This window comes from Crocodylus porosus, unplaced genomic scaffold (assembly GCF_001723895.1).
Source record: "Crocodylus porosus isolate Cpor-Errol unplaced genomic scaffold, CroPor_comp1, whole genome shotgun sequence".
In the NCBI taxonomy this organism is placed as follows: Eukaryota; Metazoa; Chordata; order Crocodylia; family Crocodylidae; genus Crocodylus; species Crocodylus porosus.
The window spans coordinates 3702662-3846369 of record NW_017728929.1 but is presented as its reverse complement, the minus strand read 5'-3'; the positions used below and the strand labels follow the sequence as shown (position 1 = coordinate 3846369).

The 143708-nt window shown below is 43.4% G+C and overlaps 4 protein-coding genes across 4 annotated transcripts in view; 3 read left to right on the top strand and 1 right to left on the bottom strand.

Annotated features, from left to right (window-relative positions):
- Positions 1 to 5800, top strand: part of KLHL6 (kelch like family member 6) — a 32287-nt gene extending 26487 nt beyond the window's left edge. The window contains exons 6-7 of the mRNA XM_019542932.1: positions 2410 to 2623; positions 4745 to 5800. Of these exons, the coding sequence (XP_019398477.1) occupies positions 2410 to 2623; positions 4745 to 5046 (516 nt within the window). The 3' untranslated portion in view covers positions 5047 to 5800. The remainder of the gene's footprint in view (positions 1 to 2409; positions 2624 to 4744) is intronic.
- A 10962-nt stretch (positions 5801 to 16762) lies between these two features.
- On the bottom strand, positions 16763 to 17818 carry GPR148 (G protein-coupled receptor 148). The gene has a single exon (XM_019543046.1). The coding sequence runs from the start codon at positions 17816 to 17818 to the stop codon at positions 16763 to 16765; it is 1056 nt and encodes a 351-aa protein (XP_019398591.1).
- A 33189-nt stretch (positions 17819 to 51007) lies between these two features.
- On the top strand, positions 51008 to 109420 carry AMER3 (APC membrane recruitment protein 3). The gene is made up of 3 exons (XM_019542931.1): positions 51008 to 51287; positions 59511 to 62591; positions 105005 to 109420. The coding sequence occupies exon 2, from the start codon at positions 59532 to 59534 to the stop codon at positions 62571 to 62573; it is 3042 nt and encodes a 1013-aa protein (XP_019398476.1). The 5' UTR covers positions 51008 to 51287; positions 59511 to 59531; the 3' UTR covers positions 62574 to 62591; positions 105005 to 109420.
- Positions 109421 to 123132: 13712 nt separating this feature from the next.
- ARHGEF4 (Rho guanine nucleotide exchange factor 4) overlaps positions 123133 to 143708 on the top strand; it is a 397910-nt gene continuing 377334 nt past the window's right edge. The window contains exon 1 of the mRNA XM_019542928.1: positions 123133 to 123533. Within this exon, the coding sequence (XP_019398473.1) occupies positions 123318 to 123533 (216 nt within the window). The 5' untranslated portion in view covers positions 123133 to 123317. The remainder of the gene's footprint in view (positions 123534 to 143708) is intronic.

Sequence of the window (143708 nt, the reverse complement as noted above, 5' to 3'; positions counted from 1 at the left end):
CTTAAGTGCAGCACCCTGCACTTGTCAGTATTGAAACGCATCCTATTTATGTCAGCCCACTCCTGTAACTTATCCAGGTCTTGTTGCAGTCTTTCCCTCCCTGCTAGCGTGCTCACCTCACCCCAAATTTTGGTAGCGTTGTTAGCTAATGTGTGACTAACTTGCTGGATTCTCCTCCATAGCTCCAACACTCACACTAAGGGACACAGGAAATAATTGTATAGAAAGCTGCAATGACCAAACTTGGCTTGTATGGTAATATAGTCTGTAGCCTCAGGTTCGTAGATCAGCATTTCATATAAAGCAAATTAAATCCTGCAACCAAAAAATGAATATGAAAAGAACATTAAGGTTGCAAAATGAAAAATGAGGAAAAGTTAGAATTGAGGTTGTCCATGCAATCTTCATTTGGTTCCTTTGCGTATGTGATATGGTACAGTCTTTAATTACTTGATCAGATCACCTATATTTTTCCATAGGACCCATACTTTGTTCAGAGAAACACCCATAAAATCAGGTGAAGGCAAATAGTGACTGTGTGTGAAAAGTAGTATTTAAGCAACTTGCTCATTATTACATAGGTATTCTGTGGCTAAGACAGGGTTCAAATGCAATTCTCCAGGTGGTATGCAACTGCACTTGCCACTGGACCAACATTTCTCTTTCTCCAACTCCCCACTTCATTCGTGTCACAATTTCCATAAGGCAAAGGTTCCAGTGAAAAAAGGCACCTTCGCTACACAATCCTGATTCATCCCCAGACCAGGCCTACATTTTAATCCCTGTACACAAGGGAACTGAATGAACATTGCACAGACCACCTGAATTCTGACATTTCCTAACTTTTGAAACCTTGACCTTGAGATCTTTTAATACCTGGTTACTGTCATTTTTGGATGCAGTTCCTCATCTTTTTAAACAGCAAGCCAGGAAAGCCCCAGAACAAAGAGCCCTTTACACGGAACCCTGCTGACTCCAGCTTGGCCTATCAGCATCATTTGGGTCTACGGATCTACAGCACTAACCTCCACCACCTGGTAGCAATCATAGGCTGATGTTATCTATAGATTAGTTAGTAGGGGGGAATGTTACACATTTTGCCAGGGAGCTTCATACAGTTATTTGTTGATAGCAGAAGCCTGTAGAGACTGAGGAATCTGGGGTCAATGCCAGGGTACACAGAAGCACATGTTCTAGTGAATATAGATCTTTGTGCCTTTAGCTTGTCTATGTCTAAGGAGCACATATTAAACTCCCACCCTTGCTCCTCCCATCTTTCTGCTGCTCTTTTGCCCCTTTTCTTCTTCCTCATTATCTCTTCCCTGCACCCCAGCTCTTGTCATCCCTTGTGGTACCTCATCTATCTGAACTCCAGTGCACCTGCTATCTCTTCCTCCTCTTCACTGTCTGGGCATTAGCAGGGGACACTGAGAGTTCAGGATTAGCATAACTGGAGGGTGTAAGTGGAAGCCCAACCCCAGGAGCCAACTTAAAGGGGGAACCATTATAGCCCCTTCCTGAGTAGTCTTTGCCTTGGCATACACAGTCCTGCACAGCCCAAGCAGAGGAGTTGGGCAGGTGCAGCCCCATGCACAGTCATGTATCTGAGGGGCAGGGAGGCTTTGCCATGGCTGTGCCTTGTGGGGGGTGGGGTGCAAACAAGGCATCAGGAGGGCCCCCAGGGGAGCCTGTGCCACTGCCTGTGCTCCAGCAACAGCAGCTCAAGCCTGTGCTGTTACAGCAGCAGCTGCCACCAGAGTGAGGCAGGGAGACTCTTCTTCCCCTTCCTGCCTGCTCCCCCATCTCTAGCGTTCCAGTGATCAGCATAACTTCCTTTCCCTCTCCTCCACCTCTGCCCAAGTCCTGAAAGAGTTTGCTATGCCTCTAGAGTGCCGCAGAGGATGTCTGCCCCAGTTCTGATGTCTGCCACCCCATGTGCTGGGAGGAGTTGTGGCAGTGAAACCCCTACTGAGCCTTGGTAGGCCTGTCCTAGAACATGCTCAGAGCAGACAAACTTCAGGGAATTATTTGCCAAACTCCAGCAGGACTCTACTAAATGCATGCCAACTGAGAAGTCTTTTGGAGGAGGTTATAACTTGGCCAAATTGGGGTGAATGAATGGTAAAAGGCATACCTTTCACACCTGAAGGATGCTTTAATAAATTTCAAGTCCTTTCAAAGCATGGAGGTAATTAAGTTCAGGCACAAACTTTTTTTTTTTTTAAACACACTTTTTTTTTTTTTAAAACACAAACCACATTTCCCCTCAATTTCTACAAAGCAACTGAACCATTTTATTTAAAATGTTTCTGATTCATAAGGACTGATTCATAATCTGTGACACCAAAATGAATCATCCTCAAAGTTTATCTCTATTATTATTGTTGCTGTTTTTTGTTGGTGACACAGGCAGCTCCACTCACAGTCAATGTGAGCTCATTTGCAGCCAGCGGCTACAAGAAGAAACTCTATGTGATTGGGGGAGGACCCAATGGAAAACTGGCTACAGACAAAACACAGTGCTATGACCCTACTACAAACACTTGGAGCCTGAAAGCATCCATGCCAGTTGAAGCAAAATGCATTAATGCTGCAAGTTTCCGTGACCACATCTATGTCGTGGGTAGGTAAATGTAATGCTCTGTTTTCTCTAGATTCATCAGAAGGGCATAATCAGACTGTCATCATTCAGTGCTTCTAGCCAGTGTTCATTAGGTGGAAGAGCAGGAGCTCAGCACATTCGATTGCCATCACTTTTTCTATGCTCTTCTTTTATCACTGTTAAATATAGATACAAGGCAGTTGGTTACAGGGCTGTGAGTTTTGCCAGGGACATCAAAGGGACCAGAAGCAGGATACACAAAGCCTTAGCTCCCATCACAATACTACACTCAGGGATAATTAAATTACTAGATTTGCAAAGCAAGTTGAAAGAGGATCGGATAATTTGCATATGATCTTTAAATGTCAGTCAGAGCACTCAAAAATCATATTGCAACTTTTCTAGAAACCAAAGGCAACAGCGCACAGATATCTTGGAACAAATATTTAAGGGCAGGGAGAGTGCTTTCTTTTGATTTGGACCTGTTGCTACATCTGTCTCATGGCACTGCTTCCTCTCATCCACACACAGTTGGTGAAGGGATAAGGGAAGCCATCTGTGGATCTCAGCTGGTGATGGGAGAAGCAGGAAGTGGATATGTTGCTTGGCTGGGTTCTCTCTTCTACCTACCAGTCTAGGTATATGGAGTGGAGACCTTATTCCTGGAGTACAAGTCACCCTGGGCTGCACAAGCTAGCAGAAGGCTCATAGATCACAGAAGGCCTGTTTTGTAGCTTTAGGTGAAACGCAAGTGGGTGCATGTAAAACCCTGTGTTGCTCCTCTGCACTGGGATGAATTTTATTCTTTTATTAGGAAGGGAAAGAGAGAGTGGGATGATGTGGGTACTGCCTAGTGGTTTGTGAGGACTTGACATCATATGCCCATCCATTTGAGTTCAGCTGGCTCCTCCGGAAAAGAAAGTCACAATCATTCAGCAGCAACAAGACCAGAACACCTACAAGTAGTTCAGGATCTTACCCATGAACTAATGGCTGCAATCTGCTCAGTAGCACTAACAACCACCAAACAGCCCTCAGGGTGCCACACAGTATACAGGGAAAAGCTGACAGGTCAGAAACCCATAGAGTTTTGTGAAAAAAGGAGGACAAATAAGAAAAACAGCATTTGAAAAGATTTCCACTGCCAAAAGAGCCTTTCTGCTGGCTAACCTCCCACAGCACCAATTAAATTAATGAAAAGAAAGAAATCAAGAACTCGTGTATGAGAGAAATCAAGGTCTCACTGAGGGCTTTGAGATACGCTCAGGATGGGGTTGATTTTGACACAACCAACTTTTTATTATAAATAATATTTCCCCACAAAAACCATTCAGGAGAGTGCAGAGCAGCAATGAAACCAAGACTTTAAGGCAGATCTAGCTTAGAGAAGAGATTTTCATAGTGAATAGCTCCTTAACCAAGCAGAGAAATGAGATCTACTAATTGAAACTGAAAATAGATACCAATTGCTTTTAGAAATAAGGCAAATAGTTTTAATAACAAGGGAAACAAGCTGTCAGGACAGGTTACCTAATGATGGGATGGATTCTTCATCACTTGAAGTCTTTAAAACAAGCCTCTACCCAGGGCTGGCCCCCAATTTTTGGGGGGGCCCTTCAAGAAATAATTTTGGGGCCTCCTGCCCCAAAGAACCAGTGGCAGTGGTGCGGGGAGGGCAGCAGCTGGGCATGAAGCTGGCAGTGGCAGGCTGGGGGATGGCAGCGGCCGGGCATGAAGCCAGTGGTAGCAGATTAATTAGGTCTGCTGAAGCATGCTAATTAACACACTCCAGCATGCTAATTAGCACACTCCAGCAATCTCTGCATCACATCTATTCAGTGTTCCCGTACTTCAGAATGGCAGTAGGGACGCTTTAACTAAAGCTTATTGAATGAGTTTTACTTCAAGTGCCCCTCCTGCCATTTTGAAGCGTAGGACACTGAAGACATGTGACACTGTGGGTGCTTTCATTAGAGTGGCTCCGAGAGCTGCTGTAATTAAAGCGCCCCCCTTACCCCATTCCTACCCTGGAGAATGTGTATAGATGCCCCGATTTTCCCACCCTGCCTTTATGTGGAGGGTAAAGTGCTCTCAGAAGTGACTGTGGAGAATGGATGGAGCAAACATACGTTTCCTTTCCAGGTGGGGCGATGAAAGCGCTATACTCATATAGCCCACTTGAAGACACATGGTGCCTAGTGACTCAGTTCACCCATGAGAGAGCAAGTTGTGGGATTTCCCCTTGCAACAACAAGTTGTTCATCACGGGGGGCCGAGATGAGAAAAATGAAGTCATTGCCACAGTGCTGTGCTGGGACCCCAAGACGCAGAAGTTAACAGAGGAGTGTGTCCTGCCCCGTGGCGTATCCCATCATGGCAGTGTCACTCTCAGGAAGTCCTACACACACATCCGCAGGATAGTGCCTGGGGCAGTGTCTGTGTGACTTCAGGACAGGCTGAGGAAAGAGACTGGAGAACCACAGGTAAAATCCAAATACCTCATATTTCATATGGAGACAATGACAAGTAGACAGCAATTGAGAGACTGTTTGACATGAAGATGGTGATGGATGGAACCACTGCTACCACGGTTCTTTCAGGAAATATCTGTATATGTGTTCAACTTCCTATTTTCCCCTGTACAGTATATCCTTAAATTATCCTTATCCCCACCGCGCCCTAAGAGATGGGACAATCTGGAGTTCTCTCCTGCATACAGTATCTCTCATCACCCATGGAAATAACATTTGTAGGTGGGACACATTTCCTAATTGTCTCTTACACTGCAGGTAGGACAGTCAGGACAAATTCTGGCCCAGCCCTTCCCTAAGTTTGTAAACTATTTATTACTGTTAGTATCAAACTTGCTGGCCTTGCAGCACACCCTACTGAAAAGGAGAAGTTGGTTTTGGAATGGAAGCTTTGCATCACTGGTGAAACTCACGCAATTTCCTTGTAAGTTAAACGTCTCAGTGGGTGACACAGTAGCTGCAGTTAAAAGACAGCTTTTTTAGTTAATGTGCTTTCATTTTACTTCACCTAAAAACTCATCACAGCTGGCGTTTCTTCTGACATCCCCAGCAGGGGCTTTGAAGACCAGGGAATAGAGCCTAATTCTCTTACCCTTACAGAAGGACAAACTCTAATTCATTCCTCTTTATTTGAACTGGTTTTCAATAAAAATGACTAAAAAACCTTCTTTTGCCTCTGGTTGTATTCTGGATCTGTTTGCTTTTCCATCTAAAAGAAAGCATCATATATTAACATGTAACCAACTGTGCAGGTTCCTAACACTCTATGGGACAACCCCCAACCCCCTCAAACGCCTGACAAACCTAGAAATGGAGGCAGTATAATAGCAGATGGATGGAGGGGACTGAGGGGAGCTTGGAATAGTTATGCTGCCTCCCTAACATGGCTGCTTTTCTATATGTTATGTGACACTGGCACAACTGTGCCCGGCAGAAGGGCTCAAGCTGGCACCTGCCAAGCTTTAATGAGAGGACACTGCTGGTAGTGCTTTTTCCATTGAGGGTAATCACTACTATAATGAGCTCCATGCCTCTCTCCAACTGAGTCTGCATTTGTCAAGATTCAGGACAACTGTTGCTGGTATTCAGTGAAGCTGAAGCTGTTTGTTTTTCTTGGGCTATTGTACTTGCTCTGGAGATTACTGGCCAGGCAGGCTGGCTGGCTGTATTCAATTCTGTTTGGGGAATTATCCCTATTCTCCTATTTAAATTAAAATATACTAGATCACCTCTAGAATAGTAGGGAGGAAGTAAAATTCCACACTCAGGGAAAAAAACTTTGTTACTGTCTTTGAATGCAAAATTATTCCCCCTCCCCCTTCTATGCTGGTCTCTTATCCTTTCTCTCCTGGCAAGGACTCCTCCTCCCCATGCCCCCTCCATCCTCTTCATCGAGTCTTCTGTTTTTTGCAGTTCACAGACTTCCTTGTCTTCCCTCATAAACCCTAATCTTTGCAGTACTATTTATTCCCAGCATCACATAAGAAGACAGAGTAGGGACCGCAGTAACTGGGCTCAGAGCATGCTCTTCTCTTCTCCTCTCCCTTGTGCAGGCTGTGGAGGCAGAGTGCTTAGAGGGGATACGCAATGATGCTCATTTGTGTGAGGTATTCTTCAGGGGCAGGCAGGATGCAGGGAGATGGCAGGGACAAAGGCAGTGTTCTCCTTCTGCCCTGGCTGGGAAGTAAGGGAAGGGAGCCATTAACCCCAACTGCTGTCTCCCCCTTTCACTGCACCTATAGTATAACCTTCTAAATGGATGGTCTCATATTTACTATAGTTTAAAACTGGAAAACTGGCTAATCCCCAACTTCACTGCAATCTCTTTCTTTTTCCTTTGTTTACAACTGGATTAAGAATGTCTTTGGGATGCTCCATTTTTCCCACAGGGTGGCAGCACTGCACTAGGTTTTTGCTTCCTGATGGGCTTTGATTTCCTGGAATGCCAAGGAACAGAACAATCTGCTGAAAAGGAAAACAATTCTAGGTATCTGGATGTGATTCCCAAGAGAGGCACACACTGTACACAGAAGGCAATACACAACACTGGTGGGTGGGACTGAACCCCTCAAGGCATGGAGCACAGATCATATGATCAGAAATAGCAACCAGCACTAAAAGGGTCAGGGCCAGGAGGCTCCTGGCCAAGGGCTGGGAATACTTGTGCAGCTATTTTCCCTCCACTGGAAAGAGCCAAGCCACAGTGCAATCAAAGATACAAAACACTGAACAAAACAAAACATCCTATCATATGGGATAACACCAACTTCCCCCTGTCTAGGGACAGACATTCAAAAAGCCTGAGCTTGAATTGATTCAATCTTTGCAGGTTAGTCTAACCTGGCTAGGCTAAATCAGTTTCGTAACCAGATAGACATCCCAGAAATGCAGGCACATGCCTGCAATGGCTCAGGCTAGAAGCTAGGGGGTGCTACAACAGCCCTCTCTTCCCTTGTACAGGGCTGAGCAGAGGGTGGTGGGGGTGTGACAAGGCCCCCCAGGACACTGTGATTAGGGAGGGGTCTCCCTCCTTGATAACAGAGCATTTATCAGCTCTGTTATCAGCATTTAACATCCCATCAGAAAACAAAGCCTCTTTCATTACAAGCCCTTTGTAAAGAACGTTTTCCAAAGGAAAATACCAGCCTCCGGCTTCTTTACTATTCATTCCATCCAGGAACAGCACACACCAACTGCAGATGCTTCCTCAGCCTGATGAAGGGTTTTTAAACTCAAAAGCTTGCTAAGAAACATTTTTCCAACTATTTAGTTGGTGTAATCTGGGGGTAAGGCAATGTGTATTGGCCGGAGTGCTGAAAAACACCATAATATCTACCTTGGAAGGTGCCAGAGTGCCAACATGGTAGAAAAACAAAATGAGGGCAAGGGGTACATGGCAGGATCCCCTACTTGTGCCCTTGCCCCCCCACCCAAAGCCCCTGCTCCCCAGCCTGGGCTCTGTGGCTGCCAGCAGCTACCCTGGCTCTGGGTACCTGCTGGAGCCTGGGATGCTGCAAGCCCTGCTGGGAGCAGCCCAGGCTCTGTCACTGGCGGCAGCTACCCAGAGCCAGGGCTGGCCACTGTGTGCCAAGCAAAATGGCCTTACGTGCCATGCTCGGCATATGGGCCAGGAGTTGCCAACCCCTGGTCTAATCAAAGATATCAGATTTACCCAAAGAACCTTGTCTGCCTTTTCCAAAGGAAGGAATGCAGGGACATTACCATCTAAGCTGTTGAAAAAGCCATAAGTGGACACTGTCCAATCTGCCTTACACAGCATTAGCTAGCAAACCACATGCTGGCTACACAGTCTGTGCTGTGGGAGAAAGGAGGGAAGGATCTCTGCTTAAGTGGCAAGTGGCGAGGGGTGGGAGGGCACAGGGAACCAGCAGACCCTGCTGTGCCTGTAAATCTTTGCCGGAGCTGCAGCCAGGGAGTGGACAGGAGGGGTCAGCTCTGCTGTGGTGTGGAGAGCCCTGCCCAGGCCAGAGACCATGCCGGGATGCTGGGGGTGTCTGGTTTAGTTTAAACCAGCAAAGGGTCTGGGACAGACATTGCATAAACCGGTTTGACCCAAATCAGTTAAGTCTGATACGACATTCAGCCAGGTTTATCTCAAACCAATTTCAGCCGTTTTCAAACTGGTTTATATGCACTGAACATCTGTTCTGTTACAGGTTTAAACCAGTTTCTGACCACTTAAACCAGTTTATGTGTAATGTATGTTCCTAGCCCAGGTGCCTATGCTCCCTCTATTTTTCTTCTCTTCTCTTCCTTCCTTCTTTTTCCCTTTTCCCCAGGCTGTGGGGTGCCTTGGCTCCCTGGTTGTCACCTGAGAATTGTCTCTGTGTTGTAAAATCTGACCGCCCAGGGACTTCCAATTTGGGATCCTCCTTTTCCCAAAGTGAAGGCCTCGTCTCCTCAGCAAGCAGAGGCAGAGTCTTTTAGGTGAGGGTAGCACAGCCTTGGCCTGTGACACTGCTGAGTATTGAAGTCTGCACAAGGGGAAGGAATGTCATGTGCGCCAGTAGAACTAATGCATCCGACACTTCATTACCACAATCTTTCCCCACAACAAGTCCATTAGGAGTCTTTATTTTCCCTCCTCATCTCCTCTAGACTACCCTTTCTCCGATTCCCAGTCTCTCCCACTATTTTCACACTACTACTTTCCTACTCTTTCTGCTCCAATGCCTCTCTGCTCTTCAGTCCCTTCCTTTCTCCACTGCTTCAGCATGCTCCTTTCCCTTTTCATCCCTTCCTCCCACACCTCTCCTGTTTCCTGTGCCAGGCTTGGAGCTCTGTGAGGTGAGGAGGCAGCAGCACTACGAGAACAGTACTGTGCTGCAGATGACAAATGCCAGAAGCCGTCAGCCCTTCAGTTATATAGCTCAGCATCAAGTGAAGAGGCCACCTCCATAGGCCCCTTCCAACCGAAGACATGGTCAGCCAGTTAGGAGTCCATTTTGGCAAGCTTAAGTGGCCTACTTTTTGTACAAGGAGTAGGCATATCTCTACTCCAACAGCCCCAGTTACTCTTGCCTCGCATGTGCTAAATGCTGGAAAAACACAAGGTAGTCACTTTGCTCAGTGCACACCACTAGGAAAAATGGCCTGACCAAAGAGCACCTACCTGGCAATTTTTTGGTACTCAGTGTGTGTGGAACAGGAGCAAGTGGGCAGGGCAGGGCAGGGCAGATGGGTCTGTATATTAAGATATGGGGTCTATTTTACAAGGTCGCTTTGAACATAGCTGGGAACCTGTACAGCTCTCACTAGCCCAAGCTGAATGGCACCCACTTCTTTCCAAGGGTGGGTACACAAGGACCATGTTTGACAACAGACACACAAGATTATTACTGCTAGCTCTTAAAAAAAAAGATGAGACAAGGACTCCTGGCTTTTCAGTCATTGCTTCTTCCTTCAGGACAAAGACCTATCAGCTGCAGTGCAGAAACTTCCTTGTGTTTCCTTACAACCCCCAGAATCTTCCACTGTTCTTGCTCACAGCATCATCCATGATGAAAGACAAAGGAATACTGAGCTCAGACCACCACTCTTCTTTTTTCCTACCTCCTTGCTGTAAAGTCTTCCTCAAGGGGATTTTTTTTCTATTTTTGCTTGTAGGGAAAAAACTTCCAAGCATCCCTGCCTGGATGTGCAGCCTCTAGCTTTTTCTGCTAGTAAGGAGCATGCACCCCAATCAGGTCATACCACCATCAGCCTGAAAGGCCAGGCTGTGAACTTTTGTTTAGTCCACATTGTACCACGTTGGCAGCAAAATCAATATGTTGTCATTGAACAAATAAGCCAGTTGTTCAGATAAAAAATCTGCCAAACACTAATTCGTTTCTTACTATACTTAGTAGAAAAAAAAAATAAATTAAACTATTTTCAGCAACCTCTGGCCTGTTTCTTTAATGACTCTTCAGTTCTTTGCTGGTGGGACAATGGACAGGTTACTATGGGGGAAAATCCCCATAGTAATGTGTCTCCTGCCTGGATATGGTTTATGATCTTGCTAGTAAGCCTACCTCTGTGTGTCAATATAACATTATTTACCCATATAGCCATGGCTTACTGAAATGGATCGACCAAAAGCTATTTAGCCTCTAAGTGAGTCAGTTTGATTCCTCATGCTGTTGGGGAAACTAAACTATTTTACGAAGGATTAAAGGAGGTGCTATTTACTTTTTTCTTTCCCACTAATGGACCACATTTTTATTATTGCCTTGAAACATTTATTAAATGTTCCAGGAAAGAGTTGTCTGCAATGATGTAGTAAGTGACCCTTTCAATGTATTGCAACTTCTTTTTCAGTAATGGCAGTTTTGGGGCTCAATTCTACCGCCAGTGAAGCACTGAAAGAGATATTTGTTTAGACTTCAGGAGGTGCAGACTCATAAAAGTAGCATTTCTGTATGCATACATTATGTTGAGGAGCACAGATACTTATCTCTAGCTGAAAATCTCATGCATCTTGCTAGTTTAGAAAGCTGTAGGAGTTTATTATGTGTGCCGAAAATAGGCAGTAAGATACACATTTTTTTTTGGATTTTTATACTGACAGAGTCCCCCCGTACATACACCACATTAGCACTGACAGTCAGTGGGTGCATCTACGCGTGTAATTAGTATGGAGCAATAAACTCTGGTTCATATCATGCTGGAGTTTATTGCTCCCAGGTGCCATGTTTGAATGTGCGCCCGGGACTGCAGCATGTTGAGACAGGTTGGAGCAGCCCCAGCTGTCAAAGGGCCTGGGAGATCAGCCCGGCTTAACATCCTGCAGAGGGTGCTCCAGTGCCGGGCAGGCAGCCCCATACTGAAGCATCCTCATGCCTCAGCCAGTCCTGTCAGCATCTACTCATGCGCTGCTGTGTACTAAAGAACTCTGCAGGATAGTATATGTATTTAAAAAGTAACTAATCTGTGGTGGAGTTCATTAGTATTCTGCAGCCTAATAGGGCTGCACATGTAGACATTGAGACTTTACTGCAGAGCTAATTAGGCAGCTCTAGAGTAGATGTCTTATGTAGATGTGCCCTGTGTTATTAACTTACCTCTCAGGTTGGCACTAATAGGGACTCTGTAGAAGTGTGGTTCCTCTGAAAAGTGCTGCTGTGGAGTTGAGTGTAGACTGGTGTTAGGAGCCTGCAGAGAGCTTGAGAGGCATGAGGCCTCTCTCTCTGCAGAGAGTTAAGATCTGTGACTTTACCCTTGAGACCTGAGCAAATTCCTCCACAGATGCTGTTCTCAGCACTGTCAAACACAAGTATTTAAAATAATCAATCAAGGCTGTCCAAAAATGATAGAATTGGCCAAAAATATTTGAAAAATAATCAATTTGGAGTTCTTGTTATTTACCTTCTGGCATTTGCACCTGCTGTGTTCACCTGTCCAATCTTCTTTCTGCAACTATAAGCACTAGAAACTTACCTTTTAAAAAATGAAAACTGTGATCATATAATAGTTTGGGCCTTGGACTTCAAGAACATGAAAATGGAGGCTGAGAAGGGCACATGGGAAGTGTCAGCACTGTGATTTCCAAAGGAAACTAACTCCATGAGGGGAAAATTTCAGTTTCTTCTTCTAAGCACTGATTCCTTCACCCAATCTCCTCCTGACCCATGCACACATAGGGAATGATCAGGACCAGAGATCTTTCCTAAAGGATTCAGATGTGTTTTATAGCAAAAAAGTGGTCACCTTGAGTTTTGGAAAGAAAGTGCTGGCACTCCCAGAATCAAGAGATCTGATTAGAGAATATCTACTACTGTTAGGGAATTGGAGCACTTCTGATGTTATAACATAGGGCAGGGGTGTCAAACATATGGGCCATGATTCAGCCTATGGAAATAAATGCTGGGAGTTTGGTGGACTATCAGAAGTTGGGGTGTGTGTGGCCTGCTGCAGAATCTGGGTTCCCTGGACCTCAACGGACATGGCCATCAGTGGCAGCCTCCAGACACATGGTGCTGCCTGAATGTGGTTCCATGTTGCTGCCAGGCCCTGCATGCACTGAAGTTGCTACTGGTCACATAGATCTGGGCCCAGAGGAGCCTCTGAATCTGGATCCATCCCGGGGCCCAGAATGAATTTGACACCCCCCAACATAGGACATATCCTAATGATTCTATGGAGTAAAGCAAGGCAAAAGTGAATTTAGACAAACGTTGCAAATGCCAGCTCCCTTGCCAGCTATTAAATATTCCCTTGCAAAACAGACAATGGATGCAATGGGAACACAGACATTTACTAAATAAATTAGGAAAACTGCAGGTGGCTAATTAGTTTTACAGAATAATTAGTAAAATATTATGAAACGTATTTAAAAATACCACTGGACATTTTTAGTCCTGTACGGAGATTATTACTATATTTCATGACAGTGATACTGATCTAATCAAGAGACAGAATTCTAAATACAGACTGAATTTTTTTTTTTCAAATGCTCCATGGCACAAGTTTAACTTCTACAAATTCATGTCTAGAGTCTCCAGATTATATTATATAAAACAACAGACAGCTGTAGTGTTAATCTAGAAAGAATATTTCTGAATAAAAAGTATTCAGTTATACTGTAAATATGTTTTAGGCACACTGTCTCATTTCTCATGTTAGACATGCATGCATCTAAACAGGGGCTTTTAGAAAAATTAATCCAAATGAACTAAAGGTATGGATTTAACATGGATTAGAAAAAATGGCTTAAAGCTCTGTGTGGACAATTTCCTTCAAAATTAAAGTGACTGTAATTCAGTTTAGCCTAATTAATTTCCAAATTAAATTAAGGTGAACCAAACTGAGGTCACTTTTATCCTAAAGGAAAACTTCTATGCAGGAGTTTAATGTGGTTTATTTTAAACATTAATTTAGATTAATTTTCCTGAGTGTGCTCATGTGGACACACTTTACATTATATACAGAAAAACAAAATGATTTGAGTCAATACACTAATGAGGAACAGGTAAGACTGGCTTTTTTCAAACTCAAACAATAGTAGAGACACTGAGTAGGAGAGGTACATCAAAGGTAGAATAAATTGGTTAAAATACTCTTCATATTACCCAAACTGGTGAAAACCTAGTTCCACTGACCTAGAATTTTTCTTCATTCTGAAGTCACCTTCCCCAGCAATTGCAAAATAAAACAAAGAGCCATAAACAGGATATCTGCTGCTAATAACTGGCCTCCCCACCATCAGCTTCTTTGCCAGTTGCTTCATCCAGGAAACTTTCTTCTTGGTTCACCTTGCACTCATTACTATAAACTCTTTGGCAAATATTGCAAATCTGGTGTGGCTTATTCACCAGAGTAGAGCCCTACTTTTCAGAGAAGGGGCTTGCTATACTCGTTCAACAGATTTTGTTTTCTATAAGAGGATCTCAGAGCAACGCACGCAGTCATTGCCCAAATGTCAACAAGCTTGATAATGAACAGGCAGGGGTTACAGAAACACTAGTGTGTGTGCATGTGTGTGTATTTTTAGTTTAAATTCCATCATCCCCTGTTGCCTATGGTAAGTTACCTTACCTCTCTATTTTAAGTTTCCCCACCTGTATAATAAGGTTAATACTCCTCGGTTTTCTCATCAAAATGCTTTGGGGCACAGAATCTGGCTCCCAAAGTAACAATAGAAACTATGTGGATGGAAGCAATGAGCCTTGTAAGCACAGTGGCAGTAGTGAGTGGTCTTCACATTCAGCAATGTGGTGTGTGCCGAGTGCCACCTAAGGTATTAAAAAAAAATGGGGTGAACATACAGGAATAACAGCATTCCTGTGGGGAATCCTCCTTCTGTCTGGGCTACATCTGTAATCCACTGGTGCCATTAAAACTCCCTCTGCCCTGGTTATTCAGTCTTATCACAGGGTGGACCAGCTGGGAAAGTGAGAGGGGAAAAACACTAAGCTACTGGTGCTGCCTATATCAGTCTGAAACATGAACCAATTGTGCAAAATCTGTTTCAAAGTTGTGTTTTTCTTTCTTGTGTCAGCTGGTTGCTTTTCTTTTCTTAAAGGTCTGTCATTTTACCTACAATACATAGCAAAACTCAAGGTATTCCAATAAAAACTAAAAACCCCTCTATAAGGTCTATTGTCCGACTATAAAAATCTTCTAAAAAAGCCAAGTGACTTTGAAGCTAAATAATTTGTTGCCACAGAGAAGAACACTTCATATATACATTGTAGCACCTGTACAGAAAGACCATCCTTTTTAAGCAATCTCAAGGGGTCCTCAATCTTATGGAGGATAATTCTGTTCCACCTTTTGCATATACACACAGCATCAACAGTTAGCTTTGCTCCTCTTTCATTTTCTCTTTTGATGGTACCAAACTACAGGTTTACTCCCACCATGCCCAGGGGTGTTGTTGGGGCAGTATTTACATAATCAGCTAAATGATCTAATCAGGAGCTTTTAAATCAAGCATTATTAAACTGCAGATATCCCAAGTCAGTAATAACTGTGTGTAAACCTATCACACTTTACAACAGGAGCACAATTATCTTTACCACAATCCTTATTTATTTGCATCGTGAGTAAAGCTCAGGCTCTTGCAGAAGAGTCCTCCAGGGACAAAATATTCTCTAGCTATCACTTATTATCTGGAGATGCATGAACATTTATGCTGCACATACATTGAGGATTTAGAGAGTCCTTCCTTTCCTATTAATACAGTAAATGCTGGGTAATTCTAATCTGTGGGATAACTTATCAGTATGGTTTAATCCACCATTGTTCCAATCTCCTACTGGTGCCTTCCCTCCAACTATCAGCTCCTGATAACTGGTCAGTAGCAGACAATTTGTCATTATTTGAATTGCCCTTGGTGTGGTGAATTAACCAGAATTTACTGTAGTGAGTGTTAGGAATTTCTGATGGTCACCAAATGCCAATATCTGTCTCACCTGTCCTATACACATTATTGAAGACCTTGGATATATATTAAACTTATAATGTCCATACTAATGTAAAAGTGTGCTAAATGTTTATGTGATGTACAACTAGGAATAAATTAACCACTGCCAGCATTTATTACATGATTTTTTTTAATTGAAGTATATTTGAAAACAGGCATTTGTGCTGTAACATAGAATACCTGGGATTTTGGCATACTATCCAGAGGAAATATGAGGCTAGCATTAAAACAAATGATATTGTGTAATACAGTTTATTTACTTGAAAAGCGTTTGGGCATGGATTTTCCTCTCACTGCCTTGTACCTGAGTGTCACCTACATTAAAACACCACCATTATGCTTTCACTTTCCACTGATGGAAAAAAAATATGTTCATGGACAAGGTGACAAAATAACTTTGTAGATAATGTCAGCTTTTTTACTGGGTTTGATAAATGAAGCTGAAGTTTAAACTTCCGTGTTCTACTGCCAACATTCATTTGCAATACATTTTTTGTATACAGTAGTTATTCAGCTCAGACCTTCTCTGATTAGGTAAAATAAATAAATAAATAAAAGGCATTCTCTCATCAGAAAAAAATGCAAGTTTTTGTAAAATTTCTTTAAATGCTTATTGACTACTAGATGCCAATCCAGGATCACTTTTTGCAGAGGTTTGGTAAAAACGCAGAGTTTTGCACATTGTCAGGATTAATCCACACAACTGATGATAATGTATTAACATACAATACATGAAACAGACCCTTAGGAGTTAATTGAAAACAGCACTTTTTCATAACCAAGGTATCTTGATGTGCTTTACAAGGCAGCAAAGCTGCTAGCAATCTTGCAAGAACTTCTTTGGGAGTGAATGTAGTCCTTCATTACATAAACAGTTCATACACAGAGACTGCACCATGAGGACCTACAGGAGAGCTCAGGCAATCTACTGCTCCGTGTGACATTGTTTCTTTATTTTCAGTTGAGACACCCACCAGCCATGGGCAGCAATACTCAGTATCTTTTTATGGTAACATTAAATCCAAATCTCCAACAGGAAAGCAAGGGCTAACATAATACGCAGTGCAGAACTTGTGTTAAGATGTACACGGTTCTAGGCACAATGAGGCTTCTTGACATCTGCAAATACAGTCTGTGACATCTCTATGTGTTGTGACATAGCAAATACAGGTCGTTTGAACTTGCTGTGGGGTAGGTATTGCCTTATGATTGTGTTGCAACAGGCGACACAGGACTGAGGCGCTTCATTCTGAAAATTAATTTAAGGGACGATGATATCTCCCTATATCGCAGCCCATAAAGGTAAGGTGACAGAGCTTTTGGCAGAACCATCAGGACATTGCATATTGTCAGAGACACCCATATTCCTGTCTGGAGTCCAATGACATCATTGATATAAAGCAATGATTCCACAACAAGGGCCAGAAGTGGAGAGAAGTAAAAGAATAGGATTGTGTGATGCATCAAGAAGGTAATGCTGGCTCGAGAGAAAATGCTCTTCCATATCCCTGACTGTCTTGTTTTAAAATACAGGATAATATAACAACAGAGTATTAAAGACAAGCAGAGAAAGAGGGCAGTGACTGAAAGCACATAGCAGAATTTCACAGCGTCATTTCCATGTAGAGTCAGTACCAATATTATTGGAACAGAACATGTTACCATGGTGCAGGATATGGGTTTTTGAGTGTACCACAGAACCAGGAAGATGATCCCTGGGAAGACTACAGAAGAGATCCACAATAACAGAATCACTTTTTTTGCTCGTGAAGATGGCAAAATAGAAATGTAGCGTAAAGGAAACAAAACAGCCAGATAAGTGTCCAGGACCATTGCAACAGCTGTGAGCAACCCTCCACAGTAAGTCACTGCCAGCAAAAACAACAGGAGCACACAAGCATATTTGGGAGGCTTGATATTTGCCGTGTTGAGAACCACAGACAGGGTATAGAATAGGAGGTAAATCAAATCGCAAAGCAAAGTATTTCCCAGCAGCAGATACCTTGTTTCTTGGCGAATGCTGAAGCTAGAGAAAATCACAAACAAGATGGAAGGAATTACCAGGACAGCTGCCACAAGACAGATGACTGGAGGGATCAGGAACATCTTCACGTTTGTGGATGGAGGGTGGTTAGTCCATTCTTGCAACACAAGCAGGGAAGCTTCGTCCAAAAATGAAGAGTTGCTGGAATCTCTCTCCCTACGGAGGTACAGGGTTGCATTCAGTATCTTTGCAAAAGCACAGGTTGAGGAGTTCATTTCTTCTGGGGTCTGGATGACTGTCTTGAACAAAAGTAGTTCTGTCTTGAATCCAGCTTTGCAAAGGCAGGTGAGGCAGAGGATGAGTCAGGGAAGGCAAGATGCCTTTTGCAGCCAATTTTATGCCATTGTCTCTCAAGAACATATGAAACCTATAAACAAATTCTGCAGGAATCAAAGATGCAGCCACAAAAAATTGAATATTTTCTTTTCTTTCTACAACATGCAATGTTGCCTAAGAAAAAAGAATGAACCTTCACGTACTTTAAAATTCAAATCCCTCAGCAAGCTCTTTGATCAGGAAATGAATGGCTAACTCACTATTAGCAACTTGAGTTTGTTTTCATGGCATTACCACACTAAAGAGGCAGATGGAATATCACCTTGATTAAACAAATGTGATGTGATACAGAGTGACATTCCAAGTGTGCTGATGTAGTAAGGTCATAAATATGGTCAAATGGTGTTTTGTATTAATTCACAGACAACAACACAACTTATTGATTTGATGAGATCAATACAAATGGCTCCTCAAATCCTGCTGTAAAGTTGTATCAAGATGGCCATTTAATGAAATCACCTTATTTACAGCTGGCAAACATTTCTGATTGGCAGATCTGCAGCCATGTTTTTATAAGCCTGATGCAAAATCTGCATCCCTTTCAGTTATCACAAATTTTCAACCAATCTGCATGCTATTTTAGATAAGGAGTTTTATGAATAAGCAGTACCACATGCCATATAATACACAGGCAACTTTAAAGCTCATTTGAGCCCATGCAAGCAACTGAAAGCCAATTGCTGGCTTGTTAGCTAATCTAGCACTGCACTATTACTGGTGTGATTGAATTGCTATTAATGATGTTGATCTTAAATGTATTAACTGGGAGTGGAACTAAAGTGTGTTAACATCCCCAAGAGGTTTTTCCAAAATGGCTGCCTTTGGAAAAGTAAATGCATGCATGGTTTTGAGTGGACTATAGCCCAGTTCATTTCACTGTCATGCCAAGGACTGGGACTGTCAAACCGCTCCATCAGATCATGTGGTATCAAGTGAAAAACATCTGGAAGGTGGTTCTATGAGTATAAGACATGAAGAACTTCTAAGGGAAGTTACATACTGGTTCAGTAGAGGACATTCACTGCCATGAAAACCCCGTGCATCATTATGGAAATGCAAATTGTCACTGAGGACAATGAAACAGTCCTGAGGGAAAACAAGACTGTAGTTATTAAAAATTCTTGTGGGTTTGCTCCAAATACCATTTTGCTAAGATCCCAAAACTGGAGCTTAGAGGAAGGTGAATCAGACCAATGCTAGGAGGTCCCCAATACTAATGGGAGACCACTGATAGGTCACAACATGAAATTTAACTGTACTAGCTGAATGCACTGTTATTTTATTACAGTTGATGTCCATTAGTAGCAACATGGCAGTCTCCTAGTGCTGTGTTGCTCCCAAGCTTTTGTTGCTGTTAGAGTCTTGTCTACAACATCACTGGGGAAAATTCTCCTAGGGAACTGTTGCTGGTAAACAGCTGGTAAACAGCTGTTGCTCTTACCATGTGCAAGCAGCATGCCATAACGGCTGCACTTGAGAGGGGCAATGGGATCCATGATACTGTTTGCTTTGTAGCCAAGGCAATATTGTTTTCTTATGGCTTGATTCTCCACTGTCATGAAATGTGTGTGGTCACTAACACCTAATTAATTTGGCAATGGAAGCTGCACATAGCTCAATGCTTTTGAAAACAGTGATTTATTTCGGTGCTGAAAATTTTAGATGATTGTAGGCAATCATTTTTGGAAATCTCGCCAAATCTTCCTGGACATCCTTTGCTTTCCAGCACAGTGAGGTATTTACACATTTTTGAACTATAGTTTCAAAAGATGATGTTTTCACCATCTTGTTAAAGACAGAAGATTCTGCTAAATGTCTCAAGAAAAAATTAACCCATGTTGAGCAGTGCATTATTATAATCAACCTTTTTATTGTTTAAGCTCAGCACATTATTGCATAGCATTTTGCAATTGTATGTAAGTTTATCACCCTTGGGAAACAAATGCAGTCTCACCTTGCAGAAACACATGCTATGCGATCTACACCTTCTGTTAGGACATACCATGTGATGAGACAAAATAATTTATATGGTGGACAGCAAATGAATCCCAGTGCGACTTATCAAAACTTATACAGCAGCAGTTTTCAATCTGTTTAGACTCAAGAAACAACTCGCTAGAGTCAAGATACGTCTTGGAAAATGTCAGCATTTAGTTTTCACTTGATTTTTTACTACAGAAAAATAATAGAGGAATTCTTCTGTTGCAAAGGACTCTGAAAGATCAACACAAGTCAGAATACTTTTAATGCTAAAGATTTCTACTTGAAATTTCTGGGCACCTATACACAAGCAGCAGGGCTGCTTAGACACACTGTAATGTCAGCATGTCAATTAATTGAGTCTGCTAGAGTGTGGTAATTACCGCACTCCAGCAGACTCCAGTATCTCATGTATCAGCATCCCCATACTTAAAAATGGTAGCAGGGTGCTTTATTTAAAGCAGGGGTAGGCAATGTTTTTTGGCCAGAGTGCCAAAAACCCCACAATGTCTACCTTGGAAGGTGCTGGAGGGCCGACATGGTGGAGCAGCTTTTTGCATCCTCCCAGCTGCAACCAGCCCATGGAGCCTGCTCTGCTTGCAGAAGCACTTGCAGCCTCCCAGCCACCTGCTGGGGGCAGCCTGGGCTCCATGGCTGGCAGTAGCTGCTTAGAACTCGGGCTGGCAGTGGTGTGCAGAGCAAAATGGCCTTGCATGCCATGCTCGGCACATGTGCCAGGGGTTGCTGACCCCTGATCTAAAGCTTGTTCAACAAGCTTCAAAGCACCTCTGCTGCCATTTTGAAGCTCAGGGACACTGATAAACGAGATGCTTTGGGTGCTTTAATCAGACCAGCTGTCACAGCTGCTCTAATTAAAGTGTGCCCCTCATCCAGCTACTCTCAGAGCACATGTGTAAGTGACCTCTGGGTTTATCTTGTCAAGCACATTTGCACACCTAACTCTGTTAACATTGCATGGGACTCTCTGACATCTCTGAAGGGATCTCAAGGCACTCCTGGGTGCCACTGCACCCTAGTTGAGAATTACTCCTATATAGGTTTTGCTTCCCTAGCACATCAGGCTATCCTGATGTGCTGCCCCCCATGAGTCAAAGGATGTTGAGAGAACAAACTGTTACCTACAAGAATGGATCTTTTGTTACTATGTACATGGGTAGTTAAAAAAGGAAAGAATCTTTTTTTTAGTTGTTCAACCCTGCATCCACTGAAAAGTGTGTGATCAGTGCTACCCATGCTTAAGCGGATTCAGGATCTGAACATATGCCTGCTAATGGGAGGGGTACGTTACATTAGTAAAAACGAGAAGCAAATTGAACATTAAACACCTGAAGTGTCAAATTTATATCATTCTTCAAGATATAAGAGGAAAGGAAGGGCATTTCAGGCAAACTGGAATCCCATTCAAATAAAAGTTCAACCCCCTGCTAAATGATGGTAGCAGATTCTTTCTGATAGCTCTTAACATTCTTAGGATTTCAGATTAATGCAAAAATTCTCTTGTTGTTATGTAAAATCACGGGAGCAATTTCCACCAGCTGGTCCAGATTAAATGTGAACAAACAAAACAGCTCATTGTCATCTCAGCTGCACATTTTCTAGTTGATGGAAAAATAAACACAAATATGAGAGAAGTTGAGCTGTTATGCACATACATACACACACAGCCTCATGGCAGACATTAAAAAGGCTCCTTTTATTTGCAGGCTAGTGTTTCACAAGATAGTTTTAGAGAGTATTGTAATACTAAAAAACAAATTATATCTTGGCAAAAAACACCTGGCAGCAGGGACCCTACAAGCCATTCAACAAAAGGTCTTGTACTTCCCTTGCCAATAAATTGTTTTTATTTTCAGTACTTGAAGACAACTTCCTTATGAAGGAGCTGTTTCTTCCTCCAGTATGAATGGATACATACATCATGGTCCAGATGCTCTGGTATCATTTGGGAGCTGTAACAGGCTTTTTGACATCTCTGCATTCTGTGTTGCACAAAACAGAAACTCAGTGCAGGGGGTTATCTGGGCTAGTTTCATGGTTTAATTACAACAGATCTATCTACCTGTTCTCCATATCCATGGTGCCCTGATTTTGTTTACAGTTCACCTTATAAAAAGATAAAAAGTAATTCATGGTCTGCATGAAGCTTTTGCATGGGCATAATAATCCTCAGCTAGAAAATTGTGAATTTTTACTAGAATAAAAATATTTCAGCATTTCAGTACAATTCCTTGTAGGGGATGCTCTATACTGGTATAGAGGTGTCTTATAGCAGCATAAGAATGACAGGAATAAGCTACGCTGACATAATTGTGTCTACACGGGGGGATGGGAGGAGACTGTACTGCTGTAACTACACTGGAATAGGTAAAGTGGTACAACTTTTGGTATACATGAGGCCTAAAGTTTGCAAAATTGGGAAATAGCAAATAGTTTTAGCACTGCAGACAGATTCAGCACCACCAGACTTGGACAGGTCAAACACAAGACATCACTCAAGTTTTGACATTAATTCTCCAGTTGCTGGATTCATGACTGATGGATTTTTAAAACCTTTTGTGTCTTGGCAACCAGGATACAGATATGACAGGTGGCATCTGAGCACTGATTATCCTCCATAAGTATTCTAAGTCTCGGATATTGTTTCAGGCTTTGGACTGGCTGGTTAAAGAGACAGAAACACCGAAGACTGTTCCTGTAGATAATAAACTTGGGCAGCTGCCTTGCCTTTGTGTCTGAATGCTGTTTTTGTGGTGCTGACCTGAAATGTTCTCTTCATTTCCTCCATGCCTGGCTCTAATATTCCAGCTATTGATTCCATTATGTTACTTTCTGGTAAATTTATGTTATGCGGATACATTTTTTACATTTCTAGCTGAATCAGACCTACAGTACTGGCAATTCTTTCCCTTCTGACTCCTATTTTAAGATGTGTATTGATTTCCTCTTTGCACTGCACACCCTTACTTGTTTTAATCAGTTGTGCTCCTACCAAAATATCCCATGGAAAAACATATTGCAACTGTCTATTGTATTTGGGGGCAGGGGAAGTATGTGAAAAATTAAATGTGAGCTCAGCTACAATGGACACTGTAAATCAAACGCTGGAGACAGTGCACTCCAAGTATAAATTGTAGCAGTATAGGAATAAAGAAAGATGCTGCTAAATGAAAAGAGCTTTACACTATTATTCTTTACAGTAGTACCTACTGGCCCCAATGGAGATTGAGGATCTACAGTAGTAAGCACTGTCTATGCACACATCCATCCCCTGCCTCAGGAAGAGCTTAATCTGACCAACCTAAATGAACAAGACAAGAAACACCCTCTTCCCACCCAGCTTTCAGCCCTTCCCTGTTATGCAGTGAATGCATCAAAACTACAGCATGTATATCCATCCATGTGAATATTAGCACTCTGTACTGCACTAATTTGAAGTTAAGGCTTCTGTGCAAAGTGCCCATTATGCCATGTTACTGAAACAAAGTCTTCAGGCAAAGATGCTGAGATAAAAAAAAAAATCACACTACAGTGCCCAATGGGCAGGCCATGTGCACACAGATCTTCACCTATCACAAAGTGGAGGGGCATTGCTGAGTAGGGATTTGAGTGGTGGGTGTGCAGGAGAAAGAGTCCAGACAGAGAGAGAGAGTTTAAATACAATATGAGAACCAGCCTTGGAAGAACCCTGGAGAAGAGGTTTTGGGTTAGAGAAAGTTTCCCTGGTTTTTTGATTATTCCCATGCTGAAGAAAGCAGGATCGAGTACATTCTTATAATTATTCAGAACTGCATAGAAAAAATCTGACTCCACCCCCAAAGTCACTTGCTAACTGATGTCCCCTAAAAGATACCCCATGGTGGCTAAATTAGTTCACAAGGTACAGCAGTCCTTTCCTGGAAGCATTCAAGGCTTTACCAGCAGAGTAATGAGCAAACCCCCTACAGACATGAAAAGAGATTATAAACAGGGATCCTTGTTTTCTCTGATTTAAAAAATCCCCAGTTTTCAGATTAAAGCAAGTAACCCAAAATCCACATTTTTCTATGGTTAAAATGAAACACCTCTCTCTCTGTATACATATATATGTATGTCTGTATGTGTGCATATATGTATTAGTGACATTTCATATTAAGCACAGAAAAATGTGGATTTTGGGTTACTTTTTTAATCCAAAAATTGGGGATTTTATTTTATCAGAGAAAACCACTTAAAAGTACTTAACCAGGTATGGAGTGAATGTCAGAGAGATGGAGTGTTTTTTTTGGCTTCTTTGCTCAGTCCTCCACCCAGCCTCCTCTTATATGTCCAGGGGAGGTAGAAAAATGCCTAAGACTGAAAGTATCTTCCATGAAAAGCTTTCAGTGATTTTACCCAGCCCCAGACAGTGCCTGCAAACCCTCAGTCAGCTTGGGTGAAAGCTATTTGTGCCTGCTGATTTTGAAACATTTGACTTTAGTAAATGCTGCTTTGCATTCTCCTTAGATAATGTTAAAATGTATTTCACATCTGATATGAATTCATCAGCCATATTTGTTTTAGAGACAGAACAGAAATATTTATTGAGCTTAATACCCTTTAATACCTTTTATGTATTATAATGAATAATTCTACCACCTCCCCCCCAAAAATGGACCTACACCCTTGTTAAGATTTCTTTTGTCCAATTACATATGTTTTTTAAAATATATTTCTTTCTTAACTTGGTTTGCCAGATTTTCACTTCGCACTCTTTTAATAGTGGCCTGCATTTCTTAACTTTTAAATTACATTAATTCCCATTAATCTCCTATTTGTTATCTAATAGTTTCTTAGTTTCATTGCTGCTTTCACATCCTCTATTAGCCTCTTCCATACCTAAGACAGAGTGGGTTTCAGAGATCTAGCTGATTTTACTCAGAATCTATTTTCTTTAGCACTTTTCTGTTTAAGACTATCCTCCCAGAGCTTTTTTTTCACATTTATTGTTAGGTCTGGAAGGCTGGCTCTTTCAAGACACCTTTACATGCACATACCATGTTATAACATAATTATATTTATGGATGAAATAAGAAACTCAAACTAACATCACCATCACTTAAAGGCTACAGATTCTGTTATACGTCTGCAGAGAAAACTGTTGTCTGTCCTAAATCTTTCTCTGATTGGTGGCATTTTTCCATTTTCCCTTCTGAGAAAGGGCAGATGATCAGAACCACACCGAGTATACCTGAGGAGCCTATATTGGGGTAAGTGGGATGGGTGAGGAGCCTATATTGGGCTAAGTGGAATGGGTGAGGGGTGACTGCCAGGGAGCAGGATAGACTAAATCCCCAGACATGCCGAACTCCTGTGGGCAGGCCATATGCTCACTGTATAGGTACATATTTCCACCTTTCACAAATATAAGAGATATACAGGGCATTATTCAAGAATTTTTTAAAGTAGTAACTGCAGACTATTTTCATTAGAATGCAGAGATGCAAAGACTTCAGCACAACTGAGCTGTGCTTCTTCCAGTTTGCATTCCACAGTATGAGATTTCCCCAGAAGAACTGAAAACAAGTCCAGCAGCTGTCTCTCAGCAGAGACTTTGAAATCTGACCTACCTGGCTGCTCCAGAGCCACAGACCCTGGAATCCGAGTACCTGATCATTTGGCTCCTGGAAGCACCGGGTCTTGGCCTTGGAGCCCTCTGCCTGGTGGGTCTGCCCCAGAGCTGTGGACCCTGGCTCTGGTCAAGCCTGGCAGGATTCCAGACAGGACTCTGTAGGAACTCTGCCTTTGACACTGGGAAAGTTCATCCTACCCCAGATGAAATCTTTCTGGCTCAATAAATAGATGCAATCCAGTGCAACGTTTAGCTCCAATGCCACCAAGAAGTATTGAAAACTGTTCAATATTTCACATGTTATTTAAAGCTGATAAGAGCTGGAATCCACAGTGGTGTACACTTTGTTCCTGAAGCTGTACTGAGTCCAGAAGGCAGCTACAGTGGTTGCTAAAAATAAAGAATGGCAAAGAAATAGGTGGGGAAAAGCAGATCTTGGTTATTGTGATTTTAAAAGTCAAAGGTACCTAGCACAAAGGAAGAGAACAGGAACTAAAAAGATGAGGTTTTAGACAGGTCATTTGGCAGGCTCCAAATGAAATAGCCTGGAGCTAAGCCTGTGAATCACTGTTGGACTCCAAATGCCAAATGGGCCATGAAAAGGAGTCAGAAAGTCAAGGTATGTAAAAACTAACCCAAAAGCTACAGCATTGGATTAAACTGGACCTCAGGGGAACAAAAAAAAGAGGAAGAGTGGAGCTATTCATCGAGGTTCTTGTGAGGTAGTCATAACCTGAAAAAAAGATGATTTTTTTCAATTCCAAACAGAACAAATCCTTCTCCTAGAGGTCACTGCTCAGAGATCACTGGTAGGAGCTGCAGTTATGTGAACTGTCTGACAATCTCATTTCCAGGGGGCCAGGTTTCTCCTCCCACTGGGCCTCCGTCATGGTGTAATGACCTACACAATACATCCAGGAATATGGTTTTATGAGTAAGGCTTTAGAAACTAGTGGGGAGTTATGAAAACAAATGTGAGGTTTATGTGGTCAAATTTATACATGTTATTACTAAGCCTAGAGAGATGCCACTGGAAAGTTTAGGGGTTCAATAATCTCTCCTTTCCACATATCCTCCCTAGCAATGTGTTTATGCAGCAGATGGGAATGGCATAGGTTAATACTGCCAGCCTTTGAAATATCACTCTCTGTTCTAAAGCAGCTTCATTTGTATGAGGAAAGCATTTACATTTTACAGGTTTCTCATGACATTAAAAAAATTCCCATAGTAATGCTGACAGAAGGTATCAGTATAAACTGTATGTTTTGTAGAGGGTATGACATCACTGTTCTCTTAGTAGTTCCCTGAATATTTATCACCCATATTTATGGGACTAAATGCATAGTCAAGGTCACAGTGACAGAGCTGGAAATAGGCATCTAAAAGGCTCTTAATGCCTCCTGTATCCATCAGATGCTGATGCTGCTTCCTCACACCTAGACAGGCATACACAAACAGCTGTACCACTGGAGTGCTTTCTGTTCCCAGGCTGTCTTTGATTATGAAGATGGCTGGCAGCTGGAACCTGAACCCTTCCACCTTAGTCCTGCTTCACACTTGCAGAGATAATCTGCAGCATTAGTTTGAAGAGAAGCAGTATTGTTGCACAGCAGGAGGCATTCTGGCCTGCACTGGTCCTGCACTGACCACTTTATCTCACTCAGTACAATGGATGTCCAGAAGTAGCATTTCCCTGCAGGATGAGAATTTGGTGAGAAGAAAGATAAAGATCAAGAGGTGGAGAGGAACAGGTGAGGGGAAGATGAATAAAACAGCCTGAGGCAGAAGAAGACAAGAAAACAAGGGAAAAGAGGCTTAATGGGGAGGATAGGTTGTAATGTTGATAGGTGCTGGGAATGAGGATCAGAAAACCTAGGTTCTTCTTTTGATTTAGCCACAGTTCTTCTTTATTACCTTAGGCACATTATCTAACCTGTGCCTCATACTCCATCTGTACAATGGGGACAGCACTTCCCATCCTCACAGGCCATGGAATAAAAAAATCCATTTACAACTGTGAGGTGCTCATCTATCACAGTAATGAGCTATGTGAGTTCACTGAAATAGGGAGATAAAATGAGGGTGAAAAAGAGAATGGAAAAAAATACAGAAGAAGGGGTGGGAAAACAGAGCAAAGATAGTAGTTGCAGCACAAAAATATGCACAGCTGATCAGAACCAGACAGATGTGAAACAGTGTCCCCGCAAAAGGCAATGCAACAGCTGGGAATTGTTTGGGGAGTCTGATTTAAGGAAGTGAAATTTAATCTGATTAGACACAGAATTGGTACTAAGTTTTCCTTTTCAGATGAAGAGGATGATTTGGCTGGTTGGCCTGGTTATATTGTATAGCGGAATGAGACTCCAGTTCCAGACTTGGCTTTTCACTCTTGGACAGTGAAGTCTTGTGACACATAACAGGGCCCTGTAGTAAGGGAGATGGTCACATCTATCAACAGTGGGATCACCAAGCCATTCAGGACTGACACTGGACTTAGCCTTACCAATACACTTCAGTGACTTGTGCTATGGAGCCTAGAGGGTGTGGAGTAGTTTCAAGAACAGAGTCTCAAAGGCTGACCGTAAGTAGAAGACTTCATGTATAGGGAAACGATGGCTCCTGCAGGAGCTACAGACCAGGCTACAGAGTGGTATGGAAATGATGACTTGTTGGTAGGGTTGGTACCACCAGTTCTTAACCAGCTTGTACCTGGTATCTATATTTTAATAGACTGTTGGAACAACTCTCTCACCATCAGCTACCACTATAGTAATGCAGCGTTAGAACCTCTAAGGATCAGAGGCAGCAAAGAAGTAATAAAACCAGGCCATTCCATTATTGAAAGCATGGCAGAGTACACCTGCACAGACACTTCTTGTTCATGCTCTTCAGCAGCAGGTTATTATTGGACTAGTTCTTTATGTCCAGCTTCCCTTCACAGCATGGGTAAGATAAAGGCAGAGTGCCATTGAGTTAAGGATGCAGTCCCACTCCTAAAGCTAACACATGAATTTCTAGCTCACAGGACTATGCCTAGAAACTGCAGTGGTCCTTGGACAGCAAACTAATCTAAAGGCACCATTGGTGTTCTGAATTACCTACACCAATGGGGTGGCACTGACCTCATGCTGCTGAAGCAGGTGCCTGGGACTGATGCCATATGGCATGCAAGATTAATGGGCAGAATGTGCTGTGACTTACAACCCTGCCTTCGCTGGAACAAGGACTCACTGAGAGAGCCTTCATTTATCCTGTACTGTCCACAAACACAAACACTATCCGCAACTCTGACACTTTCCTTGCTAGGTAACTCAGTACTAGGTACTAATATGCCTTGAAAACATTTGTTTTCCTTCTTACAATATCCCACCTTTGTACTCTCCTCCCAGGGTGGGACTGTGTGATTGCCATTCATTTCCATGGGAACACACTGCACTGTCACACACAAGTTTCTGATTTCCCTACAGAAGCAACGGAAGTGAATGTCAGGGAGGTGACATATTTGAACACAAATGCTCCCATAGCAGCAAAGGAAAAACTCAAGTTTTCTGGCAGATTTTAGACCCAGTCTAAGTTAAGGAAGCCCACAAAGACTGAATTACATTGGTGATCCCCACCAACACAAAGAGGGGTTACCCCACTTGAGGTGACTGAGTACTGAATTTACTGAATTCCTTGTCAACTGGCAAAGCTGCAGCTGGTAACAAATGGAGCCAAAGAGCAGAGTTACTAAAAAACAGACTTATGGTAACCAAATTTAATTTTAGTTCTAATTATGTGGCATGTTGTTTGGATTTACTTAGACACAGTTCATTAAAAAGGTATTGCAGCTTGTTTTGGATCTGGGTAAATAATATCTCCCATACATCTTTAATATGCTCCTCTGGCCACTTACTATTTGTATTACTTTTATACTTGGTTTCAACAACGATTCCATTTTTGCTGTGCCAGGTACTGCATGTACATATAGCAAGAGGTAGTTCCTACTCCAAAGAGTTAGGAAGCAAAAGAAATAAATGAAGGGGAAAGCCAGGATGTACCATCCTCTTTTTACAGAAATTAACAGATTTACCTAAATTTACACAGGAAGTCACGGCACAGCCATAAATTCAAAACACATTTCTAGAGTCCCCATTCAACACAAAATAAGGTAATCATCTTTATATTCATTTTATTCTCTGTATAACCTGTTGTTTGTAATGATTTCCTGGCCTCGGCCATCTGTTCTATGGGGCTATCAGCATCCAGCGGCACTAGGAGCGAACATCACCATTTCTGGTGTTGCTGTTTCCAAGCGTTCTTGCTGATTTTGAAGTCCACGCAGTACATCTGTTTCTTCTGCCACAAAGACAGCATGTCCCTGCTCCAAAGAGAACATTTCAGAACTGCCATCTCCTGTCACAACTGACATGGCTTGACAGTCCCATTTGTGCTGGTCTGGCGAGATGAGGGCAACTGAATAATAGAAGTGGCAACAAAAGTAAATTTAAAGGCATGTGAAACACCTACAGATCATGGAAGCTGAGAGAAGAGGAACGTGGCGATGGGGGAAGGGGATGACAAAAACCAAACCCTGCCCTTTATTGGGCTCTTGCTCCCTTCTGTGCCTTCTGCCTGCAAATGTTGCCACTGCTATTCATTATGTGCATATGGAGCTGTTCATACCAATACCACCTGCCCCTTCATTTCCACTCTTTTGAAATGCTCAGCTCCAGTGGGAACCGTGCAATATTCTAGAGCCTTTAATATTCACTGAAACACATTCAAACCAATACTGTTTATTAGTGCCAGTATGGCACTAGAATAACGTCCACAGAATTACGTGCATTGTCCCCAAGGATTCACCTCAGGCCCTTCCTATTTGTGTCTGTTCATTTGTTGCCAAGCATTGTGTGGGAAGCTTTTCCAGGATATTAGCTATCTTACAGAGCCTGCTGCCCTGGTTATCACCCTCTCCTGCTATTTTTGAGTACATTCATCTCACTTACAGTGTAATTCCAATGCAATTGTAATTACCAGCTGCTTTTCCTTATATTCTTATGTGCTGAATTTGTTGAGTTTATTGTTAATTTGCTCCAGGTGCTCTCCAGTAAGTGCTTGCTCCTCACTTTAACAAAAGTAGAATGTTTTTCTAGGTCACCTCTCTGATGTCACTGGACTAAACACCTTGAGATCCAGTGCAAGTGGTAGGCTATCTGCTGCCATTGTATGACTCCAATGTACAGTATCAGCCAACTCCATCTTCTGTCTGAGCATTTTGCAAGTTGCACACTGTCTGAGGTTGCAAGGCTGAGCTAGAATCTCACAATGAGTCTTTTACCCCTGTAGTTACAATAATCTCACCTCTTGTGGTGAGAGAAAGACTCTACAAGTATAAGTAGAAGTGAATAGAGAAGACCCTCCAGCTTTCTGGAAGATCTAATGACACCTCCTGCTTGCATCCTCAGCTGTTTATTGGAACAATTCCCACAGCTACATGTTCACCAAGTCCCTTCCTGGAAAAAGGATTAGGTTCCTAGGGAGTAATTAGCCTCTGATGGTACTCAGTTAGGCAACTTCCCTGAGTAGGCCAACCCTTTCCACATGAGTGTGGACAGCAAGGAAAGAAAATAAGTTAACTCTCTTCTGCCATGTATCTTTTAATACATAAAGAGCAATTATAAAGAGGATGGAGATAGACTTTTCTCTGTGGTTGTAGGGGTCGGATGTCAAGCCACAGTCTCAAACCTGGGGCTTTGGCCTAGCAAATAGCTGCTCATCTCAGCCTGTCATGCTACAACTGATCAAGTAGATTGAGGAACTAGAACGGGCTACCTGGAGAGACTGTGGTATCTCCATCCCTGGAACTTTTCAAGAGAAGTTAGACAGACACTTAGCTGGGGTGGTTTAATCAGGGGTGATCCTGCCCTGAGCAGGAGGCTGGACTAGATGACCTCATGAGTTCCCTTCCAGCTATATTCAAAGTAGAGGGCAGTTCTTTGCTAGCACAGATTTTTTTTTGGTAAACTGCTTGATGAGAGTCTTCTACATGTACAGATAAACCCTTGCAAGCTTCCCTTGGTGTTTGTTTCCCCAGTACTCACAGTGCTAAAAGAATACAATGGTCTTCCCAAAACAGTTCCCTTGATAACATCTCTCTCCTAGTAGGACATACAGTAAATACACATCTGGACCAATATCCACTTCATTATATTTGTTCTCAGGGAATATATTAAAGTAGAAACAAGCAACTGGATTTACTCTAGGTTGGAAAACTGACATATTTCTCCAAACAGCTAGAAGCCATCTTATTGGCCGAGCAAAGGAAGCACCAGCTTGCTTCTGAACAGAGTGTACTTTATTTACATGATTTCCCTGAGAAATCTCTCTCACTTGGAAAACTCGGTTTGCATTTATTTGCCGTGTACCACCCCTTTTTATTCTGCAACCTCTCTTCCCTTCTCCTCCTAATCCCCACATCCTTCCCCTCCTGAACTGTGGCCCTCTGGTTAGCACTAGTTCTCTTAAGGCCGTAAGTGCTTTGAGATACTGAATGTGTTTTACCTGTACCCCCAGTCCTGAAAGCTTGTTTGCACCTACATTGAACCCTAGTAATTACAAGAAGTCTACACATCTAGCCTCTGTAAACCCTGAGTTGAGCTAAATGCAGAGAACACAAGGTCAGAGACAAGCTACAATGTAAGCTATTTGGGGCAAGAAAAAACCTTTCTGTTCTATTTGCTGAGGGTTAGTACACCGGGGTGCTGGCCCATGGTTCCTAGGTACTACTGCAATATAAATAAGCACAATTGGCCTCCAATAGCAGAGGAAATATACCTTCTCCATGAACATCACAAAGCCACACTGAAAGCTTGATCTTCCTTCATATTAACTCTCACTCTTCTAAAGTAGACCTATCAGAGTTGCTTATTAATGATAACCTTCCCTGCATCATGTTTCGGGTTGTATGATCCTCATCTTGAAGTTCTCAGGATTCTCCCTTTGTCCTGTTAAGACCTATACAAAGTGCATTAACCACACTAATCCTCAGTCAGCAGTCAAGTCTCCCCATCTGTGCCTTTACTATTCCCCTTGGCACTATAATATGAATTCTGTATTTTAATTAATTGGCACAGGATGCCTTGTCAAGCCTTATCTGCACTAATCTCCTATTATGGTATCATAATATCATTTAGCAACAACAACACCCATCACAACAAGGAAAAGCCAGTCTTGTCTCCTGGAAATAAGTCACCTTCTCTTTTGCACTATGAAACAAAGAATTCTCCAAGGCCCACAGTAATATTCACTTTTCTGTTATTAACCTGCTGTACTTGCCTTCTGATGGACACATTGATTCAATCATGCTTGTTTAAATACATTTTAAAAGGTTTTCTCTTAAAATGCTATTCCATTTTCAATGTTAATCACTATCACTTTTACACTTAATATTTCTCCATTATGTATTTTTCCCCCTCTCCCTGTTCATGTTATGGTTCTAAAAGACTTGTCTTTCCATTAGCCCCTCTGTGCACTTTTTGTATTGGTCACCCACGTATAACATCACTGACAGATCTAATTTATTTACTAACAGCTTGAACAAACACTACTACTTAGCCTCTTGGTAGCCAGAATTGCTGTCTCCTATGTCACATTTCCAAGTAACTCATTGTTTAAAAAAAATAAAAATAAAATAAAAACACCCCCAAAAATCCACACACCAAAAGCCCAAGCATAACTTGCATTCAATTTCGAGATTCAATTTCAGTTTAGCAGTCTGAGATTCACTGATCACTTTCCTTAACAGGTGTTTTTTTCCTTTGTTCTCATGGAACTATACTGAGTTTTTAGATTCCAGTCCAGTGAGCAGCCCTGTGTGAGGACAGGAGGTTATACTTATTGCAGGATCAGGGTTTTTCTTTATAAAGAAATAAACAGCTTCTTTGGGCAGTGCTAACAAGTGGGTTAAGAACAGTAGAGTACTGGAGTTGGACATGTAACAAGCAATTCCTCAGGGAACTGGAACTGGAATAAGATGGCCTGTGTCCCACTACAAGTAGGGCAGGTACAAAAAATGGTAGAAAGTACTACGTTGGTCTATTGCAGATAGCATCATTGGTACATGTGTTCATTACAAATTTATTACTAGATCTGAAGCTGAGGTAAATTCATGCAGCTTTACTGAAGTTAGTGGACCCGTGGCAATTTACACTCACTGAGGACCTAGCCTTGTGTCTTTTCTTTTGAGAAAACCTAGAAGATGTGAAAGTCTATTCCTGCCTCAGAGGAATCATCATTGTGCCAGAGTCAAATCAACCCTGCCTTAAAAAAAACATTGTAGTCCCTGTGGTCAATGATTTGCTTTTCATGCACTGACACACAGACACAGTCCCCTTCAGTCCCTCTCCCCAGGCTTCGTGTCTAGCTTTTATCATATGTACCAGTTTTATAGTGAACATCTGTAAGGCTTTTTATAAATGTAATCTGTCAATAGCTTCCATGTACATTAAAAGAAACCTTCAGCATGCATTTTCAGAGTACAAACAAAAGTTAAGCCTCTAAGTGATATTCAAATCCAATTGTTTTTAAAGGTCATGTAATATATCTATCAATATTACACTAATGTTGAGAGCCATCTAGTGGGAAGTATATTTCTTGCAACTATCAGTCCAAACTTACCTGCAGGATTTTGCATAGTCTCACTAAAGGTGCTTTTGTCTGTTAGTATCTCAAGTGCACACTTTGTGAATTTAATTTTCCTATTACAGGCTGTCTTGCTTACACAGTTTTGTCATTTGTGGGAACAATATTGTTAAAACAAACAGAGCTTATGTCCAAATCTGGTAATCCATAGCACTGAAATAGCTGTTTCTTATTAAATTTACTTTGACTAGTGACTTCTGAGTTTTGCTCAGAAAACCATACAGGTTAACTGCGTATTCTCATTTAATATAGGTTCACTGGAGAAATGTTTCATGGTTCAGAGTTTCTGAACAGTCTCAGCTAGTGACCTGTGTAAGACAAAAACCAGGAAAGATACATACATAATAATGTGGCCCATTAGGCAATATACCAAGAAAGCACAGGATAGTACCAGAAGAAATGTGACAAACTACAATTTTGCTATGATGAATGACTTAGTAGTAGTTATTGGTAGTTGGCAAATACTGACTATGAACACAAATGTAGGGATGTCAAGAATTTGTATGACAGTGGGTTCTTCCAGATATCCAAGTGTGGTGAGTCCAGAAACCACTGGAATTGTCAAAGCACTTCAAAGAGAATTATAGAAAAGTAGACCTGGAAAGGACTTCAGGAGATCATCTCATGTAGGTTCATCCGTGCCTAAACCACTCTAGACAAGCGTTTGTCTAATCCTGTTCTTAAAAGCTTCAGGAACAAGAGTTGTGCAACTATGATGCACAATGCCTCAAACATCAAAAATACCTTTTAATTTGCTATAGGAAAAACAGGGGGAACAAGGGCACTGCCAACACCATGGCTACAGACAGACATTCAAAAAACATGAGTCTGAATTGATTAAATCTTTGCAAGTTAGTCTAACTTGGCTAGGCTAAATCAGTTTTGTAACCAGACAGACATCCCAGAAATGCAGGCACATGCCTGCAGTGGCTCAGGCTAGAAGCCAGGGGGCACTAGAGCAGCCCTCCCTTCCTTCCACAGCATGAAGCTGAGGGGCCCATGGCTAGGCTTGGGCAGGACACTCTGATTAGCCCAGCAGGGAATTGATAACAGTGTTTATCACCCAATTAAGAAAATAACAGAGGGACATTACCAGCTACTTGCTGATTCTGTCTGTTGATTCAGCATAGACCATAGCCAGCATGTGGCCTGCTAGCTAATGCACAGACATCTCCTCAGCAAGGCAGAGGGGAGGGGAGAATTCCTGCTTAGCAGGGAATGGTGAGGGAGAGGGGGGAAGCAGCCCAGTCTGCTGAGCTGCATGCAGGGAGTGGAGGGGAGGGGCCAGCCTTGCTGTGGACCAGAGAGTCCTGTCCACCCAGAGAGTATGCTGGGGGAGTCTGGTTTATCTTAAACCAGCAAGGGGTCTGGGGCAGAGATTGTATAAACCACTTCGAGACAAATTGGTCAAGTTTGATACTACATTCAACCAGGTCTATCTCTAACTGGTTTCAGCCATTTTCAAACTGTTTTATGTGCACTAAATATCTGTTCTGTTACAAGTTTATACCAGTTGCTGATCTCTTAAACCAGTGTGTGTGTGTAATGTGTCCCTAGCCCTTGCCACTGCAAGGACAGGAGTAGTTTGTTAAAATATGCTCAAAAGATCCAAGGAAGAGGACCATGCCCCCGCCCCTTGCAGAGGAGGAAAAAATCCCCGCAGTTCATGCCAAACTGACCATGGGGTAAAAGAGATCTTTACGTGCCCTTTAGTACCTGAAAACAGAAACAAGGGTTATACTATGTCTGTCACCTACAACTTTATGTTTTTTAAATTTCCTGTTAATTATTTTGTTTACTTATTTCTGTATCAGTCACTACAAATGAAACATTTATTTCCAGATTCTGGTCTTAGAGATTTTTTCCCCTGATATACAGCAAAGAAGGAACCTAGAAGGTGAGTGTAAATTCTCTTGGTCAAACCTACAATGCAGCAGAGCAGTATAGATTCATTGACCATCTGTGGGGTTGGAGCTACACTGGATTTCTTAAGAAGCGTAATAATAAATTAAAGAAATGGAAGGATTGTATAAAAATTATAATGTGAGAATATGTTAGGAATTACTGCTAACTTGCTAATATATCTGCTCTAAGAGTATTGTAACCTGGGCAGTAATCCAAGAGGTACCCCCTCTCCAATTGAAGGGATCAAAGCAGGTGCACAAGTACTGTGGGAGGTGTAGGGACTCTCCTCCCCCTATAGACCAGAGCCAGATCACTAATGGGGACTTAACCATATACCTTTTAATGAGAGAACAACACTAGGAACATAACTAGTATAAACCAGGGGTATAGGGGACACTACAATGATTCATGATTGTAGTGTTAAACACTTACAGTCATAGACATGTTCATCCAGTTGAAAAAAGACAGGGTTAACCAAAATGTAAAACACAAACAGCAGAACAAACAATACTGGTTGGTGAAATATAAAAGGCACAAAATACAAAATGTCAAATGACAAGGAATATAGGGCCTAGGTACCTAGAGGGGAAAACACAATGGCCCCTTTCCACTTCAAGAAGAATTTCTCCCTGTCACTTCATTCACCCTAACTGGAATTTGAACTCAGATCTCCCACATGGTAGGGAGAAATGCTACTACATAGCCACCAGTGCTGGCACTATATTAAGCTGCAAGGGGTTGTGACCTTCCAGCAGCCCTGGCCTCATGTCATGCTGCCTGGCCTCTGATTGGAGGAGCTGGAAGCAGAGCCGGGAACCTCTCAGGTCACTGCTCAGATCCCTGCTGGAGCTGGGGAGCCTTTCCTGCTGGCTGCAGCCTCTCATAGGCAACCCGGGAGCCCAGCGGGGAGCCTCTCCTACCAGCTGCACACCACGCTGCTGAGGGTCCAACTGCTGCCTGCAGGTCCTGCTCTTTCAGGCTCTTCTGGGGCAACTGCTCCCACCCCACCAGCCCAGCTCCTTACCAGCTCTTTGAATCTCCTTCCTTGTGGGCCCTCACTGGTCTCTCCCCTGAGTCAGCTGTGCTGCCCCTTTTATCCCCCTCCTGGTGACCCAAGGGCACATGGAGGGTGAGTCTCTGGGGCCTGATTGGTGAGGAAAGGGAATCCCAAGTCCTCCAATCATCTTTTACCCCTTCAAAACCCCTGGGCCAAATCATTACCAGATTGGTGAGGAAAGGGAATCCCAAGTCCTCCAATCATCTTTTACCCCTTCAAAACCCCTGGGCTAAGTCACTGCCAGCTGGCCTGTCACAGTATCAATCAGCTTTCATCATTTCCTAAACAGTTCTCTTTTCTAGAAATGTAACAATTATTCATCAAATCAAGGCTATTACAATAATTCCTCATGGATTTTCTTTGTTGTCCTGCTCTCAGGCTGTCTCTTCCTCCTATGTGATCAGCTTCTTTTTCAGTTCTACCTAGCAGTCAGGTAGTGGGCCTTTGCCTCCTCAAAGAAGTAGGCTACATATTTAGGCACCACTCAAAAGACCAAATTCTGTAGGGTTTCCTTATTCCACATGCCACTGCCATGGCAGTGAGCAGCTGCAGGGTTGCTCTATAGTATTTACTATTACCTTTGTGCTGGACTAGTGACCATGTCTGTGCTGCTCAGACATGTGGGTTCTGACCAAGAAATCCATGCAGTTTGCAAAAAGAATGGACGTGTTCCCATCCCTCCCATGTCTTGATGTCATACCCTTCCCTGTCTGTGGTGGCATGGAGAATTGACTTCAGTGTAGCTATCTTTGCCTACTTATGCCAGCTGAAGATCCAGTCCATTGTTTCCTATGTGCACACTCTTTCAAGCACCATTAGTTAAAGAAATGATGGCTTTTGACATCCCACAGATACTAAGCTATCTTATACACTGAAATAAAATAAGACTGTTACACTCCCCTCTCCCTCCACCATGCAGTATCACTACAGTTTTGTAGAACTCAAGCTATTTAATTAAGGAAATTAAATATACATTTTTAAATTACTTTCACAGCAGCAGTTTTTATGGCATCACTCAACTAGCTTGAAAGCAGTGTCTAAGAATTCACATATGCACCTGGATTCTGTAGAAAAATCACCTTATGTACTGATGCTGGAAGGGAGAGGGAAATTATTACCATCATGGGCACAAAACAGATGTGGGGATCGGTGGCTCAGTGCTACAACTGTCCCAAGCCAGGAATCCAGAGCTGAGGCAGAGGGAGCAGGCAGGTACAAGACAGAGGAAGTTGCAGTCTGGGAAAAAGTTTAGGCAGGAATAAGACTGAGAAAACAGGGTGCCAAGGATCATGCAGCACAGAGAAGAAAACCTGTCTTGATGCAAGCTCCCAAGGCACTACAAGGGCTATGAAGCAGCCACACCAAACACTCTAATGGAGGCCAGCTGAGGGCATGGAGGAAGATAGCAGCCAGTAGCTAGTTCCATTCAGGCTATAAACCCAGATGAAGCTTATATATGGGCAGCAAACAGACTCTTAATAATCACTACGGTATAGACTAGGTGCTAGATAGGTGCTCTGAAAACCAAACAGTTGAGAAACTGGTGCTGAGAAGGTGCATGACTAGGAGAAAGCTGGGCTGGTCCTACTACTTTAGAGCCATACATGCAAAAAGCGGAGCAAGGAAAGCACATTCATCCCAACCTCACTGTAGCAGCGCCCACCTTTTCCTTTCCTTCTCTATGGAAGTAATCGGGAACAGGGGTGGAAATCTGTAAAGATGCAGTCAATCCTGTGCTTGGGCAATGCTTTCAAATCTGGGGTGGGTTACTCTTGGACAGATCCATGCCAACCTGAGGAAACTATGGCATAGCGAACATCTGTGGCGTAGAGGGAATGATGCCGGCCTCTGCATCCATTCCACTCTTGTAGCTGTGCATAGCAGTACAGGCCCCATGCAAGCTCCCCCTTCCTTCTGTAATGCGGTGGGGTATGGTGTCAGCATAGGTAGCACCCTGGTAACTCATGTTTGTCATCAAGCTGCACACCACTAACTACTCCTGTGGCAGCCCACCCAGTCTACCCTCTGGTCCAGACATAGCAACAGTGGTTTTACCAGGTTACCCAATTCTTCAGCTTCCAGAGATGCCAAACTTCTATTTCAGTCGGTCTCTAACTGCTTTGCAGCTTGAAGATCTCACGGGTCCTTTGTGAACAGATGAGAAGCTAACTTTCTCAATGAGTCAGGCGAGAGTTGGCAGGGGGGAAGAGAAGGGAAGGACAAGGTAGTCATTCTTTCCTTCTGCGACGACTCAAAGATTTGGCTTCTCATTTGGCTTGCCATGAAGACTTCCCAGAATGGGGGACACTTTTCTGGTACCCCCTCTAAATTGGACTGTCCCCACACACTCACCCCTAATTACATTACTGGAGTCAGGGCTGAGTGATCTGGGCTCTGAGGTAACTGTTGAGTGCGTAATGGTTGCAACTGCTGCCCATACAGTCAGCACACTATCAATCTCTTGCTCAGGGCTTTGTGAACTCTTTAGTCTTCTGCTGTGCTTTTCATGCTCCAGTCCAATCACACAGATAATACAGATGATACAAATAATCAATAGTGACATATCCACAATTAAAGCCTTCCAAATACTTGCCTTAAATAAAGCTGTCTTGTTTTACTGGGACCCTACCTCTTTACATGCAGGCATGGAGAACACACTGCCTCCACCAGAGTAATATATTGCTACTTGACACATCCTCAAATGAGCTCTGCTTTCAGTGCCTCCTCTCCTCCCCACACTTCTTCCTTCATTCAGATCATTTTCCCTCTGTCCTCTACACAAGTACTTTTCAACCAGTGTGCCACAGCACACCAGCGTGTCTTGAAATCTCCCTGGTGTGCCGCAAGAGTTTTGGAATAATGAAAAGAAAGTTTTCCAGCTGCCTAGTGCTAACGAATAAGCCACGTCAATGAGATATTCACAGAAGACTCATGTATCTGTTGGCTGTGGGGAGAGAGAGAGCCAGCCGAGCAAAGAGAAATTCATCTACTGTGCGTGTGTTGGCTGTGAGGAATACACAGTTTGTGAGCCTCTGAACAGCTGTACCATGGGACGAGCTACAATGAGCTCATAGGCAGGGATCTTGGTTTTCTCCAATTTAAAAAAATCCCCAATTTTCAGATTTAAAAAAGTAAAAAAAAAAAAATTAATGGTGATTAATTTTAATCACAGAAAAATGTAGATTTTGGGTTACTTTTTTAATCTGAAAATTGGGGAATGTTTAAAAAATCAGAAATACCAGGATCCCTGCTCATATGTATGGGGCTGGAGAATGCCTCAACAGGTGTGCTGTGGAAAAATGTTATTAATATAAGTGTGCCTTGGGCTGGAACAGGTTGGCAAACACGACTCTAGACCAGCAGTTGTCAATCAGGGATACGTATACTCTTAGGGGTACTTAAAAAGGTCATAGGGGGTACACAGAGTGAATGAGAAAAAATTACCAGAGGTACACCAATATACTGGCCCCATTGGATTGGCACCAATACAGGGAAACATGACATTATCAGCAATTGTCTTTTTTGGCTGATATGGCTGATAACGTGGCTGATAAATGACCTGTGCATGTGCTCAGTCATAGTGCAGCATACATGTGGCCAGGAGAGCAACCTGGCAGCATGGAAAGCAGCCAGATCTGGCTGGTAAGTCTGTTGTGAGGGAAGGGGCATGGGGTGGGGGAAGATCAAGACCCCAGTGGTGAGGGAGGGAGTGAGTGGGGCTGGGGCAGGTGCTGCATAGCCAGGGCAGGGTGGGGTGTAGGATGCAGCTATGGCTTATCCAGGGGGTGGTTCCTGCTGCTACACAAACCCCAGGAGAGCATGGGGGGCATGTGCCCCTGGATCTGTGCATGCGGTGAGGTTGGGCTGCCACTGTGAGCTGGGGCTGGGGGCAGCACTGGGCTCTTCCCATTGTGGGGGTGGGTTGTGCTGTGCTTGAGGCAGGCAGTTGTGGCACTGGGAGGGTGGAGCGGAGGGGCTGTGGTGAATTTTGGGGTGGCTGCAGCCCCTCACCATAGTCCCCCTCTCAGTGCCACCACCACCTGTCCTGAGAGCAGCCTGGCCCAGCCCTCCCACTGGGAAGACCCCAGTGCCACACCCGCCTACAGCTGCAGCTCACTGTCGCCCTGCAAAGACCCAGGGGCACATGCCCCCCATGCCCTCCTGAGGGCAGCCGTGGGAGCTAATCTCCCACCCCGTACACCCAAATGAGCCACTCGTGATTCAGTCCTTCTATCTGCCCTGGCTGTGCAGTGACTGCCTCTGCCCCAGCCCCAGCCCCAGCCCCATTCCCTCCCTCACCACAGAGGCCTTGATCTGCCCCTCCTCATGCCCCTTCCCTCCCCTCTCGCCCCTTTCCCCACACCAGACTTACCAGTTGGACGCTACATATATTAATAATGCATTTAATGTTAACTAGTGGTGCCTGCCACTTTAAGGCCTGGGAGAAGGCAGCAGGGCAGCCTGCAGGTGTTAGCTAACCCTAATAAGACAGTCACATGATTGAACAAGAGCCCTGGGATAGGAAGAGGGGGCTAAGCAGCTTTCATTTTAGATCCAGGCTCTCAGGACTGAGACAGCAGTCTGCTGCTGGCAGCCAAAGGAACAACACATGGCTGAGCTGCTGCTTGAACCATCCTTGCAGGTAAGGGCAGGAGCTATAGGGGTAGCAGGAGGCTCCTGATCCTGGGTATGACTGAAAACTACACCCTGCTGGGGAAGGATGTTTCGGTGGGGCTACCTGTGGTGGGGTAGTTCCCCAGAAATGCCAGACCAGATGCCTTCCCAGTGAGAGGTGGGTAGGGGCTCCTAATAACCCCAGCCCCCACAACCTGGTGGGTAATCCAGAGTAGGGACAGGTAGAGGGTCCAGATATTATTATTGGAGGCTTGGGATGAAAGAGACATAAGGCCTGTGTTTGGAGGGGCCTAAGAATGTGGACCTATTTGAGATGGAGTGGGCTAGATGCTCAGAGACCTAACCAGGGAACCCTCCACTGGTCAATGCTGGGACCAGGACCAGAAGAGTCAAAAGGCCAGGGTGCCCACAGCAAGGGATGCCCGGAGCCAGGAGGCCTGTGATTCTGACTGGCCTAGAGGGGGGGCCAGGGCCTGTGTGGCTAATGGTCCCAAAGAGGGGGCCGCTGCTGAGAGGAGAAGGGTTCAGGGAGCTTGACAGCCCAGAAAGAGGGCGGAGTAGACTGCCTGATTAGACGGGATCTAGTTGGGGTCTAGAGTTGAATGTTATGGGGCCCAGTGTGAGGCTGGAGCCATTAAGAACTGATGATGCCATCTGCAAGGCATGGGACGCTGTGTAGGGGTGGTACAGAGCCATGTACAATGTCCCTGGGCATCACGACATTAAAATGGGCAGCCTCCTCCATTTTATATCAGTTTATTAAACAGCAAGTTGCAGCAGGCGAGACTGAATGGAGTGCTCTGTACAGACAGGTGGGCGGGCCAATGTTGAGACCTGGCCCTGAGTTGGCCCCCCATCACACTGCCTTATATCACATAATTGGTAACATTACAAACAAGAAAAAAATATAAAAGGGTACATGAGCTGAAACTTTGAGATGGAAGGGGTACACATGTTAAAAAAGGTTGAAAACCCCTGCTCTAGACCATACCAAATCTTACTGGTGCTCCTGCTCTTAGAGACATCTGCAACAATGTAATGTGTCCAATGTCACAACAGGTGATTTAAAAAGCACTAGTAATCATCTGCCAAAAATCAGAAAACTGGGGAGAAATCCTTTTGCTATCGTTATGCACCGTTGCAATGTCTGCGTGACTCTTAGGGCTGTGAAAGGATAGAACCCCCCAAAAAAACCAGTGCTCAACAAATCACTCCAGACTAAATGGCCTGTCAACTGGAAGGCCCATAAAACGCTGTACATTAATACCTTCTGGTAATTACTGTAGCTGTAGCCCAAGTGCTGACCTTGGCATTGCCAATAACCAGGATACATTAACAAGATGCCTCCTAAGGAGCTTAGTTCCTCTGGCTTTTCTCTCTTATTTACTATAACTATGAAAACATCTTTGACAATTGTGTTTTATTACCACAGGAGCCTAATTTTTAATGTCACATATTTGATATGAATACTATATAATAACGATGAAAAGAAATTTTAAGTTTCCTCTTTCTGGCTGCTATGATGCAGCATGTAACTGTGAATAGTGTGCTATTTCTGCTATTCACTGAACCTAGTAAAGAAAGTAAGGAACTGACAAGGAAAAGTCAGTGGAACAGACACAGCTGAATACTGTCACAGTACAGGGGTTGCCAACTGAGGGTACTTGGGAGGGCCCTAGGGGGTACGTGTGGGTGGGTGGGGATGGAGCTGCCACTTCCCAGGAGCAGGGCCGGAGGGGAGGGGGGGAGACAGGGCAGCAGCGCCCCTCTGTGGGCCACACAGGTGCTGTCCAGGTGGCTGGATGAGGGAGTGGGGGAAGCTCATACATGGGTGCTGCTGCTGCCACTGCACATCCAGCCACGCACCCCCCAGTCCATGTCCAGCCACGCCCCTCCCCCACTCTCCATATCTGGCAGCTGGGGGTACACTTACTAAACAAGGTTGAAAACCCCCTGTCCTAGTACCACTTGAATTTAAAAGCCAGCTGTAGTTTTTGCCATGTATCCTGTTTTATTCTAGTTTAAATGATACAACTCCCTGAGACATAAATTACAGCTCCAGAGAGCACACAATTTTTTTCTAAAATATATTTTTAGTTCAGTTGATTAAATCCAATTCCAGGCACTGTATAGACCTGGGCTTCTTTTTGATTTCAAAGCCTTCACTTTTATGCCTGTTCAAGACGTAGAAATAAAGCAAGAACTGAATTGAAAATAAATGAAATGTTATTGGCCACCAAAGGCTTCATTTGTCACAGTTACAGGGCTAGCCACACAGCTGTCATTTTTTTTTAAGGTTCTTACCAAGTCATTCCTACTCCAGATCTTATTCTCTGCCCATAGGGAATTCTGCACTTCACCTACTCCTAGACTAAGACTTAGATTACAGTTCTCTGGATACCAAACTCAGCTTCTTCTGCATATCCATCTGGTGTTTGTATGCTGCAGGATTTTCTCTGTAGGAGCCCAGGTCAGTGTGTATTGTCAGTGTCATAAAGCCAGCATTTTCAGATAAATGAATTTTTTTATTCATTACTCAAAGTAGGAAGCACTTGCAGTGAAGTATAAAACAGTAAGAGGCTGGGCCCACACTGGTGTTAATTTACACTGGTATCGGGTCTCCTCAGTTCAGCTGGTTATCCCGTGCCTGACAGGGAAAAGCAGCCCATTTTGGTTATGGCATCTGTGTTTCCCTGATCCTCTGGGACAGCCAGTTTTTTTTGCTGACTCTCCTTCAGTAGCTTTGCCTACCTCAGCCACAACTCTCTTCTCTTTTCTGAAGTTTTGGATCTCCTTTGCATGCTTTTTCTTGGGAAAAGCACTTCAATGTAATGTCCCAGTCATTATGATCCTGGCTCCTTTGAAGCTGGGTACACAAACCTGTTTTATCTGAATCATCATTTCACTTCTCCTGCTCAGTACTTTAACAACCCCTTTACAGCCTCCTTTGATTCCATTGAATGTATCCAGGCAGGCAGCACCATATAAATATATAGGGTACCTCAGTCACATGTAATATTCAGAAAAAGAAATATTACTGATATTTTCCCAGTTTGATATGCTGGGTATGTGCAACATCACATTTAGATTGACCTAACCTGGATTAGACTGATCTCTGTGCAGATGTTCAGGAAGGTTAAACTGGAGGAAAAATGGTGGGCTTGATCTAAATTAGTTCACCTGAGGAGATGAACTAACTTAGATTGGGAAAGTATTAGTTTGATCTGCTGAACATCTGTAAATGTTCGAAGCACAACCCCAGGGCTGGGAAAGCCCAGCCACTCACCCCAAATTGGGGGCTGTGCTCTTCCTACTCCCCCCTGCCTGGGCTACTTGTAGCCCCCTCACCCCCAGAGACCCACCACCCTGCCCCAGCTCCCAGGACCAACAACCATGTGCACATGCCACTCCCAATCAGTGACTGTGCAACTTGGACTAAGTTACCCAGTTATAAATATCTGTACTTCCCTACTCTTATATTCAAGGGAATTATGCATAATGGAGAGAATTAAGTTTCTGAGTCAGTGGACCAATTTTGTTTCACATTTTTCATTGAAATTATTATTTTTTCCTTGAAAAAGTGGGGTAGACTGTCATATGATCAACAGCAGTTGTGTGTTAACCTTCCAAATCAAACTTTTGAGTCTGCTGGGGCTACGTCATGCTCAAAGATGAGGGAGATACACCAGGACTCTAAACTAGCCTAACCTATAAGGGAAGCAACATTTAACATAAATAATCAATTAGACTTTTTTTCCTCCTGTCCCCATGGCCTTGCAGGACAAATAAAACATGTGTGTAAAAGGTTACTTAAACTCATGTGCAAAATTTGTACATGAGCGATATATAATGAAGTGGCCTTTTGAGTGACAACCAGGAAAGGCACAGTAAGGTACAAGGAGGAATGTGAGAATAGAGAACAACTTAAAACAGGAGTAACCAAACCAACCCCCTTCCATACACCAATGTAGCACCTGCTGTTAGGTATACAGACACGTAGTTAGCAGACATACACATATATAACGAAGCCTACTCTGTGGCACATCTTGAATGAAACAGGACTCTAAACATAGGTCCTCCTTATTTGTTTTCAGTATTTACACAGCATGTCCATACAACCATATGGCTCTCTCTGCTCTGTGGGCACAGTGTAGATTGCTAGCGTTGTGCAGGAAGTTCCTATGATAATACATTATTTTTCTACAGCAAGCCATCTCTAAAGTATTTTTTGGGAGAGGAGAGAGGTAGGTAGGGTTTCAAATACAGCTCCATATTCCTGAATTAGAAATACAGCAAGATGGCTTTTTAAGCAAGGGTTTGTGACTAGAGCTGGTCAAAACATTTCTGTTTGAGAGAGAAAAATTGGCTGAAAGTAAAAAATTTTATATGAGAATTTGAGATTTTTGTTTTCTCCCATTGTCTTTCTTCCTGTCCTTGCAACAATCACTAGATTGGCAACACTGAAAATACCACCAACCCTGGCCTGAAGGCAGCAACATTTTCTCATGTGTTCTCAATCCTTAGGGGTATCATTATCTGCAATCCAAGGTCTGACTGGCAAGCAGGAAACCCCTGTGCTCTAATGCCAGCATTGACAATGACTCCAGGAAACCATTCAGCTTCTCTGTCTCAATCCCTTTGGCAGCAATATGGAGAGAATACCACTTTACACAGGTGTTTTGATTTAGTTTAATGTTTGTAAAATTCTATGTAGATGAAAATCTTTATATTTAATTGCCAAGTTGTTACTACTAGTGACAATTTGTGACTCTAATTTTTGTGACAGATGCTTATTTACCAAAGACGGAAAGGACACCAGCAATTAACTTCATGTAAGCACTCAGAAATCATCAGATAGTAACAATTGTTCATTTTGAACCTAAGACTGGCTCCTGCTAGTCAGCTGGTGGTGAAGGGCTTGTATCCTGTTACCAGTGCTCTAAGGCCTGCAAAGCCATAGTATACTAATAGGAATGTATGAATAATTAAATTTAAGCTGACGTTAGCAGAACTCTCAACTGGGGATCATTATAGTCTCAGCTGATTTGTTGGCAGGATCTCTCACAGGCTAAATTCATCCTTGGGGTAATTCTTTTGATGTATTCTGAATTGTCCCAATGATAAATTTTGCCCACTGTGTCTACTGTGTTGAAATGCCAGCAACTTGTGTCTGCCAAGAGACAATTTTAAAATAGCCTAGCTTGCATTTGGCAAGTTATTCACCCTAATAACCAGGGATCCTGGTTTTCTCTGATTTTAAAAACAAATCTCCAATTTTCGGATGAAAAAAGTAACCCCAAATCCACATTTTTTTTTAACATAATTAAAACGAAACACCACTATCGACAGTAAATCTGGCACCTTACAAGACAGCATGCTTTACTAACTGGCACGCCAGTCGACGCAGCAAAAGCGAAACTGGAAGTGCCCACTGTGGCACTTCTGGTTTTGCCAACCCCCCCATGGCCCAGGGCAAAGCAGCCTTTCCCCAGTGCGCCCAGGGCCCACCTCCCTGTCCCCTAGGACACTGACATGGTGGGAGGGGTGGCAGCACTCCGGATGCGGTGGCAGCACAAATAGGCAAAGATGCCTGTTTGGGCCTCTCAGATAACTGGCATATTTGGTTATCTGGCACCCCCCGTTCCCTATGACAGATAATAAAGCTTTTGCTGTATATATCTATGTAGCAGTGTTTCGCTTTAATCACAAAAAAATATGGATTTGGGGGTTACTTTTTTCATCCGAAAATTAAAAAAAAATAAATCTTCAAAATCAGAGAAAACCAGGATCCCTGCTAATAACTACTCATAATCACTGGTGTAGGCATTTGCTACCTAAACTACAGGGATGAATCCCTTGCTGCAGGCTCAGCTCACTACACCTGCCTGGGACTCGCTGCATTTTTCCTTTCTCGATAAGCTCCCTGTGTGGTACCCTCTGCAACTCTCCCTACCCCTACTCCCTCATTCCTGGGGCTCTGTGCATCCCTTATTTCTTCTCTTCTCATCTTATCTCATACCAGGGCCTTCCATTCTTGCTCTATCAGTGGCTCCATGTACCCCCCATTCCTCCCTAAATATTCCTTGTTCCCTCCCCCCTATAGCCAAGATTTCTCTTCTTCTCCCATGTCAGGGGCTGAGTGCATACTCTCCTTTCTCCCTTCTTCCTCACCATTATTTTCTGCCTTCCTTCTGCTTGGGAAGGTATCTACACATTAAACTATGATGAATGGCAGAGCAGAAATAAGGCGTGTATTCACAGGTAATTGCAGAGGCAGTCCAAATGGTGGCTCTGCTTAACAAAAAGCAAGTGCTCCATGTGTTCTCCCATGTTTTCCTTTCCAATCTTCCATCATATCAATAGCCTCCTGACCACTGACCTGAAATACTAGAATTGATGGGACATGTTTTTCACAAATCAGACACACAGAGAAATGTCTCTGAGCTAAGCAGAAGGGCTTGCAAACTGGGTCAATGCCTCACAGAGCATGCCTTTGAGGTGGCAATGGGAGAGGACTTTTATAGAATTGCAAGTATAATTTTAGAATATTTTGGAAGGGGTAAGGTATAAAGGCCCATAGCTATTAGCCATTTACATCAATGAAAAGTTTTACCAGTAGGGCACAGTGGCAGCAGATTTGGACACAAATGAACATGATGACTCCCTTCTAGTGGAAAAAGCACTATATGGAAGATGGAGGGGTACTCATTAGGGGTGTGCAAAATGGGCCACATTCTATTTGGATTCAGATTCGGCCTGAATTGGGGACAGTGATTTGATTTGTTGATTCGGATCACTGTCCTAATTTGAGTCAGCCGAACCTGAATCTGAAGAGTTGATGCTGATTTGGAGAATCAGCAATTTGGCCATAGACACAGCTTTAAATGTTTTTTCTACATACCGCAAGGTACCAAGTGTGGCTCATGAATGCAGAGATGCTGGGGCAGATGGAGTGTCCCACAGGAGTGTGGCAGGGCCCCCTGTGTGCTCAGTGGAGGACCCTGCCCAGTGCCCCTCTGGTTTGGTGATCGGCCGAGGGTGACTTCAGGTGCCCCCCAGACCCAGGAGGCACCAGTCACTGAACTGGGGGGCAGGGTCCCCGTGCACTCCACAGCGGATCCAGAAGTGGACCAGAAGTCAGAAATATCCAACCTTGAAAATCTGTTCCCATTTAACACTGTTTTCTTCACAGCTGCTTTTAACTCAGTGTCTAGAGCTATTAGTGTCTACCCACAGCTGACTCACTGGTGGTCCCTCTACTACTACTACTACTACTACTAGGTGATCCTTCAGCAAAGCCATAGTCAGGGCTTTAAGTTCAATACAAGTCTGACCGTGCACTCTAAGTTTTCCTCGCTCTCTCCCCAACAGTGGATCACATGGATGGTCATATGGAGGGCCCACATGACTATGGTATTGAAAGGGGGCATTTTGCACTGCCCTCATTCAAGTTTTCTTGTGGTTGATGTCTAAATTCTCTGGAAGATAAGAGAGGAAAGTGGCTTGAGACCCTGCCCGCTGGTGTTGACTGTGCCCCACCATAGGCATGTAGCCCTCCAGGGAGCCCTGTCTAGCAGCAATATAAGCAGCCATTAGGCAAGGTACTTGAAGGGGTTGGCACATTCTGGCTTCCAAGTATAAAATGCTATAGTATTCTGGAGTAACAGTCCCCAACTAAAACCCACATTAGTATTACTGCAGTGTTTTAAGCTACTACTATGCAACTGGTTTTAACAGACCTCAAACAAAAGAGCCATGATAACCTGAAGGAGGAAGAGAGGATAAGGGAAGGACAAAAATGAAGGAAAAGTCTGGAAAGGGCTTGTGGTGACAGGGAGAAATTTAACTTTTCAAAATAGGAATTTTGTCCTATGGAATATTGGAAAGGAAAACATGGGAGAACACATGGAGAAGTTTAAACCTAACCTCTCCATGGACAGAGTATATGGGTTCACGCTGGCATGTATTCAATCCTCATATTTCTAGCACCCTGAATGAAGGGGACCTGGGGGTAATAATAGACCATAGTATGAATATGAGCTGGCAGTGCCAGTACAGCAACTAATACTCTGGCATAAATCGATCAGTGCATCTCCAGCAAAGCCAAGGAGGTGATTCTTCTGCTCTACTCGGCACTGGTGAGACCACAGCTGGTGTACTGCATCTAGTTCTGGGCACCGCACTTTAACAGGGATGTGGACAAACTTGAGATAGTCCAAAGAAGAGCCACCCATATAATCACAGTCTTAAAAGGCAAGCCATATGAGGAAAGGCTGAGGGATCTGGGACTCTTCAGTCTGAGGAAAACAAGGCTAAGAGAGGACCTCGTAGCAGCTTACTGTTACACTAGGGGAGTACATCAAGGGCTCAGTGAGCAACTGTTCACCAGGGCACCCAAGTGGAAAACCAAGAGTAATGGCCACAAACTCCTGGAAGATCGATTCAGGCTCAATATTAGGAAAAACTTCTTCACAGTCAGGGTGTCCAGACTGTGGAATAAGCTCCCTTCACAGGTGGTGCTATCACCTACCCTGGAAATCTTCAAGAGAACAGTAGACAGTCATCTTGCTGGGTCACCTGACCCCAGTTCTCTTTCCTGCTTGGTGCTGGACCTGATGATCTTCCAGGGTCCCTTCTGGCTTACAATCTATGAATTTGTGATCTTAAACTAATTTCCAGAACAGGACATAATGTCATACCTGAAAGATTTTCACTTCACTGCAGATGTAGGCAAAAGATGGAGTACTAAGGAACATCTGGAAAAATATATCCATTGATTAAAGAACCCAACAAGCAAACCACCAAACCACCCAGGACAAAAACTAGCCAATTCATTTTTTAAAATAATAATATTCCCTTTCTCCCTTTTCCAGTTTGATCAAGTGTGAAATTCCTTTTGATATCAACAATACTATAAATGAAGGCATAACAGCATTGTTAACCACCTTTTCAAAGGGTGACACAGTTCAATAGCCTGAAAATGTGTTGAACAGTGATGCATCTCAATAACCTAGAAGCATCTGTTCAGATTGGTCTTTTTGCATTCCAGTCAGCTACCAAATCGGTGAGAAAAATACAATCACACTAAATGTGCTTCTGGATATACTAGAAGCTGCAATCTGCAGAGTGTAACCAAGGTGCTGGCTCTGAGCTCTCCCCTTTGCTTTTTTTCATCCTCAGGAATGGAGGCATTTCCTTGCTACCAAACAGATGGCTGAAACAAACATCTTTCCTAAATTAAGCTACATGTGGAAGCCTAGAATCTATGTAGGGTACAAGAAAGCTACAAGCTGGAAGGATTGGAGGGGTGGGGTTGAAGGAGGGAGGAGGAGGAAAAGACAGGAGGTGGAGAATAACAGTGAAAGCAGCAGTAATACAGCCCTTTAGAGTCTGAAAAGCATCACAGGAGCCTTTGGATAAAGAGATGCAGCCTTACAGCAAGCCTATACAGGAGAAGATTTCTGCTCAATGGTGAAGCATGGTGAGTAGCATGTTTATCATCTCCTGTATTGTTAGTGTGAGGATGCAATGGAATTCCTTTTGCTTTGACACCCTCAGTGAGACTCCAAAGGATGGAGAGCTAATTTAGTAAGATTGCTCCCTTTGGCAGTGGGCTGAAGCACCATTCTCAATTTTATTTTATTTTATTTTTTACGTATGTTTTTTACGTTCATGTTTGGTCCTTTTTAAAGCAATAAATAATTGTAAGTGACCAAAACAGGCAAGGTTAATGCTTTGCTGGCTGGTACAACAGGCTGCTAGACTCAGCAAGCAATAAATGCACTGTTTCCTTTCAGGTACACAGCAGAGATTTCTGTTCATCTCTTTCACCCTGGAGACAAGCTAATAATTCAATAGCTTCCTGTGCTGGAGTTTGTGCTGCTGTCTTGTAAGGTGTAATAAAAATGTCTTGAGCAGTTACGTTTCTCAGGTTTAGGTGCAGAAGGACTAAAAAACAGCTTTGGAGAGCTAATAGTGAAAAGGTTTTGCCAAGGAAGGCACCTCCTTTTGTAATGAAGTCTCCCTTCTATAGTCATGAGTGTAGTTCTGTCTGTTTTCCCTTGGCACATAGCTGCAAATGCTAGTCATTACTGGCCCTCTTCAAATAGCTAATCAGGGGAGTGAAGCTGGTGGCGAGGCGCTAACCATTGTGCTGAACATGCAGAGATTCTACAGCTGACATGCCCTGGACAATGAAGGGGGGAAAGGAATGCGTGTTTTTTCTTCACCCTTCTTGGTCTCTTATTGTGTACTCCACACACATACACAAAACCCCTTTGAGTATCGAGCAGCTTAATTTTACTATTAAACAGTATTAACATTACTGAGCAGTTGGCAGTGCTTAATGCAAGGTTCAGACTTTCTTATAGCACACTGCTAATAAGATTAAATATTGAACTATATATCCTTCTGGTATTCTGCAGTCGTGTGTAAGATTTTACTTTATGTACACAATGAAGCTAAAACAAATAAATCAAAGTGGTGTGGGGGTGTTTTTTAGTTCCTAGTGACAAAAAAAGCTTGACCTAAATTTATATGCAAATAATTAGGCATTCTGGGTGATCAGTGAGAGGCAGGTGATAAAGAAATGATAAAAGAACACGCTGAGCAAATAGTATGATCCCCAACATAGGTCCACAAAGCAGACAGGTTTATTTAAAAATAAACGTTCTTCTGTATCCTGAACAATTAGTGTCACTTATTCTATTTTTTTTCTTTTTAAAATGGAGACAAGACACTGGTATATTGGCAAGTTTAAGTGTGAAGATGAGCAATGCTGTAAATACTTCTTTGGTTTCCAATACAGGGAAATGTTATACCTGCTTGTAAGAAACAGAATTGCATACTACCTTAACTGCAGACAGGATATTACCACTCCACAGCAGGGAGGCTCTTTATTGATTTATAAGAAAAAACCCCCATTCACATAGTGGAACTGCATGCACATCACTGTTAATAGGACTTTTTTCCCATTAGCTTCAGTTTGTGAGCTTACTAAGGAGAGTTAAGTGTTTGTGAAAGTAAATGAATTGTATTAACCCAAACAGAGCTCTTTCTTTAGTGAGACAGAGAATACTCTCCTTCATATCCTGTAAATTGACCTTGCTTGTAACAAGTGTTAAGCATTTGTACCAACCACTGACTTTTAATGGATTCTCAGCTCTCAGACCCATCTGTTTATCTATCTATGGGTTGCTGCCTATCATCATGCGTTCTTCAAGTTACTTAGGCAAGCAGGGTGAGATCCCCAGTGGGTTTCATGGAACCTTCTGGTCCTTTCCCTTCTCTACCATTCAATTGCTTTACTAAATATTTAAGAGTAAGTCTCATTTTGGAGTTTCTCCTTTTTAACAATACAAGTTTCATTACTGGAGCTACAGCTGATATTTTCAAAAGTATCTCTGACATTGAGGACCCAAAGTCCCATTGACATGACACAACTTTTGAAAACAAGACTAGGACACTGTGGAAGAATTTTACTTTTAGAAGACATTTCTTCTGTTAGAACATTTTTATCATTTCAGTTTCAAAGATAACAGCCAATTGAATATTGTGCAAGGGGTTTAATCAATTGCTTGGATTAGTCAAGCAAGCTGTTAGGAACTGTTTAGACCAGTGATTCTTAACCAGGGTGCTCAAGTGCAACAAGTGCCATGCAATGTTAGCTCTGTTACGTCTGCAGACACATTCACAGGATAAACCAGGAGATTTCAAACGGGAATCCATAGTGTTAAAAACATTCTGACCTGTTGTGATCTTTCTGAGTTTTTTGTAACAGATGAATTGCTCTATTACTATTTTGTAGTTGTAAAACAAATGAAAACTAAGACCTGGCATTTTCTAAAGGGTGTCTCAAGTCTAAAAAGGCTGAAAACCATTGACCTAGACTTTACACAATATGTGGAACTATGTTTGTGAAGCAAGGTGGGAAAGGTAACTTTTTAATAAGAAGTTAATATTTAAGAATAAATTATCAGATTAAGTTTAACCACACAGAGAATAACTGAACTTTTTCTAACTTTGATCATTTCTAGTCTTCATGACAATTACACATACAACCAAGCAAGGTAGCAGGACTCTGGCTAGACAACTAATATGACTGTGAAATTAATTACTTATACATACAAGACTTATTTTTCCCCACTTAGCACAAGCAGTGTCCATCCAAGCTTTTGCATCAAGAGTTGATCCAAATGCCCTGCTCTTAGGCCAGATTCTGCTGTTGAATACAGATATACACTCTTAGCAAAGCCAATGTTCATAATCCCCACAAAGGCTGATTTTACCAGGATAGCACCCATGTGTAATGATGTTTCAGCCAATCTAGAGGCCCTCATGAGTAGTTTGCTTTCCATTTGTTTAGGAACTACATGACACAATTTTTTTTTCAGTACAAGGGGAACTAACCAAAAGCAACATCAATCTTAGAAGTCAAACATCTTTCCACAATCTTCCCAAAACGGGTATATTCTCACATCATACAAATGGGGGGATGGCCACCATGCCTATGTTATAAGCCATATTATTGAAATCTAAGGGGGTGTTTATCCCAACACTTTATTTCCATTATGCTCTTAGTTCAAAATGTGGATCTAATTGCTTGTTTAGAGTCTTGTAAAACCTCAAGACCAAGTGCTGATCATGATCAAGAACAGCAAGGATACACCATCCTGGTACTATCATAAATGGGAGACAGTTCACTCACAAAAGTAGCATCACATTTCTCTGGCCGAAGACTTCATTACATCCAGGACAGTGGTAGGTGATGTTTTAACTGTAGGCCAATAGGAGATTTTAGGCTGTCTTTTACCTAAGTGAATTTGACAAGTGAATTTCTGGTGCCAGAAAAGGAGATCAGCCAATTTGGAAGAAGGGTACTTTCAGAGCTTGTTGAAACTAGAACACATCAGTTCTCATTGGACTGACAGACAGTTTTCAAAGGTTCCTGTTATTTTTAGTGAATTTAATTGCAAAACATATTTCCTTTGCAAAAATGTTAATCAGCATGTCTTTTACTTCAGTAGAAGAATTAGATTAAGTGGAAGTTAAAGGTAAGAGCAGAGTAATTAAAAAGGCATGAGGTCAGGCAATGCAGTAGCTGAGCATACAGATCAAAATATGCATACAGATAAACACTTTTAAAATGAGAAGATATGGATGACTTGCATTCATGAATCCTAAATGTGTTGGCAGAAGAGATTTCTGGTCCACTAACGTTAATGTTTAATACATGTTGGGAATCTTAGGGAAGTTCTAGAAGACTGGAAGAGCGGTGATGCTGTGCCACTCAGTCAAAAGGACAAACAGGATGTCACAAGTAACAATGGCCATTTGTACATGCCATGGGGGTTTACTTCAGCTTAATTCTCCCTAAATTGAAGTGGTGGGCTCTGCAGGAAGCCCTGCAGGCAGCCTGGCAGTAGCCCGGGAAAGCAGGCTCTGCCCAAGAAAAGCAGCAAGCCCGATATCCCTGCTCACCCACCTCCCCTCCCCTGGCCCAAAGCCAGCCTGCCTGCCTGCCCAAGCTGTGTGGGAGCCCAGTGTTTCCCTCCGCAGCTGCGGTGCCCCCGTGCAGGGTGCATACAGGCGGGTGCTGCAGAGGGAAGCACCAGCCCCTCACACAGCCCAGGAACCACTCTGCCCATCAGCAGCTCACCCATCCAAGAGGCACGTAAGTCAGTGGGGTGCATGCATGACATGGGGGCTTAATCATCCCTAAATTGAAACGGTGTTTTTTAAAACCCACCACTTCAATTTAGAGCTCTTGTTTTGTCTACACATGCCCAATGTCTACAAAGTCAACCAGACACATTCAAATTAGAAAATAGGTACGTATTTATTTTAGCGAGAGGGATTAACCTTTAACTACTGGAACATGTTATCAAAGGAAGTGACTGACTAATAATTGCTGTATTATCCCTGGAGTGGTGGTAGGCAATTGACAACATCATCAATTATCTATCAACAACTTGAGATTTTCTAATCAAGACTGGGCACTTTTCTGAAAGATGTGTATTAGCCAAATATAAGTTATTGGGTTCAACAGAAGAATGAGTGAGGAAAATTTACTAGCTTCTGATATACAAGAAGTCAGAGTAGCTGACCAGATGGTCCCTTCCAACTTTATATTCTGAGTATTTCAACCTGGAAAGAGCTGATTTAATTCATCAACAGGTGGTTCTTGTTTCTATGGAAACAGTTTCTAACACAACATGAGGTGATGTTTAACAGTCTCCTGTTCTCCACATGGAAAATATATACATCTCCACATACATATTTGCGTCCACAGAAGTAAGATCCATGTGATAATTGTAGGCCATGTGGTGAACACAGAATCATATGATGGATTATTTAGCAGTTACATTGCAAGACTTCCTCAAGGGCTCAACCTATCAGGCCCATTTTGCAATAAGCACCTTACAAATATGTAGTAAGAAAGTGCATCAAGTTAATTTAATGTGCACCTTTGTCTGTTGTTCTCTGCCCACAAATCCAGTTAGGACTGAAACATTCCAAGCCTTTGGAGAGTGACAAATAGTTGCCATTTCTTCCTAAAATTTGGAATTTCCTCTAAAAAGCCCCATCAAGAGGGGCACACTTTAGAGCTGGGCTAGCACAAACTGTTCTAGACACAAAAATGTTACAACACTGAAGTTTATTATCTCACAGCCCTTTAGATGCCTTTCAACTAATGAAATTTCCCCAAGAGACCCATCACCTATTTCTACCTGTGGAAGAAGTTGTGTCAAAGATTTTGCATTCATAATATATTTAGGTTGTAGAAAAGTCTGTTTCAGTTGTTTCTAGCAAGCTTTATGGCTCTTTTTGAATTCTGCACCATTGAATCAATACTTGGTAATTCAGAGCTGGCTTTAAAGGAAAGGAGTGTGAAAATATCCCAATAGCCTATACTCAAAAGTATTCCTAAAATAGTTTTTCTGTAGCATCAGTGAAATACAGTCACGCAGTGCTGCAGTGAGGCGTAAGTGTTTCTTAGCAGTTGTTAAGAAAGCTCTGCAGAACTCATAAACAACTCTGCCTCTGACTAGCAGTATGAATTTGGTATTGACACATTAAACCCTTTATCTATCACCCTACCATCATGAGTTCAACATTACACTTACATCACTCACACCACAGTGAAGTTTTCCATCATTTCCTACCTTTCCACACTGGCTGCAGACTTCACATTTATCCCAAGATAAACCAATCATATAGATATCCATGTCCATGGTCCCAGGATAAATCCTAAAAAAGTTTATCAGATAAGAAGTGTTAACAGTTGATCCCTTGCAAACTAGGTCTGGACAGTTATCCTAGGTTTGCGACATTGACTCAATGGCAGAAAAGCAGCAGTGCCTTCAGCTGTTCACTAAAACCTGATCAGAAGGGTGGTGAGTACATCTGCCAATCCCAGGATATTTTTGTTCTTGACAAAGATGGGCACCATTTATTCAGGGATAAATACGACATCTGTTTCTAGCAACTGGTTATATGCAGGCTCATTGTACACCAGATATAGCCCCCATCAGAATTTGCTTTATGCCTCTTGATTGTCAGTCTGAGCAACCTGACAGCACTTTTGGAGGTGGGGGGGGGACCCCACAGTTACAGGCTTTATTTCACCACCATCCTACCTGTTGTCCTCATAGCTGCTGCGGTTTAGAGGACTACGAGAGCTGATCCAAAGCATGCCTTTGAATTAGACAAAACCCAGGACTAGACTGGAGGGATGTAATGCTGGCTTTACAAGTGCCCTTCCTGACTTGTGCCGAGTGTATCTGTATCTGAGGATTTGATCCCATGTTTATTTTTATACACCTCCACTGGAACACTATTTATTCTAAGGTAGCTATGCACAGTAGGCCAATGAGTGTTAAACACAACACTGCACTGCTCGTGTGTATTTCAATATTGCAGTAATTTATTCTTCATTCATTGCTGACTGTGGGGGCTCTTGATCATTTTAGTTATGGTACATGTCTAAATGATGAAAAACTGGGCAAATTACAAGCTGGGGTATAATGCAGTACAGCTCTAAATAAAGTTTTTAAGAACACAAGAACTGAAACAAAAATATTAGGACAACTCTTTTGTCCAAGATTTTTGACTGTATAAGAGCTTTCAGTAAGTCTCTGAATCTGCTGACAGACACTGATATAAGGCCAATGACTTATTTCCAATATTTACTGATGTCAGGATGAAAAATAAGGTGCAGTGTGTTTCTGGAATAATCCCTATAAAGCTAAGACTGTCATGACCAAAACAGTCATGAGGGTATTTCTGCAACATGAACATATCAAATTTATTGAACATTGTAGCACACAGATGTATACAAATATGCAGATACATTTAAAACGGAGCTATTCAATGTACAATGGAAATATATTTTGCCACTACACTGATGCTCTATATTTGGTTATTGCAGACTTAAAAATCTTCACAAATCCAAACCAAAGTGTTTGTGACACTCAACTGTGATTTAAAAAAAAAAAGACTGATTTTTTAATAATAAAGCAATGCTACATAAAAGTATATCTTGTATTCAGGTGCAAGTAAAATACAGTAATTCATTTCTAACAAGCTTTCCAAGCAAAGTGACAAGGTTGATGTATCTTCTAGTCACTGGCAAGGACTGCTCTGCAGAGATTTTCATATGAAAAGAAAATCTCTTGTTTTCTTTAACCCCTCTCTTGCCAGATTTCCCTTTTGGGGGGTTTCTCAACAAGCTGACTTGACCAAAACCCCAAGTTAGTGAACTATTGCCTCCCCATGGCAAACATTTGAAATAATCCCTCACAGATAAGATTTCTGCTTTCAGAAGAGTATCTTTTTTCTATTTGTCACTCTATCATGGCACTAAACCTGTATCCAAAAGCACCTCCTTTGTAGCTGATACACTGTGCACAGGCCCCCCAGCCACAAATCTACAGTGTTGTCTGCTTCCTGCTGATTCTTTCTGCTTTCATAAACCATAAGTTCTGGATGGATGACTGCACACTACAGTGTAATTTAGATACAGCAGTTTTGGTATGCAAATTGCATGGGAATCAGCAAGTTGCTCATGGTTAGATGAGCAACTTCTCTAGTGTAGTGTAGTTGCACCCCACAGACAACCATTACAGAACCGTGCCACCCAGTGGCAGAGGAAGCAAGTAGCCTGTTCGCCTTTTGCAAACAGATGCTCCAACAAACAAGTACTCCAGAATGGATATGGACATACACCCACCTAGTCTGGTGCAACTTCTATCACAGTTTTATCCCTCCCCGCCCTTCCCAATTCATTTAGGGGTAATTTTACACTGGACTGGTGAAACTGCAACCAGTTAAAGGGATTTACATTGCCTGTCTGCTTTATTTCCCCCACCAGAAGTCTAATGTTCTTTGCACCAATGTAAGTGTGTAGTCCATCCTCACACTTAAAAGCAATATACTGTACGTTTCACTTGAACCCTTTCTCAAGCAACACACCATGACTTCCTGACTGAAGTCTCTCACAATAAATGCCATCAGTTAGAGTGTGTTAATTTCCTTTCCCCATCCTCTGTTTCTCTCATTGCTAGCAAAATACACACACATGTTAATGGTGTTTAGTTCATGGAAAATATATGCTTAACCTAGCAGGGTCATGTTAAAGATTATCAGCTGAATGCTCCTTAGCCACATTCTAAGGTCATATTTTATTCTGCTGTTTCCTCTACAGAAACAGGTGTGATGAAGCAGCATGGAGCTAAAGAGAGGAAAGACCTTCATTAAATCTAGCTTCCAGCTGACCCATGAGAAAACACCACTGGTGCATGTAGTTCCTATGGACAAGGACAATCTGGGAAAAGATAAACAACTCACAGTTGAGGGAAGTCAAAGCGAAGTTGAAGTTCAACAGGAGTGTTTAGTTGCACACAAAAATTACAGTATTTCCAATAGAACAACAAGGAATGGGGCTGGTGAAACCATCCCGTCTCCATCTGGGTCTTCCTACAAACTAGTAAGAAAGAGTAAAACTCATGACTGTGTGATAGGGGCAGACAAAACTGAACCATGGAGCCACAAGAGCAAAGCTTGTGAGGTGGGGTCTTCTGGAAGAAGCAAAGGGCGACTTGTCAACAGCATCAGCTTTTCTGGGGTGTGCAACACCCTGAATTCCAGTGAGAAGAAGGATTCAGTTGTCAGTCCCAGTCAGTCCACATGCAGCAGTCAGCAGATGATAGATTACAGAAACTTTGTGCCACAGATGCCTTTTGTACCAGCTGTAGCAAAAACTATTCCCAGGAAGAGGATTTCCCTCAAGAGATCTAAGAAAGGGCTCAGGGATATATTTCATATTAAAAAAAATAAACCAGAGGGTTTAACACTGTTAGTTGAAAAGGACAAGCGGCTGTCTTCCCCAGGGTGCAAAAACGAGGTGTCAGGCAGGCTTGGAAAATATCTTTTCAGAACTGGAGAAACATTTGCAGCTGACTGCTTGGCCCAAGATTTCTCAGACAGTGAGATGCAGTCCGACTCCTCCTATGACTACTGCAATACACTGTGTGAAGATGTTGCTTCTCTGAAGAGTTTTGACTCTCTCACAGGATGTGGGGAAATCTTTGCAGATGAGAGTTCAGCTCATCTGGAGCTGGAAAACAGCAAAGAACTTCTTCTGAGGAGAACCAAGCAAAAAGAGAGCCCTGTCTTAGGGTCTTTCCAGGGTGGGGTGGAACAGCTGGCATCTCCTGCTCAGAATGAGGCAGCTGACTTTGCAAAATTTTGGGACAACATCAACAAATCAGTGCGATTGCATCAAAGTGCATTATTTGATAAGAAGCTATTGGAGATTCCCAGTCCTGACCTGGGAAAGGTTGCAAACACAGCTGCTGCTTCGGTGGCTGACCTGCAAGTGTCACCGGATAAAGACTGTGACCATTCCAAAGAAAGTTCCATAGACACGGGGACACCAAAAAGCGACCACCAGGAATCCACATCCACCAGTGATGAAGGGTACTACGATTCATTCTCCCCCGGGCAAGATGACGAAATGAAGGAAGCTCAAACACCTGGGATTCCAGGAAGATTTCCGAGAGACAGTTACAGTGGGGATGCTCTTTATGAACTATTTTATGACCCTAATGAAGCCAAAATAAATCCAATCCTAGATGATGAGCTCTGCCTGTCTGAAAGTGTTTCAGAACAGGCCATTGAAATCCCTCTATCAATTTACAGCTTTCATGTTGGAGCAGAGGAGAATATGGCGTCCCAGCCAGCAGTTGACATCATCAGCCAGGGCTTTCTTCACAGCACATGGAAAGGCAAGGAGTGTTTGCTAAAGCTCTGTGATACTGAGCTTTCCCTGACCATGGGAATAATAAACTGGCTGCGAAAACATTCAGGGTTAATTTCCCCCACAGACTCTGTGAGCAGTCCTAAATCAGAGGTGGAGGAAAACAGAGATCCACTAGTCTCCTGTAGCTCTGATCCTTGCCAAAGTCTGAACACAGCAGCAGAGAAGGAGAAACAAATCAAGGGAGAACCTAATCTTTCTAACCCAGAGCCTTCTTTGGGTTATAGCAAAGTTGCAGGCCAGCCACGTTTAGAAAACGTTGCTGAAAAAGACCAAACAGATGTTTCTGGGTCTCACACACTTCATGAGTATTCCCAGGAAGGGGAAAGAAATTGCCACAGAGACCTGGCTTTTGAACCTGAGTGTGCAGAAGCCAACAGCATATCAGGTAACATGCCAGCATCAGAGGTTAATGGAGGCTATTTGCAGACATGTTCACCTGAAAGAGAGAAGATGGCAGTTTCAGAAGATTGTGAAACACCAAAAGACAAAAATCTATCATCTGGAGATCTGAACAGGGAGACTATTTTCCAGAGCTCTCAAAACTCTTTCTTAAATGACAACCATGAAGTGGAATCATGTTATTCCTATAAGACAGCTGCAACCTCCCCAATGGATCCCCTAGAGACAGCAGATGAAAATAAAACAACGTACCATTCTTTGTCTATTTCCTGTGACAAACCAATGCAGCCTCTTACTCTGAAACATTTTCAGAGCTACGTTAGCCCCACACAGACAGAAAACAGCACTAACATTGTGCAGCTTTTGGAACGCTGTGTAACTCAAGTTGCGTCCCTGAAAATCAGCTATGAAAACAAACACCGGGAAGACAAATGCATTGGGAGTGAAATGAACAATATCATTTGTAAAATGTCTCAATACAAAAACAAGTTATTGTTGCAAAATGAATGCAACTGCATCACCCAAAGCTCAGAATGCCCTGGTTTTTTTTATGCAAACGAATGTAATTATGAAACAAGCTTCAAAGCCAGTGATTTGTATCACATGAAACAAAATGGGGAACTAATTTGCTCTGAAGATCAGAAAAATGGAACAAGTATCCTAGATCAGATGAGTCACATCACCAGGAATGAAATCAATTTTGAATACGCCCAGTTAAATAATCAATCCCTCTCTTATTTAAAAGACTTTAGCCTTGAACTGAGCCCAAGTGATTCTGCCACTATGACACCCATGAGCAGGCCTACGTTTTTACCTCTTTTCAAGTCTGTTTGCTCAGACATGCCCAGTGAGTTTTCCCAAGCCTCCCACAGAATGAAGAGTTCCCCAGACAAACCACTGCAACATAATGAATCTAAACAGGGCAGCCCCTGCTCGTGCAGTTATACAGAAGGCCACTACAAAGTACTGTCTCAAGTGGCCACTGTGCCTCATAACCCAGAGGTATCTGCCACAGAGAGAGCAGCGACAGGGAGGAACCATAAATAACACACCTGCTTTAACAAGGTGAGTGCTTGCGAAGAAGATTACTTGAAACAGAATGTGAAATACTGATTTAATAGCCATGCCTTTGAAAAAGAATACGGCCAACACGACCACATAAAACCAGTGTATATATATTTTGGACTCAGAGTTTTACCAGGTTAATAATATCTCTTAATAAGTGACTGATAGCAAGCATTAAAGGGTGTGTGTCAGGGGAGGAAGCAATCAGTTTCAATTATATAGATTTCCAAAGCCAATTTTTTTTTCTTTTCTTTTTGCTCTTGGTACATGTTAAACCTGTTAAGATCACGGTTTCATGCAAAAAGGCAAAGAGAAGGAAGGCCCAGTTCTTCAGTTCTGCCAGTTTTAACCAGGTGCAACTCTCTTAGACTCAATAAAGCTTAATTTTAGAGCATGTGGTAGATCTGACACAGGTGAGTCAATAGAGTAATACATGGCAATGTTGACTATTTGCCCAGGTATACCTGCACACATTTATCTAGCAGTTTACCAGAAAATACAGACTATTCAAGAATTTTCTTTATTTCAGCTATAAAACCTGCCATATTTGAAACTAGAGGTCAAACATCTCTGCTAAGCCACACAGTACAGAAGGGATTTATGCCTGATTTTCCATGACCCATGCCATTTAGTAAACTGCAATTATGACATAGGGATAGATTTTATGAGTCTTCCCTCTGTTCACTCCAGCAGTGATTATAGGGCTTTGCTTGCAGACTTCTGGTCAGAGCACCTTTGTGGGGAAAGAATTAATACAGTCTGGAGGCCCTGGCCAGAAGCTGAAACCTAATTCAGGGAACACCAAATTTCTAACAAGAGACTTTTCAGCTCTAAAGTTACTGGAAAATAATGTGTGCTCAAACCACAATATATAGAATAGTATTATATTCCATGATATATAGAATAGTAGTGTCTAGGGGCCAACTGTGAATGGCTGTGTTAGGGACTGTGTAGTGATATGAGAGGTGGCCCCTGTTCTTGCCACCATCTGCTGCTTGGAGTTCCACCCTAATGGTGGGTTTCTGTGCATCTATCTCCCTACTTTCTGGACAATCAGAAAATGGGAAGAGGAGGGAATGATATTCTGGAAAGGAGTTGGCTTTTTCAGACCTGGGGGAGGGTAATGCCATGGAGGTGCATCACATGATTCTTAGGAGGGCAACCTGATACCTGCTAACCTTTCAGCCCTTTGAAAAGTCTGATGAGGCTTGCTGGAGCCCCACAGTCTGTGCACATGCCAGGAGATTGGCAATGGCTCTCTAGCACCCCTTCAAAGGCTTGTGCCTATGGGTCTCCTATAAGCAGCCTTCAGAGATCCTGCAAGACATGGGGAAGAGCTGGAGAGTGGGCCAATCTGAGACTCTAAGGAGCAATTCAGTACTGTAGGAAAAGGAACTGGTGAACAACTAACAGTTCCCTGTGGGCTGCAGGAACCCCACGTCCAGTGGTTCACAGTAGTATGATCCCTTTGTTGTAAACCACAAATGGTTTGTCAAGCAGATATGACAAGACAAGGAGAGGGCTTCTTCATGTGTGAGCTCTTGGCGTGCGTAATCCTGATATCTGCCAGACCTTAATGAAAAACTATCTTTCTTCATCAATGACAAGCAACCCAGTGGTAGCCATCAGATTGCATTTTGAGATATTTCTGCACAGAAGAGAGCTGAAGACTTTTTAAAAATTAAAATGAAACACTCTCCAGCAGTAATATCACATGCTTTACTAATATCACCTCTAGTTAATAACTTAGAAATTACAATATCTATCCATTGCCCATATTTTGGTGACATGCACCAGATCTTAATCCAGTAAATTATAGTGTTTTCCCCACTCCTACTTCATTTTATCTAGCTACAAAGGCTGCAGTTTGGGAATTCTGGTAAACAGTTTTAGTTCTGTAGTCTCATAATTCGCATCTAAACTACTGATTGTGAAGCTAATATGGACTTTCTGTGGAAAGGGGCCCTCAATCAGTTTTATAATGCAACCACAACTATTGCATTATAGTCATATAATGCAACCACAACTATGGCTATTACGCTAATATATTTAGGAAACAAATTCTGTATCTTTTGGTTCATTTCAATAGGTGTCTTATTGCTTTTCCATATGTAACGACAGTTTACATTGGCCTCCTCTTCCAATATAGTTCTCATAATTTTATCTTGTACCTTACCATGAAAGAACAGATGTAGCTTCTGGAATAAGTTGCCGCTAGCTTGGTTGTTCTTAGCAAAATTAAAAGTTCAGGCTGGGAATGAGGAGAGATTAGTGGTCATAGGTGTCATGAATGTAAATCACTAGTGACGGCTGCATCTTTACAGAAGGGAACCATACCTGTATTTACTTAGCATTTCAATTGTTATAGCTGAAATGTATGCCTGGGGTGCTGCTAAGCAGAACCATAAACTCTAGGGCTAGGAATTTGTGAAAAGAAATTGCTCTTCTGAAGCAAGAGTTAACTTCTGCTAGAAACAGAGGGCAGAATAATGGCTGATGCGACTGTCAGAAGTAGTAACTCGCTGTATCTTCACACTGTGAGAGATATACTGCAAGTAGACATTACTGGACTCAGGGCATTTTCTACTGCATCATGTCAAATGGCAGCTGTTATATGCCACCACTTGTCAATGTAGATACCTGCAGCATCAGGAAATATGACACAGTTTATATACCACAACCCATGCTCCACAGAGGAGTTAGTTTTGGTGCTTTCTTAATGGGTTCTGATAGTTTGTGGTACAAGATTTGTCTGGCAAAGTAAAATGAATGCACATAGATGTTATTATTTTAGAGCGTACATAGAATTTGTGTATGTGTAAGGCAAATGCTGAAAAACCTTGTTTCATGGAATCCTGTTACAGACCTGCTTGTTGTTATTAAGTCCTTACTGACAATTAATTTATGAAATAATTAAACTGTATTTAGTACAGTAGCAAGGATTAGCTGTGGTGAAAGCTATTAACTCTGAAATGTGATGGAGTTTTCCTGGCCAGCCTTATCTTTTCTGAGCTCATATTAACAGATGGCTCACAGGTTCATTTGGCATTTTAAGTTTTTGGAAGGTGACTCCGATCTCTATACTGGAAGGGACAGGAAAACAGCAGAGGACAAATGTGTGAGCTATAGAGATGCAGAGAAGTGAAGCAATCAAATAATACTCCTCCTCTTGACTCAAGTGCTTAAACCTAGAGAGGGCTCAAACATGAGGAACACTCTGGGGCTCATTATTTTAAAATGTCACAGTGGGAAAGGCACTGTGGTGACAGCTTTAGAGACTGAATTCTTATCTTAAAGTACAGAGCAAAAGCAGCACAAAGAAGCCTTCACCAGTGTTGCCCACTGGCCCACTCACAATCCTAGTCCTGAAGGAGGGGGATCAAATTTGAATTCAGCCTCTGGCCATTCATCGGGGCTGGTGATGTTCCAATAGTGTTGATAGTCCTTCAAAATCAGCCCAAAGGAGTCTATGTCTACATGTCCCACTCCCCACAATGACAAAGGACACCTCCCTTTTCCTCAGTTGGCCTACACACTTCCCCTTGGTTGTATGAGACCAAAGACATGGCTGCCCTTCTGGATCCAGGAGCACATCTCTATCCCACACCTGCCTGCCATGACATCTCTGCATCTCACCCTTGCATTCAGGCACAGCAGCCTAATGAGTCATGACTCTGGCATGGAGCATGACGACTAGGAAGTGAGATTGAGCTTTTTCTGGCTCCTTTCACTCCCCTTCAGTTCCATGGGAGATTTTGCAAATACTACAGATTTTAAATTACAGGAAGTCTAAGTGCAATAGCAATGTACCTTAAGCAGAAAATAAAAAACCCCAAACTTTAAATCCTTATGTAGAGATATGTACAGTACTTATTGGACTCCAGCATTTCTTCAAATATAAGATGACCTCTTGATAATCAGATTTATATGGGGAAAACTGATAAATCTGTTATGATTTTCCAGGCATAGAACTTGATTATTGGAGGGTTATCTTAAATTCCTGCCCACCACTGCTGCAGCAAGGAAAGCAGCAGCATGGAGGCAAGCAGCGGAGAGGAGTCAAGGGGCCTGATTCCCACCCCTTGTCCCCTGCTGCCTGTTTCAGACAACAACTTTCTACCCTGGCCACCTACTCCCCACAGTGCAGGCACCCCCCTGCATCTGCCCCCACCCACCATTTATCCCCCTGCGTTAGCCCCTCTACAGCCCTAGGCATGGAGTGCACTGTGGTTCTAGCTCCCACCTGAGCAGGCAGCAGTGGTTGCAGTGCTGGCAGTTCCAGCCCCAGGACTGGGTTGGAACTGGACCCAGGGCTGGAGCATTGCCACTGCTGCCAGGCCAGGTGGGGGCTGGAGCCACTATGTGCTCTGTGCCCCAGGACAGAGTGGGGCCAGAGCCAGAGCTAGAGCCACAACTGAGGGTAAGTGGCAGGGGTGGGGAGAGGTGGGGGCAGTGGCTGCAGGTTAGGGCCAGAACTGCAGCTGAAGCAAGCTGCCCATCCCTGCCTTTTGTATTCATATTCAAGACAAAGAGCCTTCCTCCCATGTTGCATGGAGAGAAAAACCTCATCTTGGATTCAAGTAAATACAGTACTTGGGACATATCCCAAGGGAGTTTACCAGTACAAAATACTATGAACAAGATTGACAAGACATCCCTCTCCCTTCCCTACTATAAATACAGTGTACGGGTCCATGAATGGACAAGACCAAAACTAAACTAAATTTTAGTTCTGGTGACTATTGGAAGGGGCAAGTTGCAGACTTTTGAGTTTTCTGCCGGGGATGCCTGACCATGGAGGCTGTCAATCAGGAAAGTCTTTGCTTTGAGCAAGAAGAAACTGTTGCAAGGGCATTCTCAATGCAAAAAAGAGGCTCAGAATCCCAGAACTTCATTGTGCCACCCTGCTGGACACAGATTGAGAGAGGAACTCTTACCAGATAATGGGTCCAAGGCCATTTAAGGATTTATAGATCTTATATATTTTCAACTGCATCCTGAAGTAAAGCAGCAGATGTGACAGGGCAGCAAGCCCATGTAAGTGCTCACAATAGCAACTCTCATTCATATGCTGAGCCACTATATTATGCACCAGCTGAAGCTTCCGGATGCTTTTCAATGATAGCACTAAAGAGAGCACATTGCAATAATCTAGCCCTAAGGTTAGAAAGGAATCAATAACTGTCAATCAAAGAGGAATGGCCACAACATCTAGGCCAAATGACAAGGAAAGAACACAATGCAGCATGTCATGGTGGTTACCAAGAAACTGAGATGCAACGATGGATGGAAAACGACCCAGATTTTGAAAAGCAATATCACAAAGGTCAGATACACATCTCTAACAAAGGCATACTCATAGCCCAGATAGTTCCTCCAGGGTTTTTCTGTACCCAGTAATTTTACCTCCATCCTGTATACTCTGAACTAGGCCAATTTGCTCCCATGCACATACTCTTACATCCAAGGCTTGATAAAAGCAGAGATGGCAGGTATTTGAGTTTGACAAAGAGGAAACATAGATTTGAGGCTCACCTATTGACCAACTCTGGTCTAAAACACATTGCTGTCTCCTGTAGTGGTGACTCAGGCATATGTGACAGGTGGGAAGACACAGGCAGAACACCATGAAATACATATATGAGAGCTGCTGCGCAAGGAAAGAGCACATTTGCACTTCAAAGCCTAGGGAAGTCAATGAAGATCTTTCCATTGTCATAACTGAAGCCTGGATCCTTTAGGATCTCTCACTTCCCTTACTAACACCTAAAACCACTGAAAAGCCTTCCCATTCATTCCAAAAGATTCTTCAGTTGATTAAACTAAACCTTGTGGACAATGGTCTCCATGACTCCTGCTAAGTCTAATAATCTTTTTGGATGTGTTATCCTGGCCCACTGCCAGGAGGGATTGGGAAGAGGAGAACAGATGGTAGGTAGGGGCAAGTTCTGCTCAGAGAACGCCATGCTACCACTCCTTCCTCCCCATCCCTTCCCAGCCCCCAGGTGTAAAATAACAAAGCTCTTTCGTGAGATCCACAACTGTAGCAGCATGAAATGGGGAATAAAGTGATCTCTCAAGTTTTACATCTTGTCATCTAAAAATAACAAATTTGTGCTCTGGTATTGAGGCTACTGAGGGCTAGAATGTGCGTTTCATCATAAATATGTCCAGTTCCAGTGCATATTCATAATACGGATTGCTTGTATTTACAGTTTCTGAAATCACAGCTGGCAGCATCTCTCCCTCCCCCTCAGACAGACGGACAGGGACACGTACCCACACACGTGCATGCACACACACTATTGCTCAGACACATGCATCATTGGCTATAAAATGTACTGCTTGAGACATATAGTGCCATGTAACTAGAGAAGATGGAGACAAAGGTGACAGGCCCGTGCTTTTGCTAGTAGATTTGAGTGTTAGTCACCATGTGCCCAGATACTAGGGCTAGATGCTAAATTAAACAATTTTCTTCTTCATTAAACATTGTTGCTTCCGGACTTGGCTCTGTATCACTGCACTGTCTGCCTCTGACTTGTACATTGATCTGTACTATGTACAAAACCAGAATTCCATTAGAAAGGGAGAAAATGATTTCTCCAGCTTATTTCCTGGAGAGGAGGTTTTCCAACACTGTTATCAGTAAAAATGGTGTCTCAAAGGAGAGACATATTATAATGTTGTTAAATGTGTTTCATTTTGAAACAGAAAAGATAGATTTGCCATTCTGCCTGCTATTGCAGTAGCAGGGTTTCCATGGATACAGGCTTATAAAGACTTTTCCGTGACATCAGTACAAAAGGATAAAGTCTGATCTAGGTTGCCCTAGCATAAATTTGAAGACATTGGAATTACTCCTGGTCATCACAGAGAGCATAGATCTGGCTCACTGTCTTTTTCAGCTCCATACTGAGGCTTTTCTGAGGGGAAAACATACTCTGCATATACCAGCCTTGGCTAAGGGATAGGATATACAAAACAATTACAGCATCTCTGTGTTAGGAGCAAGAAATGGAGATGGGCCAAAGACAAAATACTAATAAATTAAGTGCCTTTTTCAGCAGCTTAGGCCAATGTCGTATGGTTTGATTGCAAAAATTCAACTTTTGGCTAGATACATTAATTACCTCATAATAGCTACCTTAGGTTTGGCAGAATATTGTTTCATGAATGCTAAAAGTGCCTCAGTAGGAAAAACATGTCCCTCTCCTTTTTCCAAAAAAAGACAGGATGGGAGAGAGAGAGGGGGAGAGAGAGAAGACAATAATCTGTGGAACAGATGTTTAAACTAATACATGGGATTTGTTTCCCTTACCTTAAGTGAAGCACCCAAAATATATACCATACAGAAAACAGATCTGCTGATGCAAAATGTGTAGCTGTGGTTTCGTATTATCACACTGGGAATAGCAAATAAGTGTGCTTTGTTTATTTTTTCTTGGGGTTCGGAAAAGAAGAGGAGAGATGAGGAGGAATCTAGTGTCTCCAACCCTTCTGCACTCATCTGTAAAGCCAAAAGACTCCCCCCTCTACTCTGAAGTCCCATTTAAAGCCTAATTCAGTTAGGCTGCTTATATCAGATTTTGATTTGTACCACAGATCCCTTTTGAGGTTTCCCTTTCCTGACCTCTCTCTGTTCATCCATCCCTAGACTGTGAGTTCAGACCTTTATATGCTTGTGGATGGTACCTGATGGCACCATGAACATTGTTATGACCAATAAATTTTTGCACAAGCACCATTGTTTTGTTGTTTGTTTTCAGTGGTGAGCATAAGACTGGGCTCTGTATGCACCACTCTAATACAGTAAATAATTCTATCCAAATTAATACTACTGATAGTGTCATTTCAGTGAGGGAATTATCATCCTTGTACCACTAGGTAACTTTGCTTTTGAATTTTGCTTGAAAAAAAAATTAGCAAAGACAACATTTGAAAGGAAGCAAGTCCTAAATTTCCATTAAAGGCTTACTGTTATCCACTGTGAAATCTTCTGCATTCATGTTCACTATTGTCTGAGTCACTGTTGTGTTTGGGATTCTCTTGCTGCAACTTGGACAGTGCCATTTTTCACATGATTTTCCACTAGTCTCTCCTCTTGCAGGGGGAAGTCTTTCTGGCAAGCCACAGTGTAACTTAGGGGGGCTCCATTTCTTCCTAAACATTTGGCAATTTTTTTTCTGGAAGTTCTAGTAACATGTAAAGGCAGAAGGTCCCATATCTACAGGGATGATGTACTATCATGAGTTAGTGTTGCTGAACTGTAGTGCATGAAGCATGTTTAATGGAACACACTAAGGCTAGGAGCAGTGGTTGGTTGCATTTGTCCCAGGATCAGATATGCTTGTGTTCTCCTGGAAGAGAAAAGTTCTGGGATTGGTGTGTACACACATCAACCCTTCCTATCAGGGTTTAAATGAGCAGCTGAATGCACTGCTGCTTTTCTGCCATTGATTCAATCATGCAATCCCAGGACACCATTCAGATGCACTTTGTGATGTCCTGAAACAAACTGTTAGCACTTCCTATCCCAAGAACCTCTTTAAAGTTTTTCCCAGGACAGACATGGACATCTGAATGATTGCACTTTTGTTCTGGGAGAAAAATAGTTTATATCCGGGCAAATGCGATGCCTGTTTTTGGCCCGAGTAGAAAAATTCCTGCCTTAAGGGAGCACCCCAAATTGAGAAATATTCTCCATCATCTCTATTAAAGACGACAGCTTTTTTCAAACAAATCACCCAAGTCAATGCCTTAAGAAGGGCTGTGCTCTGCATGTGCGCATGTGTGCGTATACACGTGGCTGGGCAAGTCTCTCCCTGCTCTGCTCAAAATCAGGATGTGAGAATCTCATTTAGAAGGCTTCTTTCTGGATTTGGGGGCAGGTTGTAGTATCTTTATCTAACACCACTTGATCTCTGTGATGCTGACAGCAGTGCTTAGGGATTACCTCTATGGGGCATTAAGCATTGGCTTCTTCTAGCTCCCTGTGGGCTGTTTAGACAGAGGTTAAAAGTTCCTCATTGAACTTACTGGAAATTAAACTGTAGAGATAGTTGTCCAAAATATACAGGGATAAGGTAGCACTATTCTATACCCACACCTGAGAGGTTGATTATATTTTTAGAGGGAAAAGCTGGGAAACTAAACTGGAAGATTAGGGATAAAAAGGAGATCTAGGAAGTATGAAAAAAACAAAAACAAAAAACCAGGGTCTTGTTTCAGAATGGAAAACCAGGAGGCTGCAGTCAAGGGCAAGCTATGAGAAAAACAGCAATTATTTCTGTGCTGTCTCTTTACTACGGTCTCCTAGTCCCAATTTTTCCCCTTTCAGACTGGCTAATAATCCCCTCCAACCTCCCTCTCAGCTCTGCACCCGTTTGCCCTCCCACTTGACTTTCCCACCTCACGCTGAGTAATTCCCTTGCTGCCTCCACACACACAGCTGTCCTCTCCAGACTAAGAACTCCTCCACAGGAGAAAACCCCCCAAAACCCCCCAAAACACACTCTCAGTGCTGAAATCTTTCCATTCAATACCTTCAGCAACCCCCTCCACTCAGAAACCATCTCCCCTGCTATCTAACAGCCACAGCCATTGGGCTCAGAGCAGAAAGGAGCAAAGGCAGCAAAGAAGAATTGTTTTGCACAGACCAGGGTGTGCACGAAACTAAACTGTGTATTCATTTTAGCTACTCAGCTGTACTATGTGCAATTTTTTAATTATGCTTTTATTATGCTAAAGATATGAGCTGACTCTGCAGAAGCCTAACCTGCAGCAAGCTGTAAATGATTTTGCTTGAAATGAAAGTCTGACACTCAAGTGCACCAGGAGAATAAAGACAGGCTTGCACACTAATTATTGCACTGTAACTACTAAAGCCAGCTAAACACTGGCAATTAAATGCCACAGCAACAACAAAAGCAAACTGAACTCAGTTTGCAGGGGTAGCTGCAAGGCAGTGAAGAATCAGATCCTAAGACATAGGAGGGCTTCAGAGTTTTTGTTTACTTGAACTTCATTTAATTAAATATAGCTCAGGCACCAAGAAAGCTGTGTCATGGCTTTTGGGCTACAATAATCAGAATCAGATGACAAAAGGAACTAGGTTCTGTGACTACAATATGATGTAGCTACTCTTTAAAGGAACACTAGGCACTTATACAGCAAACTACATTTGAACTAGTAACTAAAGAATAAGCCAAAAACGGTCAGCTGATTTCATGGATTTGGAATATTTTTTAAACACAACCATGCTTTCAACTTCGTATTTTCCCCTATGAATGTTCACAGATAGAAAGCAAATTTACATTTTTTGATCAGTGATTGTACATGTTTTGCAATATTTACCAGATCTAATTATGGACATCAATAAAGTAAGACACAGCCTGATTTAATGTTAGGGTTTGATTCTTTTGTCAGTGAAATAAACAAGCAAGCCAGCAAGATAAACTATTGCTGATGTCAGTGGGAGCAAGAAAAATCCCTATTTATAGCTGTGGACATTCAGTGTAAACAGTGAAGGAAGATGCCGTACTAGAAATGTTCACAACTTCAGTTTTGTGAGACATCTTTTATAATTTGTATTCCAGCTGCTCTTCAAGGAAATATTCCTTGGCTTGTTGTCATTCATTTTATCTAATGCTGCCGTTCATTTGAACTGAACTTTTGGCAGATGTAATATAATCAAAAGAAGCCATTTCAGGTTAGAAAATAAAGAAAAGTAGTTTAGGAAAGAAAGCAACTAACTGTTCAGTTCACTTCCATTAAATATAGGATTCTGGAGTTCATGGCATTTAGACATACAGAGGCTTTCCTTTCCTTATGCATTGTTGTTTGTTTGTTTTTTTGCTTTGAATGTACAACCAAGTTGGTTCTTGCTCTGAAAAGCATTAAGTAGACTGTTGCTATAGCAACCAACTCCCTGAAACCTTTTTATAATTAAAATGGTAGTCTAAACACTCATGAAAATAGGTCTCAGGGAAAAAAAATGAAAAACCTATCCAAATCACCAAAAAAGGTTTACAGCTTCCTGGATAATATTTTAATATTCTTTTAAAAGGATTTTGATTTGAACTGGACAAGATTGCTTACTTTACATTGAAGCTTATGTATTAGGAAGTATTTTGATGAATATCTTAGATGGTAAAATTATGTAAAAATCCACTTTTATTGCATTTGTCAGTGCCAGGGATGCATGTTGAGATTCCTGCTTGATTTCATCAAGCCTGGATCAATAATGCAGTAGAGCTTGAATCATCTAAGGCTTGAATAATATACAAAATATTTTCTGAATATCATGAGTAAGAAACTCAGGATATTCAATCAATTCTCTACTGACAAATTTAACAATATTCGTAGCTTCCCTTAGAATTTAAAACGTTGCTTGACCTTAAATGCGAGTGAAAAATTATCAAGGTCTCAATTTTCCTATTACAGAAAGGAAAAGTAATGTAATGAAGCCGATTTTTCCCTCTGGGTTAGAGACAGACATTCAAAAAGCCAGAGCCTGAATTGATTCAGCCTTTATACATTAGTTTAACCTGCCTAGGCTAAACTGGTTTGTAACAGGATAGACTTTCTCTCTGGACTGAGACAATGCAGACACATGCCTGCAGTTGCTCAGGCCAGGCGCTGGGAGGCGCTAGAGCATGCACTCAGCTGCAGAGAAGCTGTGCTGGGGGGGCATGGCTAACCCAGGCTGAACTGGCCACAGAGGGGTTTAATTCCTCCTCCCTGTGCCACCATGAGAGACCAAAGCCAGGTCTGCTCGGTGCTCCCCACTTGCTGCTGCAGCGCTGGGCACCATGGCCCCCAACGCAGAAAGAGGCAGGGAGGAGAGCTAGTTTCCCCTGTACCCCAGTGCCAGCCGGGTCTGCCGGCTGTTGCCGCAGCACTCGCACCCTGCCCAGACTAGGCCCCCAGCTGTCCACTCGCTGGAGGCCAGAGGGAGGAGGAATAATCCTGCCAGGCCTCTGTGGCTTGTTCTGTGCTGGGGCAAGTCTCCTCCCGGCAAGAGGGGGCTTATTCTGCTTCTGGCCCCAGCACTTGCAGTCCTGAAGGAGTTAACTTGCAGCCCCTGGGCTCCCAGCTGATGGCTGCTCCCCCCACATTATTCCCCACCCAGCTTTGCCTGCAGAGGGGCCGAGCAGACCCCACTGTGGCATCAGCAGCTGAATAACCCCCCTGCTGCTGAGAGGGGGCTTGCTTCAAGCACAGAGAGGCTGCTCGCAGAGCTGCTGTGGAGCACGGTGGCACTGTGGGGGCACAGGCAGACAAGGCCCCTGTGGGGGGCAGGGAAGGGGGTTATTCCTTCTCTCTCCGGCCAGGGGACAGCTGGGGGCCTATTCCAGGCAGGGTATGAGTGCTGCAGTGACAGCCAGCAGACCCAGCTGCCAGTGCAGGTATAGGGGAAACTAACTCTCCTCCCTGCCTCCCCCCACCTCAGGGGCCATGGTGCCTGGTGCTGCAACAGCAAGGGGGAGAGTTGAGCAGACCTGGCTCTGCTACCTGCTGGTGGTTGTGGGGGTGGGAAATTAAACCCCTCTCTGGCCAGACCCCTGCCCCTGCCTGGCCCTGCACAGGCTGAGGAGCAGAGGGGTAGGGCCAGCCTGGCTGGGCTGGACCAGAGAGCCTTGCCCAGCCCAGAGAGCGTGGGGGATGCTGGGGGTCTCTGGTTTATCTTTAACGAGCAAGGGGTCTGGGACAGACATTGCATAAACCAGTTTGAGCCAAATCAGTTAAGTCTGATACCACATTCAACCAGGTTTATCTCAAAGCAGTTTCAGACATTTTGAAACTGGTATATATGCACCGAGTGTCTTCTCTGAGCACTTAAACCTGTTCGTGTGTAATGTCTGTCCCTAGCCCTAGTGTTTATTACAGTACGCAACAGCTATGGTAGCATGTCACAACTAAAAGATAAATTATGAACAGACAAATCTAAACCTTTATTTAAAAGTAACACTTGGCTCAGATCCAGGGCTCTGTAGAGCAAATCATAGTATCATGGCACTTAGGGTCGGAAGGGGTCCGACCACCTGCCCTAGGCAGGAATGGGTGCCAGGGTCATATCACCCAGCCAAAAATCTGTCCAGCCTCCTCTTGGAGACCCACAAGGTAGAAGAGAGCACCACCTCACTTGGGAGCCCATTCCTGGCAGCCCTAACTGTAAAATAAAATGAAAGCTTATAAGAATTTCTTGGTACACATTTGAAGATTTAATGTTTTCATTACATATATAAAGGTGTATTCTGCTCTAAGTTATATTCTGAAAGCTGGTGAATAATGATAAAATAATAGGGCTATTTGGACTGGTGCCCCTCAGAAACAAACCTCATATAACTCATTAATAGGAAGTATATGATGAAAACAGGTTAGAGATTCAGAAAGAGTTAGTAGGAGTAAAGTAAATCCAAAGAAGTGTCCCAAATGCAAACTTTTTTTCCCTTTGCCTGAATGAAAAATACCACTTCACTGGAGATCAGAATTTGGTACCAAACTCCCACCCCCCAAAACACTCGAAACAACCAAGGCTTCCTCATATTGTTAAAAAGATTGAAGCTCTTAAAGAGGCTGAATGCTGTTCCTCAGAGACAAAGTATTTAGCATTGCTCTAATACTTTCCTTAGCTAATCCCAAACTGGCAGCAAGTTCTACCGAGAGCTATTTCACTACGAAGACTTGACACCAGAGCTGACTGAATGACTGACAAAGGGGAAAATAGAAGAACCTAAGAGTTCTCTCATTGCCTTTCTTTGATACAGACTGATTTTCCAAGGTATCTGCAGTGTGGTGACTAGCATTTTAGTAGAGCTTTGCAGATACTGTCACTGACCTCAGCACTGTTACTGAATCCTATTTTCACATGGATACATCCTTGAACAAATTTCTGCTGTTGCTTGGTTTCCCCTTACCAACAGACAGTTGAGTATGTTTCCTTCTACCTACAGATTCTTCAACAAATATTAATCATGACATTTCATATTGATGCATCAGTTGCCCACTCTCTCCTTCCACAGCAGTGATGGCAAAGAGTACAGGATTTGGTCCCATTCTCATGCCTGTTTTGAGGAGAAAGTAAGGGGCCCCTTTAGGCCTCTAATACATTTCCCCAAAGTGATTTTGATTATATGGCAATCAGGATGGGTTGTCCTGAGTTCGGCATTGACAGACCCACAACAGGCCCTTGGCCCATTCCTACCACTTCACACTAACTTCAGTATTGTAGTAGCAGAATCCCATCATGGACAGCTTTGTGCACTGGCACTATGGCAACATCAGTTCCCTGTGATCTTGAATATTTCCACCAGAGCCATCAAGCCTTATAGACTCATGGCAGAGAAGCTAATTCTTTTCTGTTCCTGCCTGCTATTCTACCCTCACTCCTGTAGGGTTGTCCTCTACAGCATATTTTCCAGTCTCATTTTAAACAACCTAAGCAACAGAATGCATTTACCCATGGAACAAACTTCATTTCTCCTTCTGTTTAACCCACTTTTCTCCTTTTCCAATTTGTTCCTTTGATTCTCACTACTGAGGTCCATCTTAACAATGCCACTTCCTCTTTGATGCTCATCTCTCTTCTTTGGCTGTGCTTTAGCAAAACTGTCCTTTTATTTGTCTGTCTGGCAATCCACCTTTAATCCGAATCGAAGTCTATTGGGATTGGAATTGATTACATTCTATAGGCTATTGCCTCTAGCTCTTGTTACATTTCCTCATAAGTCAGTCTCAACAGCCTCCATCATTCATACTGCTCATTTCTGAACTCCTCCAAAATTGTCATCAGTCTACAGTGCACAATCCAGAACTCGATAATTTAGACATGGACTGAGCTATGCTACTGTCTTCAGACTTGTGCTATTGTCTCTGGTACTACAGTATGATTTATTTTTGTGGCAAAGCACCATGTAAAGCCTGGAAGCAAGGTACATTACATGCTTCCCTCCTTACAAAATCCTCCATAGTATGATTGTACGCAGTCCTATTTTGGACATTCTTCAGGTAGACAAGTAAGCCCACGTGCTCATAATACATGAGAAAGACTACTCTGAAAAAGAATCAAGGCTGTGTCTCTCTTCCGAGACTACTTTTGTCTTGCAACTCTTGTAAAGGTGTGGAGAACCAGGCCATGTGAGTGGCTATGCATACATTAGCTGGCTAGAATGTAGACTACAGTTATGGTGTTGAAAGGGCTGATTTTCAAGTCTTTATGCTAAAAATCATTCAATACTTGCTAATCAAATCCTTCATCCCAGTAGTATACTTTGAGGCTTAAATAACACTTCTAGAAAGATGCAACTAGTCTCCTGGAGGTTTGGGCTACAGACGCAGGCCAGTTAAATATCAGAAAACCCCCCCTCAGTATTGCCTGAGGTCCAGTGACAACATAATTAATTTTGGACTCATATGTACAGACATTCAAAAAGCCCAAGTCTGAATGGATTCAATCTTTGCAGGTTAGTCTAGATTAAACCAATTTCAAAGTGAATAGACATTCACTTTTAAGTCTGGAAGTGCAGGCACACACCTGCAGTGGCTCCAGGTTAGAAGCCAGGTGGCGCTAGAATGAGCCTTGGCTTCAGGGAAGCTGTGCTGTGGGGGTGCGGGGTATGGACAGGTCCAGGCAGTCTAAGTATGACTGGGGAAGCATTTAAACCCTCTCCCTGGTGATTTATTCCCTGCTCCTTCCCCCTAACGCCAGCCCTGGCCGCTATCTCTACCACTCGAACCCAGCCAGGCAGACCCTACCTGGGTTTCCCCAGGGGGAGATGGAAGGGAGGGTGGAATAAACCCCCTCCCTCACCTCAGGGGACCATGCTCACCAGCATCTGTCCACAACCCTGCCCTGCTGCTGGAGCAGCAAGGGGGGGAGGGACCCTGACAGGGCAGCAGCCCCTGTTAAGGTATCCTGGGGAGCGCAAGACTCTTCCCAGTGGGGGGCTGTGCTGTAGGTGGGAGCGGGCCAGGCAGAGCTGCTGCAGCCTATGTGGGGTGAGTGGTGATGGCGCCAGAGCTGAGAAGGTTGGTTATGGAGGCTAAGCCAAATTTTGGGGTGGCCATAGCCCCCCAAGCTACCCCTAACACTGCTGCTGCCACCACTTACCCTGTGCAAGCTGTGGAAGCTCTGCCTGCCCCACTCCCACCCACAGTGCAGCCTCCCACACTGCTGGAGCAGTGAGGGGGGGAGCGATTATGACACATGCTGCTGCACCCTGGCCAGGCAGACCTCAGCTTGGGTCCATGCCAATGGACAGGGGAGGGAGGGGGGAATTAAACCCCCTTCCATCCTCCGTTCACTTGAGGCTACTGCCAGAGCTGGCCATGCCCCCTGGCACTCCAGCATTGGGGGAAGGAGGGTGGGGAGGGGGGAATGCCTGACAGGGGCTGCTCTGCCCCAGCCAGGCAGACCCCAGCTGGGGTCCCCCAGTGGGAGAGGGGAGGGAAGGCAGAATAAACCCTCTCCCTGCCCCCTTCACCTCAGAAAGCCATGCAGGGCTGGCATCTGGCCATTCCCCTGCTCCTGCAGCAGTCAGGGCGGGGACCTGACATGGGCTGCTCTACCCCATCCAGGCAGACAACATGCCAGTGGGAGAGGGAATTAACTCCCCTTCTGTCCCCTGTTTGCTTCACACTACTGCCAGTGCTAGCCTTGCCCCCTGCTGCTCAAGCAGAGAGTGGAGCGAAATGTCTGACAGGGGCTGCTGTACCCCTGCCTGGCAGACCCTGGCTGGGGTCTGTGTTATAGTTGGACAGGGGAGGGAGAGGGAAATTAACCTCTTCCCTGCCCCCTTCGCCTTAGGGGAGCTTGTGTCTGGCCATGCCCCTGCCCCTTCTCCAGCTAGAGAGCAGAGGGGCCCAGCTAGCCCTTTTCACTGGAGCAGGCGGACAGCACAGCCCAGTCCAGGGCTGCAGAGCATGCTGGGATACTGGGGGACTCTGATTTAACTTGAACCAGGAAGGGGTCTGGAACACAAGTTCCATAAACCAGTTTGACTTCAATCTGTTAAATCTGATACTACATTCAACTAGGCTTATCTCAGACCAGTTTTGGCCATTTTGAAACTGGTTCATGTGCACTGAATTTCTGTTCCGTTACAGGTTTAAACCGACTTCTGATCACTTACACCAGTTTACATGCAGCTTCTGTCCCTAGCCATTGGGGTCTTCTTTGCCTAGACTTTTAATTAAGCAACCTGACCACAGGCATCTGGCAAAAGTAATATGCACAGTCACTATAGGAGCAATATATTATTTGACCTATGCAGGACAAACTCTTCAGACCCAAGATTTCTTACTAGTGAATAAGAGAGCCATTAGCCAAATTTGAAAATGCAAGTCCTGCAGCCAGCTATAAACACTTCTGCTGCTTTAGTTGTACAGTCAGTGGCAATATATAAAATAGACAAAGATTAAAGGGAACACCTCATAAACTGCCTAAAAAGCAAATTTTTTACTTTAGTAACAAGGAAACAACTCTGTAGCCTGTGTAATCAGCAGGGAGACTAGTTTTCTTTTTTAATCCAAAAACTGGGGATTTTTTTTTTTAATTGGAGAAAACCAGGATCCCTGGTAATCAGTTCTATACATACACGTTAACCTCTCTAGAAACAGAAGCACCATTGGTGCACACACCCTGGGCAGGTTAGTGCAGTTAAAATAGCATATGCAGGATGAATTTACAACTCTTTCCTTCCAAGCCTTCTCAAGCCCACAAAATATATAGGCTTTGTGCAGGGAGTTTGGGACGATGCTTGCCAGACAGCTGAGCATCAGCCTGTGTGTTCTCCTCGGGCACAGATTTCACTTAGTGGATCCATGGGGTTGCAAAACTCAGTGGTTGCACTCCCATCTCTTACCTGCTACACCCTAGCCCCTTTTCAGTGCTGCTGCAGCTCCTGAAGAGCACAGTTCCCCACAGTGCACAGGATGTACACAGTCCCCCAGGAAGTGCTTAGTCATGGAAACGTTATTCCCTGCATTCAGTGGTCCCCAGCTATTCCATTGCTTTTTGTTTCTGGACGAGGCCCAGACCATGGCACTAAATTAAATGTTGGATCCAGCTGAACTCTTAGGTCTTTGAGCCTGGGATTATTAATAAATGTACTGGCAGTTGTAGTGATTTATGATGGGATGTGACACCCATAAAAAGAATGAATGCTTCATGTAGCTTCCAATTAGTTTGGAAATGTTTTCTGGTTCTTTGCCTGGAAGGATTCAGACAACAGTAGCATTGTTAGTAAAGAATTGCCACCTCCTAATGTTCACTTACAAGAATTACTCGCTGAGTAAATTATTACTGACCTTCCTTTTATTAGTTTCTTTTTAGTTATTCATGGGACCTTTGAAAAATGCAATTGAAAAGAAGTTGTAAAGCCTGATAGAGGGATGGAATCAGACAAGCATTGTGGGCAATGGAGTCACAAATTTGTGCTATGGTTCAGAGCGCTAGTGGTAGGGCTTTTGTATGTGCATATCTTTATGAGTGGCTGCAACATTGTTGTTTTTCTTCTTCTTCAAAAAAGGGAGGCTTTTTGCAACCTCTGAATTTCATCTGATAGGAGGTTGTACCAGGTTTCCTTCACTGCAGAGAATTGATGCCTGCAGACTGTACAGTCTGCAGGCACTGATTTATACATCTCTGCTGCTGAGCAACTGGTTGGCTGACAGGCTACTCCATGGCTAACTTAAATCAGCCCATCCACAAATCGGTGAAGTCTGAAAATAATAAAGAAGTTTCCAATATACAGCATTTCTCTTACTGTATCTTCTAGACTCAACCCAGACTTGCTTTCACAGTTGAGACCTATATCGTATGTCAAACAGAAAATATCCTATTTTCTTTAACATAAGAGTCAAAAAGCATATGTACATGGGTTGGTAATTCTATAATTCTAATGTAGTAGCAAGGAAAGAATTAATTACTTTTATTACTTGTCATCATGTGATACTTGCAGTAGGACATCCATGCATCTTCATAAGCACCCTGGGAAACAATTATGTGCATTCCCAGCACCATTCAGAGTGAGAACCTTGGCATTTCAAACTAGTGCTAAAGCAGAAGCACCAAAAATCCATGGACACCTGATGATTTAGGCTTGCTTGCCATGAGACAGAGATTCCAGGGAGGAGCCAGAAAACGACAATCTACAACTTGTGACTTCTAGTTCCATACCGTAGACAGCAGATAAATGTTCCCTCTTGCTAAAATGCAAGGGCACAAACCGTACCTTTATATAAGTGTTTTCATCCAAAGATACCTTTGGAGAAACTCATCACTGGTATAATCCACCAGAACAGGGGTTGGCAACCTATGGCCCATGGGCTGGTTCTGGCTCATGAAGCCATTGGATCCAGCCTGAGGAGCCAGGTGGCTTTAGTGGCATTTGAGGACTTTGGTTGCATTTGGCAGTGGGTGGCTTTACCTAGCCCATACCATGGGTGGGCAGTGTGGAGAAGCAGTGGTGGTGGAGGAGGGTCCTAGCCCTGACCTGCCTTGGACCTGAGCTGGGTTGTTTCAGCCTGCTGCCAAGAAAACATTGCCAACTACTTCACTAAAAGCTTCATTAGCTCCAAGGAAGTTATACTGGATTGTGCTGGCCCTTGAATCTGGCCCTGTATTTTTGCTTCATTGTTTTGGGCAAACTATTTATGATTTAGGTTTTCCAGATTAACAGAGCACACTGATGGAAGCATGAGTTACTCATGTGTTCTAACTCCCTTCTGCAAATATGGGACAGACTCAAGAGCAAAATATAATGTTTCTAGAAACAGCATTAACATTTTTGTGGAGAGCTGCTCCCCTAGGAGGGGAATATGCTGTGAATGCCTACTCGGTACCTTACCCTTCTCTCTCCTATCACTCCTTAGCTGCCCTGTAAGACAAAGCTATATAACAACAGTGTACTGTAGGCATAGTTTCCTCTCCCCTTTCTGCTGATTTTGGTACTTTTCCAACCTTCTTACCTCTTCTTTCTTTTCCTCTTTACTTGAAAGAGGAAAAGAACCCATGTGCCTGAATCATGACATGCATTTGTCACCAGGTGATGTGGTCTCAGCCTTGATTACCCTAAATCACCCTTGTAAGTCCATAATGGATGTTCAATTACCTAGTAAAAGTCATTAGATGTGCACCAATACATCGGTCCGATATTGGATTGGCACCAATATAAAGAAAAATGTCTGTGTCAGAAATCAGCCATATCAGACTAATAAATGCCCACGTATGCATCCAGCTGCAGTGCAGCACAGGCAGTGAGGAGCACAACCAGGCAGCGTGGAAAGCTGCGTAACCCGGGCGGTACTCCAAGAGGTACCCCCATCTCCAATTGAAGGGATCAAAGCAGGTGCACAAGTGCTGTGGGAGGTATAGGGACTCTCCTCCCCCTATAGAGCAGAGCCAGACCACCAATGGGGACTTAACCATATACCTTTTAATACTGGGAACATAACAGGCATAAGTCAGAGGGTATAATGGACACTACAATGCCCCAAGGGGGCAGGATTCAACAAAGGTTAGACATTTACAATCATTGACAAAAAACAGGGTTAACAAAATATAAAACACAAACAGCAGAACAAACACTATTGGTTGGTGAAATATAAAAAGGCACAAAATGCAAAATGACACGGAAATATAAGGCCTTTGTACCTGGAGGGGGAAAACACAATAGGCCCTTTCCACTGCAAGGAGTTTGGCTTCTTGTTATCTCACTCACCCCAAGTCACCTCAGCCAGGACTTGAACCCATATCTCCAATGTGGTACACAGGAATGCTGCCACACAGCCACCACTGGTGGCACTACTCCAGCCTGCTAGGGGTCTTGACCTTCCTGGAGCCCCAGCCTCACATCAAGCTGCCTGGCTTGTGATTGGAGGAGCTGGAAGAAGAGCTGGCAACCCCTCAGGTCGCTGCTCAGATCCTGACTGGAGCGGGGGAGCCTCTCCTGCCGGCCGCACTGCTGAAGGTCCCACTGCTGCCTGCAGGTCCTGCTCCTGCCTCGCTAGCTCAGCTCTTGCCAGGTTTGTGAAGCTCCTTCCTTGTTGTCCCTCACTGGTCTCTCCCCTGAGTCAGCCCACACTGCCCCTTTTATCCCCCTCCATGTCACCCAAGGGGTCAATCGGGACACGAGGGGGGGGGGGTGGCGAGTCTCTGGGGCCTGATTAGTGCAGAAAGGGAATCCCAAGTCCTCCAATCATCTTTTGCCCTTTCAAAACCCCTGGGCTAGGTCACTGCCAGCTAGCCCATCAAAGCTGCATCCAGATGGTAAGTCTGGTGTGGGGGAAGGGAAAAGGCAAGGCAAAGCAAGACAAGACAAGGCAAGGCAACGGGTGTGGGAGGGCAGATCAAGGCTCCCGTGGTGAGGGAGGAGTGGGGCTGGGCAGTGGTGACATGTAGGGGGTGCACGGGGGTGCATGTGCAGGCAGGAGCACTAGTGCTCCCCCCGCAAGCGGTGGCCAGGGGGTGGGAGTGCTGCATGTTGGCTGTGGCTGCTTCCGGAAGTGCCACGGCTCACTGTTCAGGAAGTTTTGCCATGGGGACACCCCCCCACCAGTCACTGACACCTTCCCCTCCAACTAAGCTGGCACCAGTTGCCCATGGGACTGAGACTGGGGCAAGTGCTGCCCAGCCGGAGTGGGGTGGGTGTGGGACAGAGCCACGGACATCTGGGGGGGGGAAGGGCAGGGCAGGAAGAGCCCCATGCAGCCCTGGCCCCAGCCTTCAGCTCCAGCCTCATGCAGATCTGTGGACACATTGCCCACCAGTACCCTCATGGATGAGCAGTGGGAGCAGCAGCAGGAGCCGCTGCATGTGCAGGCAAGTGCCAGATGACCTGCTGGCTGAGTAGTGTGCAGCAGCCGGAGCTGCACCCCGTTCACCATGCCCTCTGGATAAGCCATGGTTCTGTCCCACACCCCTCCCTGACCCACCCCAGCTGGGCAGAGCCTTCTCCAGCCTCAGCCCCAGCTCCATCTACATGGTACTGTAAAGACACAAGTGTAGCAAAACACTGCAACTATAACTCTGTTTCATTTACAGCAATTTAGCTAAACTAGTACTGCTACAGGGGTAGGCAGACCTAACAGTTTATATGGTAACAGCTGACACCTTTCATAGTGGCTGCTTTCCCTCCCCTTTCAAAGCAGTTAAAAGATGTGATTGTACATAATTTCTTTCTTGATCCTTCTTAGACTGTGCTGCCTACAAATAGATACAATTTTCCAGCTCAGGCTTAACCAGTGCTGAGTAGAGTAATACTATCACTTTCCATGTCTTGGATATAAAAGTTCAATTAATACAGACCAAAATTACACATATTTTTTTCTTTTTGTTCCTTTTTTGTGACAGCATTGTGTTGCCGACTCATGCTCAGTTATTGATCCCTCATAACCCCCATGTCCTTCTTGATAGCGCTACTGGCTAGTCAGTTGTTCACAGTTGAGTGCAGGTGACCCTTGCCATTCACAGGGGATACATTCTCATGTCCCCTGCAAATGGCAAAATCCGCAAATAAGGCAATGTGTTCATGAACACAGTGCCCCTGGCGGCTGGTGGGGTGGGGTAGGCATGGCTCCAGTGGCAACGGCAGGAGCCTGGCAGCAGCAAGCATGGAGCTCCCGAGGAGCTCCTGTAAGTGCATAAAGTGTATTTAAAATGTGGGTTTGGCATTTACAAATATTTGAAACTGTGAATGCTGAACCCGCAAATAGTGAGGGTTTCCTTTATATATGTTTGTTTTTTCTTCCACAAATGTAGCACTTCATATTTGCCTTTGCTGGATTTCATTTTGTTGCCTATAGCTCAGTTTTCTAATTTATTGAGATATCTCTGAATTCCAATATTATCCTTTAAAGCGACTGGAAACCTTCTCATGTTTGCTGTACTCAGTCTTGATCAGTAAGCTCTATGTGCCTGTGTCCAAGTCATTAATAAAAATATTAAACAGCACTAGACTGAGGATAGGCCCCTGTGGAACCTCACGTGAAACCTCCTGACATTCTGACACCAATCAGTTTATAATTACACTTTGCTTGTGCTTATTCAACCAATGTTTTTCCCATAGGTAGTGCTGCTAGACCCATTTCATTGCTGAAATTTAGTAATTTCAGTCTATAATTTTTCATGTGAACATGTCTGGGGGTTTTTTTGGTTTTTTTTACAAAGGTTTCTACTCTTTGTTTTTGCATTTTTTGAGATTAGACAAACTCCTTTTTTCCTGCCCAGAATTAAAGATCAGTAAATGCCTGGTTTAAAATAAAAATATAAATCAATCCAATTTAGCTTGCTGTGGACTCAGTTTTACTTGAAATGTTTAGGTCATTTGACAAATAGGAATACTGGACTGGAAGGGATCAATTTACTGTGTATGTAAGTGCTATATGTAAAGTAACAACAGAATCCTTCACTAACTTGTACCACCGGTGATCTCACAGTCACATATCTACATGGGCCAGATCCCATAATTTAATTCTGAATAACACTGCTGATATTAATCTTGGAAACTCTTTGATAATTTTCATGACGATTACTGTATGTTTGTCAACAATGCAAGCTTTGAAAGTTTTTTTGAAGAACCGAATTGTGACATCACTTGGATCAAATCCATTGGAAATGGCAGATATACCAAGCTTTCAGGACTGAAATCCATTTGCAACAAAAGCAAAACTCACAGGCTTTTCAGGATTTCCTACCAAAGTTTCACAAAACTTTAAATAAGCCTCCCTTGATATACTCTAACTAAATCAAGAGACTTCCGGAAGGCTTCCTCTCTTTGGTATAAGTGAGAGGAAGAGAAAAGCCTAGATTTTAAGATGGATACATTTTTGTTAATATTTTATAACTGGGAAAAAATTCTCACAAAGATGCTAAAGTGACTATCATAACAAAATGCCTTTAAAACTGGTGATTTTTACTAATCCCTTTGAAGTGATCAGATTTAAGAACAAATAATAGGTGTCTAAACATTTTCCTTAGTTCATAAGTAGTATGCTAGTTATGCCATGGGGCATGAATATTCTTTTGATTTTTGTCCCAAAGGTTTTCTTGCTTCTTTTGTTTTAACCACTCCTTCCTTTGTGTTATAAATCTTAGTCACAAAGCACTTTGATCTTTCCTCCTGCTACATGCAATCCCAGGCAATTTTCCTAACTCTGTACTGACACTCAAAACAGGATGCAAATGGGAACTTGAAAATGCAGCAAATTACTCATCTGCACTTTCTAAGTAGCCACCCTTCACCTTTTTAATAAAACATCACATCTATATACTGTATAGATTTTAATGAAAAATTAATGACCTTTTAATTGATTCATCTGCATGAATTAAGATCTTGACTAATCATAGCAGATGCTAGCCATCTGCTTTCATCAACCAACATCACTCTTTTTGCTCTCCCTCCCACTCAAGACACAGAAAGAAAGTCATGCATAGTTCCCAGTTGGTTCAAGCAACTTTTTCAAGTGTCTTTCCTAAGTGCTGTAATCCACTGCATTTGTCCCTGTAGGAAAATGCATCATTTAACAGACGTTCAAAGATACACTTACTTCTTAAACCATCATATTTAAAAACAAAAGGGGAGCAGAACACCCTGACTTCTGCTTAATGAGAAGCAAATTGAACTGTTCATAATGGACAGACTTCAACATACATTCAAGAGGTGCTAACTACCTTAAACAGTGCAGGAAAATGGGCCAAATTCTTGTCCTGGTGCAAAACAGTTAAACTCTGTGGATCCAATCTCTTAAGATTATTTGTCCGTAGGAGACATCCCAAGGAGTCTTGGGACAGGAAATGGAGGTGCCTCTGGCAAACTGGCCCTTGAGGACCTTAGGTAACAGTGCATAGGAGCTGCTTTCACCAGGAAAGATGCAGAAAGCCACATCTTCCCCACCCTGATCTTGTACACCTCTGTCATGATCACAACACTACCTGCATTTCTGATCCACCTATATAGTCCCACTGCAGCCCATTAGGGCTAAGTACAACAGTCAAAAAGCTGGAGGCTCAATCAATTCAGCCTTTGCACAGCTCTCAAGCACTTCCTCTTCTTACTGCCCTGACATCTCTGGGATTTGCAGTCCAGCATCACAGAAGCAGGACTCTGCAGGATTGTTCATCACTTCTTCTTCCTGCTTCCAGATGCCTCTGGGATTTGTAGCCAGCAGTAACTTTCAGTAAATTTAATCCCCTGCTCTGGCCCCAGACCTCAGCTAGAGTTTGCCAGGGGGAGGGGGAGGTGGACAGTCACAGTCCCTGCCTCTCTCTTTCCCAACCCTTCTTTGCTGGAAGCAGGCAGCACAACCAAAACCAGGGCTGGGAAGTATGCTGGGAGACTGTGATTTAACTTGAACCAGGAAGGGGTCTGGGACAGAAGTTGCATAAACTGATTTGACCCAAATCAGTTAAGTCTGATACTACATTCAACCAGGTTTCTCTTAAACCAGTTCCAGCCATTTTGAAACTGGTTTATGTGCACTGAGCTTCTGTTCTGTTACAAGTTTAAACCAGTTTCTGATCACTTAAGTCAGTTTATGTGTAACTTCTGTCCTTAGCCTAACTGTCAGGCCCCATGACTTTACCTTTTCTGGGGAAAATTCATGCTCCCAGAGTCCTGAGCTGTAGGGCCTGTGTACTGACCACCCTTACCTTACTGTCTGATTCATCTGAATTTGGGTATCTATCCTCTTTGGAAACGTGAAGAAAAAAATCAAATAGCTTTCTCAAAACCGAGTTACTGTTTAATATCAGCAGTAAGAACATAAAACAGAGAGGAAAAGGATTTCAAAGCAGTAGCAGGCTTGTAGCATTGCACTCTAACCTAGGCCTTTCTACCTTGTGAAGGGAGTTGTGGAAGGGCCAGCAACTTTTGACTCCTTCCCCATCTCTTCATGGGGTCTGCTTCTGCTTGTTGTTTGACCAGTTTCAACCACTCCCTGACCTATCTGCAGTCCTTTTAATCTGCTGCTTCTCAGTTCTGGCAAGACAAATTGTATTTTGTTCCCTCTGTGTTTCCTGAGAGGTGTTTTAACTAGCATCTTTCTTTTGCTTTTTTCTCCTTCTCCACATACAAGGCAGGGCAGAGTGGCACTGTATAGACTGCTAATTCAGAGAGAGGCTTAAGCTTTCATAAGCAATAGCTCACTTCATCAGATGCACTGAAGCCTGCCTGACTTCAGACTAACATGACTAAATACCTCTTTTAAACCACATAATTATATGTAAACATCCCAGTAATAAGGCCATAATACAGCATGAGTAATTAGGAGTGACCTCACTTCTGATGCAATCTGGACCACAGAATTTTTTGCCTAGGGTTTTTTCTTTTCTATTATTTTTCTCTATAGCTGACTTTCCTCAGAAAAGCAAATATGAAATAATGAAATAAATAATATGCACTTTTACTTCATATTTGAAGATGGACAGGGCTACCAGCCAATCCCTGGAAATGCTCACTGGGGAAGAATGAAACACAATTCCCAGGTTTTATAGTGGGACAAGGCAGCATAAAGCCAGTTGCTGACAAAGTAGCTGCCATCCGGCAACACCCCCTGCCATGGACACTCAAACAATTGCGATCATTCCTTGGCTTCACCAGTTATTAGCGATGGTTCATCCGGGGTTTCTTGGAAAAGGCAGCACCTCTAACAGAGCTGACCAAGGGCCGACGGAACCCGGTCAGATGGAACCCAGGAGCTCCCCGCGCTTTCGAACAATTAAAGAAGGCCCTGTGCCGGCATCCCATATTATACACCCCAGACTTCCAGAAAATCTTCTTTCTGCAGACAAACATCTCAGCCATCGCCTTAGTGGGGATTCTCTTCCAGGAAGAAGAGAGGCCCATGGCCTAGCCAGCAAGAAGCTTACCCTGGCAGAAAAGCCGCTACTCGATGATTGAGCGGGGGTGCTTAGCCATCCGCTGGGCAGTAGAGCTCTTTTGTTATTACCTCATAGGGTAGGAATTCATATTAATCACAGATCATGCCCCTCTGCCCTGGCTGCGAACAGCTAAGTGGATAATGCCAGGTTGTTAAGATGGTCTTTGACCTTGCAACCCTTTTATTTTACAGTAAGACATTGAACGGGAAGGAAGAGCGGGAATGTCGACTTCCTCTCCCGCACAGAAGGAAGGCAAGATGACACCATGGAGCACCAGGCTGAAGCAGGCCAAAGACGTCAGCCTTAAAAGAACCTTTTTCCTCTTTTTCTACTTTTATTATTGTTGTTTTTCTTTCCTTTCCTTTGGTCTTTCCCAGGGGATTGCTGAATTAAGTGGGGAGGTGTGTAACAGGGGCTCAGGCAGGAGCCCTGTTACTGAAGGCACCCTGCCAGGTGATGGGTGTTTCACATCAGGGGAGGAGCAGGGTGATAAGCCCACCACAGCCAGCATAAATCTGGTGGCAGCACAAGCACATTTTGCCTTTGGGCACCAGAAGACAGATGAAGGACCATCAGGACCTAGGAAGAAGAGAAGCCTAACTTCTCAGCCAGAGAGAGACCAGCACCTTGGGACTCTGGATGATGACAGGTCAGCAGCAAGTTGAAAGACTCCCCCAGGAGCTGTAATTACTCCAGTGAGTGCAGGGAAAGACCAAAGGGCTCCAGGAAGCGACTCTGCTGAGAACCTTGAGACGGAGAGAGACAGAGGCTCTAGGATGGGGCTTGGGTAGCAGGAGCTAGATAGAGATGCTGGCTCATCAGGACAATCAAGGCACTGAATCAGTGACTCAAACAGCGAGGGGGCACCTCTCAGCATGAGACACTAAAGACACAGAGAATGTGCTCTGCTCCTAAGACTTTTAGCAACAGACACTATAATAATTACAAAGTTTCTCCCAGGCATCCAGCCACAAGTTTCCTTGTTGGTGGCTCAGAAAACCCTTGCTAACAAGGTAATTAGTGAGGGCATTGTCACAATACAGACTCCTGCTGTGCAAATAAAGGCTACACTGTGAGAGTCTATTACCTGTGTGGCTATCACAGGGCACTAGGGTGTCCTGCTCCTTTTAAGGGCTGGAATGGCTAGGGAGAGAGTGCTAGGGGTCAGTTGGGAGCCCCAGCTGCTGGTTATCAGGGCAGTGAAAATGAGTTAGTTGGCCCACACCTGCCAGCGGTCAGCTGACCAGAAGGGGCAGGTCCTGGCTCATATATAAACCCCAGGTCTGGGGCCAGGAAGACAATTCCCTGCTAGCAGCCAGAGGGGAAGGAGCCTCTAGGGAGGAAGTGCCCAGTAATGCTGCAACTGCTTGATATGCTGCACCTAGGGCTAAGGGGGCTCTATGAACTCTACAGGTACCCTTGCCTACTAGACACTTAGTGCTAGGGATGAAATCTGATTCTCTTAAAGGGTCAGAGCACACCCTGATCTTTTGTATTATGTTACAGCCCAGGGGCTTATGTTTTATATTTGTATTTATATTTGTTGTTGTATACCACTAGTGGCTTGAGAGAGGCTATTGAGGAAAGAAGAGGCCTCATTGGGGCCCCGCTAGAGTGTGTGGGTGCCATGAGAGATGGGTGTGCACAGACCTCAGCGCCAGTGTGGGCAGTGTCAGAGATGGGTGTGTAGAGAGCCCAGTGACAACCTGAGGCTGAGTAAAATGAAGGCCTCAGAGGGATGCTGTGGAAGTACCACCTATGAGGCTGGGGGCATAGCAAAAAGGTGGCTTGGAGCCATGCATATAGCCCATAAGGCTGGGGTGTCCTATGACATCTATTTTGGAATAGGACCTACAAGGGGTCTGGGCACCCATGGATTTCAAGGAAATCCATCAGGACCATGTCCAATGGGATGTGAAGCAGCCTCCTGATATAAATCCATCAAGATATGGTGGGCAAGAATAGATGGGGCCCATTGGGCTGAATTGGCACAGTCAAGGGGCCTTGGGTGTAACACAGCCATCCTTAGGGACCCCATCCTGTGACAGTGGCCTTAGTGATTCCCTGCTCTGATACCATCACTGAATTCCTCCTTTTTTTTTAAATCCAAGTTGTGGCAGGAGAGTTCAAAGGGAGACAGAGCTAGGATTGACCCCCTCTCTCACAGCCAACATTGGCTGTGTGTTAACTTCCTCTTCCTGCTGCCACCAAGGTCTCTGGGATTTGCAGTCCACAATTACAGCAGCAGGATTCTGCAGGGTTGCTCATCACTTCTTCCTGTTTCCAGGTGCCTCTGGGACTTGTAGTCCACAGTGACAGCCAATGTAAGTGTTTTTTTTGTTTTTTGTTTGTTTTAGCAGGGCAGGGCAGCTCTGTGCTTGGGGAATGGGAAGTTTAATACTCCTCCCTGGCCCCAGACCTCAGATGGGGTTTCCCCTCCCCCAACCCTTCTTTGCTGGAACAGACAGCACAGCCCAGGGCTAGAAAGCATGCTGGGTGACTGATTTAACTTGAACCAGGAAGGGGTCTGGGACAGACGTTTCATAAACTGGTTTGTCCCAAATCAGTTAAGTCTGATACTACATTTAACCAAGTTTCTCTAAAATTAGTTTCAGGCATCTTGAAACTGGTTTATGTGCATTGAACATCAGTTCTGTTACAAGTTTGAACCAGTTTCTGATTACTTAAGCTGGTTTATATGTAACTTTTTTTTCCCTAGCCCCTCTTTCTCTTCTGGCTTGGGCTAGGGTCCATGCTGTCTACACTGTGGAGGGAAGGGGAAATCAGGCTGCCCATGCAGCTGTGGAGAGTAGGGTTGCCAACCCTCCAGGATTGCCCTGGAGTCTCCAGGAACTGGAAAGAAATCTCCAGGAGACAGATGCTCTATCATTTATTAAAATGTTGAAGTTGATTTATACAGTTGCACATTACTATTACATTCTAAAATCCCACTGGACATTTGCCTTCCTGATGTAAAATCATTAATGTCATCATATCATGTGATGAACCTTCCCAGAACTGATTCGAACAGAATTGGCAATCCTAGAGGGAAGCCATGATGCCCATAGCACATGCAGTCAGGAAAGTAGTTGGGCTGGGTACCCAGTGAGGAGGGGGGAGGGCTAAGCTGTGTGTGTCATGGGTGGACAACCTTATGGTCTGCAGCCCATTCTGCATGCAGCCCATGTATCTGGGGCCTGAATGGCATGCAGCTCCCTGCCACCCATAAATTTGACAATCCTGACCTTGTTAAAACGCAACCAATGGTTCACAATTCCAAATAGGGCTCCCAAGGTACTAATTCTAAAGCAATTTCTATAAATAAGTTACATGCACAAAAATTATATTATGGTCCTGAGAAACCTTAGCTTATCCCTTTTTATTAGAGAGCTTGGCTCATGCAAAATGAGGGAAAAGGACCAGGCCCTCCTTTGTTCAAGTAAATAAATTTCCTTGGTCAAAGTGACTAACCCTCTGCTCTCCTGTCACTGGTCCCAAACTGAGTGGACAGAGAAGCAAAACTCAAATAATTTGGGGCTGAGTCAAACTGGCAGACAGGTGACGAAGACTGCAATGATCTTATCTATGCTGTACTTGTGCTATGAATAAGAATGACTTCAGCATCTGTCTGTTAATTGGCTATAAGCATTAAATCCAGAGTCTGTTAAAATCCATAGAAATACTCTTACTGACGTACTTTATAGTAGCTGATATAAAAATCCATTTAAATAGATAAAATCTGTGGAAAGACTTTCAATAGTTCCAAAATGTTTTAAACACAAGGTTTTGGGAATACTTTAAAAACAAATACCAACAACTGTGCTACTTTTGGCTCTCTTGTTTAAAAAGAAATGGAAACAATGAAATGGAAGAAGTACTCTTTTGAAGACCCACTTTTTTCAATTCGGGCTATAACCAGTGCTTTTTTGATCTATTGGAGTGGAGCTCTCTGCTCAAAGGAGTGCTCTTTTTCCCCCTCTAATTTGCTGCCAGGAGGATTTTAGTAGAAAGCTGTCCAGTCATCCTTCCATATACTTGCTGAGTTTGCACTGTGAAAAGTTCAAAGGCAGTTGAAAAGAAGCTGTCTAATTCAAAGTCAACATCATTCGGAGCCACAAGACAGAAGCCCATTTCTCTCTGGGCAGAAGTGAAATGCTAAGGTGTTCTATTTTATTCAAGGTCTATAGGGCTCCTGTGACACCTGATATCTTCAGCAAGAATGACTGTTATTAACAGTGCTCTAGGCCAGGACTTTTGCTGGGGATTAATGACCAGTGAGGAGGCACTGCAGAAAGCCTTTATTGCATGCTGATCATTAATCCTTGGAAATGCCCTGCACAGGGGGGTTTATTGCAACCAAATGAAATGTAAGAAGCAAATATTTCTAAACACTTGTCTTCCCTTAATGCTGTTTTTTAGATTTGATAGACAGCTCTGTGCATGTCTTTTAATTGTTTTGGACAAAGCAAGCTTGGGCTCATGAAAGCTTGTGCAGCTCTGAGATTTAGTCTGAGTGCACCTCTACGCTGCCTTCTGCTTAACATGGATAACTACCCTCTTTCTATTTTCAGATGTCATTGCTACATACGTTGGGACTACTCAGCCCTGCATGTGATCAGGAGTGAGCTTTGAGATAAAAAGGCAGTTAAGCCCTAAAACCTTGGAATCCATCTGGTCATTTTATTTAGTTGATAAAATGTTTTATTTAGGTTAGACTAGTCAATAGGTATTTAAAAAAACAAACAAACAAAAAAAACCCCACACTAGCTGTTCCCTGCTACCTGAATCTACTGACAGCAGCACTGTTGCAGTTAGACAAAAATAAAGTATTTACAGATCTCTCGAATTATTCAATGTTCTCCCTACTAAAGATAAATATTTATATGAAAATATGTCCAAAGCAGATACACACTTTAAAGTATAAAATTTAGGCTTGGCTTATTCTGCACCTCAAAGCATTCTCTTAACTTATTATTTTCACTCTAAGTGAACAAATCATTTGCTTGGACTGTGCAGCTTTTAATTCATTATGCAGCAGCAAAAAAAAAAAAAAGTGCTCTGGCTATCAATAACCCATTCCAGTTGTAGTGCTGGTGCAACCTGCAACCACTCAGCTGTACCTCTGACTACTGCCTCATACATTTTTAATTCTTAGGTTGTCTGGACTCTGCGAGGTCAAAAGCATGATGTGTTGTTAAAAATATGGTTAAGAGATGCAAGGTCAACTAAAGAAAATGTACCTATTTGACAGCATCCAACTAATACAAATTAGGTAATATGCACTAAAAAGAGATTTGGAAAGGAAAATTCCACTTCAGTGCCTGCCTAAACTAAAAAAGGCCTGACTAATAAGGGTTGAAACAGCCAATGCTGAACTGACAGTCTAAGCTAGTAAAGACAAAGGGGAAACCCTCTATGCTCTTAGCTGGTAGGCGAGTGTACTTTGCTCAGTGGCAGAGCGGGCCATGTTCTACCTGCCACTGAACTCTAACCCAGGGAGAATGTAAGATTCAGTATTATCCAAGCCAACTTCACAGTCTCCAAGCTGCATTCAATTTTATATGCTGTTTGCTGTGTCTCTCTCTTTTTTTTTTTTTTTTTAAATGGAAGTTGGAGAATTTGGGGAAACTACTTTTGAATTTAGTACCATGTACACCAACAGTAGCAAAAAACAGGAGATCTCATTAAAGTCAGCCTTAAATAGTTTATACAAGGGTTATAGCAGATATGGGAAGCAATTCATTATGGATATTATTTACTGTAGGCTCCCACTTGGCAGAGACTTTGAGTATGTGAATTGGTCTCATCTTACAAACACAGCATGTATAAGCAGCTCTTTCAAAGCCAGATAAGAAAATAAATCAGTTTAGAGAAGACAGGATGGAAAGGTTGAAAACTAATTGATTTCCAGACTGTCAATGACCTTGAGGCAGAATCAGCATAAGCTGTAGAACAGACACTGATGGACAGCCTACCCAGCTTCAAACTGGCAACACATATGTAAACTCATAGTATAAAGGTACAAATTCCAAAATCCAGATGCAGCACATATAATTATTTCAATATGCATATTGTAATAAGATATGATTTACAGAGCCCCATTCCCAGAGACCTCTAGGCACCTAACAAAGTATAACACAAATCATAGGTTCATAAAATATTTCTTTCATACAAAAATAGCTTATGGGTACTGCCCTCCAAAGCCAGCTGTGGGGTTTTTTTTGCTTACAAAATTCTATTATCTATATAACATTTGGTTCAGGTCGGGAAGGGCCTGTCTTTGGTTATCACGTTTGGTTCCCTGCAATTATAGGCAACCATCAAATAGCTATTAGGTCCAAAACAGTTAACAGAATTTCTACTCTGCCCTGTCACCCACACAAAACCCAGACAATTTTATAAGAAATTGAGATCTTTAGTATAAAAAAACCTCAACAATCTCAAACTTGTGTCACAGGAAGCAAATGGGAAATGTTGAAATGGACATCAAAGTGCCACCAGTGTCCATGGACCATGCTACTAAAAGAAACACAGTCCCTCTATCCACCCACCTGCCTGCCCACTCTGTGCTCCACCTCCCTTAACTCTCCCATGCCTTTAGAGGTCCTTACCAATATAACTAAGGAGAAAATTTCTTAGTTACTTTAGCCCTGATTATAGTAAGGCTTTCATTGTAATACCATGCACATGTTCCTTAAATTCTTTCAAGCATTCATCTTTCAGACTTCAGTTTTCTGTGGTCAATCTTAGCCAAAATAATATTCTGGAGAGGAAATTCAGTCACCTGTTTTTGAATTCTGAAGACAGAAAAGATGTAGGCCCCAATTCTGAATGTCATTTTAATTCCGATTAGGTAGAGGGGTAAAGGTGGCTCCTGAGTGCCATTTTTATCCCTAAATAGGGTGATATTGTCAGTGTAATTCTGGTTAGTTTGGGGTCTGCTCTAACTTCAACCTTGCTATCAGCTGCCCTGAAGGGCAATTCCAATCAAGAATGGCTAAAATACCATGTTGCTCATCATAGCTAGGGATGAAATTGCACGTAAACCAGTTTAAGTGATCAGAAACTGGTTTAAACCTGTAACAAAATAGAAGCTCATTGCACATAAACCAGTTTCAAAATGGCTGAAACTGGTTTAAGATGAACTTGGTTGAATGTAGTATCAGACTCAACTGATTTGGGTCAAACTGGTTTATGCAACTTCTGCCCCGAGGACCCTTCCTGGTTCAGGTTAAATCAGTCTCCCAGCATGCTTTCCAGCCCTGGGCCAGGCTGGGCTATCTGCTCCTCTGCTTCTGGAGCACTCAGGGCTGGCTGACTGGGGGGGGCAAGCCTGGCAGAGATACAGCCCAATCTACAGGGAGTGACTGCCTGCCTACCCTCCAAGCAAACCCCAGCTGGGGTGTGGGGGCAGGGAAGAGGGTTAAACACCCCTTCTCTTGCTCAAACGTACTGCTGGCTACAACTGTGGACTACAAATTCCAGAGGCACCTGGAAGCAGGAAGAGGGAGTGATGAACAACTCTGCATAGTCCTGCTGCTATGAGTCTGGATTGCAATTCCCAGAGACCTCTGGGGCAGAAGGAAGAAGTGAACACGTAGCCAGAGACCCATGCTCTAGCAGCCTCTGGCTTCTGGCCTGAGCCACTGCAGGCGTGTGTTTGCATTTTCCAAATCAAAAGTAAATGTCTCTTCACTTCTTTTTCAATTTAATCTGTGCAGTTTAAACTAACCTGCAAAGACTGAATCAATTCAGCCTCAGGCTTTTTGACTGTCTGTACCTAGCCCATATGCCTCAACTGGCACAACTATGCCACCAAAATGGCTTGCTCTAGGGCAGATGGGACATCTCTAATCTACCCAGATAGCTAATTTAGAGAAGGTTATAGCTGCTTGTTACTGAGGCCACAATAGAAAGAGGCTGGAATGCATGGGCATCTAGCCTATAATCATTAACTCTGATGAATGACCAGGATTATATTGTTTAGAGTTAAGATACAGGATTCCTCTACAGCTTTAAAGTTCAGCTCCTAGAAATTATAGAATTCAGTGATATCAGGGCTACCATGTACAAAGTGTATCAGAAAATGTAGATAGGTATTGCCTAGGGCACTATCTTGTAGCCTTACTTCATCATACAAGGGCCTTATCTAAGCTTGTCTCTCAATTTCTCCCTGTAGCAGGGCACTAAGGTGCCTGCTACTGATAAACAGTAATATGGGCTCAGCTGCCAGTCACCAGGGCAGCACAGGTGTGGGTTGCCGAGACAACCAGTCTGGTCAGCTGACCGGAAGGGGGCAGGTCCTGGCATATATAAATAAGCTAGGCTGGGGCTGGAAGTCAGTTTCCCTCTGGCAGCTGATAAAGAGAGAGAGCTCTGCTGGGAGTAGGCAGAGTTGAGAAACCTGGTGACCTGAGCATATTATGGGTGAGAATACCAGGCAGAGGAACCCCTGGCAGGGATGGAAGTGATGATTAGCCAGAAGGCTTAGGATTAGAGTTTTAGCCAGGAGGCGTGGGCTTAAGTTAGGGCCAACTGGCTGATGATTTTGTTTGTTGTTATACCACTGGAGGACTGGGTGAGGCTGTAGGGGTTGGAGAAGGCCTCAAAGGAGCTCCCTGGTAGTGTGGGGGTTCCTGGTGCCAGAGAAGACACTGTGTTTTGGGGTGTCCTGGCCCCAGGGTGGGCAGTATTGGGAGGAGCCCAGTGGGGGTGCAGACAACAGGCCCCAGGGGAGTGCAAGACCTGGAAAAGGGGTCTGGGGGCCAGGTAAGGCCAAGGCTGCCTGAGTCCCAATTGTGAGAAGCCCCAGTGGGGCATAGGACCTGAGAAAAGGCTCAGGCAGCCTCAGCCTTACCTGGCCCCCAGACCCCCAATTGTGGGAAGCCCCAGTGGGGCATAGGACCTGGAAAGGGGGTCTGAGGGCCAGGTAAGGCCAAGGTCGCCTGAGCCCTATTGAGCAAAGCCCCAGTGGGGTGTCAGATCCAGAAAGGGGTCTGGGGGCCAGGCACAGCTACAGCCACCTGAGCCCCGATTGTAGGAGTCGTGATCTCGGAGCAAGGCGTGAGTGCGAGCAAGAGGGCGAGCGCACTGAGAGAAGCCCCCGGGGAGGGCGAGCGCATAATAAGAACAGACTCAACAACGTCCGGTACATCTGAGAGGCTTGGGGTGTGGTATTGGGGGTGGTAGGAGCCACACATAGCCCATGAGGCTGGGTGCACTAATTCAACCTAAGCAGAACAGGGGCCAGGAGAAATAAGAGCACTGTGGCCAAGGGGACAAAAGGCAGCCTCCCTTACAATACTTATATCATCAAAGATGTGGTGAGCAAGAATAAGGGTGCTGGATAACTAACTTGGCATGGTAGGGGCACCAGGAGAAATCACAGCTGCTTCTGGGTCCCCGCCCTGTGACGCTCCCATTCCTGTGACGTTAACCATCTCTTCTTTCAATTTAGGAATTCCTTGGCCTACTTCTTCCAGGCTCTGTACCCAGTGCAGGCCTTCCCATCCTATATATGTGTTCCCAAAGTTCAAGGGTTTTACAGTCTTCCTCCTTGTGGCTGAGTGTTTTCATTCACTTTCTTCAGCTGGGGAGTTCATAAGTATCTCACGCTTGCTCTCCTTGCTAGGCTTTTCTCTTAGCTCAGGAGTTCATCTTGCCTAGCTGTCTCAGAAAGCAGAGTCTAGGATGGATCTGACCTGCCAGTCACCTAATAAGTTCCTTCCTGTCTAAATCAGATAACCCTGTTAGGTCAACTGGGTGAAAAGGAAGCCTTGCTCCATCCACTCTCTAAGTAGAGCCCTCTATGAGTGCTTTTAATATTGGGCACTTAGAGGAATAATAGTCTCTATTTCCTATCTTATCTTTCACTTCTACCTTCCTTACCCCCCCAGGCAAAAGGCACAGGATAATTGGCCTTTTTACCATCTCTACTGGCCTCAAATCACTAATACCTGCAATAATGAGTAAAAAATAATAGCATATTTTGCCTCAGCTGATGTTAGAAAGGCCAAGTGTTCAAGAAAAGTCTAAGAAGGTAAAACATGCATCTTGGGTTGGGAAGGTAAACTGATTTTGGGGGTGGGGGGTGGGGAAGGGGAGGAACACTCCTGCACATTAAAGCTCATTGGAAGCAGGGGGAAAAAAATCTGAGAGCAGAGGGTGCTTCAGGCCTTTTCAGGCATAGCTGAAATACTATCAAATATAGAATCTTAAAAATAAGAGATAATGAAAGATACTAAAAAAACCCAATCTATTACATTGGTATAAGCCTCTAGGACTAAGTGATACTCACCCACGTGTTCTGATGGGATTTGCAGCTGAAACAGAGCCACTAACAAAATATATACACTCATTTAAAAAGTCAGCCATGCTGCCAAAGAAAAGCTGGTCCAACACCTGCAGTAAAGGTGCCAGGGATGATCTGAGAGGTTATATAGCAATGAGCCTTTCTTCAGCACCAAATAAACTGCCTGAAACTATAAAGAGTGACTCCTCTGTTCATCTCTGGCTAGTACTCTTGCTCTCATCTGCCACCCAGTCTTAGCAAGAACCAGATAGCAAGTTGCCTTGTGTAATGCAGGTAAAAAGCAGGCATCACAATTGTCCCTTCTGACCTTAAATTCCACCTGTGGGGTGGGTATTTTTATCTGCTGCTTTTAAACATCTCAGGTAAGCAGTTTATCAAAAGCATTTCTTCATATTCTAGGCAAGGCCAAAGTGTTCATAGACTTTGCATTTTAGGGAGACCACCAAGCAACATTCACATGAGCTTAAGTATCGCACAACTGTTGTCATAACTTTTGTGACTTCCCCCTCAGTCCTCTCATATGGATCCTGAAAGATAAGGGTAGTAGTTATGGAACAGGAATTCTGAATAGCTAATTCTCTACAGGTCTGCCATTTACTTGTGGCATTTTTTACACACAATTAATTTCCCTCAGTCTCAGTTTACTTAAGTGTCAAGTGGATGGACTAGTTCCTTTGTACTCCAATTTAGGAGGAAAAAAAACAAAGCACAAAGCTGTGATACTTTTCAGTTCTATAGGCAACCTCACAATCTGACAAAAGCACCTCCATAAGCATAAGGTATATTCAGGGAAACAAGAAGAATAATATTCATTTGTAAAAATAATTCAGATAGCTAGGGAATGCGGTCATGCTTTTCAGCTTTAAAAATTTAATTTTCCTGACCACATGCTAAACCTCTTCATTTTCTTCTGGCAAAGCTAACAAGTAATGGGCTTGGGCAGTTTAAGGCACCACACCTCTCTTCTTATTAGAAAACATTCTAAATGGCTGGGTTATGGCTAAGAAGCTGTCTGCATTCGCCAGAAACAATCTCAAGGTTGAATTTGGGAGTTCATCCAATGAATTCCTGAATCGAAGCTGTTTGGCTCCAGTAATCTTGGCAAACAAAGGCAACCCACATGCACACATCTATCACAAATATTAATACTGCAGTAAGGGCCAAATTCCTAAAGCTCTGCAGTTCCAGAGATATATTGCGTACATGTTTTATTCAAACATGAATAAAAGCAGACTGAACCACTGTTTCAGCTGCAAGATGGCAGAGATTCACAAGCCATTTTGGTATGTTAAGGCTGGGATGTGTGAACTCTACCTACACCACATAAACTGGCAAAAGTTCTCATAGTTAATGGACTATGCTTTGAGGTGCTGGAGGATACAGTTGATTACTTTGTTAGATTTTTAAACCCAGAAGAACTGTATTCACATCCATGACCTTTAACCTGCAGAGAGAGAGGTTCCTGGTTCAAGTTAACTCATAGTTTCCCCAGCATCCCAGAATGCTTTGAAGCCCTGGGCTGGGCTGGACTGTCTGCTTCAGTGGAGCAGGGTTGTCCTCACACTGTTCCTCCCTAGCTGGAGCACCATTATTTCTCCGGCTGGCTGAGAAGGGGGTGGGAAACCCTGCTCCAGATTGCCTCTCACTGCTCCAGGAGCAGGAGGCATGGCCAGATGGTGGTAGCCTGAGGGGAAGCGGGGGGGGGGGGGCGTTAATCCCCACTCCTTCAAATAGGGGACCCGAGCCAGGGTCTGTCTAGTTTCCCCCTGGTCCTGCAGGCCCATGCCCAGCCCCAGCTCTGGGTAAGGAGGGCAGACGGTGGGGCTGGGCCCTTTCCAGCTGGTTGCAGCTTGAGCTGGGGCACAGGAGCTATGTACCTGGATTGCTCCCAGCTCCCTGGGCTGGGCTGGGCTGGGCTGTCATGGAGCTATTGCAGTGGGCAGGGCTTTTCCCCTCCTCTCCCCTCACCTTGGGGCCATGGCTGGGATACTCTGTGCAGCACTTCCTTGGGGCTCAGGGCTGGTCATATTTCCCTGCCCCACAAAAGCCTGGCAGGGTCTGTTTCCCCCTCCTTCTCCAGGCACACCCTGGCAGGGGTTCCTGCAGGCTAGGGTGAGGGTTTAACCCCCTCCCCAGTCGTACTCAGGCTGTGAATGCCTGGTCACATCCTTCCCCACCCAGCTCAGCTTCCCTGTGGAAGGAAAGGAAGGGCTTGCTGTAGTGCGCCCCCCCAGCTTCCAGCCTGACTGCTTGCAGCAGGCATCTGGCTGCATTTCCAGAATCAAAAGTGAATGTCTGTTCACTTGCTTGTTGGTTCAATCTATGACTAACCTGCAAAGATTGAATCACTTCAGACTTTGGCTTTTTGAATGTCTGAACTTAGTCAGGAGTATCACAAAGTTACTTTGTTGGCCAGGGGAGTCTTCCTACAAGTATATGTGACACACGACTCTCAAAAGATCAGATCCCCACATCCATTGGGAAGAATGCCTGGGCCAGGGAGACTGCTGCAGAAATGAATCCATTCCTAGCCTCTTTCATGCAAAGAAATGAGTCGTGGCACAAATGCGAGAGCCAGTTATGCTCTTTTACTTGGAAAACCTGGTGGGTCAGTAATGCACAACTGACTGTGGGATTAGGAGGGAGCCTGGGTCCAGGTACTAACACAATAATACCATTACCAGCTTGGAGTGGGTAAGAGAGTCTGTCCCTAATAGATGAAACTGAAATGCTACTAACTTCCTTTTCTTGGCCATTATTGTATTTCACTTAAAAACCTCAGACTAAGAAAACTGGATCATTGTGGTCTGAGGAAAAGGGGTGAGAGGGACGGGGATGGGGAGAATCTCGTCACAGGAATCTGTGTACATACATTGCTCTTCTCTCAATTACACAGCACAATCATTTACTCTTTGTAAATGATTTACTCTTGCCAAAAATGGAAAGGCTGAAAATAATTTCCCTTGTCCCCTGGCACTCTTACCAACCTGCCCGACAAGTTACCTTTTGGTTCCCTCTAGTGGATTAACTCTGCACTTCCCTTCTTCATCTTTGCAGAGAGAAAACATTTAATACCTGACATAGAGTGGAAGAGGGGTGACGGGCTAGTGAATCTTCTTCTCCGTACTGAGAAATGCATGTCTGAAGCCAGGTCTCCAAGCAGGCTACAATCAGGGGCCATAAGGTGTCAATATGCCAGGAGCATGTATGCACATCCTGGCCAACTGCAGCTATTTTTGGCAAATGGAAAGCTCTGTGCTTAACTTATTTAAATGATGACCTCAAAAATGATTTACTCACACTGAAAATGGAAAGGCTGTAAATAATCTCCCTTGTCACCTCATTCCATCATCAGTCACTGAATTTTTTTGCTTAACAATCTCAAGGTATATCAAATATTCCCATTACAAAGTGGGGCTGAGCAATGGTGCAACTCTGGGTCTGGCATCCCTACATACTGCTGAAATTGTGTTTCCATTTCTGTTGTATTCATCACCATTCTCACTTTGGTGGCACGTACACAGCCATAGTACTTCCAGCATTTAGTCTTGGGACTACAAGCCGTCCTGAGATCTTACGAGGACTCTTGAGAACCTGGAAAATCCACCCAGAAGCCCACAACAGGTAGCCACATTCCCAAGTGGAGCTCCACTTCTTCACATGCTCCTCAGCAAGTTATTGGCTTCCCATTCTTTAGGCTTAGGATTTAGTCAATGTAATCACCTCCTAAAGGAAAACAGAGTTTTTAGCCTCTTGGCAGCAGGAGAAGGGGGTGAGGTTCCTGATCAATTGTGGTTCGCAAGCTCAACTAACCCTTATTTTTCCCCCTGTTTGTTAAATTTTGTCCTGTTCCTAGGGCTGTCATAGGAATAAAATAAAACAAAAAAAACCCAATGAGAACCTGGCATTCCAAGGACCAAGCGAAAAAGCAGGTAAATGTCCAGTAAAAACAAATCTGCTCCAGTGACAAGGAGCTCATGTACATGCTGGGATTAAATATTCAGAAGCTTGAACACTTGCATGAATCAAAAGAGGCCTACCCCAAGGCCCAGTTCTCCTACATCCCTTATCAAGCCTCCTAAAAATGGCTGCCATGATAATATACTGGAGGTGCTTCATGAAGGGATGCACAATGGCCAGTGACTCCACTCTGGTATGTTTGAAGGATGACTGTGAAGACAGTTCCCTTACCAGGCATCCTGAGATGAGTGCACAGATCTGTTCTTCATACCCAGCAACTAAAGGGGTACCATTTTGCTGCTTCTCTCCTATGACACCCCATCTCCATCCTCTGTTCCAACTGTCCATGTAGGTGGAGAGAGTTCTAGGGAAGATGGCAGGTTGATCAGTCTCCTCCACAACATTATGACAGCTTTAAATGGCACTGTACATGTTGAAGTGATGGGAGCAAAGGCTTGGACTTTACTGTGAAGAGAGCACTTGGACTACATCCTCTGCTAGACTGCACTCAGAACAGTCAGAGCAGAAAGCGAGTCATATGCACCCCCAACCCAGCAAAGTGGTGCTGCTGTTTGCCTGGTATGTGACTGAACAGATAGGACCCAGTTGTCACAGCATGCATGTATATTGTAGCATTTTCACTGCTGGCAACATATTAGAAAGAGTCTTGGAGGTAATTCTGAAGAGCAGCCGGAGCCCTGAAGATAACAGAAATCCTGATGAAGTTTAGAGGAGTAGTATCAGTACCTCAGCTCTCATCCCAGAAGCCTCAACACCGCCTGAAACAATTGTCTACAAAGACTTAGTCAGTTGTCTTCTTAGCCTATACTGACCTCCAGTGTCTTCATCAAGGAGAAGGCTCATTTCTCACACTTGCTTCTTCAGGGCATTGCTGCATTTTCCCCTCTGTTGCCATGGTCTTTGCTCCTTGTCCTCCCTTGCCTGACAGTGTTGCAGCACGTTGACCAACTGACTGGTTCATCCCGCAAGGGCAAGTGCCAGGGAAATGCACTGTACAGTTGTGGCACTACTGATCACAGTGTTAAAAATCACAACAAAACAGGGTGTTCTCTGCAACTGCTCCTAATGTGCAGTAGCCGATTACTATTCTTGCTGTTAGCTATACTGTTGCATATATTCTTTCAACATATATTGATATTTAAAAAAAAAATGCAACTAGTTTGTTTTGTCCCCCCTCTATGTTTGGAAGCAGTGTAAATGTGAGCACTCACTATGTTTTTTTTCCTTACATTTCAGGTACAACAAAGAAGAATCCAGCTGTAAATAATGATGGCTTTCCAGTTGTGTCTATGTAGTAAGATTCAGTCACAATGAGGTAATACTCATGTCAGAAGCAACCAGGATTTCTCTTCCAGACACCCTTGGAGACAAGTGTAGATGAAAATTATGCTCTTCTGTTATCTTATTAACAAATACTGGTAGGAGCTCATGACAGCTTCATACTATTGAATCCAGGTTTGCAAAGGAAAATGCTCCTCCATCCCTCCCCCTCAACTGCAATGAGATGTTGCAAAAGCTAAATTATGACAAGAATGCTTAACAAAATGGATAGCTTTTCTGTCATATTGTACCATGTGACAGTCTTTCAGGCAACTGAAAACACTTTTTTTTTTTAAAGTGAAGGTATGTGATGAATAAGAATTACATATGATTTAAATAATTTAGACAACTTTACTTCTTTTGAAAAATCTGAATCTCTCCAACTTTACAAAAATGGTGCATTTTATTGTAACAGTTTAATCTTAAACTCAACTGTGCATATTACATGTGTGTGTGTATATATATATATATATACACACCAAGATTTACTACTTGAACTAAGACGTTCTGTAAATAGGGAGATAAAATTACTAGAAAGTATCAAAGACTTTGCCCTATCCCATCCAAAGATGTTTGTTTACCATGTACCATAATTGGTATCAAACATGGTGTTTGAGAATTACTATTAAAAAGATAGGTTGTTCATTTCTGTTTTAGGGGAAGGAAAACAATGTTTATGTATCAAACAACTGCTGTACTGAATGCTGTACAGAATTTTATTTTTCTAATTTAGAACCCAATCTCAGAACATGAGGTAACCACCAACCTACCTTTGATTTGCTATGGTGGTTTAAGCCAAGAGAGTCCTTATTTTTGTATGACAGTTGTAGCCTGTGTTCAATTACAAATTTTCACATACCGTCATGGCATACAGCATTAAGACTAGGTAAATAAAAATTCTTTGGTGATGTAGTGGTTCTTTCTGGCCTTCAAAAGAATGAAGAGGCCATTAGATCATCTTGTCCAGTTTTCTGCTTCAGGCAGGGCTTAACATCTGATGCTTTAGTGCTTGGTGGAAAAGCTTCCTGTTAATGCATGCAGAAAATTGTTTGATGTAGTTAGAGAGAAAAGAATGAGGTGATGGATTATAATTCCTTCCCAACTCCCCTAATCATTTATGTCTTGAAGTAAGCAATGTTACATTTCACGTACATACTTACTGCTATTAGTTGCTAAATCCCTTGCCCTTTTTAAAACACAATCAGCCACATTAGTTTGGCCTTGTCAATACTTCGCAGAATCTGAATTGATTCAAGACATATGGCAACAAGAACATAATTCACCAAAGGGTCAGATATGGCATGTGCTTTCCAGAAAAGCTTTCCTGGGGTAGCTATGGAATAAAAATTCTTCCTCAGGGCAATAACGTTTCCAGTACAGGCCATCTTTCAGCATGGAAGATTTTACACTAAAAACCAGTCTTCTCAAGTATACATAACTACCCATGACCGTCCAACTGCAGGCTGCTAGGGATTTGCCATTTAGAATATAAAGGGCCCCAAATCCCAAACAACTCGTCACATAAGCATCCCTTCAGAAATGCTATGACACGCTATCCGTGGACTAATCAAATAACAACAAACATAAGGCTTATGTTCCAGCAACAGAGCACAGTTATATAAGAACTTTTTGTCCTTCACAACCTCTCTTCCTTTGGAATTATTCAGCTGGCTTTCTCTTTGCCACGTTTACTCCCTATCTCTGCAATTTTGTTGGCTGATGAGAGCAAAAGCCAGGATTTCTCCATACCATTAACATATTTCAAACCTCATACCTCCATTGCTTGCAGGCTAAATAAGAAGAGAGAGGGAGGAAAAAGCAAAGTAATAGAAGTAGAGAAGTCACTTAGCTCTTCATCTGCTCCTCTCAAAGTACTTGTCAGTACTACTACTCCCCTTTTTCAGAGGCATAGAGTGCTGAAGTGACTTGTCTAAGTGTCCTGGTTTCCCTTTCCAGAGTCTGCTGGTTTCTTCCCATTTTCTTCCACTCCTGTCCCACTCACTTCCTGGCTCTACCTATTGATTTCCCTTTGTTCCTCAGCTGACTAGGCTAAAAATACCTTGTACTTTTCTTTCCTACTCCCCATCCTCCATCATAGGCCCTTGCCCAAATAGTCACACTGGGGAGGTCGTTTAGAGTCCTTCTATTTTCTTCATACTACTTACACTCCGTGGCTTTTTCTGCCAAGGAGGTTTTCTTACATTTTTTAATCACTACATCAGTGCTAGTACAGGCTCCTCCTGCGTCTCCTATTTTTTTTTTTTATGATTCTACAAGTTTCTACAAGGAGGACTTAGTAAGTACCTTTTAATGACTAGCCTAACTAGGGGGTGGTTAAGCATTTGAATGGATTAGCTGGGGGGAAGAGGGTGTGAAATTTGTCCCTAGGAGTTTTTAAGTAGAGATGCGACAAAATATGGCTCGAATGGTTTAGATGCTGATGACCCTGCTATGAGCAAAGGCTGAGCTAGATGACCTCTTGAAGTCCCTTCCAGCTCTCTTTTTCTATGAATGCGTGTTGTTCTGTGGTGTACTTGTAAAGGCTGGTTGACTGTGTTCTTACCACACTTGTCCAAGTCTAGCATTTACACATGAATCCCTATACACTCTTTTTTAGCGGAAACAGAGCAGTTTAAAAGTCTGCTATAATCTATGTCCTGACAGTCTTTTAGTTCAGGCAGCAAGAGTCAGATTTTTAGATTCAGAGGTTATGGTTCAGCTATTTATCATTACTATAAAAAGGATATGCAGGGTCACTGCATTAGATGCATATGGCAGCCACTGGGTTATTCCAACTCCTTCAATTACCACTGCCCAGTGAAGCTGTGTGCTGGTTGTAACAGGGGGAAGTTTGAAAATGTTCAGTATGGAAAATAATTTACTTAAATCTACCTTTATTTGAGGAAAAAAAAAGTGAATCTCTCTCATGACCCATGTTGAATCAGATAGCATCCCAAATACCTGCAGCACACTGGTTTGGAAACTGACATTCGGTCTAAACGGTTGCACTGGACATGTTTTCTTTTCTTGGGTGCAAAATTAAGAGTATCTTGGTATGTTCAGCCTGTATAATGTGAATCTCCATTGTAATATCCAGTTTGACTTACTTGGGTGTCTTTATCTAATGGATTAGCAAGTCTGTTTAGTTTAGACATCTTCAAGACCTATTACATTTTAAATGACTGGCATGTAGGAAGTAAGATGAATGAAGAAAGCCTATGAATAGGTTTTAAGATTGTTAGATTTCTTTTGTGGCTAAAGATACATTTGGTCAGTTTCGATTAAACCAGACATGTTTTTCTTGGTCCTGCACCCCAAGATGTGTAAAGGGAGTGTTACTGGATTTGTTGTTTGCTTATACACAAGATCATAGATCCAAAGAAATGGGTAGTTTCTTAAGTATTAAAAGCAACCTGTGAAGATTGAGAGAGAAACATGTTTGCATCATAGGTCTCTTCTGGTCCGTTGTGATGAAGACAGAGTCTCTGAAAGGAATATTTGTGCTGACTAAATCAAGTGTCATTCCCACTTTTATTGCAAAACTCATTGAGGATCTCAAAGATATATGTTGATTTCTCAGCTGTTGACACTTTAATGAATTGTCTTCCAAATTTTATAGCACGGGAGTAGAACACTTATAAAACACTGAATGCTTATAAAAATTATATATAGTCTGAATAAAAATAACTTTTCAATAAAACCATCAGGTTTTACTTGCATAATATCTGGTATTTGACCAACCAAAGAGGCTACCACTTTTCCAAGAGAAACCGGGTAGACCAGGCACACATTTTTAATCTGAGACATGCCAAATGTTGTTGGTTTTGGACGAGGCTCACAATTTTCATGGCTTCTTTGTATATCATAAAAAGGGTATAAACTACTCCTCCTTTCCTTAAAGAATATATATTACCAGATATAATTCAGTGGAGTTTTGAGGATTGGCAAAAATAGATATGGAAATACTTTTCTATGCATTATGTAAGTTAGCACAACTGTCAAAGGAGTTATGACTGCACATACCAACAATGACAATTTAAGATGTTAAAAAATGATACATTAGAACAACACGAATGATATTGATAAGATGTAAAATACAATTTAAAGCATTTCATTATAATGTTATACTAGTCTACTAAAATTCTTTTTGTCTGAAAGTAACATCAACATATTTTGAGTTCTATCAGATACAACATTAATGATGCATAATTTACAATTTTGTAAGTGCTAGCTAGGGTGGATGCAAAATTTGTCATTAAAAGAGAGGATGAAAAGTTAAGCACTAAGTAGGGCCTAGCAACCAAAGGATGTTTGGGAATGTAGTAAAAAAAAGTTTATCATGCCATTCTTCTCTGCATCAAATTTGGTGTTTACCTTCTAGATTACTGTTTTCGCTCAATAAGTCAGTTGAAAAATGTTTTTTGCATTAGAAAAACCTTAAGTGCAGTTTCTAAAATATGAATAGTCAATCTGTTGAATTTTCAGTATCTCTGATTTAACATGTAACTAAACTGCATACATTTTTATGCTGCTTAACATATTTTGTTAACTATTTTTCATATTTATCATAGCTAATGTATAGTATGTTGTATGTATTATATTTTAGTTATCATATTCTACATTGCACATTAAAATCACTTGAATCCTATGTTACGTTTGGCCTCTTTTAAACATCATGCTATTGATTTATTTTACATGCCATTAATGATTTAATATGTTATAGCATTGAAAATCCATTATTCAAGAATGTCTAATGCTTCTGAGTTTTATTTAAATCCTCAACAGATTTCCTTCATTCTGATGTGGCCTTGTCTAGACAAACTACAGCCCCTCTCTTACTAGGACTTCTCCATTAGGTAGAAGTACATGTTTCTTTGTATACATCAGTTAAATAGCACAAGGTTTTCTGGTGAAAGAATACCAGTTCATTATAATTAGATACTTTGGAACTCGTATATACACTGAGGATTACATTGTTATCTGGAACTGGCTCATTTCCTAAATTTAAGCAGGTCCTGCTCAGAGAAGAGGCTTTCCTCAAAACATTTGGAGGAGCTACTCTAAATGTACTTACTCAAAGAAACCTCTGGCTCAACCCTGTGCAAAGCAGTAAGCAGTGCACCTTGCAGTTTTTCCTAAAAAGCATTCCTAAGAAACTTACTGGACAGGAACTCATCTTCCAATATATCTATGAAGTGCCTAGCATAAGTTCAGTGCCATGTTAATAGTGCATAATTTTTAACTAAAGAGAAATTCTTAGTTCCTCTTTGAAGGAGAGAGGAAAGTATAAGAAAGAGAGACTGAGATTCTGAGTAAGAGGGACTGGGGTTCTAAATCAAAGGATACTCTCTGAAGGTAAACTCAGCCGCATGCGTACTTTCCGATTGTGGGACTTCTATTAAAGCCAGTAGCTCTGCAGATAGCTGGCAAAGGATCAGATAAGGAATAACCAAGATTTTTTGCTGTCTAAATTTTAATACTACATTTCTTAACTTACTTCTGTATCTTATTTGCAATGTGTGTGGCTACATAATGCTATAGCTTTCAAAACAAAAAATGGCTTAACACAGTGCTACAGGAGTCAGCAGAAGTGCTCTTTCAGGTTTTAAATGTGAACAGAATATTAAAGAGCTATTTAACAGAGAACTGTTAAAGGAAACTAACTATTCTCAAACCATAACACTCCATAGTCTTCAGTTACTGTAGTCAAATCATAAACAGCACAAACACCAACTGAACATTCATAACAGCCATTTCTTTAAAGTGTATTTGCTGACAAGAGGCCTGCCACAATGCTCTGCATATAGCCTGAAGGACCCCGAGATCCCAAGGAAGTTAACAGACATTCAAGCAGCTCAGCCCATCTCTGAATGGAAGCCTTAAAAAGTTGTTTAATCACATTAGAGTAGTTGAATAGCTTTTGCCATAAGCATTCCTTCATTCATTCACAAGGGATTTACATCAACAATTTGTGATAATGCTAACATTAACTTAGGCTTCTATTAATGCTAATCAGAACAATAATATGCAAATCTCAAACATGGATGGAAAAGACAGATTCTTCCAGGCTGAACATTAAATAAACTGAAAACTAGATACAACATTAATTACAAGGTATACCAAGCCGGATCCAAGTTTGTGCCAAACACCGCAAGCTCCCTTAAGTGGGCTTTTACCAAAAGTGGAGTGCATTAAGCACCTTAAAAAAAATATCAGGCAGAGTGTAAAATGCAGTATGCAGTAAAACTAAGGAATAGGTTCAGTGAAGTTGACAATGTGGTAAAAAACGTATCTTTCTCGTCTCTTATGGAATAGGAAAAGGCACGCATTACAGTGATTGTGAATTAGTTGAATAAGCAGCACGCAAGAAAATGTGGGTTTGTGTTAGGGCGTACAGAGTGCAAGTCTGAGGACTGTCCCCTGTACTAATGTATAGTATATATTTTCTGCATGAATATGCATATTAACCACACAGATTGATTAGGCAAAGCAGTTGTGTAAAAGCAGAATGCAGATGTCTTCAGCTGCATAGTGAAGTTGTATAGTTTGCTCACTTACATGCATGTTCCAACAAATCATTATGTCAATGCAGCTCATTGTAGTCATCTTTTAAAAATAAAAGTAGTGTTATATTTATTAGACATACTGTTTTACCTACTTTAAAAACATCAAACATTTTTCAGCTAAACAGTTTTTGTGCCTGTGAGTGACTTAAACTTTTTATCACTGTGTAACCTGCTTATAATAAGTGCTGTATTTGTCATTTGGATACTCTTATACTTGCCTTGAATTTCTATGGTTTAAGTATAATAAAACATGCAGTCTCATGAGCAAGACAGTATGGAACAGCAAAATTTGAAAAAACTGCTAACTTGTTCTCAAACAATTATCCAGCTGTTTGTGCTCTTCTGGGCAATCATCCTATTAGACTTTTTAAAGAAGTCATCAGTTAGTATTCAAATGTGTCAAACGAGCTGGGCCCCTTCAGGATCAGCATTTTAAACTCATCTGAGTAGCATTTATAATTCCAAGGGTACAATACACATCAACTTTGGGCTGCTTTTGAATGCTGTTTTCTAACATGCTGTTTCTTAAAGAGTAAATGGATGTTTTGTTTATTCCCTGTGCCTGTGTTTATTCTGTCAGGTTCTTTGTAGTCATGTCTCTACCTGCACTAGTAGCAACAACAGAGCATTGTGATGGGTGCTGCTGCATTTCAGCCCCAAATGCTCAGCAATATGCTGGGTGTGCCCAATACTACTGAAAGAAGTCATGCAGTGCTCCAGGCATGAGGCTCTAGCCAAGGGGTGGGCAACTATTTTGGGCAGAGGGCTGCTTACTGAGTTTTGGCAAGCCATTGAGAGCCACATGACTGGTAGGCCAGGGAAGATAAATATTAATTTTTAAAGTTTTTTTTAGGGGCCCCGCAAGCTGGATAGAATGGCCTGGCAAGCCGCATTTTGCTTACCCCTGCTCCAGCCCCTAACAGGTTTCACTCTAAATATTCAGACTGAGGAATAAAAGGATTGCACTCCCAAGGAGTGCCAGAAATAAAACATACAAGCCCCTTTGCTGTGCTTTATTTAATTTAACAATGACAATAAATGTATCAACACCTGCTAACCCAGTGCATTAGGGCACTGGGGAACAGAGGGTTCCTCCACACCACCTTCTAACCCTGCTAGCTACTGGCAGCTCTCAACATCTCTACCAGCCTGCCTCCCCACTACTCTTGCACTACTTTCCTGTCCTGAGCTGAAACAGTCACTGCCTTCTGCTGGCTGGAGTCTGACTTGTGGGATTACCATGTCCTGATCTTTCAGGCTTCTTCAGCCACAAGGACCTTTCAAGGACTTCATTCAAACAATCCCATTCTCAGCTATTAGCACCTTTGGGCTCCTTTGAGAACTCACCGGGGGTCAGGGAGCAGCTCTGAACGCAGGCCCACTGTTCAGCAGGTATTGAAGTGAAGAGCAATTTCCAAAGTTAAACTCCCAACAACACCTGGAGCTGTTTCCAGAGCCTGGTGGCCCCTAACTCACAGAAAAATACACCCGTGTCCTTGCATTTAACTGAAGCCCTGCTGAGCTAATCATGTGGACCTCCAGGTGTTCCTTGAGGAACAATTAGTCTTGATTACCCTGCCCTGTTGTGAGGGCTAGAGTGAGGCAGGGCCCAGGTGCTGCATCAGCACCAGCTCTTACAGCCGCACCTATGAACCTCTGGATTTGCCAGCCAAGGACAGCATGGCCACGTCCCTCCACCTTTCTAAATGGGAAGGAATAAAAAGTGTATTTTCTTCTCTCTAAGGTTCTAGCAGAGGGGTACAGAAATCTTAAAAGTGGGGCTGGCTGCAGTTCCCTCCTGATAGTGCTTCTCAGCTATTCCTAACAGGAGTTTACTTGCAGCTGACATGCAGGTGCAGTCAGAATGATGGTCCAGCTTTCCTCCTGCCAGGAAGAAGAAAGGTGAGTCCTCTCTGTAGGTATGGGACATGTGGGAAGAGCTGGGAAGGATCCCTGGCAAGTGAAAGATACTGTTAGGCTTCAGGACAGACTTGCTGAGTTATGGAGTGTGGGGGCACACATATGGGGCATGTGCACCTCTAATATAGGTGTGGCATCTGGTATTACTGGGGGCCTTTTAAGGAGCTTTTTCTACAGCCGAGATGAGATCCCATCCTCCTAGTCTTTTTTTCAAAACCTATGGCTCTGCTATGCTGGTTAGAGTAGAATTATGTCTCTTAGGAAGGAGTGGGTCTAGAAAAAGCCACCTTGCTGGAATAAGACTGGCTGATGTTTTCAGAAAGTATTTCTTCAGAAAGTTCTACTACTCCCCAGCTTCTATTCACCATTTTCTAAGGAGCCTTTCAATAGGCTAAAAGAAGATTAAATTCACTTGTGAATGGGCCCCCATTTCCTAAAGAAAGGAGTATGTCACAGTGGTGTATTTACACTAGTTCTGAACTAGAAGAGACTATTTTAAGCCAAACCACAAGCTGCTGCTTGAAACCTGAGCTTGAACCTTTTTCTCGATGTTCAGAAAAACTTGAGTTAAATTTCAAAACAACCAGCTTTCACTTTTGCCTATCTCCAAGTTTCCTTGGTCTGTCTGGGACAAGAACCAGATGTGATAGGAATGAAGCTTGGGAAAAAAAAAAAAGGGGGGGGGGGGGAGGAAGAGAGGGTGTTTTGGACCCAATCAGAAGCAGCAAAAACTTGCAAAAAAAGCCACCTACTTGTAAAATTTTCAGCCCAGTTTTGCAAGGCTTGTGTGGTCTGTACAGTGCAAATAAACACCCAGTTCCAGGCTGCCTATTGCTTAGCTGAACTATAGCTCTGAAACTTTTGAGTTCAGCTTTTTCTTCGTCATCCAACACCAAAAATCTCTCATAAAGCACTAGAAATAACCTGCTTACACTTTTTCTGCACACCTCATTGTTTGTGAATCGGGCCCAAAACTTTCTTTCCTGTAGTATCTCATCTCATGCAACGAAACAGCCTTTCTTGCTGCCCCCCACCACCCAAACCAAATGATATTTCCTGCAGAATTAAGTCACATCTAAACCTGATGAAGAGCACATTTTATTTCTGAAAAACATTAGATTGTATTCATATTTTGGCAGGACCATGCGACAGTGGACTGGCTCCCTGTCCAGGGGGAGCTTGATATGAATATGAAGTGTGCTTCTCTGGTTTACTTGCATCAAACCCTGGGTGTTTTCTGCAAAATTTTTGGGTTGTGCACCCTCCCCCCAACAAAAAACAGAAACAAAACCCCAACAAAATAAAACTTGTATCTTTGGAAGGATAGGCTATAGGGCCAAAATGTGGTACATAGAGGCTTTTTGTTGGTCTTTGCCAAGCAGGCCAGCATAAAAAAGGCAGTGGAATTTTGCAGCTCTGAGGAAATACTGTAAACAATAGCGTGCTCTTGCACAGCCCTTTTTACCCATGAATCTCAAAGTGCTTCACAAAGGAGCAGTGGGTATCACTATTTCCCTTTTACATCTTGGGAAACTTGCTAGGGTTGGGGAGATCCAGGGTCACAGCAAGACAGTAGAAGAGCTGTGACTTGGATTGATGAGCAGATGGGTTAGATGGCTGACTATGGGTTATATTTCCAAGTGCCAGGCCCCAGGCTCCCGTGCTGTGCTGTGGTGTTTGATTGTGCCCTTTCCCTCTTATCAAATGACTCTGAAAGCCTGTAATGGGTTGCCAAGCGTTGGTTGTCTCTTGCAACACTTGCATCTGGCAGTGCAGTCACGCATTCTCACATTCAGAGGGGGCAAAGGAAGGCAGTAGGAGTTTGCCAGCAGTTTATATGCTCCTGTCACATGGTCTAGCTATGATAGCTGCTCTGCAGGCAGTACTTTTGCTTCATCCCTCTTTCCCTGCTGGATCAGAAATAGCCAAGGGCTGACTTCAGTAGCAGAGGGGCCAGTACCAGCCAAATATTTTGACCCTACCAGATGTGCCAGCAGGCACTCCTGCAAAGGACGTGTTGCTTAGATCATGCAGTGAGCGTACTACACTGATGCCAGCCAATGCCTACTCCATTTAGCATACGTAACTACCCTTAGCTTACCCTTATGAGAGCCTCCAGATTTCCCACAGTTTCTCTCCTTTGCTGCAGCACTCCAAGATGCACCTACCAAGTAGAGTGCATCTCCATAGTCTGATCACATGGCCTTTCTCTCCAGCATTGCTTGGGGGAAAGTGTGTTGCCCTTAAGGTGTCATTTGTGGCTTTACACAAAATACTTCATCAAGTAACTTGCATAAATTGTCAAATGATCTTGACAGCTCTGTGTGCAAAGCTCAGATCAGGCATGCTGGGAGCACTGTAGTGGACCTTACTAAGGTGTTTCATTCCACATATGTTCTTATTATAGTGCTCATTACCTGTATATAGTGAATTATTTTGGCATGATGTTGTAGCTGTGATCAGGCATTGTGGGAAAAGCAAGGATTTTTGTGGATGATACCTTATAATGGACCAAACACATGGTTGGGATAGACTTGGATAAGCTTTTGAATGTAAAGCAGCCTTTTTTCAGGTCAGAAAACTTGTCTAAGTCCAGGAGTAACCAACCTGCAGCATGGGTGCCACAAATGGCACAGGCAACCTCTGTGTGGTATGTAGCAGATGAAGGAGCACAAGGAGCAGGAAGCAAAGTTGCAGATTGGGCAAGGAGCACAAGGGAAGAAGGAAGCAGAACAGCTTGGGAACAGGCAACAGAGCAGCAGATTGGGGAAGAGGAAGGAGTGTGGAGTGGTGCTTGGGGAGGTTATGGGGTTAATTTATGGTATGCGTGCTTAAAAGGTTGGCCCAAACTGTCCAAGCCTATCTCAGCCATGCAATCAGTCCAGTAAAAAATGTTGCCCACAAAAATCCTTGCTTCTCGTATGTTGCTATGTGCTTATGTATGAAGATGAGGTTAAAGGGGAGTCTCTTGCAGGAGGCAGTAGGAAGCAGGAGGTAGTAGGTTTGTGATGGTCCTTTTTTCCTGGGGTGGCCAGTTCTTTCCACCTACTTGGGCTTCCTTAGGGAAGCTCTGTCTCTCTTGCTCAGACAAAATTAAGTCTTAAAACGGACATTCCTTTATGCCAGACAGGTGGATCCTGGAGCTTTAGATGATTGCCTAGGTGCCCTCATAGATTGCATCCACGCATGTGTGGACATTTGGTTCCCTGGGGACAACTAGCAGTGGGGATACCTTGTGCCGTCCCTAGTTATTCCCGCGGAATACCCGTGCCACAGAGCGCTGGTGCTTGGCAAGTTACCCTGGGTGGGGTAGGGGAGGCTGGAGCCAGCACTGGGCTCACCCCAGAAGCCTTATCTGGGGTCCTGGGGGCCTCTTGGGGTTGCAGCAGCAGCGATCTTGCTGTGCGGACCCTGGCCAGCAGCCACAGCGCAGCTCCAGTTCTGAGTGGTGCATGCTGCCCCCATGTCTGCCGCAATGCTTTTTTCCCCCAGCGGTTAAAAAAGCCCCCTGCGCTGCTCCCCACAACGTGGAGAACAGCTGAACATGCAGTATATGGTGCTGCAGATGTGTCTGTGGTGCAACATAGCATATGGCTGCGCTCATCTGGACGTGGCCATCGTATATTTATTGAGCACTCTTAAGGCTTGTGATCTTGAATTGGAGGTTAGTGACTCCTATATACTTCCTGTTAAATTTGGGCATAGAAATAATCACATTAGGAAAGACTCTTTCTTATGCAGCCTGGCATAATTGATATTCTCTGATTTACCTGGATTGTTAAAGGGAGTGTTTGGTTAGTGTTGTGGAAGAATATTTTGTGTAAGCCAAAAAGTGATGCGTTGCAAACACCAGGAAACTGTTCATCATTCAAGACCATTGAAATCTGTGGGAGAAAGACAGACAGATTATTGATCCGTATTATACTTGTGACTGTCCATTGAAGCACATCACTAAGATTTTTGGGAAGGAATGAGTTCAGAAAATGTACTGGAGGGTAAACTGCAGAGAAGTTTGTCCCCAGGAATCATACTATTTTAAATGAGATATCTCCATGTAAAGACAAAGGCAGAGGTTTACCATAATGGTACTTCTGAAATTTAACATAATAAATGAATCAAATCGTGCATAAAACTGGTAACCTTCAGCTATAAGCATCTGAGACATCAATGCAACTCCTTGGAGAAAACGACCATACCCCACTGTGATATGCAATTATCACCATACTGCCTGAATCACAAGTCCAATGTTTTGTTTTGCATTAGGCTGTTGATTCACGTTTTGAAGCAGCTGTCTAGCTAGTTACGATTATAATACGGCTCTCCGGCTTCTTCAGCACAAAGTGTACTATCAAGAAGTGGCTCAAGTTTTTGTGTGTTCTTTTTTTTATTTATTTAATTAAAAATGCTTCATAGCAGAAACATGATGTCACACTTCAGAAAGTGCATTTAAGGTCCTGTCAGGTCATGCAGAGTTCCCAGTTCCACAGATCTCTTCCACACGGCCCCCACAGCAGCTGCTCATGAGAGCTTTGGGGAGGGTGCTGCTTCCCTCCTACCCCCCCGATTGGAAAAAAAGAAACTAGGGACTTTCCTTTCAAACAGGTTGGGAATTCTTTTTAAATATAATACTTCATTTTCCCCAGGCTGTCCTAGGTGCATTATAAGGTTGACTTTGTTTTAAATAAGCTCATAAAATAATTATAAATGGGTAGTCATCCTTCTGTGGGACTGGTGTTTTTGTCAGAGCCCTTCAATAATCAGTTGACTTAACACTGTTCAGTATCTTTATCAGGGAGCTGAGAAAAATCCATAAGTCCCTGGTAATAACTGCAGATGACAAATTGTTGGAGTGGTAATTGATGATGGGGACAGGTCCACATACAGCATGATCTGCATCGCTTGCAGAAGTGCATTATCTGGAATTATGCATTTTAATACAGCTATATTCAGGTAGGCTTGAAGTGCATAGGTCATGCAAAATGGACTACAGTGGAATGCAGTGACCCTGAAATGGACTTGAAGGTCATAATAGATAAGCTCCCAGTATGGTGCCACAGCTAAGAGGGCTAACACAGTACATGAAAACTTAAGCAGTAGAATAGCAAGTAGGATTTGTGTATATAGCATTAGTGAGATCATTAATGCAATACTGTGCTCTGTTTTGGTGCTCACACTTCAAAAAAGGTTGTTGACAAATTGGAAGATTTAGGAAAATACAGGAATGTTTTCCAAGCTTCAAAATCACATCCCAGTAACGGGTTAAAGAAGCTTGGTTTCCTTAAGTTTATTCAGAGAAAGGTGAGAGGTGACTTGCATTCTGCATGCACCTATAATATTGCCAACAGACAGTTCTTTAACCACTTTAACCAAGGCAAAAGGAAGTATAATGAGATCAATGGTTAGAAGCTGAAAATAAAACAGTCGGGCTAGAAATAAAACTTGAACTTCAACTGTGCAGGTAACTTAGCTGTTTGGAACAAATTTCCAATTAATTCTTTAGCATGTGTAGTCTTTAAGCCAAGACTGGATAGCTCTGTCAAGGAACGGTACATCTGAAACGGGAGTGGATTCTGAAGCTACTGGGTGAGGTCCTAGGATATGTGTTCGGAAAGAGTTCAAGCTGGATTGTAAAGATTCTTAGAAAGATTTGCAGCCTTGGATATATATGACTGAATCTATCCAAAGGGGTGGCTATGAAGGCTCTGAACTTCTTTCTCAGGGCAAAGGTAAGAATAGTGTCACAGTGAACCAATGGACTGAGAGGCATTGGCTGTATTTTTAACATCTAGCTCTGTGGATCTAATCCTGGATCACTCAGTGAGAGCAACATGTGTCCATCTGTGTGCTGCTGGAGCAGCTGGGCAGTTTTTAATGGGAACTAGAGCATGAATTAAATGTGGGGAAGTCAGGTGAATTTTGTAGGCTGTAGAAGTAGCCAGAAGAAATGCTAAAGATTTATACGGTCTCTTGTTTTTGATAGAAGGTTTAGTGTTGAACTTCACAGTGCAGTGCAGAACGCTTGATGAGATGGGCTCCAATTAAATGAACATGTTTTTTGTTTATCTTCATATAAAGACACCAACTCACTCAGCAAAAACTTCAGAAGTTGTGTTTACAAAACATCCGTGGAAGTCTTTGGGAACGATTTAAAAAAATAGAACAACATAACAGATGTGGCTAATCTTTTTCAACCAAGTGTCTGGTTTACAAAACCCCACCCTTGGGTAGGACTTAGGGGTATTTCTCAACATATTTGTGTTTGGCAGAAACATGGAATGACTGTCTTTACTGGCTCTTGCTAAAAGAGTATATAACGATAAAAAGGATCTCAGTTTGACTTCAGGAAGCCAGTGTGTCTCAATAGATGTGCTACTGCTGTGTGGTACTAGAGAAGGATTGCAATTGACTTCTTGGAAATTCATTTAGTATGCATTCATCTGGTATGTATTTTTGTCTTGACAGCTTCACAAGTGCAGACTTGCGAACCTTGGTTGGGCAAAGAAGAACTAAGAAAACGTGGGTCAGTCAGAATTGGAAAGGGGATCAACTTGAAGGGGTCTCAGTCAAGACTGACAGGCCTATATATGAGTTTTCCTTAAAGAAGAACAGTGAGCAGAAAGATTGTCATAAAGCACATTTGGGTAGAATGGTTGGAAAGCACTTAACACTTCGGGTAACTTTTACACAAGTTTGTACAGTTAATAGAGTGTTTTCTAAGACTGCTTCTTGGAAAGCAAGGCCAGAAAAAAACCCCAAAACAAAAAAACTTTCTCTGAAATGCACAGAGAATATGCACGTTACCTTAAAAACTGGGTGCCTAGAGAAATAAAGATGCAATGTACCTAATAAACTCTGAAGGAACTTGAACATACAATTATATACTTCTGTATCAATGACTAAACCAAAAAATTAGGTACTATAAACCTGCAAATACAGGCTAGTTTTTCCACTGGCTCATATCTTGTATAACAATTTACAGATTTGCAGAATATTTTGGGAGAGGCTACACAAGGCACAAATGAGCAAAGAAATAGGGATCAACACTTAGTTCTTGGCCTTATGTATGTACCTTTATTTTCTTAACACTTCCCTCTGGTGCTACCAGTGTATTAGATCCATTTGTGGAAGGAATAATGGGAATGCCAGTGTTGGCAAATAATCTGTAGTTTTCTGGAATTTTAATGAATTCTGTTTACGCTTAGCAGGGTTAGAAAAATGGGGATTTACATGCTGGTACATTAGTCTTTGACTTACTGTTGTTGGCACCACAAGTGGTAGCAGTTTTTGGAAAGTGTGTGCATTTGGAGGGGTAGAGGAGTGTCAGAGGTTATTGTAGAAACCCCTCTAGTGAGCAAGGCCACAGACAATGGATTGTGAACACCTCTTAACAGGCTGGAGGAAAAGGAAGATGCTTCACTCATGTGTAAGGTCTTTGTCTTTAACCACTCCCATACAGTTTTAAAGCCTATCTAACTGCATTCATAGGGTTGTTAGGCAAATTAGGATCAGAGCTGCCATACATGTTCCCTTGTTTGTTTGTTTTGGGTTTTTTGTCTGTCTTTTTTTCTGTGCCAAATATGCTTTGATTTTTGTTTCAGGGTTGTGGCACTGGTCATGCAGAAGACTGGCTGGGGCACAATCCTTTAACAGAGACGATAGCTAGCTCTGGACCTTCAGGGAAGGGAAGCAGCAGGGAAGCAATAGTTAGAGCACTTGTCACAGGTGGCTGGAGTTACAGTGCTCCCCTCCAACCGGTACTGAGAGAAACCTGGGCGAGTGCAGGCCCACCCATAGAGTTTGCCAAGAGACTTGAGGAGGACTTGTTTGTTACCAGATGGAATGAGAACTTTACTGTGGCATGCTTTAGCTTGGGCAGTAGATACTATAGTTAGCACATCAATATTTAGCATGTTCTTTTGTTTAAAGAAATAGGGAGAGCCCTGTATAAGGCTCATCAACATTGATATCCCTTTAAATGACTGCAGCTAACTCAGGACAAGGTAAGGGGTTATTAATTCAGAAGAGGAGATCCATCATAGGGAAACTGCAGACACATTATTGGCAATGTGAGAACATGGTTGGGCAGAGAACCACTTGAATACTCCCCAGGTGCCCTGCAGAATTCTGGAGCATGCTTGCTGTTAACATCTGCATTTGGGATTGCTTGCAGGAATGGCAGTGGCTTTCTTCTTTCTAATGTCACCTGCATCACATGGCTACTGCTAAATTTATTTTTACAGTTCTCTAGCTTCTGCCATGTGCATCCATTAGCCTAGAAGTGTAGGGAAATGGTGATGATGGAATCTGTTGGAGTAGCCTGGCTGAGCTGGACATCTCGCAGTATGTTTTAGCCAGAACAATGGGAGAGCTCTTGTGTGGTTGTCCTTCCTAGTCCAGCTTTAATGAAAACTGGATCTAGTCTGTAGGTGTCATTGTAGCTCTTAGTGTCGTCTGTGTTCTGAAGCACTGTACAGGGCAAGGGTTAGGTTCTGTCATTCTCAATAGCTTTTATTCCACAAGTAATCTCATTAGTTCCAATAGGATTGGGAGGAGGTAGTACTCAACATTATTAAGGATGACAGAAGTGTACCTTGAGGTTTTCATTGCAATGCATTTTACTGTGCTGTGTATGCGGAAGTAGCCCAGAATTACTAATGAGATCTGTGGTCCTCATGTCCAGCACACTATTGGAGAGAAGTGTGGTTCAAGATGCCAAGAACTATTACTTGGTCTTTCTGCAAATCGGCACAGGAATTTTTTTTTTTTTTTAAATTTCTATCTGGACATCCAGCAGAATTGGGGAGAAGGAAGTATAGTTTAAAGACTTGTGTGAAGGATGGCAATTTCTGTTGTAATAGCTAATATTACCATGAAAATTAGCTCCAGTGATAAAAATGAAATATTAAATTTATTAGTCTCACTGAAACTTGCTGGACTGCATACAATTAAACCTACATCTATCAAGCCATTTCACAGGAGCCATTAAGAGCATAATAAGTGCATCTTAAAATGTTAGCATGGACAAATGTGTGCTGTCATAAAGCATAGAGACGAGCTGTTTAAAGTTTAGTTGGAAAACTGCTTAATCTCTAACATGTTTTGTTCCTTTTTTGGCCTACGGAAAGGCCGTTCATTATTTCAAAATGTCTTGGCCCCTTTCCATCTGTGAGACCTCATTTATTCTTTTGAAACTTTGTAGGCTTCACAAGCTCAGCATCTGCAATATCGCAGACAATGAATTACTGTGGCTAGAAATCTTGGGAATTAAAAAAACCCTCCTCCGTAGGAGCACAGCCTTCTTACAGAACTGGGACTTGTTCTGAGGAAGCGCAGTTGGCAAAAAAATTTTTTTTTTCAAAGATAACTGCTTTTTCCTTTTTCTAAAAAATGAACAAGGGAGTACTGATACTGGGGGCTCGCTCTTTAAATAAATGGAATCTTTCTCTCCTCTCTTGGCAACGGCAGGAGTATTCTTGTGCTGTATGACAAGGCTCTCCTCGCTAGTGCTATATTTATCTTGTAGCTGTACACACATTTGCAAGAGGTTGTTCAGTAAGAGGAAGGCAGTGAGCCAATGCAGTTTAAAGAAAGTTTGTTTCAGCATAGTCTAACTTTTGGGTTGGCTTAAAGACAAAGCTACATACTTTTGGAAAACCAGGGAGTGTAATTACTGATATGAAAAAAATATTCCCTGAGTTGTCTGTGGAAAGACCAGGGCTTTGTCAAAGAAGAAAAGCTCTAAAATGGAGTTCAATAGGTGCACAAGTGCACGCATAGAAGAGGCTTGGAGAAGACAAGAGGCCGGGGAGGATGCTACTCCTGATTCTGGCAGTAGAGTTGTCAGTGAAGAGCTGGATCTGGTACAAATGTATCTTACCTGTTTACCTGACAGATACATGAAAGCAAAATTCAGCCTGACTGCGTATCTGGCATGCTGGTTGGTTCTGAAACTCTGCAAGGTAAGAAATTCTAGTATTAATGTATTGGGATTATTAATAGACTTTTGTATATGCTGAGATGGCAAAGTGAGAAAAGCCTCACAGCTGTGCAACCTGCTAGTCTTTTAAAGGATAGTTCTATGCTGCATGGTCATCTTCAGTGGCATCTTAATAAAAGGGACATGCATATATTTACTAGTTATTGAAAGAGGTGTCTGCAAGAAATTCATACTGTTTAAAACTGAACAGCATCTAGGGAATACTATTGGAGCATCTAATGAATAACTGCTACCACCTTTCCTATGTACTCCATCACACACATGGAAGGACACAGAGGAACTATATATTAAAGCTTGTCTTGGGCGTAAGAAAAGAAAGCACATTGTATACCTCTCAGGAATGTATGGTAGCTCTCTTTATGCTGTCACATTTACCAGATGAACTTAATAGCTGAGAGATGCCTCCTTCAATTTTAACGATAAAGTTGTGTACTTTTGAGCTTCAGCATTTTTTACCATTAGTTTATTTCTATTTTGTGCTTGGTAAGTAGCACAAGCATAACTGAAATGAATGAAATCTCCGTTAAATAGCATATCATCAAGTGGAAGGCAGTATGTTTTTGATCAATGTATAGAGCCTGCTAATAAATTATGGTATGTCCCACTCACCTTCTAGAACATTGGGAGCCAAGCTTTTTTGGCCATCATGCCACAAATTAGCCCTGCACCCTCCCCAGGTGCTACTCTGATCCCCTTCCCCTTCATGATCTGCTGCTCAGTTTTCTGCTTCCCTCTCTGTGCTCCCTGCCTGATTTGCTGTTTTGCTTTCTTCTTCCTGCCCTATCTGTCACTGTGCTGCCTGCCCTCCCTGATCTGCCATGGGCCATACACAGAGGCTGCCCATGCCACTTGTGGCATGTATGTCATAGGTTGGCTACCCCTGTTATAGAAGCTTGCTTTAAAATTTAGGCCTGATATATCACTTATGCAGGATTGCATATTGCCTAAATTTAAAGACAGGGAATTTGTGATTAGGGTCAGAAATAATAGCTGTATAACTCCCACACCTCAATTTCTTCAACTGCTATGTATCCCTATGATTCTGTGTTGCATGTTATTTTATTTGTCCTTATGTCACAAAAGTACACTCTGTCTTCAACAGTCAAAGAGATTATAGAGGGTTTTTTTTGTTTTTTTTTTGTGTGTGAGTGGTGTTTGTGTATTCCCACCTTCTATCTCCATTATCTCTTTCTGGTTCTGCATGCCTTCCTCTTGTATGCCTTCTGGAAGATTGTCGTGTGAACTCTCAAAAAGAAAAATTATCCTAAAAATAAAAAATTCTAAAAGTCACAAAAATTTTTGTCTGAGGCATGTGCTATATGCAGGGCACATGATGATGTGGTGGGTAGGAATACAGGGCTTCAAGACAAAGTGCCCCAGAAACAGCAATCCCTTATGTAAAGAGACTGCCTATCACTAGGTTTTATTGGTACAGCATTGTCAATTAAGGATGTAGTTTGAACATTGCTTGGAAGCATAGGGCTGTATGAAACACCATCGTTTCATGTTGATGTCCGTTTTGCCGTTTTGAAGGGACAGTGTTTCATTTTGTCGTTTTGCTTCATAGTGCTGTTCCGTTTCATTTTGTCAAAACTGTTTCACTGTTTCAACCATTACGACATTTTGCCCATAGGCTATAATTGGGAATCAGGGTTTGTCATTTCTTGCCTGATTCAGATGAAAATTGCAGGGATGGTAGCCCCTTCTGAGGGCATGAAACCTGCCAAGTTTCAAGGGGATAGGCAGAGAGGTTTCTCAAACTGCAAAAAGCAGAACTCAAGACACATGCTGGCAGCAGCAGGCTCTTGTCATCTGGTGCACGGATCCAGGGGCCTGCACCCCCGGGAGGGCCGCAGTACTGTGCTGGACTCCTCCTGGGGGTGCAGCTCCTGGATCTGTGCCGGATGACAGGAGGCTGCGGCTGCCACATGGGAGCAGCACTGGGCACAACCTGCACCCAGTGCCAGGGAAAACTAATGCTGCCACTGGGCAGCCTGGTGGCAGGATGCAGGGGAGAGCCAGGGCTGCACTTCAATCCCTAGCCCTATGGAGCTCAGCCCGGTGGTGGGAGGTGGAGCACAGCCCTGGCTCTTCCCTGCCTCCCGCCAGGGCTGCTTCAAAACTTGAAATGTTTCAAGTGCCCTCATTTTGTTTCAAAGTGGTTTTGAAGCTTTTAGTTTCATTTTGACTTCACTGTTTTGAGCTCGAAATGCTTCAGAATGAAATGCTCACACAGCCCTAATAACTCTGCCACCATGAGCCCTAGGATAGATGCAGTTCTATCAGTATGGAAGCATCCAGCTCCACTTGGGTCTAGCCCCCACGTGGGACCATGTGGATGGAGAAGTGACGCTGTGATTCTGCCTTCTTCCTGGTCCCCTCCTTCAGAGTCAGTTTTAAGCCTGGAGAAAGTTGATGAGGGTGGAAGTGTCCTTTTCTCCATCTGTAACCAGTTACCTAAAGCACAGGAAGACTCTAAACATTTAGAGGTTCTCAGTTAGGATTAGATGTCCAGTAATACACTTCTTTTTTTTTTTTTTTTACCTAAAAATCATTTTCTGTTTACCACAACATCAGGTTTGTATCTCTTGTTTTCATGTATATCCCCTTGTCAAGTTCTCATGCTGTAGTCTAGAGAGCTCCTGTTGCATTAGGAGAGAACTAAAATGCAAAATTTCTTTACTGTTTTACATCTAAGCATTTACTTTTATTTGCTCTATGGATCTTAGACCATTTCCTATCCTGTTCACAATTAGATATCTAACCTTGATATTTGATTCTGATATACCTCAGGTGCGTTTCTGGGAGAACATGGTGTTAGGGGGAGCTTAAATGATGTCTGCCTTGAAGTGCATTTTTTAATCGGGTTTAAACTACCTCTTACTACCCAAAACAATGTTCTACTGGTGGTAGAGGCAGGAAAATTTCCTGTGATTGTGACAAAGAACTTTTGGTCTATACTATCTTTGCGTGTTGCTGTTCACTTTCTGGGGATGGAGAACATTTTGTCTCCGGGATCCTCCTAGTGCCATGCAGGCATGATGAACGTTGTTTGGGAAAAATCTTGCAACATTACAAGCAAAAGGGAACAATTGTATTTTGACCCTCTGGATTAAAATCTGTGGGGAACACAGCATAGGGGACACAATGGTGGGAGTCTGCTGCAGACCCCCTACCCAGGATCAAGACCTTGACCAGGAGTTTGCCAGGGAATTGGCTGAGGCCCCATGTTCCCGGTGCATGGTTGTCATGGGAGCCTTCAACTACCCAGACATCTCGTGGGAAGACTGCTTGGCCAAATCCAAGTGGTTGCAAAGCTTTCTCTCATGCGTGGACAAGCTCTATCTGACCCAGGAAGTCTACGGGCTGATGAGTGCTAAAGCGCTGTTCGACCTGGTACTGGCAATGGGGGATGACCTAATTAACAACCTAATGATCAAAGGGAAGCTGGGTAATAGTGACCACAAGCTGATCACTTTCACCATCCGCCGTAAAGCTGGCAAGTCAGTCAGCGGTACAGACGTCCTTGACTTCAGGAAAGCTGATTTCGACAAGCTCAGGAGGCTTGTCAGTGAGACCCCAAAGGGCCACCACCCAAAGGGGAGGGGAGTTCAGGACAAGTGGTTGATCCTCAAGGGAGTAATCCTGGATGCACAAGCAAAGTCCATCCCATCTTGAAGGGAAGGCGGCAAAAGGGCACAGCAGCCCCCTTGGCTCTCCAGGGAACTAACGGACCTCTTGGGTCTAAAAAGAAAGATGGAAGACCGGATCCACTGCCAAGGAGGAATACTCTGCTCTGGTCCAGACCTGCAGGGAGTGAACCAGGAAAGCCAAGGCTGCGACTGAACTCCAACTGGCTACTAGTATCAAGGACAAGAAAAAGTCCTTTTTTAGACATGTGGGGAGCTGGAGGAAACGCAAGGGCAACATTGGACCCCTGCTAAACCAGATGGGACAGCTGACACCCAGGAAAAAGCAACTTGCTAAATGGGTAATTTGCGTCAGTTTTTCACCAGTCCCATGGGATGCCCCTGCTCATTACGGGGCAGGGAGGCCCAGGTGAGGGAGATTCCTTATCCCCCATCAATGCTGACCTCGTAAAGGAACACCTTGAGGTCGGCTGACCTCAAGTCAGCCGGCCCTGACAGTCTACACCCCAGGTTACTTGAGGAGCAGGCAAGCATTATAGCTCAGCTCCTGGCATGGTTCTTCGAGAACTCCTGGTACTCTGGTGAAGTGCCCAATGACTGGAAGAAGGCCAATGTGGTGCCTATCTTCAAGAAAGGGAGGAAAGTGGATCCAGCAAACTACAGGCCCATCAGCCTGACCTGTACTCTGGGGAAAGTCTTGGAAAAGATTAATAAAGAGGCCATTCTTAACAGACTGGCTGATGGCAACATCCTGAGGGACAGCCAGCACAGGTTTGTTGTGGGTAGGTCTTGCTTGACCAATCTTATTTCCTTTTTATTACCAGGTGACCTGTCACCTGGACAAGAGGGAAGAGATTGATGTCATGTATCTTGACTTTTAAAAAGCCTTCGATCTGGTATCCCATGATCACCTCTTGGCAAAACTAGCTAACTGCGGCCTCGACCTCACCACTATCCATTGGCTGGGGAATTGGCTCCTCAGTAGGACCCAGAGGATGGTGGTGGATAGAAGTCAATCACTGTGGTGCACTGTGACCAGTGGGGTCCCTCAAGGCTCTGTCTTAGGGCCTATACTGTTTACATCTTCATTAATGATGTAGACATTGGTGTCAAAAGCGGACTGGCCAAGTTCAACAATGACACCAAATTCTGGGGTAAAGCCTCCACACCTGAGGACAGGAGGGTGATCCAGGCAGACCTTGACAGGTTCAAAAAATGGGCAGATAAGAACCTGATGGTATTCAATACTGAAAAATGCAAGGTTCTCCACCTTTGGGAGGAAAAACCTGCAGCATGCTTATAGGCTCGGCAGTGCTACGCTGGCTAGCACTGTGGATGAAAGGGACTTGGGGGGTCATGATTGACCACAAGATGAACATGAGCCTTCAGTGTGAAGCTGCAGCTAGTAAAGTGAGCAAAATGCTGGCTTGCATCCATAGATGCTTCTCCAGCAAATCCTGGGACATCATTCTCCCGCTGTACTCCATCCAGTTTTGGGCTTCACAATTCAAAAAGGATGTGGAAAAGTTTGAGAGAGTCCAGAGAAGAGCCACGTGCATGATCAGAGGTCAGGAAAACAGACCTTACAATGACAGGCTGAGAGCCATGGGACTCTTCAGCCTGGAAAAGCACAGGCTCAGGTGTGATCTGATGGCCACCTGTAAGTTCATCTGGGGTGCTCACCAGGATCTGGGGGAACATCTGTTCACCAGAGCGCCCCAAGGGATGACAAGGTCGAATGGTCACAAACTCCTTCAGGACCGTTTCAGGATGGGCCTAAGGAAGAATTTCTTTACTGTCTGAGCCCCCAAGGTTTGGAATAGACTGCCGCCGGAGGTGGTTCAAACACCTACTTTGAACATCTTCAAGAGACATTTGGATGCTTATCTTGCTGGGATCCTATAATCCCTGCTGACTTCCTGCCCCTGGGGCAGGGAGCTGGACTTGATGATCTTCTGAGGTCCCTTCCAGCCCTAATGTCTATGAAATCTGTGAAAGGGTGAGGAGGGTAGCATTCAAGATACTAATGTCCACACCATAGAAAAGCAAACCCTTGCCCTATACTATATGCATAGGGACCTCCCAAATACACAGCGGAAGTGGGGTGCATATCATCTCCTTTAATTTTTCACGTTCCCCCGTGTGCCTCTCCATTTGCTGATTTGGTGGAAGGGCCATGCTTGCAGCTCACTCCTGATCAGCGGGGAGTTAACTGTACTAGGACACTCCAAGCAGAACTACCACCCTATTGATTGAGGTTATGGACAAAAATGTCAAGCCAAGAGCCAGAAAACAGGAGGCTGCAGCTCATATCTGTACTTCCTTAAAAGATATTAAGGAATCTTCCTTGATAAACTAGGTCTTTTGCTTCTGTAATACACAATTTTAACTGACCCTTTTATCTGTCAAAATGGACCCATTAGTAATGAAGGGTGTTCACACACAAATTTCCAACATTTACCAGTTCTTAATTGTTACTGGAGCTACATCAGATTTGCACTCTTTTTGAGAAGATTGCACACATCCTGTGCAGCATGCTTCAGCACCGGGGCAAGGGCTAGCCATAGAGATGCTCTAGTTGGCTACCAGAGCATCTCTGTGGGGGACCAAGCCTCTGGCTGCCTTGGAGCATGGTCATTCCTTTCCCCACTTTTTTTGCCTGTGTTTTTGACCCCTGGATTTCCAGGCATCGTCTTTTTGTTTTGTTTTTTCTCCTCATGCTGCAAATTTGCGGTTTTGCTTATAAAGCAAAGACATATCTGAGAATTTTGGTCAGATTTTGGCCAATGTAGCCTGTCTAGGAGCATGACTTTTTGTCTTACAAATATTCTTAAAATTCAGTAATTCTCAAACTTTCCCATGAGTTGGTGAGATTCTCCACACTGTTGTGTTATAGAGTTTTGTTTTGTTTGGATAAACATCCCAGAGTGGTTTTTAAATATTATCTGAGGCATTTAAACCTCATGGGTCTATAACCCAGGGTTAGAAATCTCATTGGAGCTGCTCTCTGGAAAGATCTTACATTTGGATGGTGCTTCAGTTAGAAAATTAGGATTGGAAGGGACCTCAGGAGGCCATCTAGTCCAACCCCCTGCTCAAAGCAGGACCATCCCCAACTAGATCATTCCAGCCAGGGCTTTATTTAGCTGGGCCTTAAAAATCTCCAAGGATGGACACTCCACCACCTCTCTGGGTAATCTGTTCTAGTTCATCACCCTTCTAGTAAACAAGTTTTTTGCTAATATCCAACCTAAACCTCCCTTGCTGCAGTTTGAGACCATTGTTCTTTGGTTTCTCATCTGTCCCTAGGGAGAACAATTACACTGGTGGAAAATGCAGGTGTTTTGATTTCACAGTAACAGAGTGTGAGTATTAGTCTGTAACAATGTCTTGTGCAAACTTTTGAGAGCACATCTCCATCTGTCTCCCACTTCCTACATAGGCTCTCTTATTCTCTAATAATCCTTCTCATAATAAACAAGCCCCCTCAGCCTTGCTTCCTGAACTGCTATCCTGTCCCATGGCCAGGGGCAGTTGTATTACAGGAAGGTCATAAATTTCATAGATATTAGGTCTGGAAGGGACCTCACAAGATAATTGGGTTCGGCCCTCTATCCAAGGGACAGGAAGCCAGCTGGGGTCATATGATCCCAGCAAGATGGGCATCCAAGTGTTTTTTAAAGGTGTCCAGAGGAGGTGCTTGCACCACTTCTGGGGGAGTCTATTCCAGACTCTGGGGACTTGGGCAGTAAAAACATTTTTCCTTATGTTCAGCCTAAAATGACCTTCCAGGAGTTTGTGGCTGTTGGATCTTGTCTTCCTTTGGGGTCCCCTGGTCAACAGATGTTTCATACCATGTAGGGTCGGAAGGGACCTGAGCAGATCGAGTCCGACCCCCTGCCATGGCAGGAAAGAGTACTGGGGTCAAATGGTGTACAGCAAGGTGTACATCTAGCCTCCTCTTAAAGACCCCCAGGGTAGGAGCCAGCACCACTTCTCTTGTTGTCCTAGTTGCTGAGGCACACTCCTTATGTACTTATAGACTGCCACCAAGTCATCCCTGAATCTTCACTTTTCCAGACTGAAGAGTCCCGTTGCTCTCAGCCTCTCCTCGTAAGGCCTACTTTCATGTCTTTTAATCACGTGCATGGTTCTCCTCTGGACCTTTCTCAAGCTTCTCCACATCTTTTCTAAAGTGCGGCGCCCAGAACTGGATGCAGTATTCCTGCTGTGGCCTCACCAAGGCTGTGTAAAGTGGGAGGATGACTTCCTGGGTCTTGCTTGGGATGCATCCATAGATGCAAGCCAGGGCTTTGTTTGCTTTGCTGGCTGTGGCATTGCATGTGGCTCATGTTCATCTTGTGGTCAGTCATGCCACTTAAGTCTCTTTCAGCAGTGCCAGTGAGTGTAGTACTGCCGAGACTATAAGTATGATGATATGGACTTCCCCCACCCCCCACATGGGGCGGAGGACCTTGCATTCATCTGTGATGATCATATTGATATTTTTAATAAAGTGCTTTACAAATAGGTTAAGAGAACATGCGGACACGCTTATTTAGATTTAAATATGCCTCATTTGATTTGATTTAACTTGATTTCATAGAAGCTTAAGATAAGTAAGTATAAAAGTATTTTTAAACTGAAACAAGTGCTGACATAATGAAGTTGGGCTGACTGAACTGATTTAGTTACTTTACAAGTTCTTGATGTAGACGCAAGTTAAGCTGTAAGAGGAAGGGAGTGAACTGTTCAAGAGGCTCCACTTAACTGAACCCACAAACTCATTTTCTTAACTCCACCCTCCATTTTAATAGAAAACCATTTTTATTTGGAAGAGTTCCATAACGTTCCAAATAACCATTGTTCAACTGTACAGTGGCGAGAGAAGTTCTCTGGTGTTAGAGATGCTTAGAATATGGTTACCCTATCCGCTGTCAGTGGGGTGCAAGGCAAAAACATGAGCTGAAAGCAAAGTAACTGGGCAGGCAGTTTATAAAACTATGTATCCTATGCATGCAGTACCACATTCAATAGACTTCAGCACTTGACAAAAAAAATCTTCCTATTGTGGCTGCAGTAGAATGAATTTAAGGTTATAAATTTAAATTCTTACAAAGGTTTTACCATAGCAAGTACTAGATGAAGATAGTGGCGCTTAAAGGACTAGTCTGAGATGTATGTAGGGCATTTGTACTTAGTTCCCAGATCTGCTGTAGACTAGCAGGTGTGATCTTAGACCTTGGCTTCCCATCTGATTTTTTCTTCTTCTCTACAGAAACAGAGTAGCTAAGTTGGTAAGCACCTCAGGGCGTTGAGGTATGGTGTCTAGTAGAATGAGGACCTGGTCTGGTTTAAATTTTTTAAGCAGTACCCCAATCAAAGTAAATGACACACTTTTTGTATTGGCCAACTGTAACAGCAAACACCTGGAAAGGAAAAGCCTTGGTTTCAAGTTCCTACTCCAAGGGCTAGTCTGAAATAAGCAGTGATTGGATAAAGTAATGAAATTATCCTTTGAGCATGGCAGCAGAGCACTAGGCCACAGTCAAATTAACTCATATGCTGTCTCTGTTCCAGTGAATATGTATAACACAGTAGCACAACATCAGTCAGAAGGGGATAGAGCTCTCTTACCCCGATTAGCCTATTACTATGCAGGTGGCTGGTGTGGATTTGTAAAGCATCAGACAGGAAGCAATTGAACCAGAGTGTTTCACAGTTTGGATGCCAGCTATAAATGTTGAGTCCCTATATAAAATGGAGGAGAAAGATGAAAGGGGGTGACTGGGCCTAAAACAAGGGTGATCTTTACTCCATCTTTGAGAGAGATAGAGTTCTTCGTTCAGGGGAGAGTTTCAAGTTGTGCACCCCAATTGGAAATAGACTACCGTTGGCCAATACTATACCCCAACTACAGTGCCTAAATACTAGGGAGAAATCCAGATAAGAGCCAACCCACCCTGCCCTCCATCAATGCATCTGGATCAGGCCAACTCTATTCTGCCCTGCCCCCCCATGCATCTAGATCAAGACCACTTTGCCCTCCCCGAACTTGCCCACACGTGCAGACTGCAGACAGCTCAGGGTCTGACTGTGATGCCCCCCATGGTTGGATAAGGCCCTGCTGTGCCAGCCCAGATGGGCTTGCCACTACTCATCTGGCCCATGGGTTAACAAGGTTGAGTATCACATGTTGTAAATGACTAATATTCCTGGGTTGATTCAGGGCCAATCCTCAGACGATCAGTCCTGGGCCTGTTAGTATCCTAAAATCCCATTCTAAAGGTGCTGTGGTGCCTACACAGGGGAGAGGCTTTGGATCCTAGTTCAAGAACTGGATGCCTAAAAGATGGGCATTGCAGTGCTCATCATATATGATCACATCCAGGAGGTGCAGTGTTGTGGTCATACCCCTGCTTCCAGAGGAGTGCCCAATTGGCAGCAGTAGCAGGCTTGAGTCCCTGCTCCCTATCCCTCCATTGGGTTTCCCCTGACAGGCAGGGGGTTCCAGCTGCAGGGAGTAGCAGGGTGGGGTACTGGGTAGGCTTGAGGGACCAGTGAGTGAAATCAGTGAATGATTTCCCCCCTCAATTTCCAGTGCCTGCTCCCAGGCTATGAGGCACACCCGGGGGAGGTGGGCAAGGAGCAGGAGTGTCTAGAAGTGGGGGATCATCCCCAGCTCTGGGCAGCTGCTCCCCATGGTGGAGGGAGCAGGGATTGCAACCTGCCACTGCAGTGTGTCCTGGTACTCCCTGTAGCTGGTCCTCACCACCACTGGCTGGAGAGAAGCAGGAGTGGCCCTGGGGCTTCCTTTGCCCTGTCAGCTAGAGACTTCAGCAGCTGGATTCCAGGTGCTCCTCCTCCCAGCCCACCCCCAGGATGTCCTGCAGGGTCCCTGAACAGGTGCTGGACAGGGGATCTGCCCTCCTGCTGTTGCTTTTCCCACCCAAGTCTTTATCTCATGCACCTGGCTGGAATAGGCCTGGGGTACCCCTACCACTGTGTCAGCTGGCAACAGGTGGGCCCCACTTTGCACCCAAAGGCAATCCCTAGGAAATCCCTGCTAAAAAAGTTGAGAGAGCAATGAGAGGCAAGGTGCCTGCACTGGAGGGATGGGGTACCAAGAACCAAGGCAGATTAAGACTTTTTGGGGCCCCGGGCAAGAAAAGGATTAGGAGTCTCTGTGGGAGATCTCTTCTGCACACAGGAGCTAGTTTATTTGGGTTTTTTGTTATTAAAATATACTTGGGGGTGTGTGTGGGTGGGTGTGTGTGTGTGTACACCCCCCCCCCGTCATAGACTTCCATTTCACCTTTGCTTTTCCAAACCACATTAATAAGCCCATATACCCATTACAATAACTGTACCCTCTCCACTGCTCTCATACACACCTACCCTCTGCCCTTCCCTAACACAAACACAGTCTCTTAGTCCTATAAAAGCTTTTTTTTTTTTTTTTTTTTTCCTGTTTTTTTTTTGCACTGGTCCTGGAAGCACTGCAATACCAGGTCAATGCATGGAGTGGATGGAGCTAGTCTTCAACAGGGGAAAGAACAACTTCCCCTCCTGGTTCTGTTGCTGTGGAGGTGTGTGACCCAGTTCTCTCTCACTCACTACTGAGTTATGGCAAGCAATATAAAGTACAAAAGAATACTTGTTTTCATATTTTCCAGGGTATTATATGCAGAAAAGTAATCTTATTATTTGTTTTATATTGTTCACCCTAACTGGCAGTAAGTGAGTAAGTGAGAACTAGGTCAAAATTGAAGAATAATTATTGTATACCTGGCAACACTGAGCCCAGGCACAGTGGGGAGGGGGGCAGGGAGATCCTGGGCCTTGGTCTCACTAGCCTGTGTGTTAATCTGCCTATGGCCAAGAGCAGGGTGTAGGGGAAAGTCCCACCTGGGTCAGGGATTCCAAATGGTCCTGGCAGCTTTTGCCCTGGTGTCACCTGTGAGCTGGTGGGGGAGATGGAGGTACAACCTCTACTGTGGCACTGGCATTGTGTCCTATATTCCCCCTTTCCAGATACCTGGGTCTGCCCATGAGCACATCCCTTCTTTGGCCTGTCTGGGTCAGTATGGAACTGAACCAGGATACTCATGCTTCCTCACTGGATGATTTTCCTTTCCAGGTTGGTGACTGCAGGCAGCAAAGGATTAATTATAGAGCAGTGTGGACCTGGGCAGTCCCTTCTCTGTGAAGCTCGAGACTTAATGCTGGGCTGGGGGTGGGAGTGAGGGTGGGGAAAGGGGTGTTTTGGGAGAATTTTTCTACATAAAACACTTGCATTTGTTGCCACACTTTACTCCATGATTTCCAGATGTTTGGGGTTTTTTTCATGTCCAATTTGTGACAACTCAAAGTGGGGGGGTGTCTTTGCCTTCTTCCCCCGCCCCCCTCACACTGGAACGCTGAGCTCCACTCTCCGAAAACCAGGCCCTGGAAGGTGCCTCAAGTTTGGCAGCTGAAATTTAAAGCCCTCAGTCCTTAGTCACTATTTTGGATAACATCTTTGAGGTTGTTTTATTTTTTAGGATAATAAAGTGTTATGAGTTAACAGCTTGGTTGGGTATGTTTATTACTTCCAGCCACTTGCATCTGCCTCTGCGATCGATCCTTGCAGGAAGACCAGCTCTGACCCTGTATGATCTGGCCTGTTTTAATTCATAACAAGATTTCCTGCACCCCCTTGGACCAGAAATTCTACAGCAGCTTTTCCTGCAGCATTCTAGTACTGATCAGAAAAGGCAGAGAGGCAAAGAAATTAAATTGAAAAATATTGGAAAGAAAATCAGAATTGACTGAAACCAACAGAAAGGCTTGGTTCCCTTTCTGGGCAAAGGTTCAGGCCAGTGTTTTTATGAGCAGTGTAAATCACTTAATGTGTGCCTAGGAGTTTGACATTCTTCCCTTTCTTTCTGCCTCTCTCTTCCCCCCTGCCTGTCCTCCAAGACATGGGGAGCTGATATATATATCCAGCATCTTTAATATTCAGGAAGCTATCTCTTGAGGCTTGCTTTCATCCACAATCATTGTGTTCAGAGAGCACAAGCAAATCAAAGGTGATGTTTTGTAACCGCTCTGTACCTCCTTTTTAACACCAAGGAAATGACTTGGCTGGAAAGCTAATAACATCCACTTTACACAGCCATGTTCCTGAATGCAAGCCACATTTTTAATTTTTGTTACAGTGTTTGTCCTTAGCATCTACTAGTGTGTGAGAGAACTAGATACAGCAGTGTGCTCAAGCAGTGGCTTCAGGCAAAGATATATGTATTTTTTTTATTTTGTTTGCACAATTAATTTGGGCCATTTCCAGCAATGAGCTCCATGCACGTGGATCTCTGTGTCCCTGGGACTTTGTACAACCAAAGAAGTCTGCTTGCCTGTGGACTTCATTGATCCTGCAGTATCTAGAGTAGAGCTGCGTGCCATCATGGCAGGGTTTAGCTGAGCAGGAGGGTTATACCACGGGCAGTAACTTCCATATCCAGTATGTAGCAAGCAGCTTCTCACTTCGGTGGTAGACCACCATGTGTGGCAAGACTCCAGAATGGGATTCCCTCCCTTACAGTGGGCGAGGCTTCTCCAGGCCCAGCCTGTAGAGAGCTAGGGTGAACCTCAGTGGATATGATGCAGGTTAGACCCAATCCCTGGGCTAGGAGGCTGTGATTGCCTTTGGTAGAGTTCTGAGCAACAAGGATAAGAGCACACTCGGAAGTGATGAGAAAATGTCTTTCTGCCCCTGCCCCAGTAGTCCAAGGGTGAGCCCCATGAGGAATGAAGGAGATGAGCTAGGGCTTTGGGTCTGGTAGACAAGTGGGGGAGGAGCTGAAGGGAGAAGGCTGATGCCCCAACTTTGATTCTTCTTTCCCCTTTGCAAACTGATGCTGGAGCTGGTGTCACCCTTTGCCTCTGAGAGTTGGCGCTGCTGCAGGAGGAATGGCTCGAGCTCTGTTCCTTAGCAGCCTGCTTCCTGACCCTTTTTCTGTCTCCCCAGCTTGTGTGTGTGGGCTGGGATGGAGGAGGAGAGCTTGAAATCGCAGAGTTGCTCTAGGTAGAAACCTTCTGAGTATCTTCAAACCTCTGCTCTACTTTTTCCTACCATTTCTCTTCACTTATTGCTCTTCCTCTTCCCGGCCTCTCCATGATCTTAGGTTTGAAGTGCAGTGGGAGGAGCTCCTGGCCCCACTTCTGCAGCAGACCAGAGCTGTGTTAAAGGAAAATAGCCTGAAAGAAGTCCTCTTGTGAGTCCTGAAGCCCTCAGCTCTGGCTCTTCCTCTCTCTGGGAGCTGAAACCAGCAGGGTTCAGAGCAGTGCACCTCTGAGCCTTGCTCCCCCGGCTGCTCTGCTTGGCAAGCTGGCTCAGCTGCAGAGGCAGGACAAAGGGGACATGCAGACTAGGCTTGTGTGAAATGGCTAGTATTTACTTTGGATTCAGATTTGGTCGATTCAGGGGACAGCGATTTTGATTTGGAGTTTCAAATTATTGTCCTAATTCAATTCAGCTGAATCCGAGTCTGAGATTCAGCAGCAGCCGAATCTCCGAATCATCCAAGCCAGGCCCATCTCCCACCCTTCTCCCAGCCCGGCAATGGCTAATAATAATAATAAAAAAGCCCCAGCTCACCGGGTGCAGCTGGGTGGGGGGTGATCCCTGCTGCCCTCCACTGCCCCACATTGTGTGGGAGGCTCTGCAGAAGCTCCTTGCTCTCCCAGCTCCTGCCCCCCACGGGTGCCCTGCATGCCTCTGCTCTGGCCCTTTAAGAAACCCTCCGCAAAACCCCTGGACTTGCTGCTCCTGCCCGCAGGGGTGTGAGACCTGCTGCCCCCCACTGCCCTGCACCACATAGGGGGCTCTGCACAAACCCCCAAAACCCCACAGCTGCACCAGGAACAGAGTCCTGGGACTTTCCTCGGCTTTTTTTTTTTTTTCTTAAAGGGTCGGAGCTGGTCTGGGCAGGGCATCTGTGGGAGGGACTAGGGGGGAAGGGGGGGGCTGGCAGGAGTCCCCCCATGGTTCCCTCCCCCGGCCCCTAGTACTTATCAGCTCAGAGTCTGGCTGCTGCTCCCTGCTGCAGCCACTGGGGACTGCCCAAATCACCAAAGCTCTCTGAATCTTTGGAAAAGATTCAGAGAGCTTTGAATCCATTTGGACCTTTAAATTGGTCCCCTTATTCGATTTGGTGGCCAAATCTCTGAATCTGAATCGAGCTGAATTGAATCGACATCTGAAGTTTGCAGAGCCCTAAAGCAGACTTCCCTGGCATGTCTTGGCTGGCACAGATCCATTTACAAAGCCAGAATCAGAGGCCGATAACGTTGGATTTCAATGCTGGTTCCTGATCCTGGTAGTTTGAGTGCAAAAGCCGTTAAATCTTAGGGCTGTGTGAAATTTTGATGGGTATTTCATTTTGAAGCTGTTTTGATGCATTTCGGGCTGGATACAACAGCAAAATCGAAATGATACAAAAGGCTTTGAAACAGCTTCAAAACAAAACAAGGACAGTTAAAATGTTTCAAAGCTGGGCTTGCTTGCAGCTAAAGAGAAACTAAGGAGAAGGCAGGGGGGAAAGGACTGCTCTGGTATTGACTGTGTAGCTGGCCAGTGACTGTGATCCTTCCCTGAGGTCCCTTGCAGTCCCAGTGCTCTGGGGGAGGGACAGAAAAACAACATGGAAAGCTGAGATTTCTCTGTGCCTTGGGGTCAGCTTACTGAGCTGTGTCTTCCAGCAGCCCAGCAATATCAGCACCTATGCACCTATCTCCTTGAAAGCTAGCAGGCTTTATGGCCTCAGCAGGGGCTACCGTGCCTACTGTTTTCATCTCACTCTACCTTAACACACACACGACGTGAGTTTTGCTTGTTGGCACCTTGAGGTGCAGTTTCCCAGGAACTCCTGCACCTATCTCCTTGATACTTGACAGGCTTTGTGGTCTCAGCAGGGGCTACCATCCCTGCTGTTTTCATTCAAATCAAGAAATAAATGACAAAGTTATAGGCATTTTCATGATTCCCCATTATAGTCTATGGGTGAAACGTTGAAATGCATCAAAACAGTTTCAATGAAATGAAATGGAGTAGTGCTTTGAAACAGCGAAATGAAATGAAGCAGCGAATCAAAACAGAAGTTGAAACAAGATGGTGCTTTTTCGCACAGCCCTATTAAATATGCCCATTCCTTGTTATTTCCTTTTTTTAATAATTTTTCCAGTTAGGTCTGGGTGGTTTGAGGTAGAAAAAGAGCACTTTTGAAAGACAGGGCATTGTTAGTAGCAGGAGCTCAATATCTTAGAGAAAGCAATTGCCAGTGTTTACCAAATGACCCTAGAACAGTGGTTGGCAACATTTTTGGGCAGAGTGCCAAAAACACCCACAACCTTGACTTGTAAGATGTTGGCATGCCGGGGGGGATAGCAGGGGAGCCGTGAGGGGCCTGACACTTATTGTGGCAGTGCAGCTCTGGCCCCTTCCCCTCCATCCTCCCCAAGGCACATGTAGCAAGCAAAATGCCTCTGCAGGCCATGCTCTGGCACCTGTGCCTGCGGTTGCCTACCCCTGCTCTAGAGTCTCAGTGCTAACTCTACTCCGCCATTGCCCCCGATGTAGCATAGGGATTTTCAAAGTAATCTACTGAAGCATGAACATTTTTCAGTGGTTTGAAGAGTTTGGTGTTAAACAGAGTTTGGCCTAACCTTTGTTGTTGTATGGCAGTGATGGTTTCCTTTCACCCTGTAGCTTTTCTCCCTTCTACCTCCAGAAAGGAGTATTAAGCAATAAGCATAGATAGTACATAACCACCTTACATCAGGACATCTGCTAAGAGTAACCTGGTCTCCCATGTTAACGTTCCCATTCTTTACTGTGCTCTTTCAGTGATTCTTCAGATTGTTGAAAGAGAAACAAAGTAGATGTTCTAAAGCTAATTCTGAGACGGATCTAATACCATGTTGCCTAAGAAGATTCACTATTCTCTTATCTTGATGAAAAAGTGCAAATATGGCTGTGAAAGAACATGAACATTTTCAATCTCCTTTCTGCAGCAAGTGATTTAACAGACTAATGACCAGACCCACCACATGTTACTCCAGTTCAATGCTGGTGTCACTCCATTGAAGAACTGATGTAGAAATTAACTGTGGGATACTTAACTAAGTAGTTGCAAATTTTAAGTACCATACTGGTATATTTGGAAATGTCTACATCTGTTAATAAAGAATCACTGGGTTATGGAACAGAGTCAACTTTTGCCGTTAAATTTACTTTAATATTTGCAACATCCCTTTTTCTAATAGAATGGACTTGATGCACAATAACATAGTTTCAGACCCAAGGAACTGCAAGTTGTCCCTCTATTTTGAAGGTTGGCAGGTGTATATTTGGTATCTGAATCACTTATTCGCTTATAAATCTCAATTTTATTCTAGTGGAATCAGGGTGATTATTTGCTAAATAAATGCAGGGGATGTTGTTGCCTTTTTGATTATGCTAAGCTCACATAGCCCATCATTTTAACTACTGTATTTTCTTGCATGCAATACAGTCCCAAATAAACACATACCTTGTTTCTAGGAAGGCAGAATGAAGAGAGAAGATTCTTCCAGAGCTATGGCTGCATGGAGGAGGGACAGCACACTCATTCTCCATTGCCTGCTCAGGGAACAGCTACAGTTTTAACCCTCTCACAGTTGCTGTTCAGCCAAAAGCTACTGACAATTTCCTAGTGGCTGGAAAAGGGCTAAAATTGTAGCTGCTGCTGAAGACAGAATTGTACCCCTCCCTCCATGCAGCCAGCTTGTGGGGGGTGGGAAAGAATTGGCAACCATTTTACAGCATCTCCACTTTTTTCTATTCCAGCCAGAAAATCAGCCTCCCTATTTAAAATATGTACTCCAGTTTTGGAGAGCTAATTTTTTTGGGGAAAGTGCATGTGCTATATGAAGAAATATGGTAAACCAAGAGAAAATGGAAGGAGAAACCATCTTTGCAGGTCACCTTTAACTCAACATGTAAAGGTTGCAATACTGGGGATTAGCAGAACTGTTAGGACAGAGGAGCATAAATGGAAGAATTCCTTCTTCCATGTTTAAGGTACAGGACTCCAGTAAGACAGCACTGATTTTGTGTCCAGCTGTGCTAAAATCAACCTTGGTGCTGTAAATCTATGCTTCTATCACCGTCCAGAAGATCAGTCTTCCAAAGCTAGTTTGGTGCTAAACTCAATTTATTAAAGCATCTTGATCTGAAATAGTAGAATTGAACAATATTAAATGAGCCTTTCAGAAAAAAGGTGTGTGAAGGGGATGGGGGCAAACCCAACTGTTCAGAGGCATGTCCTGATTTCTATTTGGCTTCTCAATTTTTCCCCTCTTTTTACATAGTAAGACCTCTTACTCCTAGAAGGAAAGCTAAATGGTTTGCTACAGAATGTTAATTGTATAAGAGACCAACTCCAGTGCATTGCTCCATTTTATATTCTGTGCATTCTTTCACAGCTGAAGTACAGGAAAATGTCCTAGTATTTGGCAAAGAAATATTAAAATGTTTCCAAAGCAGACAGCTCTTTCCCCCCGCCCCACTTCTATGGAAAATTTAGGGGAAGGACATGCAGAAGGAACTAGCACTGTTTCTAAAAGCATTTCCTTGTCCATCCCCCCCTTTTAAAAATGTGCATGTTACTACCATGGTTTTTTTTAAGTCACAGTCCTACTTCTGTTTTGAAATCCAACCTTCCTGCATGAAAGAGGGGGGCAACAAGCACCCTTGTACAAATATTGGTTACTGTGCCAGTTCCTCAGTTTAGTTATATTCCTGAAGAATTTGAACAGTAAGAAATAGTAAAAAAATCTGACTAATATCTAGAAAGTGCATAAAAAGTGCCCATTGATGCTTAGAAAAATAAGGTCCTTCCTTCCTGAAAATTTAGCTGCATGCTATTAATAACTAACATCTTCCAGTCTGGTTCTTCTAAGTTGATAGAAATATTACTGGTGAGAGCAGAATTGAGATCCTCATTACTTAAGGAAAACATTAAAGATAAAATATATTCTATTTGCCAGTTCTCACAGGTTCAGTGTGAAAAACAAGATGTGATGAGGCTGTAGTTTACTGAAATGATGTGTGTAAAAAAACAAACGGTTATTTTCAAGGAAACAAATGTGCAGTCCTGGGGGATCTGGATAATACAAAGGAAGTTACTAGTGTGGTGCTGTTGTAAATTATGCATGCTTTCCTTCCCCTATCTTCCCTCCAAAATATCTGAATCCAACTTGTATAAATCAGTTTATAAAAAAAAAAAGAAGAAAGTGTAATGTTGCTACTATAAAAATGGTAAAAATTAGTAAAAGGAGGTAGTTTATGTCAGAAAAATGAGGGAAATTGGAACAAGAAGAAATGGATCCTGGAGAAGAGGGTAACTTTTGAAGACTGATTTTAATTCAAGCATCAGTAATTTTTTAAGTTTCCAGCAATAAACTAGTTTTCCTTCTAATGAATGGTCTTTATTTAGGAAGATGACAGTGTATAGAAAAATGAAGCTGAAACAGAACACAGTACTTCATTACTTCTAGGTGTGGACCAGATGAGTGGTGTGAGACCCGCTTGCAGGCCAGATCAGGCCCACAGACCCCCATTGCTGGATCCAGTGCATATGGTGCCTGCTCTGGCCAGTCTCGGTGGGGACCTGGAGGGAAGAAGCCTGGCATCATGGATGCTTGGCTAATGCCACAGGGAACAGCTTCTTCCCACAGTGCTGCTGGGACTCCAGCACCGCTGCTTTTGCTCTTGTGCTTGGCAACCAGGCGGGCACTAGAGACTCAGTAGCACTATGGCTTGTTTCTGTGGCACAAGTCAAACAGTCAGGTGAGAGCCATAGTGCTGGAGCTCCAGCAGCACCCTGGGAAGAAGTCTATCGCGGGCACTCGGCTCCTGCCATGGTAACAAGGTATAGTACAAGGCTTGTTCCTGCAGAAGTCATTGCATCTGGGCATTTAACAGCCACTGTGGGAAAATTCCCCATCCCAGCCAGGAGCAGGGCAAAGTTTTCAGGCCAGATGACCCAGCCCATGGGCTACATGTTTGATGCCCCTGGTCTAGTTCAATCTCCTATGCAAGTTTCAATCATTCCCATTTAAAAAATTTCACACGGATGTTCATCTGACCTGCTCTTAAACTTCCAGTGACAGAGATTGCACAATTTCTTTGTAATCTGTTCCAGTGCTTAACCACCCTCAAGGGTTATAGATTTAATATACAGTTTTCCCTCTCTTTATGCTTTACATGTGTTCCTGGAAAACAGCTCATAACTTGAATTCGCATAAAGGGAGCCCACTTTACAATGTAACAACTAGGGATACGTTCCAAGACCACGACTGTACGGACCCCCAGACCCATTTCTACCACTTTTACAAGATGATTTTGGTACTCACCAACAGCAGAAGTACACACAAGCACAGGGTGGGAGTGAATGTTACCATAA

Bases quoted from the DNA above. Each gene is read 5' to 3' on its own strand.
- GPR148 (XM_019543046.1), bottom strand. From the start codon at position 17,818: ATGAACTCCTCAACCTGTGCTTTTGCAAAGATACTGAATGCAACCCTG.
- AMER3 (XM_019542931.1), top strand. From the start codon at position 59,532: ATGGAGCTAAAGAGAGGAAAGACCTTCATTAAATCTAGCTTCCAGCTG.